We start from the raw sequence: 144179 nt of genomic DNA, 5'->3' as shown, positions 1-144179 counted from the left end.
AGAAGAAGGAGGAGGAGGAGGAGGGGGAAGAGGGGGAGGCGGAGGAGAGGTTGGTTTTTATATGCCGACTTTCTCTACCACTTAAGGAAGAATCCCTTCCCCTCCCCACAAGACACCCTGTGAGGTAGGTGGGGCTGAGAGAGCTCTAAGAGAACTGTAACTAGCCCAAGGTCACCCAGCTGGCTTCATGTGGAGGAGTGGGGAATCAAACCCGGTTCTCCAGATCAGAGTCCACCTCTCCAAACCACCACTCTTAACTACTCTACCACGCTAGCCAAAAAGCTTCTACTGGATTCAAAATAACATGTAATTGAAAACCTGCTCCCAGATTTCAGTGACCCATCTGCTGCTCCACCTGCGTGATTCCTGCAATCGTCATCTGAAACCCTGCTCTGTATCCTGCTGTTATCTGAAATAAGGTGGTACTTGCACAAGATGGCTTTTTTGGTGGTGGCACCTCAGTTATAGGATACCCACTCCACAGATACTCAGCTAGCACCAAGGCCTTTTATGCATGGTTGTTTCCCTCGCAGTCACCCCTCTGATGACTTTGGGTATTTGCTTTGATAGTGCATGCCGTTTCCAACCGTCAGAAGTCGCTTCGCTCTCCCCCTGCGTTTCCCCGCGTTTTGTCCGCATTTTCAGGGACCTCGAATGTGAAAACTTAGGCAAAATGACAGGAAACACAGGGGGGGAGCGAGGCGGCCTCTGATGGTTGGAAACAGCATGCATAATCAAAACAAAAAACGAAGTTGTTGGAGGGGTGACTGCAAGGGAAACAGCCATGCATAAAAGGCCCAAGTGTGCTAAATTCCCAGTGCCTGCTATAAGCATGTTTTTTTTTTTACCTAAGCTTCTTGCTGAATACCTTTAATTTTTAATATGTGGTCATTTTCTGCTGGTTTTTAAAATTATTTTGTCTATGAGCCACCTTTATTGAGATAGGTTGGACAGAAATTATTAATGTGTACGTTCTGCAAATGATACATATTTGTGGAAGACTTCTTTACCTTTCAGTATTCTCTGCACAGATCTATGGAGGGAACTGAATCCCTGCTCCTTAAAAATTAGAAATAAGCAATCCTAAGGAGAGTTATACCCTTCTAAGTCGATGGAAGTTATTGAGCTTAAAAGTGTGGCACTCTGCTTTGGATTGGGTATTCAGTTTATTTTACTTTACATTTTACGTTCATTTGACCAAAAAAGTTCTGGATATTCTTTTATTTCTAAAAGTAATTCCAGAATTGGAACATGTGCAACTGGATGCACCTTTCAGTTTTTGTATCTCCCCCCCCCCCATCTGCTCTCCCACTTAACCACTCATGGAATATTCTTATGCATATTCACACCCAGAACACAGAACAGCAGGGTATCAAGGAAAAGACTAGACTCTAACCCTCCTCCCTGAGAGTCTAGCTCTTTATATGGAAGGAATGTTTCATATTATTTTATTTTATTTTTGCATTTCTGTCCTACACTCTTGGTCTTCTTGGTTCTAAAATTGCTTACAGTAAAGTAACGATGTTAAAAATGAAACAGATTAAAACTAAAGTTAGTAAATATGCACACGGAGGAACATTTGATAATCTGAGACCACCCCCCAACCCTCACAGCCTCAAGTGGTACAACCCTGATGGAGAACCAGACCTTAGCCAATCCTGATTAATAGTCCTGAAGTGGATTGTAATGTAGGGGGATTCCTCCCCCCCTCCTGTCTTCCTTAAACAGCATCCCTGTTGCTTCTGACTGGACCAATCTACATCTGTGGGCTTGTTGACCCCTAAGGATTGAGTCTTGTTAACGTCAATTGATTGATTCCTATACTGTATGGGATGTGTTCTTTTATCTTTTATCTTCGTGTTATATAACAGCTTCCTCACCATAACCACAGGTCTTGTGTAGGTGTACGTGTAGTTCTGAGACCTCCCCTGTCCATTCTGAGCATTTGATAAATTACATCCTTGCCTACAAAAGCTTATGCTGTGATACATTTGTTAGCCAGTAACACAAAAGATTCCCTTTAGGCTCTTTGTAGTTTCTGCCGCAACAGAGACACACAATTACTCACTTGCAAGAAAATGTCTCCTATATGATGCCATAGAGTCCACCTTCCAAAGTGGCCATTTTCTCCAGGTGAACTGATCTCTATTACCGGGAGATCAGTTGTAACAGTGGAAAATCTCCAGCTACCACCTGGACATTGGCAACCCTACTTAAGTCAATTACAACACTTATTTATTTATTTATTTATTTATTTGACATTTAGCTTGCCCTCAATCCCCAGTCGAGGCCAGGCTCAAGGTGGGTTACAACGATTACATAACAATAGAAGATAAAAACAATCAATCTCATAATTAAAAAATATTCAAAATATTAAAACAGCAGTAATTAAATCAATGCATCGCTGACGTACATCAGCTAACCAGTTACTGAGAGATTCAGAGCAGCTCTATACAAATTAATTTCAGATAAAAGGGGGGGAAATAGGGAGGCCAGCAATAGATGACAAACCTTTGCCAGGCCACGTTTGCACATGCGCACTTTGCGTCCAGCCACTCATCTGAGCCACTCCTTAGCACATCCTTCTTGTTCCTCTCAAGGCCCTCGATTCATAGCTGATTGATGCTGTAGTTATATCTAGCCCATGCAGTGCATGGCTGGATGGGAGTGGACTATGGGGCGTTATAAGGCAAAATACAGAAAGGCTGATCTGGAAAGGAACTTGTGCTCCCAGCAGGTCTCTCTTTGAATGCTTCTTTTCACGTAAACTGCAGATTGTGCCCTTGATCCTACCACCAGGAAGTGGGAATGTGATTTTGTCATAAATATGTAGTGACACAAGATGTGCTAATGGCCTCTGGCTCAGATGGCTTTGAAGCGATAGGTAATTCATGGAGGAGAGGTTGTCCTCTTTGCACTGCAAAAACAGAGATGTTGCCGAGCAAGTGGCAAGCTACCATACATGGCCTGTGAGCCGTAAGTATCAGGGAGTCAGCAGTTTCCAGAGCATCCGTCTGTTCACAAAGTGGCCAACCAGGTGCCTCTAGGAAGCCCACATACAAGAAGCCAACTGCATCAGCATCCCGCCTGTGTTTCACAGCAGTTAATATAATAGGCATGCTCCTCTGATCCTGTAGAGATTAGGTTTGCAACATGACTAGTATCCATTTTTACTAGTAAGTATGAATACCCCTATCCTCCATGAATACATCCACTCCCCTCTTAAAGCCTTCCAAGTTGGGAGCCATCACTACATCCTGGGGCAGGGAGTTCCACAACAATCTTGTTGGTCTCTAAGGTTCTCTCTGTGTGTGTTAAGTGCCATCAAGTTGCTTCCGACTCATGGCGACCCTATGAATCAATGTCCTCCAAAATGTCCTATCTTTGACAGTCTCGCTCAGATCTTGCAAACTGAGAGCTGTGGCTTCCTTTATTGAGTCAATCCATCCTTGTTGGGTCTTCCTCTTTTCCTGCTGCCCTCAACTATTCCTAGCATGACTGTCTTTTTCAGTGACTCTTGCCTTCTCATAATGTGACCAAAATACGATAGCCTCAGTTTAGTCATTTTAGCTTCTAGGGTCAGTTCAGGCTTTATTTGATCTGTAACCCACTGATTTGTTTTTTTCTGGCAGTCCACGGTATCCATAACACTCTCCTCCAACACCACATTTCAAAGGAATCTACTTTCTTCCTATCCGCTTTCTTCAATGCCCAGTTTTCACACCCATACATAGTAATAGGGAATATGATGGCATGAATTAACTTAATCTTGGTGGCCAGTGACACTTCCTTACATTTAAGAATCTTTTCTAGCTCCTTCATGGCTGCCCTTCCCAGTCTCAATCTCCTTCTGATTTCCATTTTTACTAGTAGCCATGAATAGCCCTATCCTCCATGAATATGTTCACTCCCCTCTTAAAGCCTTCCACGTTGGCAGCCATCACCACATCCTGGGGCAGGGAGTCCCACAGCAATCTTGTTGGTCTCTAAGGTGCTACTGGACTGGAATCTAACTGTTTTACTCCAGACCAGCACAGCTACCCTCTGAAACTATCTTCATGGGGGAAGGGGTGCTTTTGCGAGAGAGTGTGACCATATGGCTATTGCGGGTGGGGGAGGCAATCAGAGTAGACTCTTCCATTGCACATATGCCTATGTGACTCAACTCTTATACTGGTGTGAGAGAGAGCAAGGCCCAACACGTTAATTCTCTTTACATTGCCGATTCACCACTTTCCATTGCGACCACCAAAGGAAGCAAGATGGATATTCATATATTTATAGGTCTACGTGCTCTCGCTGGTCAGCATCTTCTTGAAGGGCTATTATCTCCCTTCTCCCTGTGGTGTTATGTAGGCAGTAGGGAGTTGCATCAAGGAAATGCATTAAGGCCAATCGGCAGGAGAACAGGGGCACCTCTGGATCCAGCTCCCTTCTGCTCAATTATTTACATCTCATAATTCCCAGCAAATTGCTGGCTGTTTATTTATGCCCATGTATAATTGAAGAGTTTCCTAAAGCTCAGGCCAGATCTGCTCAAGCTATATCTGGCCATGCTGTTGAAAGCCGTTTTGTAAACTCTGTCGAGAATTCGGGGTCTCGGGAGTGACTGACCATCCATTGAGGAGACTCCCTTTTAATTTTTGGCTTCTGCGGGGACTGGTAGATGGTTTATCATCTCTAATTGGATGGCCTGCGTCGCTTATAGAAGCCCATTACATTTTTGAGAGAACACTCAAGAGTGTTGTGGGGATTCCACTTTTTCAAAAAAGCTAGAGCACCATCATTCCATTGCGTGGCTGCTGATGAATCAGAGGTAAACTCTGAAGCCCAGCTAGCCTTTGAGAGAAACAGGGGACAAATAATATTTTGCTCAATTATATACCACATTGGTGGTGGAAAGTGCTGTCAGGTGCTGACTTAGGGTGACCCTATAGGGTTTTCGAGGCAAGAACAATCCGAGGTGGTTTGCTGTTGCCTTCCTCTGCATAGCAACCCTGTACTTCCTTGGTGGTCTCCCATCCAAGTACAAATCAGTGCCAACCCTGCATAGCTCCCCAGTTCTGATGAGATCGGGCTCCTGGGGCATCCATGTCAGGGCATCCATCACTTTAGCAGCTCCCAATGTCTGAGGTGAACCTCCCCAGAAAGGTTATAGCTATAAAAGGCGCAAGATTCTTCCACAACATCTGAATATGCCTTAATACTCTTTCTCTCGCTGTCGTACACCTGTAGATTCCAACTACACTTTACACTTTCTCTGAGGACATCCATAGTTCAGCTCAAGAGGCATGTTCTAGAGTTCTGCCATTCCATGGCACACATGGGCCTGATTCAGATATTAACCATTGTGGACAGGGATAGGGAGCTTACACTGCCCCCCCCCTCTGCCATTTTCCCAACCTGAAACGTCCTTGGGGAGCCAATGTTTGCCCCATTTGGGTTCATATAATTGAGCCTTCAATGCATATGGAGCCTAAGGCGGAGCAAACAGTGGCTTCCTGGTTTTGTCTGTGAATTGGTTCTTTGTGCAGTATTTCCCCCCTGCTTTCTCTAGGACAAATAAGCCAAAAGCCAAATACACAAGAACAACCACTTGCCAAAAGCCTCCAAATGCAAACAAAACCACAAGTCCAAAAGAGCCAATGTCAAACCAGAGAATCCAGGCCAAACCAATGTATACAAGGGCTAGAGTAGCAAGCCCAACAGAACCAATGTCAAACCAAAGAATCCAAGCCAAACCAACCTGGCAAGCCAGTTACCAACCAACCAGACCTGGCAAGACACAGACACAGACAAATAGGACTGTGTATACCTGAGATATATATATGGACCAGAAATATCCGAATGCACAGCACTGCTTTTGTACGGCAACTACCAGTGGCACTGTGCATTCTATTCTATTCTATTCTATTCTTTTTCATTTGTGTTTATTTAGATACCAAATCAAATCACACAAGAAAAAAATACAATTCAATATATTGAACAATGGGCAAGTGAACAATAACCAATATAGTGAACAATAATCAAAATGAGGGCTACTTAATAATACAGCAATTATAACATCTCTATCTCTATAGTAAAATAACATCTCTATAGTAAAATAAGTAGACTCAAGTAACCGTTAGTGTTCATTTCCCTGGTGACACCACTTCTTTAGACACGGGCCATCCCAGGGTAAGATACAAGTGACAGCATTTAAATTCACTAGCCTAACAAATTCCTAGTCAGGTGTTTCTAGTGTGACTCTTTTTTGAAAATATTTCCCCACCAAGGGAGATACTGAGCTATCTATGCTGCAAAGATTAATTGAGTGGTGCATACCTAGTTCATAGAAATGCTTACCTCATTCGTGATTTGGGACAGTGGGGTACAAAATCTCTCTTGAGTATCAAGGTCTTCCATGTTGCGGTAATTGGATGCTCATGCCTCTGTGCATTTGCCAATGAGCTCTGTTGGTGAATTGGGCTGATTCACACATGCCTCTTCATCATGAACTTTCTCTGTACCCAAAGACTGTCAGCTGCAAGTGGGAATTGTCTGGTGAAAAGTGTTGTGTTTGAGGTTACATGACGAGAAGTTAATGTTCTGACGGGAGCGTTAGCTCTGGGATTGCCTATTCATGTTGTAAGCTGTCACTCATTGTGTTAGTCACCAAGTCATAAACATGCACGTGTGAACCAGCCCATGGGAAAAGATATGTCTCAATCATTTTGGCGGGCCGTAGCTTAATGGCAGAGCTGATGCTTTGCAAGTTGAATGGAAGGGTTGTGGGTCAACTGAAGGACGTGTACTTGATATGTAGAAGATCCTAGAACCAAGTACCAGCATCTCCAGTTCAGCGATGTCAAGGAGTAGACATTCTTCTTCTTCTTCTTCTGAGTAGACATTGGGCAAGATGATGCCTGTCATGGTAGAAAATAGTGAGATAAATGGGCCATTGTTCAGACTTTTTGTAAGGAACGTCATTTGTCCCACATTCAGTCTCCAGTTAAAAGACCTTCAGTAGAAGAATTAGGAAAGAAGGAGAACAAGAGTTGGTTTTTATATGCCGACTTTACCACTTAAGGAAGAATCAAACCAGCTTACAATCACCTTCCCTTCCCCTCCCCATAACGGACACCTTGTGAGGTAGGTGGAGCTGAGAGAGCTCTAAGAGAGCTGTGACTAGCCCAAGGTCACCCAGCTGGCTTCATGTGTAGGAGTGGGGAAACAAATCCAGTTCACCAGATTAGCCTCTGCCGCTCATGTGGAGAAGTGGGGAATCAAACCCTGTTCTCCAGATCAGAGTCTGCCACTCCAAACCATCACTCTTAACCACTACCCCTGCTGGTCACTTGAGAATACTGGACTACATGGGCTAATGGTCTGACTCTGTTTTGTACATTGTTTGTATCCATGAGCTTGAGTCATAAAGCAGAACTATCTTTCCCCTCTGTGGTCTGCAAAATCCCCTGGAGCCACAGATGCTTGGAGACAGCATCCAGCCTCCCTCTTCCCTTCAGTGGTTTCACCAACACCCACAATTGTTATCTGCTTAACAACTTGCTGTGTGCAGAGACTTGACAGTCATGGAGCAAGATCAGGAAATCAAAATAAGAAGGGAAAATGCACCCTCCCAAGACAGCTTTTATATATCCAGAGAAGTGAGGTGGTTTCCAGCTCTAAATATTTAACATGATGTTTATGATCTGTCCTCTGGGGGAGAGCTGCTTGAAAGCTAATGTTTATGAAGTAGGTCTGGAGGGATGGAAAGGGGAGGGAGAGAGTTCTGTGCCAGAAGAACAAGAGCAGGGATGTAAGAAGGCTCTGAGCTCTCAGTTTTTTCAAATAGGCGCCGACTGACAGAAACCGGTTCAGCCCCACTGAAAACTAAAACCTGCCTTTTGGCATTCGGTCACCATTTAGGTCTCTGTGGGTATAGAGGAATTCTCTTCCAGTGTGCATCTTACAGGTTATCTCCGCTGCCAGTTCAGTGCAAAAATGGAACCAGGGGGAATGTCTCCAAATCAGATCTGAGTTCAGAGCAGTCTGGAAGACTTCCAGGTGCCGTGGTCACCATTGGGGCCCAAGGAACAGTAGGACATGATTAAGGGGTTGGAGCACCTCTCTTATGAGGAAAGGCTGAACAATCCGGGGCTTTTCAAATGACTGGGGAGTACAACAGAGGATTATAAAATTATGCATGGGGTGGAGAAAGGGGATTTCATCCTTGCTATATCTAGTCATTATTCTCAACTGCATGGAAAGCCAGATTTGCAGTCTCCATCAACCAAAACGGCCACATTTATTTCCATTCCTGGCATGAGTCCTGCACCTCAGGGAGGTACTCAGCTTACCCATTCTTCCAGCAGCAGCTGTTTCAAGGGTAGGGTTGCCAGCCTCCAGGTGGTGGCTGGAGCTCTCCCACTATTACAACAGATCTCCAGGCAATAGAAATCACTTCCCCTGGAGAAAATGGCTGCTTTGACAATTGAACTTTATGGCATTGAAGTCCCGCCCCTCCCCAAACCTCGCCTCCTCAGACTCCACCCCCAAAATCTCCAGATATTTCCCAACGCAGAGCTGGCAACTCTGTTCAAGGCAGAAAATACTTGTTGACCACAACACAATACCATGCAAGGGCCTTGCCCATTTTCCTACAACACAAGGCAGATGCTATAATGGGGAGCCATGCTCAGAGTCAGAAGAGATACAGGTGGCATGTCAGGGAGTATCACTGGTCTACTGTAACTGGCAGTGACTCTTCAGAATCTTGGGGGGGGGGATCCTGAGATTCATGGAGATGAATCTGGGTCCTTCTGTGTGCAGAGTTAGCACTGAGCCCACTTAGCAATGAGTCATGGTCCCTCTCTGCTCATTTGCCCCTCCCCGCAATCTTCAATCTTGGGAAATGCTTCCACCCCCCCTCTCCTAAGCAACGTTTGGCTTCAGGGGATCAAAACAATCAGGTTTGATAACCCGTTGCCTTTCATTGTGATTTATCGGGAAAGATTCCTCTCTCTCTCTCTCTCTCTCTCTCTCTCTCTCTCTCTCTCTCTCTCTCTCTCTCTCTCTCTGTGTGTGTGTGTGTGTGTGTGTGTGAGTGAGTGAGTGAGTGAGTGTGTGTTGCTGCACGCATGTAAGTGTGCAAGGATGCTATTTCTTATTTCAAAAACGGGAGCAAGGAAATGTTAATAGGAGACAAAGTTCCCAGCAAGGTTCGGAGGCCTGATCGTAGATATATTCAGGACTGGACTGCAACAACAAACCCTGTACATTATAACAGCATTATACCTTAGTGTACCATCAACTGTGCTCCTGGAAGACAGTCCTCCTAGAGAGGATTGGTTATTTTCCTTTACATTTAAAAAAGATATAATCAGTTGAGCGTACGAGCTCCTGGTAATTGTTTACTCAGACATCTCTTGATCGTTTCTTGTAACTGTGCTTGTGGCATGTTGACCATATGGGTTTATTTGTTCTACAGTATCTCTGATTCTTAACGCACATTTGAAAATGTGTTGGAAGACTGCTAAATAAAACCTTGTTTTTCCTATGGATGAGAGCTATCAATGCATTGATTCTATGGAAGTTCATGGGCAAGGCTTTGACCAAAAGGTAGGGTTGCCAGCTCTGGGTTGGGAAATACCTGGAGATTTTGGAGGCAGAGCCTGAGGAGGGCGGGGTTTGGGGAGGGGAGGGACTTCAATGCCATTGTGTCCAAATGCCAAAGCGGCCATTGTCTCCAGGTGAACTGATCTCTATTGGCTGGAGATCAGTTGGAATATCTGGAAATCTCCAGCTAGAACCTGGAAGTTGGCAACCCTACCAAAAGGGCTATCAGGCTGGTGTTGTGTGTAGAGAAGCTTCTCTCCCCATAATTTTGAATTACCTGATCTTGTTTTGAAGTGGAACTGATGATCCCTTTTATTTAATTGTAGAAAACTGCAGAATTTGGTGAGGTTTACCATAGCTCTTAGTTTATTCATGCTATTTTCCCTTACCCCAACATTATTGGCACATTGGTAAAATTACCAAAAAGAAGTCATGATATGATTATTCATCTATTTAGGGATGTGCAAAGATATCCTTCACCGTTTCTGTTTGTTTTCTTATGGTGCCACTGGGAACCTTAAATCAGTTATGCTTCCTTTGGTATCTCCCACCATTTCTTGAGCATCACAAATAAGGGGAGGGGGGATACAAATAGGCCGAATAAGCTGAAACTGCAGCACAATTAATTTTAGAGAATTCTGCAGGAGAATTCAGAAAGAGTCAAATGCAGGGCACAGTGAATCACAGCAAAAAAGGACTTGGACTGGAAGAAGGGTAGAATACTGTCATGATGCTGAATTTATTCTGGAGAGAATGTTATCACATTCATTAAGTATTTTCTTTGATTCTTGAGCCAGTGCAGTATAGAAGAAGAAGACAAAGAAGAAGACAAAGAAGAAGAATTGGTTTTTATATGCCGACTTTTTCTACCACCACCACCACCACCACCATCATCATCATCATTCCTTTACTGGCATAAAAACATAATACAGAAGGGTACGACTTTCTCTACCACTTCAGGAAGAATCAAACCGGCTTACAATCACCTTACCTTCCCCTCCCCACTACAGACACCCTATGAGGTAGGTGGGGCTGAGAGAGCTCTCAACAGCTGTGACTAGCCCAAGGTCACCCAGCTGGCTTCATGTGTAGGAGTGGGGAAACAAATCCAGTTCACCAGATTAGCCTCCACCGCTCATGTGGAGGAGTGGGGAATCAAACCCGGTTCTCCAGATCAGACTCCACTACTCCAAGCCACCGCTCTTAACCACTACACCACTCTGGCTCTCTTGCTATCACACTTTCGCTATCACACCCTCTTGCTATCTCTCTGTGTGTGTTTGGAAGAACATCACTCTGCTTTTTATTCCCTGTACCCTGTGCATTGATATTTCGGATCTAGATGAGATCACAAATTTGCTGATGTGAGACAGAATGGTAATAAACATTGCTTTTAACTGCTGAGGCTTTAGCTCACAAAGCATCCATTATCACTGGCAACTGAAGTGTGTGTATATCAGGGGCAGGAGGGAGGTCCCATCTTCTCTTTAAGTTGCTGTTTGGTAAGATAACCATTTGCACCATTATTTGCTGATTTCCCAAAAGCACAGATGTAGCTTTTTTTCCTTCTAAAGTTCCCGAGCCCCAGGTATCTCTGATGCAGAATGGTTCTCCTTCTATCTGTGTTGCCACTGCAACTACCTGCATTGCACCAGGCTCGCTGTGGGTCTCTGGGCATTGTTTGGGGTGAGGCAAAATTAGATTACAATACAATTGCCGGTTTTATTTCAGCGTCTTTGAGCAAGCGTGTCTACAGCAGGCCTGCTGTGTTTTGGTGAGAAAAACTCTGAACTGAGGAGACATCTTTTCGTCGTCGTTGTTTTGCTTGCATATCATTGTTCTTCTAATTAGAATATAGTTTTATTTTGACATGCTAAAATCCATGCAGCTGAAAACTGATAACTTACAGTCTTTGTTGCTTACTTATTTTTTAAAAAAAACTTACATTTGGCAGTCCGCAGAACTAATTCAAATGATTTTCCTAGTGGAATATGCCTAAGTCGTTTCTGTGCTCCCCATGAACTTGTGGGATGCACATTGCCCTTTTTGTAACCTAAGAGGTACCTCGAACCCTGTATTTCTGGGATTCTGTTAAACAAGTGGAGGACCTGCAAGAAACTCCTAAGAAGGGGGGGTGTCTTATCTCCACTGGTACGTCTTGCAGCCTCCTCCCCTGCCCTCCCACCTTATTTCTCTTCCTCCCCCCCAACTGCTGCCACCTTCATCCTTACTCCCTTCTGCCACTGCCTCCTTCATTACTCCTCCTGCCCCCACCTCCCCCTAACCTCCTGCCACATCTGCTGGTTGCTAGGCAACCACACAAATGGCAATTGAGATCTGGCAAGGTAGCATTGTATGATCTGGGTTTTTTTCTCTTCTGTAAGTTGCACAATATTGCTTCAGCAGTTTGTGGGTTTTTTTTTTAAAGGTCCAAGGTCACCCAGCTGGCTTCACGTGTAAAGTAAAAAAGGTCAAGGTCCCCTGTGCAAGCACCGGGTCATTCCTGACCCATGGGGTGACGTCACATCCCGACGTTTACTAGGCAGACTTTGTTTGCGGGGTGGTTTGCCAGTGCCTTCCCCAGTCATTTTCCCTTTACCCCCAGCAAGCCGGGTACTCATTTGACCGACCTTGGAAGGATGGACGGCTGAGTCAACCTTGACCCGGCTACCTGAAACTGACTCCCGTCGGGATTGAACTCAGGTCGTGAGCAGAGCTTTTGACTGCAGTACTGCAGCTTACCTCTCTGCGCCATGGTGACGGGACTTCACGTGTAGGAGTGGGGAAACCAACCCGGTTCCCCAGATTAGACTCCGCCACTCATGTGGAGGAGTGGGGAAATCAAACCCGATTCTCCAGATCAGAGTCCACCACTCTTAACCACCACACACCCTCCCATCCCTGGGTGGCCCCCATGAGAATTTTTTGATCCACACAGGGGAACCATGTTCCAAATTCATTATATAGACACTCTCGATGTAGACAGGTGCAGAAGGCAAAGCTGCCTCTTCTCACCACTTAACTTTACAAAGGCTACCTCCCTCCTAATATTTCTCTGTCCAAAGCACATAAGCCGTTCAATGCCAACGGAATCGCTTTTGCCAAATTAGTGTTTCAGCCCCTATAAATCTCCGTCTGGGCCTTTTACACAGCTTCAGCTGTTGGGTTTTATTCATCTGCATCAGCAACGGAGGCTGCTTTTACTCAGCCTACCTACATTATAATAATGATGTTTGAAAGCATTTTCAAGTTTGTTTAACACCAAGGCTTCTTGCTGCTGACTTGGTGAACCTATGCGGGTGTGTGTGTGTGCCCATTTAGCACTTCATAGTCCACTGCACACTGCCTGCCTTGATTCCATGCTCATCTTCACAGGAAATACTAGGGATGAACAGATCTGTTCTTATTATGGTTCTTTTAATATATATATATATATATATTTAATATATATTTAATATATGTAATATTATTAACAATTTAAATATTACAAACACTGAACATACACATACAGATTAAATTTCTTCCGAGGAAATCAGTTAACAATTCTGGATAGAACAACAAGTAATCAAAACACTGATTTAAACTATTAATTCTACTTGATAATAAACTTTTTTAAACTGCCTATATCTGATATAGGCCTTCTATTCTTTTGCTCTACCGATCTTCTAATTAATCCAAATTCTAAATTCTAGCAATATAAGTAACGTTGCCAGGTCCCTCTTCGCCACCGGCAGGAGGTTTTTGGGGCAGAGCTTGAGGAGGGAGTGGTTTGGGGCGGGGAAGGACTTCAATCCCACTGAGTCCAATTGCCAAAGGGGCCATTTTTTACAGGTGAACTGATCTCTATCGGCTGGACATCAGTTGTAATAGCAGGAGATCTTTTGCCACCACCTGGAGGTTGGCAACCCTAAATATAAGCCATATCTGGTACTTCTGCTTTTAGTCTTACTGATCTGTTCTTGTTATTTTTTTTATAAATTTTTTATTAAATTTTTAATAAAACATACAAAAACGAAAAAAAAACATAAAATACAAACAAAACAACCAAACAGAAATACAAAGAGCACTAATTATCTAATAATTAAAAGATACATTCTCTTAATATATATCTCCATAGTGCCCTGAGTCCCAACCCCCACCTCAGTGCCCATCACCATTGGACTTCCGTTGGGGTTTTATGACACTACATTAAAAAAAAAAAATTCTCATCTTATAGTTAATTAAGAATCACATAATACTACAATTCGTTAAGTACAGTTTCAAAATCCGTTTTTGCCGATTTATCCCAATATGCGGCGGCCTTTGACCATATAGATTTAAAATCCTCCATATCTTTATCATGTAGAAAAGCTGTAAGTTTGGCCATCCGCATATACAACCATAGTTTTTCTCTCCACTCTTTAATTGAAGGTTTATTTATTTGCTTCCATTTTTTAGCAATTGTGATTCTTGCCGCAGCAAAACTATATTGACATATGACTCTGTCACCTAGATCTAAATCTTGTTTTGAAATACCCAATAAACAAAAAGCGGGATCTCTCTTAATTTTGGACTTAATCAAATTATTTATTTCATTCAAAACTAATCTCCAAAACCTCCTAATTTTTTACAAAACCACCAAACATGCATAAATGTACCTATATCCGTACCACACTTCCAACAAGAGACCTTACCATCTTTTTTCATTTTGCTTAATAATACTGGAGTTATATACCATCTATAAAACATTTTATATAAATTTTCTCTTATTTCATTTGAGATGGTAAACTTAAACTCTTTTTTCCATAACTTTTCCCATATTTCCAGATCTATATTATGCCCCAAATCTCACATCCATTTCAACATCACTGGTTTAATCCTTTCCTGTTCTAAGTTTATCTCTATAAGTAATTTATAAACCCTACCTATCAATCCCTTGTTGCCCTTGGTTAATATAATCTCAAAGTTAGATTTAGTTTGATTATAACCCAACCTGTTGTCCTTATTAAAAACATCCTTTAATTTATAATACATAAACCAGTCTTTAATTTGAAGTTCTTCTCTCGATTTCAGTAACCACTTCCCATCTTTAAATTCTATCATTTCCCTATAAACCTTACCATCCAAATTTAAGTGTGCACCTCTTCTCAAAAATGCTTCTATAGGATTAATCCAACCAGGAGTTTTACTTTCAAAAGCTAATTTGTATTTATTCCATATTTTTAATAATTTTTTTCTAATAATATGAAAATTAAAATCTTTATTTACTTTCTCCTTCTCATACCATAAATAGGCGTGCCACCCGAATCGCAAATTGAATCCTTCTAATTCTAATAACTTTGGATTCTCTAAGAAGATCCAGTTTTTGATCCAGGTGAAACACGCCGCTTGGTAATACATTCTCAAATCTGGTAATCCCAATCCTCCTGTTTCCTTTAATTCTATTAAATTATTGTATGCAAGAACAGATCAGAATCCTGTTTCCTTTAATTCTGCTCTGTTCTTGTTATGGTTCTGATGATTGGGCTGGTCTCCGGTTTGCTCAGTCCTCCTGAATTCTGGTTTACCTGGGAGAATTTCTGTAATAAAAATCTGGATAAACTCTGGAAAAAAGCAATTTTGATGTGAACGAACACGCGATGGATCATAATTCTTTTTGTGTGATGTTTTAGTGATGCTCGCATGTATTCCTGAGCACTGGTCAATTGCCATACAAAAGCACCAAGATGCAACATAAGTGCAATCAAGCAACTATGGAGGAATTCAAATGGATCCATTCTACTTCTGAAATAATACCAGGTAAACCAAAAATTCCAAATGACAAGGAGGAGAATGTAATGCTTCTTTGTCATATGAGGAGAATGTAATGCTTCTTTGCCAACTTAGTATAGTGGTTAAGAGCAATGGTTTGGAGCAGTGGAGTGTGATCTGGACTCTGGAGAACTGGGTTTGATTCCCCACTCCTCCACAGGAGCGGTGAAGGCTAATCTGGTGAACTGGATTTGTTTCCCCACTCCTACCCATGAAGCCAGCTGGGTGACCTTGGGCTAATTACACACTCTCAGCCCCACCTACCTCACAGGGTGTCTGTTGTGGGGAGGGGAAGGGAAGGTGATTGTAAGCCGGTTTGATTCTTCCTTAAGTGGTAGAGAAAAGAGCAAGAGTCCAGTAGCACCTTAAAGACTAACAAAAATATTTTCTGGTAGGGTATGAACTTTCGTGAGTCACAGCTCACTTCTTCAGATACAGCTAGAATGTGAATCCATCTGTCTTTAAGTAGAGGAGAATGAATTCAGACAAGCATTAGTATGTAAATGTTAACAGTATGTAAATGTGAATAGCAGGCGTGATGGGATTAGGTGTGGTATGCAGAAGAGTCTGTGATGTCCAGGGGAGAGATGGGTGTGGAGAAATCAGCATTGGTAATGAGCCATGAATTCAAGGTCTTTATTCAGCCCAGGTAAATGCATTGTCTTTAGTTTGAAAGTCAGCATATAAAAACCAACTGTCGTCGTCATCGTCTTCTTCTTCTTCTTCAACTTTGCTCTGGCCATGGAAAATGCCTGGCATTGGAGATGATTAATTGGATATGGAATTCTATTGGAGTCTATTTCTCCAGCATATTTATTAGACGTATATCCTGTTCTGTCCCTTGGTCTCAAAGCAGCTTACAGCAGATGTTTCCAAATGCCTTTCAGTCTTGTCCCCAAAGGGGTTACAATATGAACAGTTTGTGAGATAAATGAGCGGGACATGATGAGGTGGGACTAGTGGGATCACAATCCCAGGTATGGTAGTGATGATGGTAGCTCTGTATCTCTTCCCAGGAAGGAGATCGATCTTCATTCCCAGATCCTAGAATACCCCTCCTCTCCAACAGCAGTGCCAAATGTCAGTGGAATTTATCAGAAAAGATCCATGATAATGTGTCTCACTGAAATGTAATTAGCCGTTGCTTTCCAACACACCTTCTCTGTGATCACCAGCAATTAGGTATTTCGGGCTGAATGTCTACAGTCAAATTTGGCATTCCCCTGTGAATCCAAAGCATGGAGATCATTTTCTTGGAACAGCTTTCTCAGACTGACTTGGTTTTGTTTTGATTTCTTCTGTAGCCTATCACAGTGATTCAGGGTAGATTATTGCTTCTTGGTCTTTTGTATCTTGATAAATCATAAGGAGGACTTCACCACACACACGTGCAGTTGTGAAGTAGAAAATGTTGTAAAATGGTGGTCCCTTTAGTGTTATCACTGAATTTCACCAAAGGCTGCCCCATCCTCACCCTTTAAGGAAGGGAGCGGAGGGGTGTGGTGTGGCTGGTGGTGGTGGGAATGGAGAGCCAGACAGCTGTCACACCTGGGGCCTGACGTAGAAAGAGAGGCGGCTGACCCTCCCTCTGTTAGGAGTGACTGTTAGGAGGCAGCAAGGGAGACATAACAGCAAGAAGAAGAAGAAGAAGAAGAAGAAGAAGAAGAAGAAGAAGAAGAAGAAGAAGAGGAGGAGGAGGAAGAGGAGGGGGAGGAGAGTTGGTTTTTATATGCTGACTTTCTCTACCTTTTAAGGAGAATCAAACCATCTTACAACCTCCTTCCTTCCCTTTCTCCCCCCCCCAACTGGCACCTTGTGAGGTAGGTGGGGCTGGGAATGTTCAGAGAGAACTGTGACTAGCCCAAGGTCACTCAGTTGGCTTCATGTGTAGGAGTGGGGAATCAAACCTGGTTCTCCAGATTAGAGTCCACTGCTCTTAACCACTACACCACGATGAAGGAGATGACAAAGGCCCAAGTGCAGGATAAGTGTGTGTGCGTGGGGTTGCTCGACACAAGCATTTTGGAAGGGGGAGAGGAATTAATGGTGGCTTAGGTAATTTTAGCTCGTACGATGGGACCCTGCCCAAGCACTCTCTACCCCTTCACAACTTTTTCAAATGAATGGGGAAGCTTCTGCTCCCTGAGAAGCAACTGAAGACATTTGAGGGAAGCAAGAAAAGGTCATATTTGCTTAGTGACATTTTGTGGCTGGATATGAAGCTTTCTTAGGTCCATTTAGACAAGTATCATTTGTTCTTATTGGCAAGAGTTGCCCAGCATCTCAGGGACAGAAAGGTCATTCTCCGCATCTGCTACCCAATATTCTTTAACTGTCAGGAATTGAACAGGGGACCATCTCCATGCAAAAGGTACGTGCCCATCCATTGCGCCATGGGGAAGTATAATTTCCTGATGAGCTTAAAGATTCTTGCTTAAGTATCGTGGTTAAGAGTGGTGGACTCAAATCTGGAGGACTGGGTTTGATTCCCCGCTCTACATGAAGTCTGCTGGGTGACCTTGAGCCAGTCACAGTTCTCTTAGAACTCTCTCAGTCAGAGAAAAGCATGTTATAAAAACCTACTCTTTTTCTTCATCTTAGGAGCTTTGATGAATGTAAAAAAAAAGTGTTGATAAAGCTAGCAAAATTTCTCTGAGTGTTTCTGCACGCCCCCAGTAGCTGATGCATTTGGTGTTCCACTGAAAAAAATACAGCTGATAATCTGAGAAGTTATGAGCTCATCATAGCGAGGATAAAGAAATGGCTAGCCGGGAGGATGGAGCAGCTAATGGAGACAGGCTCTCCCCCACCCATCAGCTTTTGCTTACTATCCGGGTCGATTCCAATTGATCCCAGTTCTGCTGAGTGAGAGCAGTCCTTCAAAGTTTATTCTGGTGTCAATTTTTATAGTTTCCCCCAGCGATCAATAGAGCACATAATCATTAAGGCAAAGTTTGTGAAAGCCAATCCTTCAATATGAGTTTTATGAATGGCTCCAAGCCCTGGCTCTAACCATTTGGAGGTAAGTGGAACCTTTAATCAGGTGTGTGTCAATTGGGCTGGTGGGGATGGAGAGTCCGTCTCTCTCTCTCTCTCTCTCTCTCTCTCTCTCTCTCTGCTACATTTGCAAGATGAGAGGGAGTGGGGGTGGGCAGGCCAGTCCATCCATGCTCTAAAACCAAAGTTTTCCCCTTCTTCATTTATTTATAAAATGCACGGCCATTATTGTCTCATCATACGTTGTGCTTTTATAGCATCCTTCAACTTAAGAGATCAAAGCACTTTGCAGGCATTCATTAATTAAACCTTGCAAAACCACAGCTCGGGAGGGAGGGGGGGTAATGATACAATAATTAATACTACTTTGCACCGCCAAAAAAGCCTTTGGAGCATGTCTTTCCGAATGCTGTCAGCGGCCCATTGACTGGAAGAGTCAGTTACAGAGCGGAGAGTACAAGTGTGGATCTTGATGTTCCAACCAGCTTGACTGTTCATCTCCTTGTTTGTGTTAGAGATAATCTGAGGCCCAGTTCATACAACTGGCAAGTGCTGTTTGGAATCAGCATTTGCTGGGGTTGCCAGGTCCCTCTTTGCCATCGGTGGGAGGTTTTTGGGGTGGAGCCTGAGGTGGGCGGGGTTTGGGGAGGGGAGGAACTTCAATGCCATAGAGTCCAACTGCCAAAGCGGCCATTTTCTCCAGGTGAACTGATCTCTATCGGCTGGAGAGCAGTTGTAATAGCAGGAGATCTCCAGCTAGTACCTGGTGCTTATCAAACCTAGCCTTTGCTGTATTCCAGATGTGTCCAGAAGATGAAGGTATGCATGCCGAATTTGGCCCAGATGCATTGGGAGTGTGCCCTTGCCAGTGCAAAGAAACCCCTCTACAAACCCAAACCACAGATGCAATGTGGTAAGTGTCTATATCTGAACTACAATTCATGTAAGGTAATGTGTTGACTACATTTATATACTACAGGTGGGGACCCACAAGAAACTTGCGGGAGTGGCTATTCCCCCACCTTTGCTTCCTCCCCTCTCTCCCTACTTATCTCAGTCTCTCACTCTTTCTCCCTTCTGCCACTCCTTACTCTCTCTCTCTCTCCTCCATGCCTGTCACTTTCTCTCTCTTTCTAGCCCCACCCCATCACTCTCTCGGCCCCCAATAGGGTTGCCAACCTCCAAGTACTAGCTGGAGATCTCCTGCTATTACAATCTCTAGCCGACAGAGATCAGTTTGCCTGGAGAAAATGGCTGCTTTATCCATTGGACTCTATGGCATTGAACCCCCTCCCCAAACCCCGCCCTCCTCAGGCTTCGCCCCAAAAACCTTCCGCCAGTGGCAAAGAGGGACGTGGCAACTCTAGCCCATAATCACCCTCCCAGCCACCCACCTGCTCCCCCTCCCCCACACACACAGCAGCAGTGGTGGGGCAAATCTCCTAGAATAGCAATGCACCTCCCAACTAGAGATCAGTCCAACTTAGGGTTCCCAGCTCCTGGTTGGGAAATTCCTGGAGGCTTAGGAGAGGAGCCTTGGGATAATGAGGTCTAGCCATGAAAGCAACCTCAGCAAGGTATAATGACATCGACACCACCCTCCAAAGCAGCCATTTTCTCCAGGGGAACTGATCTCTGTCCTCTGGAGATCAGTTGTAATTCCGGGTGATCGCCAGCCCTCACCTGGAGGTTGGCAACGCTAGTTCCCCTGGAGGAAATGGCTGCTTTGGAGGGTGGAGTCTATGGCATAATACCCTTCTGAGGTCCCTCCTCTCCTCAAACCCCACCCTCCCTAAGCTTCACCTCGCAAATCTCCAAGAATTTCCCAACCTGGAGTTGGCAACCCTATCTCCTTCCTATTCAACAGCCAACCTACCTTTCTCTGCCCTTCTGCCTTAAGTCCCCCCCCCCCCAGCTTCTACCTTGTAAAACTACGGTTTTTCTCCACAGTGGGAGCAAAAGCAGCTTACATTAGTCTCCTCTCCACCTTTAAATACATTGTATATAAGCCTGGTGAGGCTTGTTTCAACTTTTCTTTACTGTATCCATTTTTTTTAGTTTGTTTGAGGCTTATACATTGTAACATTGTATACATTGTATCCTTATTCACCTTGTTTGTAGTTTGAGGTTTCCCTGTGCATTCCAACACAGATTATATGACCTCCCTCAAGCTCCTGTGCATTATTTGATGTATGCTAATTATTTGATGTTGGTGTATTAATATTGTTTTGGTTTAGAATTAATCACCCTTGCAGTTCTTTTCATACATATATCCCAATTTGGGTTTACTTTAGTTTTACTATTGAGCCACGTGCTGCCTTCTTCAACAACCTCCAGGTAGGACCTGGAGATCTCCCAGAATTACAACTGAACTCCAGACAACAGAGATCGGGGTCCCTGGAGAAAATGGCTAATAGTCAATCAGAAGCCTTGCTGGGCAAAAGTCCTACCTGGCCCCACCCACTTCCTAAAAACACTTGGCAAGCGCCAGAAAATGTGTCAGAGGGTGCTGCGGCACCCATAGGAACAATGTTGGGGACCCTGGCTGAAGAAGAGTTAGTTTTTATATCCCACTTTTCTCTACCTTTAAGGATTTTCAAAGCGGCTTACAATCGCCTTCCCTTCCCCTCCCCACAACAGACACCTTGTGAGGTAGGTGGGAGGTGCGGTAGGTGAGAAAGTTCTGAGAGAACTGTGACTGGCTCAAGGTCACCCAGCAGGCTTCATGTGCAGGAGTGGGGAAACGGTTGTCCAGATTAGAGTCCACCGCTCTTAACCACCACACCACGCTGGCTCTCAGACATTACTCAGATGGAAAGGAAATTCTTTTTTTTTTTTGCAAGCCCAGAACTGTCATAGGGTCTATTATGTCATTTTGGGGGAAAAATAGACTTTTTTCTTCTTTCTGACTCATGAGATTGTCCCGTGTGTTGGATAGAAATCACGAACAATTATTCGGCTATTTGACAACGGCGGCCAGATTAATACTGGCAGCATCCTGGAAACAGGATGACATCCCGGACTTGGAAAAATGGCATCAAAAAATGGATGAATTTGCGGTGATGGCCAGACTGACCAGTTTGATAAAAGAGAAGACTGAAGACTTCCAAAAAAATTGGGAATGCTATTTCGAATATGTTAAACAAAAAAGATAGATTGTTAGAGATAAAGATTAGTTTATAAAACTTACTATATAGGATAGAAGGAACTTATTGAAAAATAAAAACAAAAACGTTGACTATAAGAATAATGTATAGGGTATTTGAAATGAAGAGACAGACTCCCCGAAGGGGTACAAACTGTGTGAATGTGTGTATATGTAATCTGTGTGTTTTCTTTCTGAAAATGTTAATAAAATATCTTTTAAAAAAAGAGAGAGAGAGAGAGATTGTCCCGTGTGTGTGGAGGGGAGAACATATTGCAAGTCTGATCCATGCCCAAATAAATGACGGCTTCACCACTGACTATGGGAGGTCGTTGCCTCTCTCATTCCTCTCTCTACCTCACCCAGTGATTCAGCCATATTCAAGGCATTGCATCTCAGCCCACTTTGGGAAATATAATGCTAAGAGTGCCTGATGTCTTAATGCCCCTACCCCCATTCATTAGTAGAGGGCCTGTGGCTCAGCAGTAGAGTATCTGAAGGTCCCGGGTTCAGTTCCTGGCATCTCTGATTAAAAGGATCAGGAAGCAGATGGTGTGAAAGACTTCACCATGAGATCCTGGACAGCATCTGTAAGAGTGGACAAAACTGTCACTGATTCAGTATAAGGCAGCTGCATATGTTCATTTTATTGAAACCAGTGGAGTATTATCACAGAAACTAATATTTACTTCTAACAATGTGATTTTTGGATTCAAATAGAGAGTTCTCTGGTCCAAGTCTGGCACTCTGAAAACCCCACACCACCCCATAAGCTCTCTTTATTTTATCAAGATTTGAATCACTTCTTGCAAGACTGTACCCATTTTTAATGCAAAACTTACATGTGGCTCTTAGTTCATTAATGAATTATGGGACTTATTATGTTGAAATACAACACTTTGACAAATGTTTGCATTGTTTTACCCCCATCTCTGCATGTGTTCAGAATCTTCCAGGAAGCATCATTGAGATCTTGTAAACTGGACTGTCTGGAGGTAGAGAGGAAAAACTCAGGGGCAGCTACTCACTCTCCAGGGCTTTAGACCTTTTATGCAGGGATGTTTCCCTGTGGTTATCCCCACTGACGGCTTCAGGGCTTCCTTTTGACCATGTAGAGCCAGCTTGGTGTAGTGGTTAAGAACAGTGATTTGGAGCAGTTTTGATTCCCCACTGCTCCACATGGGTGGTGGATGCTAATCTGGTGAACCGGGTTGGTTTCCCCTACACATGAAGCCAGCTGGGGGACATTGGGCAAGTCACAGCTCTCGTAGAGCTCTCTTAGCCCCACCTACCTCACAGGGTGTCTGTTGTGGGGAGGGGAGGGAAAGGGAAGGTGATTGTAAACTGGTTTGATTCTTCCTTAAGTGGTAGAGAAAGTCGGCATATAAAAATCAACTCTTCTTCTTCTTCTTCTTCCTGCCCATCAGAGGTCGCCTCGCTCTCTCTGCGTGTTTTGCTGGTATTTTCCAGATGCTGTTTTAGCCAGAATCTGGAAGAGGCGACCTCTGATGAGCAGGAAAGGCATACATAAGCAAAAGGAAGCCCTGAAGCAGTCGGCGGGGGTGACCACGGGGAAACGTCCCTGCATAAGAGGCCTTAGTTGCCAAGAATTATTTCAAAAGCTTTGGGTCTGACAAGACCTGACCTTTAATCTGGCAAATGGGAACTTTACAAAGGCAGAGAAAGGGCAATGAAGATGAGACGGAGGGATTGGTGTACGACTGCTAGAGAGGTGGAGGAGGAATGAAGGAGATGAGTTGATGCTGACCTCCAAAAAATCAACAAGCACCAAGAACAGCAGTGGTGATGCCCATGTTATGGAGAGAGATGGTGACTAGGGCTGTCGATTCGGTTCATCCCGAACCGAAAAACAGCCAAATTTCCCCCGATTCGGCAGTTTTTAGTTCAGGACAAACTGAACTCAAAAAAAGGCGGGAAACAGGAGAGCCGAATTCGCCAACTTCGGGGTGTTCGGTGAATAAATTCGGCAAATTCGGGGTTCGCCCCCCCCCTGCGCTCCTTCATGGGGCTTCTCCATGAAGGCGCGCGGGGGGTGTCTTTAAAGAGATCTGCGCCTTCCAGCTGGAAGGCGCAGATCTGTTCCCCCCCCCCCGTGCCTTCAGGGGGCTTCCCTGAAGGCCCGTGGGGTGGCCGAATTTTCCCCCGAACTCCGGATCTCATGCCGAAGTTCGCGGATCCGAAGCGGGGGAGTTCGGACTTCGGCATGTCCCGAATTTAAACGGGGCGAATTTTGCCGAAGCCGAACTTTTCCGAATTTTTTTTTCAAGAGCCCTAATGGTGACATCTGCCAGTGCCTTGGGACTCATGACCATATCATCACATGTACTTGTGAACTGTAGCACGGACTTTCAGCTTACACACTCCTTATTATCTATAGTCTAAATCTGCATACATATTACAGGTTGAGTATTCCTTAGCTGGACTTCTTCTGACCAGAAGTGGTCCGTATTTCGGATCTTTCCATATATTGGAATATTTTGGAATGTTTGCATATACATATTGGGGATGGGACCCAAATCCATTTATATTTTATATACACTTTATACACATAGCCTGAATGTGATTTTAAACAGTATTTTTAAATAATATTGTATACACTGAACCACCAGAAAGCAAAGGTGTAACTATTGCACCAGAATACCTTCATCAGCTGTTAAACAAGAACAACAACAAACAAACTAATAACAGCAGGCTTTCAGTCTCCACCTACAATGCGGTGTACACAGTATGTTTTTTTTTTTAAGTGAGAGGAAATACTGAAAGCAGGCAGCATGGATCTGCCTGCATTCTGGCTCAAAGGATCTGGTTTTCGGATCAGTCCAGATATGGGATGTCTGGATAAGGGATGCTCTACTTGTAGTACCTTCTTTGTACTGGGTTCCACCTGTTGCTAATAAAATCCCAGAATCATTGTTTGATACGGAGTCCATTGTTTGATACTGAGTCCACAAATACCAGATTTAGAAATGCTGGAAACTGTAGTAGTAAGGAAACTGACCAGAGAACCCCAAGAATCCATGTGTCCACTGACACAACTGGTCATCTTGGCACAGTGGTAAAAAATCTGCTTAGCATGCAGAAGGTTTCAGGTTCAATCCCCGGCATCTCCAGTTAAAGGGGCTAGGCAAGTAGGTGATGTGAAAGACCTCTACCTGAGACCCTGGAGAGCTGCTACCAGTCTGAGTAGACAATACTGACTTTGATGGACCAAGGGTCTGATTCAGTAGAAGGCAGCTTCATGTGTTCATGTGTTCACAGTTCAGTCACTGTGTCTTGGTGTCCTTCCAGTCATCCTCAATTGGAGATGGGTAATGTCTGTTATGCCTCTGTGACTTCTGATGAAAAAAATTCAGTGTGGCTCACGAAAGCTCATACCCTACCAGAAAATATTTTTGTTAGTCTTTAAGGTGCTACTGGACTCTTGCCCTTTTTGACTACTGCAAACAGACTAGCATGGCTACCCACTGTGAATTATCTTCATGGAAGGCACCAGTTCTTCAGATTAGCTCTTAACCACTACACCACGCTGGCTCTCTCAGCTAGTGTTCCCCAGAAGTACTTCCCTCCACTCACTTTGTTCCTACTGTTATTACACTGGAAGGGCCATCTCCTCAAACATTGCCACAGTCTCCTTAGTTTTGACCATTTCCTTACATTTTACATTATTCAGAGAGGATCAAGTTGCCTAGCTGTTACTTAAATGCCCCTGTGAGATTCCCCTCCCCGACACCCTCCTGCCCTCTCTCCCCCTGCCACCCTTGTAAATATTTTAGTACTTGTTGAAATCAATTGAACCTCATCAATAGGAAATAGAATGTAAATCATTGGCCCTTTGTGTTCACCCCAGAAATCAATTTTCACACATTAGGGCTATTAGCTTATTGAGAGCCACTTGATGGATGATGTGGGGGCGAATGCGGGAGATGGAAGATCCACACCTTGCAAGTTCCACCTATCAGCTGAGCCCAGATGGGCAGACAAATGGAAGAGAGTGATGAGGTAGCTGGGTGGGAAGGGGGAGAACAGGAGATGGAGGGCGAGAGAGTGCTCAGACAGAATTCTGCCAGTTGATCGATATTATCTACTAAGCACTAACTCATTCGAGCTAGGATGGCAGACGGCAGGAGGCTCCAAGCCAGAGTTGCGGTGGAGCAGGTGATTTCCCTCCTTGCTTTGAAAACTAAGTGAAATTAAGAGTGAAGGTAACATAGGCATGGAAGAAAGATTGAGAGGGGCTTCTTTGCAGAGCTTTTGCTTTCCCTTTACCTGTTGTTTCAGGTGTAACTCTTGGGCGTGGCCAGAAGCAGGAATCTTTGCTAAAATGGCAAGGGCTCTTAGCCTCTGGGTTGCAGCCTGTAGCTTTGGATGAACTGGTGATTGAATTCAGGACTGGCCCAACATATAGCTTGTTGTTATATTGTTTGTTGGTTTGTTTATAATGTATCTTTTATGGCTGTAAGCTACTTTGGGGAGAAAAGCGGGATATAAAGAAAGTTAATGAAATTTGTCCAGTAATTTGAAAGAAAGTGTTGGTTGGAATGAGAAGAGAGCTGTCTACAGCCACTGTAGTTGCTTATAGGAGGAGAGTAACAGGCTTTCTTCTCCTTCAGCATGGTGTAGTGGTTAAGAGCAGTGGTTTGGAGTGGTGGACTCTGATCTGGAATACTGGGTTTGATTCCCCACTTCTACACGAGCGGCAGACTCTAATCTAGTGAATTGGGTTGGTTTCCCCACTCCTCCACATGAAGCCAGCTGGGTGACCTTTGGCTAGTCACAGCTCTCTTAGATCTCTCTCAGCCCCACCTACCGCACAGGGTGTCTGTTGTGGGGAGGGGAAGGGAAGGTGATTGTAAGCCAGGTTGATTCTTCCTTAAGTAGTAGAGAAAGTCGGCATATAGAAAACAACTCTCTTTCTCCTCCTTCTCCTCTCATTTCCACTTTCTGGCTTTGTTGGGTGGTCAGTTTTCCTGTGAATAGAAGCAGATTCCTCCCCCGCCCCAACTCCAGCATATAGATTACGTTGGTTCTAAGTAGGTACAAGCCCTGCTCCTGCAAGGAATTTCACCAGTCTGTATATTTGATAAGATGTTCAGCGTGGGTGGTGGTGATAAAGCTCTGGCAGAGAAGAAGCCATGGCCCAATGGCCCGGCATCTGTTTTGCATGCAGAAGTTCCCAGTTGCTATCCTGGGCCCCTCCAGTTAAAGGAACTGCCTGAGACTTTGGAGAGTTGCTGTCATTCAGAAAGGGCAATACTGAACTAGATGGACTTGGTACATCTGTAATGGTTGGCTGAACTATTCTAATGTCACAAAGGTCCTGCAGAGGGTTCCTAGTTACCAATGGGTTAAATGCTCATCTGGAGAGGTGTAGGCAAGCACAAGGACCTAAGGAAGCAGAGGTCCAAGAGGACACTCAGACAAGGGACAAGGGACACCCAAAGAAATGAGGGCAAGAGAAGATGGCAAACTGGAAGAGCAATGAGAATGGAGGTACTAGGTGTTGGAGTGAGAGTGACTCAGCATGCCTGGACATTGGGGGGGCAGGCACACTAATTTACTCTAATTGTATAGGTGTTACTCTTGTTTGGGATGCTCCTCTTTGTCTGAACCTGGGGGCTACCCTCTGACCCTTCCTCCTCCTATCTCAGTAGCCATTGTTTTTCTCTCTCTTTCCACATGGACCTGCATGGAGGAAGACGTACCTACAGGTCTTTCCTGTAGAAACAATATATCATACTTGCACTCACATGACGCCAGAAAAGCTGGCCACTAGTTTCGGGAAATTTATTCTTTAGATTAGGCTTTCTACCTTTCTATCAACTGCAACAAGAATGTGAACAGAATCTACTTGAATAAAGGTAAGTTTTACTGGTTCTTGTAGGTTATCCGGGCTGTGTAACCGTGGTCTTGGAATTTTCTTTCCTGACGTTTCGCCAGCAACTGTGGCAGGCATCTTCAGAGTAGTAACACTGAAGGACAGTGTCTCTCAGTGTCAAGGGTGTAGGAAGAGTAATATATAGTCAGAAAGGGGTTGGGTTTGAGCTGAGTATTGTCCTGCAAAAGTATTGTCCTATAAGTATCAAGATAATGTGCTAATGAGGGTATGGTATGTTAATATGGAACCATTGTATCCTGAAGTGATCTGTTAATGTGTGTAATCCAAAGCTAATCTGTATGGCTATTGTTGAATGTTGTCTTTGTCTGGAGGTTTTTCAGGGCAGGAAGCCAAGGCTTGGCTTTCTGCCCTGAAAAACCTCCAGACAAAGACAACATTCAACAATAGCCATACAGATTAGCTTTGGATTACACACATTAACAGATCACTTCAGGATACAATGGTTCCATATTAACATACCATACCCTCATTAGCACATTATCTTGATACTTATAGGACAATACTTTTGCAGGACAATACTCAGCTCAAACCCAACCCCTTTCTGACTATATATTACTCTTCCTACACCCTTGACACTGAGAGACACTGTCCTTCAGTGTTACTACTCTGAAGATGCCTGCCACAGTTGCTGGCGAAACGTCAGGGAAGAAAATTCCAAGACCACGGTTACACAGCCCGGATAACCTACAAGAACCAATGAACTCTGACCGTGAAAGCCTTCGACAATAGTAAGTTTTACTTTTTTGCAATTTACTTCTTGGGAGAGTTTTACTGCATTCTGTATCACGCTTCTATGACTGAGCAAACTCTTCCATATTAACCAAATATACCCAATACTCAGACCTGCAGCTGTAAGAACATTCAAATTCAACAGATGGATCTGAAATAATCAACTGAACCTTGCTTTCCAAAGCCTTTGAACTTTCCTGAAACCTTTTATCTGCCTTCAAAACAGGCCATTAGACCTTCACAGATTGAAGAAGAGTTGGTTTTTATATGCCAACTTTCTCTACCACTTTTTTGTAGTGGGTTCCACCTGTTGCTAATAAAATCCTAGAATCATTGTTTGATACTGAGTCCACAAATACCAGATTTAGAAATGCTGGAAACTGTAATAGTAAGGAGAGGAGTAGTAGGAGTTGGTTTTTATTTGCCGACTTTCTCTACCACTTAAGGAAGAATCAAACCAACTTACAGTCACTTTCACTTCCTCTCCCCACAGCAGACACCCTGTGAGGTAGGTGAGGCTGAGAGTGTGTGACTAGCCCAAGGTCACCCAGCTAGCTTCATGTGGAGGAGTGGGGAATCAAACCCGGTTCTCCAGATCAGAGTCCACCGCTCCAAATCACCGCTCTTAACCACATTGATTCTGCATACCATCTCTGCCCATTGTCCTAACTGTGTTTCTTGCTGTGTGGGATCGACTTGGCAACAGCACCCTAACTATCAGCTCACAGAGGAGCCATGCTTGAATAATAATAATAAGACAAACAGAAATGGTTGCAGTGTTGGAAGCCATTTTCACAATCAACACTCTCCTATGATAAAGCAGAGCTAATGGAGAGGTCTGAGGTTGAGTAGGCCGTGGCAACCTTCCCAATGATCTTTCAAGTGGATGAAAATCAGCCTCTTGCCCAGGTTCAAGACAAGGTCTAGGCACCACTTACACCCCACTCAAAGCCTATTTTAAGATTTTAAGTGGCGCTGGAGTGGCAGAACATAGGCCTTGTTCTGACCCTTGGCACATAGCTGAGAATTTCACCTTATCAGCTGCTGGCAGCCGCTCAAGTTCTTCTGAAATCAAAATCACTAATGTTGACTGAGAGGGTCCCTGGGCCTGGAGGAATAGAAAGCACTTGGACCCTGCAGTGGCCACAGGAGGACATGAGAAGTTGCCCTTGGCCTATCTAGCTGAGTAAGGTCTTCTCCAGTGGGCAGTGGCCCTCCAAGATCTCAGATGAAGAAAGGAGAAAGGTCTTAGCCCACACGTACAACTGGAGATCTTCTCACCAGAAATTCCAGGGACCGCAGCTGAGAGCTCCTGCATGCAAAAGAGGCCCGTTCCTGTTGGAGCTTCCACAGTGGCTGCCAACAGCTGCGAAACACAACCAATGGCTTCCACAATAGTCTGCAATACCAACACCAGGGGAACATCTGGAAAGCTTGCCCTTTTAAAAAAATCCTGCTAGATCAGCATGCAAATCATGAGAGATGACCAACATGGGACAGGGAGGGCGGTGGACTCAGGTGAGGGGGAGCAATGTACCAGCCTACCTCCTCCTCTACCGACTAGCAAGCCAACAGTGGAGGCCAGCCATGTGCAGCCGCTTTTAAGGTGGTGGCGCCACTCTGTGTTGGCCTCCATAGTCTTGATGGTCATACCACAGAGACTGCGGAGGCAAAATTATAGAGCGTCGCCATTTTTTTCTTCTCCCGCAGGAAATTTTTCATCAGAGGGCACAGGAGGCTAATAGTGGTAGTTTGCCCGCCATTACAGGGAACATGGCAACCCTACATTCAACTGGGGCTTCTTAGAATTGGGCAAGTGGCATGCTTCTAAACATCTTTCTGTACAAACAAGCACCCACAAGGTGTTTTTTTTTAAATGGAAATGGAACTTTTTACACCAACAATATTTTTGTTTTCTAGATAATTTTGATCTAAGTAACAGAACAGGCATGCAGGAGGAGATGAGTGATGGGGGAAACTGAAGGTGAGACGTTAGCTAGAGAATGAGTGGAGTGATGAATTTATTAACAGGTATTTAAATTTTCAGTTATATGATACCGAGATGAGCAAGCTCAGCAAAGCCAGTGAATATTGTTTCATGCTCCCCACATTTGCCTAAGAGTTAAGATGAGCTAGAAGCACCAACACTTTACAGTTCTTGTTTGATCACGATGGGTAGCCGTGTTAGTCTGTCAATAGCAGTAGAAAAGAGCAAGAGTCTGGTAGCACCTTAAAGACTAACAAAATTTCTGGCAGGGTATGAGTGTGGCTCACAAAAGCTCATACCCTGCTGGAAAGGTCATACGCTGCCAGAAATGTTTTTAGCCTTTAGAAGAAGAGTTGGGTTTTTTTATATGCTGACTTTCTCTACCACTTAAGGAAGAATCATACTGGCTTACACTCACTTTCTCTCCCCCTCCCCACAACAGACACCCTTTGAGCTAGGTGGGGCTGAGAGAGCTCAAAGAGAGCTGTGACTAGCCCAAAGTCACCCAGCTTGTTTCATGTGGAGGAGTGGGGAAACCAACCCGGTTCACCAGGTTAGAGTCCGCTGCTCATGCAGAGGAGTGGGGAATCAAACCCAGTTCTCCGGTTTAGAGTCCACCTCTCCAAACCACTGCTCTTAACCACTACACCATTCTGTCTTAAGGTGTTACTGGACTCCTGCTCTTTTCTAGTTCTTATTTGAAATACATATGTTGAGCGTAGTAGGGCAAGCAAGAAGCCAATGTTGCCTCATCGTTTTTGTTTTCAACTCCTGCTTTTTAACTGCTTTTTTTGTTTTCAAGCACTCTTGTGAGCAGACTGATGTGCATGATATTGACCATTTTTTAGTTAACATCTCTGTTGCCTGTTGCTTATTGTTGGTTTTGAAATGTGTGATGTTTTAGGATCTGATAGGCTGAAATAGGGTTTTTTTTTGGTAGTGTGAGGGTTTTCATCTTGTGATTTCTAGTATGTGAACTGCCTCAGGCACTTTGATGGAGAGAGATGCTAAGAAACCTGATAAATGAATAAATATGTTATTTTCAGCAGTTCAGAACGGAGCCGTGGTAGGGTGCGAAAGGGCAGACTGTGCTCAACATGGGGTGCACATGAGTGGTGTTGTGATTCAATCTCGGGCTTAAATTCCCACACTACATTGAAGCTTGAAGCCTAGCCTAGCTCACAGGATTGTTGTGAGGATAAGATGAAGGAAGAGCCATGCTCGTGGTCCTGAGCTCCTTGGAGGAAATGCAGAGGACAAATGTATTAGACCACCACTTTTGGGATAGTTGTGTTTGTGTTAAGTGCTGTCAAGTCACTTTGGACTCATGGTGGCTCTATGAATTACTGATCTCCAAAACATCCTATCGCGAACAGCCTTGCTCAGGTGTTGGAAACTGGGCCGTGGCTTCCTTTATTGAGTCAATCCATCTCATGTTGGGTCTTCCTCTTTTCCTGCTGCCTTCAACTTTTCCTAGCACGAAGGGAAACAACTGATGCAGTCGAGAAGACAAGCTAGAGTAAAGCCCACAGAGAGATTCACAGGTGAGTGTTTCCTGCATATATGTCAGAAACAAGATGAGATTTAACTTCCAGAGACCCTGGAGAAGAAGCTGAACTTGAGGAATGACTGCACAGGACTTTCTCCAATGACAGACTCTGAAACAAAACCAGGACAGACTTCAGAATGTAGGGATTGTCCCTGATGGATGCAGGCAATGGAGACATGTAAAACTCCTCCTTTGGTAATGTTGCCAACCTCCAGGTGGTGGCTGGAAATCTCCCACTTTTACAACTGATCTCCAGGTGGCAGATACCAGTTCCCCTAGAGAAAATGGCTGCTTTGGAGGGTGGGCTCTGTGGCACTGAAGTCCCTCCCCTCTCCAAAACCCACCTTTCTCAGGCTCCACCCCCAGGTATTTCCCAATGTGGAGCTGGCCACCTTAATCAAGGGCTGGCTCAAGTGCCCCAACCAAGGCCAGCTGCATAAGGCTCAAGGACCTTTCATACTCATATCTAAAGCAGAGCATTGGGAACAGTCAAACTAGTAGAATCGTCTGTACAACTATGCACCTAATATGATGTATCCTGTATTGGAACCCCACTATTTTCAGTCTACATAGTTGTTTACTCATCCTCAGAGGAGAATGGAATGAAAGTTGGATGTTCTTATGTGCATTATTGAAAAATTCTAATTGAACGGAACTGAAGAAGAAAAAGAAACGATTGTCTTATCAACTTCTGCATGCAGATGTTTCTTGTTGCATCCTTATCATAGCACTTCTTGGACAATTGTACCTGCCTTGGACTTTTGAAAGAGTTTTGTGTATATTTTGTATATAGTTAGTCCTATTTGTTCACTGAATACACCTTGTTATATCACTAGCTCTTTCAGTTGTTTATTGCCAGCTTTTCCTGCACTATCTTCCTTACCTTTGATATCAGTGCAGAGGTGTTTATTTTGGTTGCTCAACCTCCAGGTACTAGCTGGAGATCTCCTGCTATTACAGCTGAACTCCAGCCGGTAGAGAAGGGAAGGGCTGTGGCTCAGTGGCAGAGCCTCTGCTTGGCATGCAGAAGGTCCCAGGTTCAATCCCCGGCATCTCCAGTTAAAGGGACCAGGCAAGTAGGTGTTGCGAAAGACCTTTCTCTGCCTGAGACCCTGGAGAGCCACTGCCGGTCTGAGTAGACAATTCTGACTTTGATGGACCAGGGGGGGGGGACTCATTCAGTATAAGGCAGCTTCCTGTGTCCCTGTGAGCCGGGGGTGGGTGGGGCAGAGGCACTTGTGGATTCCGCAGCAGTTCTCCTCCTAACAGGATTAGCCTGTCTGTCGAACGTGGTTAGTTCAGCTGAGCGCAGCACTGGGCGCAGCCGACCTCTCCGGTGGTGGTTCAAAAAGCCCGTCTGTACTCGGCAGGCGCAGCGGAGAGATTAAGGCTTATCTCCCCGGTGCTTTGTTGTCTCACTCGCTCTCCGAGGCCTCTCCACAAAGAGGGAGCTGCTTATTTGCACTGGACAATTTGTTCCCTGTTATCCTACCGTGGCTCGGTAAGGTCTTTATGGCGGGGAACGCGAGGCGGAGCAGGCCTGGATCTCAGCCAGCTTTTGGTTTGAAAACTAGGCCAACTAACCCTGGGTGTTCGCCTCGTCTCCTCCCCGAAGAGCTCTAAGGCCCAAATTCTCAGCATCCCCCCAATTTCCTCCTTCCTTCCTCTGCCAAGAAGTAGTGAAATTTGTGGTGCATTCCTAAGGAGAGTTACTCCAGTCTAATCCCATTCATTTCAACGGGCTTAGGCTGGAGTAACTCTCCTTAGGAATGCACTGTGAATTTCCTCTTGAAAGAAGCCGCCGGGCTCTTCTGGGCATTACAGGTAGACGGGGCTTTTGAGGTAGGGTTGGGAAATACCTGGAGACTTTGGGGTGGAGCCTGGGGAAGGTGGGGTTAGGGGAAGGGAGGACTTCAATAGGGTTGCCATCCTCCAGGTACTAGCTGGAGATCTGCTATTACAACTGATCTCCAGCTAATAGAGATCAGTTCACCTGGAGAAAATGGCCACTTTGGCAATTGGACACTATGGCATCGAAGTCCCTCCCCTCTCCAAACCCCACTCTCTTCAGGCTCCACCCCCCAAAACCTCCTGCCAGTGGCGAAGAGGGACCTGGCAACCCTAGAGTTCAAGGGTGTATAGAGCCATAGAGTCCAATTGCCAAAGCGGCCATTTTCTGCAGGGGAACTGATCTCTGTCGCCTGGAGAGCAGTTGTAATAGTGGGAGATCTCCAGCTACCACCTGGAGGCTGGCAACCCTATTTTGAGGGGCCACTGCCTCCCCTCCCAGATCTCTTGTGTTTGTTTATGGGGACAGGAAGCACTAGCATGCTGCTGCAGTAGGATTGCCAACTTCCAGGTACTAGCTGGAGATCTCCTGCTATTACAACTGATCTCCAGCCGATAGAGATCAGTTCACCTTGAGAAAATGGCCGCTTTGGCAGTTGGACACTATGGCACTGAAGTCCCTCCCCCAAACCCCACCCTCCTCAGGCTCCACCTGAAAAATCTCCAGATATTTCCCAACCCGAAGCTGGCAACCCTAGCTCCAGTGGTGGTTTGAATGCTGAGTAAACAAACAGGAGAAGCTGTCTGAAGTTCTGTGGATACGTCAAGGGCTTTGAGGGAAAGCATTTACAACATTTTGGTGATTGAAAGGCATGCAATCTTGAGTTCATTCCCTTGATTCTAATATCTGGTGATTAACTGGGACAGGTGTGTCCTACCTGCAGAAGATCTGAGCCAGCCTTTTGTGGTTCCATTTGACAGGGAAGCCTGGAAAGAAATGGTTATGTGGTTCAGCATCCATCCTCTCCGCATGGCCAAGGATGCTGCCTGTGGAAGAGGCTCTCCCAAACAATCCTGGGAATTCCAAGTAGCTGGGCTTGCCCAAATAGCTCTGTCATAGATCTCTGTTCCCTGCGAAGAGGGAGAAACTGGGAAGTCACATCAAGTCAGAAGGAGGAGGAGGAGTTGGTTTTTATATGCTGACTTTCTCTACCACTTAAGGGAGACACAAACCAGCTTACAATCACCTTCCCCTCCCCACAACAGACACCCTGTGAGGTAGGTGGGGCTGAGAGAGTCCTTACTAGCCCAAGGTCACCCAGCTGGCTTCATGTGCAGGAGTGGGGAAACAAACCCAGTTCACCAGATTAGCCTCCACCGCTAGGGTTGCCAGGTCCCTCTTCGCCACTGGCGGGAGATTTTTGGGGTGGAGCCTGAGGAGGGTGGGGTTTGCGGAAGGGAGGGACTTCAATGCCATAGAGTCTAATTGCCAAAGCAGCCATTTTCTCCAGGTGATCTGATCTCTATCGGCTGGAGATCAGTTGTAATAGCAGGAGATCTCCAGCCACCACCTGGCACTTGGCAACCCTATCCACCGCTCATGTGGAGGAGAGGGAATCAAACCCGGTTCCCCAGATCAGATTCCACCATTCCAAACCACTGCTCTTAACCACTACACCAACACAGAGAATGTTAATAACAGCCAGCGTTGGTCCCTGAAGAAGGCGTTAATCGCTGAAACAGAAAGGTCACCGGGCTTCTGTTGAGAACAACTGCACTACTGAATTGCTACTCTCAAGAAGCATATCAGTGGAAGAAAGGGAGGTTGGCACCCCCTTTCATGGACTTACCTATAATACTATTATTTGTTTGTAACAAGGCATAGTCCTTTCTTTGGTGTTACTTTTAAGGCAATAATTAACAACACATGTTTTTGTCTACATACTATCAGTGGTGGATATGTTATTAAATACCACTACTTTATAATCATTGTGTCTAGCTTGTGAAGTGCTGTTTCTAGTTTGCTGAGTATCCTACAGCACGCTAACTTTTGTTTACCACACCAAACCTCCAGGTGGCAGCTGGATATCTCCTGCTATTACAACTGATCTCCAGCCGATAGAGATCAGTTTCCCTGGAGAAAAAGGCTGCTTTGGCAATTGGACTCTGTGGCATCAAAACCCCGCCCTCCCCAGGCTCCGCCCCCAAAACCTCCCACCAGTGGGGAAAAGGGACCTGGAAACCCTATCAAAGCTAAACCCTTGTGTTGCCCGAGGCTGGAGATTAATACACCTGTGACAGGCAGGCTGCATTGTCCAGGCAAGGGGCTGCATTAGTTCTCTGACAGCCCCGGCTTTTACCAGTCGCTAATTACTTTGATCCTTTACACTCTGTAAGAATCCCCAACGACAGAAAAGACATCCCCTCTGGCTTTAACTTCGCAACCCGGTTGGACCTTGTGGAAGGAAAGGGAGAAGGACGCTGTCGCGGGCCTCATGCATATGTGGCACCCCACTCTTGCAAACTGCCACAGACTTGCTCTTTTAATGGTTTCCTCCCTGGACTCCCACAACCAGGCCAATAAAAACCACATTTACGAGATCCTGGGCCTGCCCGGAGAAGCAGCCCCATCCAATAACAGGCTCTTTATTTACTGCAATCGACCCTAACCCCCCCTTCACTCACTGCATCCCCCCACCTGTGTCCTGACCACCCCACATTGCTTCTGCTTTGACAGAAGAGTTTAATGAGGAAGACTGTAGTTTGCTTGTTTCTGGGGCTCTTGATTGCCAGGGATTCTGGAAAACGTTAATGAGGAATAACCAGGATATATGAGATGCAAGTAGGGTTGCCGGGTCCCTCTTCACCACCGGCGGGAGGTTTTTGAGGCGGAGCCAGAAGAGGGAGGGGTTTGGGGAGGGGCTTCAACACCATAGAGTCCAATTGCCAAAGTGACCATTTTCTCCAGGCGATCTGATCTCTATCGGCTGGAGATCAGTTGTAATAGCAGGAGATCTCCAGCTAGTACCTGGAGGTTGGCAACCCTAGATGCACGGTAGAGATGTGCAACTGGACCTTCTGTCGCTTTGAATTTATAGTAATAACAGCTTCCTGGGGCATGGGAAACTGATGTGCTGTAGGTCAAACCCGTTCCTCTGTTTTCCCCATAGAAATCCTCCCCGCCCCAGTACAGCTACTTGCCCTGATAGGGGATGGTATTTTCTTATAGGGCCATACAGATTTGCCAGATCTTTCCTCTTCTTCCTCCTGTATTTTTTAGGGCTGCTAACACCCTGGAGAAAATGTCTTGCCCCTTTAAGAAAGGGATACTATGTGAAAACTAACAGTTGCCCCCTTTAATGGCACAGAGGTCAATAACATCACTTAGTGAGTCCCGTTAAGTCTCTCTTAAAGGGGCAGGACATTTTCGCCTCAAGTTGTTTGCAACCCTAATCTATTTAGGGTTTCCAGCCCTGGGTTGGGAATACCTGGAGATTTGGGGGGGGGGGTAGAGCCTGGAGAGGACGGGGTCTGGAGATGGGAGGGACCTCAGCATGGTACAATGCCATAGAGGCCACCCTTCAAAGCAGCCATTTTCTCCAGGGGAACTAATCTCTGTAGTCTGGAGATCGGTTGTAAAAGCAGGAGATCTCCAGGCCCCACCTGTAGGGTTACCAACCTCCAGGTACTATCAGGAGATCTCCTGCTATTACAACTGATCTCCAGTCGATAGAGATCAGTTCACCTGGAGAAAATGGCCACTTTGGCAATTGGACTCTGTGGCATTGAAATCACTCCCCTCTCCAAACCCTGCCCCTCCTCATGCTCCGCCCCAAAAATCTCCAAGATTTTCCCAACTTGGAGCTGGCAACCCTATCAACCTTGAGGTTGGCAACCCTTATTTAGATGCAGTTGTCTGGCCACATCCACTTCCATACTTCTTTGCTTCACTCACCAGTAGGCTCTTACTTATAAGGAAAATCATATGGGGCTGCCCTAGAGGGAATGCTGTGCCCCCGTGGCCCACAGCAGCTAGCTTCTGGCCACAGGGGCACCTATGTCTCTTTGGTTTGAGCCCACCACTAATAACTACACCCCATTGCCTCTCTGTTAGCCTCCTCTGAGAAACCCAGCCTCCATTTGCTGCCAGCGCTACTCCAGGCAAGGTAATGCTTGCCTAGTTCAAGTTTTCAGCACCAGCAGGAGGCTCACTTAAAACCTCTTCCAGCTTGGTCTCTTCTTCACCAGTAAGTCATGCAAGGGAAGCACCCTGGAAAAAAAAATGCTGAAGGAACAAAGCCTGCCAGGCAGTCAAGAAGAGGCAATTAAACCTATAAAACTAGGGTTTACAAGGGAATTTATAGTGTTAGAGGCTTTTTATAGCTTTTTTTAGATGAGTTTAAATAAAAAATGGAGAGAGACAACAGAGGACCTGAAACCTGAGGAGACTTGAAAGTTCAGAGAGAGGTTTTTAAGCACAAAGGAGTAATAATGAGAGACACATTCTCCCTCCCCCACCCCCATTTCACTGTATTTTTGCAAACTGCAGTGTAAAAATGCTCAAACTGCAGGGAGGTGTTTTGTTCTAAGATCAGAAGAGGGTATGGTCTCCATAGCTGCAGAATGAAGAGACAGACATCAGGGTCAGTTCAATGTTCATCATTTCCTAGGTGGCAGAATCCGTGGTTGACAAGGCTACCAATTAAAGTACATTGGAAGACGATGCTAGCAAGTTAGAACCTATAGATGTATTCTCATATTCACAGATTTCCACTCGATGGCTGAGCAAGTCAGTCCTGTATCCCTGTCCAACAAGATGGACATAAGAACATGAGAAAGGCCCTGCTGGATCAGACCAAGGCCCATCAAGTCCAGCCGTCTGCTCACACGGTGACCAACCAGGTGCCTCTAGGGAGCCCCCAAACAAGATGAATGCAGCAGCAGCAGCATCTTGCCTGTGTTCCACAGCACCTAACATCCAATCACCCTTTCAGGCATAAACCTGATACAATATTGCAAGCGCTGACAAAGTCCATCTGTGCAGCTGATGAAACAAAGATTAATCTGGTGCTAAATACTTCTCTGGTAAGTGTGCCAAGCAAGACTCCTTCCATTGACCTGTCTGTGGGATCAATACCTCTTCTCCCAAACCTGTTTCCTACAGTGGCCATTCCACTTGGTCATTGTGTATGTATTTATTTAAGTCATTTATACCCTGTCTTTCTCCCCAGCGGGGACCCCAAGTGGCTTATATTCTCCTCTCCTCCATTTTATCCTTACAATGACCCTGTGAGGTAAGTTAGGCTGAGACAGTGTGACTGGCCCAAAGACACCCACCAAGCTTCCATGGCAGAATGGGGATTTGAACCTAGATCTCCCAGATACTAGTCTGACACTTAACCACTATACCACACTGGCTTATACATTTTATCTCAAATTACTTATTTACCTTTCTCAATTACTTATGGGTTTGTACTTAAATTTGTTTCCCTCTTCCTTTGTGGTTCTCTTTTCCTTCCATATAACACTGGAGGCTCGGTGTGCAGAGTGGTAAGCTGCGGTACTGCAGTCCAAGCTCTGCTTATGACCTGAGTTCGATCCCGACAGAAGTCGGTCTCAGGTAGCCGGGTCAAGTTGACTCCACCTTCCATCCTTCCGAGGTCAGTAAAATGAGTACCCAGCTTGCTGGGGGTAAAGGGAAGACGACTGGGGAAGGCACTGGCAAACCACCCCGTAAACAAAGTCTGCCTAGTAAATGTCGGGATGTGATGTCACCCCATTGGTCAAGAATGACCCGGTGCTTGCACAGGGGACCTTTACCTTTAACACTGGAGGCAAATGTTTTAAACTATGAACCATCCTCAGAGAAGGGCCAAAATGGTAGTATATAAATTCAGCTAAAATACCTATTTGGTTCCTTACTAAAAGTCAAAGGTATTTTCATTTGGGAACGGTTCCCATTCTGGCATGTTCAGATTGCATTCCTATTTGCTCCTTTCCAAATTCATATCTCCAGCATCAGAGCAGATCAGCCAGTGTCATCAGCTAAGCTGAGGTAGGCAGAAAGTGCAGATACTGAGGAGGAAACTGAAAAAATAGAGTCTCCCAAAAATGGAAAGAGAACTGAAAGCTAGTGGGCCAAGATATTTGTAAAGGTAAAGGTCCCCTGTGCAAGCACAGGGTCATCCCTGACTCATGGGGTGATGTCACATCCCAACGTTTACTAGGCAGGCTTTGTTTATGGGGTGGTTTGCAGTGCCTTCCCCAGTCATCTTCCCTTTACCCCAGCAAGCTGGGTACTCATTTTACTGACCTCAGAAGGATGGAAGGCTGAGTCAACCTTGAGCTGGCTACCTGAAACCCACTTCTGTCGGGATTGAACTCAGGTCGTGAGCAGAGCTTGGACTGCAGTACTGCAGCTCACCACTCTGCACCACGGGGCCAAGATATTTGGGGAACTCAAAATATGACTCTGGAAATATGCTGGTTAATCTACCCTGACCAATGAAATGGTCTATTATAGGCAGGCAGATTCTGTTTCACACACAGACATACACACAGAGACAGAGAGAGACAGAAGCTATGTAAATAGATTGACAGGTACGTTTTGGATAATGGGTGGCAGGTCCTTTTGTTTTTTTAAGAGATGCTTAGCTAGAGAGGCAGCCCTAAGGCATATCTCTGAATCCTGCACCTTGTATGGTTTTAGATGCTCTGAGATGCATTAGCAAAAACTGCCTTGATCTATTATTGTTCTGGTTAATCATTGATGCTAATAGCATGCATACATATTCTCCTTCGACCAGCCTATCATACCGAACAATCACTTAACAATCTCTAAAGCAAAGCTCTCTGAGAGCGCACCAACTTAGATTTGCATCCCACACATTACTGATTAGAAGCTAACCACTGGACTATATCGACACAGAACCTTTGAAGAGTTCAAGTGGGCTGGACTGTGACCTTGCTCCATTCCTGGTTTTGAACCTGGTTTTCCATTCATACTTTTGCAAAGTTTAGTTTTTTGGGATCCGGAGACCGGGGATGGCGCGACATCATGGTGATAAGGTAGAGTGTGTGCTGCTCTGTTCATGGGAGATAAAAAAGTAAGGCCAAGGCTACTGATCTTCTTTGAAAAACCACTGTAAGACTAACAGATTCCCCTGAACAAGGACAATGTATGTCCTATTTTTGTTCTATTTTTGCACTTGTTCAGTATGCTTTTCTCAGCTATTGAGAAGGTAGCTATTTCATTGGCTCATGTTTGTTACAGATGAAATTGATTTGGGTATTGCAATGGGACAAATATAATTAGGGTTGCCAGGTCCCTCTTGGCAACCAGCGGGAGGTTTTAGGGGTGGAGCCTGAGCAGGGCAGGGTTTGGGGAGGGGAGGGACTTCAATGCCATAGAGTCCAATTGCCAAAGCGCCCATTTTCTCCAGGTGAACTGATCTCTATCGGCTGGAGATCAGTTGTAATAGCAGGAGATTTCCAGCTAGTACCTGGAGGTTGGCAACCCTAAATATCATTTAGAAAGCAGTATCCCCACACTTGTTGGCCTCACATTACATAAATTGGGGGATTTTACGCATACCGATGAGCTACGTGTTAGTTTCCCCAGTGAATAGGTCAACCTGTTGAACTAACGGTTGCAAAATCCGCTCTTTGTTTGCAACCTGTGAACAGGATGTAAATGGAAACGGTGAGTGTTCCAGCATCCCTAGTCAGTGCCAGCTCAAACATGCAGGGGTGGTTTAGTTGAGAGAAAGATCTCTGCTTGACACATGGATGGAGTTGCCCTGCTCTGTTCGTATGTGCGTATAAAGTGCCGTTAAGTAGCAGCCGACTTATGGCGACCCCTTATGGGATTTTCAAGGCAAGAGACTAACAGAGGTGGTTTGTTTGCCAGTGCCTTCCTCTGCATAAAAGCCCTGGTATTCCTTGGTGGTCTCCCATCCAAATACTAACCAGGGCTGACCCTGCTTAGCTTCCGAGATCTGATGAGATCGGGCTATACCATGCTGCCTTCCCTCCATGCTGCTCTGTTCACGGGAGATAAAAAATAAGGCCAAGGCTACTGATCTTCTTTGAAAAACCACAGCCAAGACTAACAGATTCCCCTGAAGAAGCCTCTTGGGCAAAACCCATAGGGAATTTTAACTGAGTACGGTAATAAAAAAATATTTTAACCTTATTTTGTACCATTGGACTTGGCCTTGTTTTTCATCTCCTGTGACTGGTGCGGCCCTTTTATTTCTCCTTGCTGCTCTGTTCATGACCAAGCAGAGGAGACAGCCTGGCTTGCCCTAGCCAAAGCAGCAGTGGCTTCTCCTGGAGCTGAGGTTGGGAATGAGTGAGCGAATGAGCCAGTGTGGTATAGTGGTTAAGTGTGGTGGTTTGGAGCAGTGGAGTCTGATCTGGAGAACCAGGTACGATTCCCCACTTCTCCACACGAACGGCAGAGGCTAATCCGGTGAACTGGATTTGTTTCCCCACTCCTACACACGAAGCCAGCTGGGTGACCTTGGGCTAGTCACACTCTCTCAGCCCCACCTACCACACAGGGTGTCTGTTGTGGGGAAGGGATGGTGACTGTAAGCCGGTTTGAGTCTCCCTTAAGTGGTAGAGAACGTCTGCTCATAAAAACCAACTTCTTCTTTAACCACCTGACAAGTTTTCTAAATAGTAATCCATGCTATAGAACAGGGGTGGGGAATGTCAGGCCCGGGGGCCATTTAAGGCCCGCAAAATCATTTGGTCTGGCCCTTTGTGGGTCCTGGCAGATATCTAGCTCAGAAGGATCTAAGACTGGTGAGCCGCTCCCTCCCGCAGACATGAATAGCCTCTATTCAAGGCAGATGTGAGTTTGTTTTGCTGAGAAAAAGAACCTTTCCCCCCCTCGCAGAAGAGTCGTTAGCTATGGAGCTGCTAGGACTGCCCAAGAAACTGTGTTAACCCTTTCCCACCCAGGCCATGGAGAAATGTATTGCCTTTGTACTACAAGAGGGCTGGAGGTGGAAGTGGTGACAATGGAGGGGTTAAAGGAGGCACGGCCAGAATGCGCGCGCGCGCGTGTGTGTGTGTGTGTGTGGGGTTCTTAGCCAGTGTGTCCTCATTTCATCCCTGCAGGCAGAGGTAGCAGGAGCCATCTGAGAATCCGGCCCCAACCATGTGGAGCAGGAGCAACTCCAGAGTGCGGCTGGACGGCTACGCCCAGCTGGTGCAACAGACCATCCTGTGCCACCAGGTGGGTGAGTGAGCCATTGGTTGGATGCCTGCCTGCTTGCCTGTGCAGGGTGGGGGGTGTCATCTGGGGCAACTGCCTGCTCGGGGCTTGGTCGGCTAATTTTTAAGTTGATAATTTTGTATGGCCCTCAAATGATGTTATAAATATCAAAATGGCCCTTGGCGGAAAAAAGGTTCCCCACCCCAGCTATAGAAACATGTGTTTTTTTTCCTCCTTATTTTGATATGCTGTATTTGCTGCGGGCGCAACCAAGGCCACTTGAAGCCCTAGCTAAACAACTCCTCTCCTGTCTGTTTCCTCAAGGACTGTCCCGGGAAGTTGGAAACATCCTATTTCTCCTTCACGCTCTCTCCCTGCTCTTCCTCTCTCTCTCTCCTCTGTTCCCCACCTCTGAGTCACTTTCTTCACTGTGGCGCACACACCGACACCTCGCTGAGACGTGGACTGCTCTCTTGTCTCACGTCCTTTCTCTTCTAGGGTGGTTGCACACCCTGGAGGGATGTGCTTTGTCATAGGATATCAAACGTTCCCCTTCAACAGCGAACATGGCTTCAACAGGCCTGCAGAAGGGAGCGAAGGGAAGGCGCAGAGCGTTCTCCTGAGAAGTGCTTCCCCATGACAGCTTGGCTGTTGGAGCATTCATGGCCACGTTGAGCTCTGCACCTGAAACAGGCAGAGAGAGGGAGAAAGAGAGAGAGAGAGAATATCCCTGAGAAGTAAATAGGCATAGTGTACTTGCGCACGCAGAGGCAGGTTGTCCTTAAATAACCTTGTGAATATCAGGCTGGGTTAACTAGAGTCAGACCCCGTATGCTATGGGGTTCTTCTGGGTCCATCATGGGATCTTTTATCAGCTTCTCTGAATCAGGTTTTAATTCTGCTTTTTCATTTAATGGTCTCTCTTCCCCGACGGTTCTGAAATGAGTTTGGATGGGTGACGTTATGACATTTTCAAACTGCCACCATGCATTGTTTCATTTGGTCGTTTTCTTGTTGATTATCTTTGGTTTTGAAATGGTTTCATTTTACAACAAACATCAGTCACTGTGAATTTGTCTGTATAAATTGGAGAGCCAGCGTGGTGTAGTGGTTAAGAGCAGCAGATTCTAATCTGGAGAACCAGGTTTGTTTCCCCACTCCTCCACATGAAGCCTGCTGGGTGACCTTGGGCTGGTCACAGTTCTCTTAGAGCTCTCAGCCTCACCTACCTCACAAGGTGTCTGTTGCGGGGAGAGGAAAGGAATGAGATTGTAAGGTGGTTTGATTCCCCTTAGAAGGTAGAGAAAGTCGACATATAAAAACCAACTCTTCTTTTTTGTCTAAATAATAACAGTCATAAAAACCTGCAGGGAACCTACCTTGTTGAGGTTCTAGCAGGTCCTGGACAAAGTAGCAATTGATTTGTGTTCCTGATTATAGGAACAGAGGCTCCATTTGGTTGGGTATGTGTATTGAGTGCTTTGCTCAAATATGAATGCCTAGAGGTGGGGCAGGCATACTTGGTTGTGAGCAGGGACATGGTTAGTGTTCTCAGTCCCGATCACCCTTCTATGCACATTGGCTCATCCATATGTCCCTCTCATATGATGACTTGCTAATGGCTTGAGCATGGTGTTGGAAAATGGGCATAATGCCATAGAGTCCACCTTCCAAAGCAGCCATTTTCTCCAGGTGAACTGATCTCTGTCGCATGGTGATCAGTTGTAATTCCGGGAGATCTCCAGGTACCATCTGGAGGCTGGCAACCCTGTTGACCAAGGTAGTAGCCCAGTGATTCAAACCCAGCCAATATGGAGCCATGTGGGAAAAGGCCACAAGCTAATCCAAACAAAGCCCCAAAACTGTATTGGTATTTGGCATGGTTGCTTATAGTTTTATTGCATTTTTATCATCACACTATCATTTAAAATTGCATTATTGTAACCCACCTTAATAGTTTTATCTGAAAGGTAGGCTATGCTGTTTTATAATAAGTAGGGCTGCCAGCTCCAGGCTGAGAAATACCTGGAGATTTTTGGGGCGGAGCCTGTGGAGGGCAGGGTTTGGGGAGGGGAGAAGCTTCATTGTCTTAGAGTCCAATTGCCAAAGCGGCCAGTTTCTCCTGATGAACTGTTCACTATCGGCGGGAGATCAGTTGTAATAGCAGGAGATCTCCAGCTAGTACCTGGAGGTTTGGAAATCAAACTAGAAGACTAGTGCCCTTAAAGTGGGAATTACAACAAAGACAAGGCACTTATGGCGAAACAAGCATGGAACTGCTGTTGCTTAACCAAAAAGTCCATATAATGTAAGCACAAAAACGTATACAATGGTGATAAGTAAGTACATTTACAACTTCAAGACTGAATATAAGGTAAGTATCAAGATAACCATTCGGTTCAATAAAGTCCAAGGGTGCCGAAAAAGATAGGTTTCCTATATTTCACATGACATTTCGCCATCCACTAACATTGAGAGGCTACGAGCCTCATTCTCCGGAACACATGTTCTGTGCACTATGACTGAACGTCGTGGGACTGCCTGAATCGAAAAAGCTCATGGGAAATAGGACTCTATACCGGAAACCTATCTTTTTCGGCACCCTTGGACTTTATTGAACCGAATGGTTATCTTGATACTTACCTTATATTCAGTCTTGAAGTTGTAAATGTACTTACTTATCACCATTGTATACGTTTTTGTGCTTACATTATATGGACTTTTTGGTTAAGCAACAGCAGTTCCATGCTTGTTTTGCCATAAGTGCCTGTTCTTTGTTGTAGTACCTGGAGGTTGGCAACCCTAATAATAAGGGATTGATAAATAATCACCTTTAATAGTCAGACTTTTTTATTTAAAAATGCAAATCATAAAAAACCCACAATGTAAACCTAAGGAAACAAAAGCATCTGAAGAACTAACGAAGAATGAAAAGCAGGCGGAAATCTGTTTCTCCACCTTTCCAAACGCCTTCTTAAACAAATAGTCTCTGGGCCAGAAAGCCAGGGGGAGAAGGGGACAAATGGGCCTCTCCAGAGAGAGAGCGTTCCAGAGCCTGGAATCAATTGCCGAAAATGTCCTTTCCCATGTAGCCATCTGCCTTACTTCAGACAATAGAGCAATATGGAGTCAGGCCTCAGTTCATGACCTGAGTGAGCGGTCCTGCTCTTGCTGGAGGAAGACATCCTCAAAATAGCCACGTCCCCAAATAAGTCCATCAAGTTTTGCATTCCACCCTCTATAGCAGCCAGCTAAATGCCTCTGGAGCAAAACTGGATTTGAGAACAAAGCCGTTCGTTAATGTTGTGTACAACTGGGCTTTGAAGATACACTGATGCTTTTCCCCCCAAGTGGCCATGAAGATGTTAAAGAGCCTGCTGGATCAGACCAAGGATCCAGCAAATCCAGCATCTTTATTATAGTCCAAGTAAACAGCCAGATGCTTCCAGCAAACTCACAATTAGAGCACAAAAGCAACGTCCTTCCCTTGTTGTTTGTGCCCATCATCTGGTGTACAGCACTGAACCTGTAGGTTCCATTGAGCAGTCATGTCCAGTAGGGACAACATGTTCGGTGTAGTAGTTAGATATTACAAAGATACCTGGATTCTAATCTGAATTTATCCCCAAAGCTCAGTGGGTGACCGTGGGCCAGTTACTATCTCTCTCAGGCTACCCTATCTCATTAGGGTTGCTAACCCCCAGGTACTAGCTGGAGATCTCCTGCTATTACAACTGATCTCCAGCCTACAGAGATCAGTTCACCTGGATAAAATGGCTGCTTTGGTGACTGAACTCTGTGCCATTGAAATCCCTCCCCTCCCCAAACCCCGCCCTCCTCAGGCTCCGCCCCAAAAACCTCCCGCTGGTGGCGAAGAGGGACCTGGCAACCCTACCTCAAACCCTCCACATTGATTTGGCTTGGAGCAAATCAAACTAAGCATCTTTTTGTTATTTGGAGCAACCTCTTAGATTATCATAATGAAGAGGACACATATCAAGATGCTAAGTAAGTTAACTAAAGAGCCCAGTGGCGCAGAGTGGTAAGCTGCAGTACTGCAGTCCAAGCTCTACTCACGACCAGAGTTTGATCCCGATGGAAGTCGGTTTCAGGTAGCTCAAAGGTCAAGGTTGACTCAGCCTTCCATCCTTCCATGGTCGGTCAAATGAGTACCCAGCTTGCTGGGGGTAAGAGGAAGATGACTGGGGAAGGCACTGGCAAACCAACCCGTAAACAAAGTCTGCCTAGGAAACTTCAGGATGTGACGTCACCCCATGGGTCAGGAATGACCCGGTGCTTGCACAGGGGACCTTTGCCTTTAAGTAAGTTAACAGTTGGAATGAGGGGGGCAAAGTAGCTAATTCAGCTATGCAGTTTGACTGCAGATTGGTGCTTGGATCTGAGTTTATTGTGAGAACAGGGTACAGAGGGTCATAAAATGGGGGGAGGGTCCTGGATTGCTACCCCTGCAGCTCAAGATTCTGAGCTTGACAAGTTTTCAAGGCCGCAACATATTCTACTCTGGGGAGATGGAGATTGTCAAGCGATCTCCTCCTCTCTTAGGCATCCGGGCGCTCACACACTCCAAAAGAGGTGAATTCTTAAAAAGCACCGCAGCCGTCGAAATGCACAGACAATCGAGAGTTTTCAGGCCATAGCTGTCAGGATGCCTCGCTACATTCATCATCCCCCACGCCGTGGTGATAAAAATTTACACAGCCAATGGAACGAAGATTAATTTCATGTGAAAAGCTGACAGAATGGCCCATGTCATTGCTTTATTTGTGCCAGCACTCAGTAACTCAACGCAAGTTCCACCGAGGTGGCAGACACCCTGTCCCCCAGAGCCTTGGCTGCCTTCCCCTAATGATGCCACCGTTTTGACAAAAGCAAGCGGCGCAGCCGGTATGTGCGAAGTTGGAATTAATTTTCTTTGGAAAGGTCAGGAATGTTAATGAGCTTTTGGCTGCCCTGGGTTTCTTTCCTGTGTTACTGTTTCTTCAACATGTAAAAAAGGGGGGGGGGAATGGCAGGAGAGACAAAGAAGGAAAGGAAAGGGCTTAATTTATAGGATGGAAGCCTTTGGTTAAATATTAGAAGAAGGGTCCTAATTTTAAGAGCAGTTCGACAATAGAATCAATAGCCTAGGGGCGTAGTAGGCTCCCCTTTACTGGAAGTCTTTAAGCAAAGAAATGATCTAGCTCAGTTGGGAATGCTTTAGTTTTGGGTTTTCTACACTGAGCATGAGCTGGATGGCCTAAAAGACTCCTTTCCAACTCTATGATTTTATTATCGATTCTGTGAAAGGAGAAAAACACTGGAAAGATACAGTCATGGGTTTCTTGGTAGCTCCTCTAGTTTGGATTTCAGGTGGTTTAGTCTAGGCTGTAACACTTCAGATGGCAGGCGTAGACTGGAATCACTGAATGCTTATCCATAGGGTTGCCAGGTCCCTCTTCGCCACCGGTGGGAGGTTTTTGGGGCAGAGCCTGAGGAGGGCGAGGTTTGGGGAGGGACTTCAATGTCATAGAGTCCAATGGCCAAAGTGGCCCTTTTTCTGCAGGTGAACTGATCTCTATCGGCTGGAGATCAGCTGTAATAGCAGGAGATCTTCAGCTAGTACCAGGAGGTTGGCAACCTTACTTATCCACTGTGGGGTAAAAAGCTCCCTTTCGTATTAGGGTTGCCAGGTCCCTCCTAGCCACCAGCGGGAGCTTCGCGGAGGTGGGGCTGGGGGTGGGAATCCGTGTGTGACGCAATGACATCACTTCCATGTTTACCCCAGAAATGCTGGCATCATATGGGATGCTCTAGCACAGTCCTCCAAAAACTCTCTGGAAGCCAGAGTGTTTGGGAGGGAGAATACTAGAGCATCCCGATCGCGATGCCAGCACTTCCGGTGTAATCCTGGAAGTGACATCATTGAGCCATGCGCATGGATCACTTCCCTCCTTCAATGGGCCTGCTTCCGCCCGCCGACCAGTTGAGGGTTGGCAGGCAGCCCGGTTAATTGGCAGGCTATTGGGAACCCTACTTCACATGGAAAATCAACACATCAGCGAGAAGACAAGACTCAAACCATTCTCCTGGAGAAGCTAGCTTTCTGTGTGCTAGGATTCTTTCTTTCTTTCTTTCTTTCTTTCTTTCTTTCTTTCTTTCTTTCTTTCTTTCTTTCTTTCTTTCTTTCTTCCTTCCTTCCTTCCTTCCTTCCTTCCTTCCTTCCTTCCTTCCTTCCTTCCTTCCTTCCTTCCTTCTTTCTTTCTTTCTTTCTTTCTTTCTTTCTTTCTTTCTTTCTTTCTTTCTTTCTTTCTTTCTTTCTTTCTTTCTTTCTTTCTTTCTTTCTTTCTTTCTTTCTTTTTAAATGCTGGAGCATTTTGTGGGCCTTTAGCTTCAGTCCAGACACAGACTCCCCACTTCCATTTAATTTATTTCTATCCCACCTTTCTTCCCAATGATGCCATCTGTTTGTTTTGGTGGTTCTGCTGCAGAAATGAATGTATGAAGTGCAGAATTAATTTTTTTTAAAAAATCATCCAGAGACTCCTTACTAATTTATTTGAAGGTCATTTGCCCCTCATCCTTATCTTGCTCTCAATGCCCATTTGTCTGGGGGAGATCATAGTGCAGGTGCCACTACGGAAAAATTCTCAGAAAAAGAGAACACTCATATCAGAGCTATGCCAGGTAACCTTGGCAAACAGAGGGAGGGGGCTTGAACCGAGAAAGTAGTTCCTAGGGTATGCCAGGCTACATGAATTTCAGATTTAATTGCAAACTGGTGCAATTCTTTCTGCACAGATATATTGGCTACCTGCATTTGAGAACCAGTCAGCAGTTGGATTGCTGCATCCTAAAGCGTGCAAGATTCAAAAGCTGTCCTGAAACACAGCCCATTTTGGTAGGCCAGTCTAGCAGTTCCAATAGGGTTGCCAACCTCCAGGTAGTAGCTGGAGATCTCCTGCTATTACAATTGATCTCCAGCCGATAGAGATCAGTTCCCCTGGAGAAAATGGCCATTTTGGCAGTTGAACTCTATGGCATTGAAGTCCCTGACCTCCTCAAACCCCGCCTTCCTCAGGCTCTGCCCCCAAACTTCCCGCCAGTGGCAAAGAGGGACCTGGCAACCCTAGGTTACAATAGGGTTGCCAGCTCTGGGTTGGAAAATACTGGAGATTTTTGGGGCGGAGCCTGAGGAGGGCAGGGTTTGGGGAGGGGAGGGACTTCAATGCCATAGAGTCCAATGGCCAAAGCGGCCATTTTCTCCAGGGGAACTGATCTCCATCAGCTGGAGATCAGTTGTAATAGCGGGAGATCTCCAGCGAGTACCTGGAGGTTGGTAATCCTAGGTTACAAGGGGATGTATGCCATGTGGCAAAGATATGAAACTAGCACAGCATTCTACCATGTCAAGTATATTACCTTATTTTGAAAATCCATTTTTGAACTCTGTACCCCCTCTCCACTACACTTAAAAACATTTTGACTCAGACCAATGTATTTTTTGCACCACAGGTGTCTAGACTATGAGATCTGGCCTGGTCCATTTACAATTGACTGAAGAAAAGGCCATAATTGGGAATTAGAAAAGAGTTATTGTGACGCTGGAAACTGCAAGGAAGCGGTTTGCTTCTGAAGCTTGGCGCTTCAAAAATGGCCATCCATAGACAGCAAAGAGCCCCATGGTGCAGAGTGGACAGCTGCAGTAGTACAGTCAAAGCTCTGCTCATGACCCAAGTTCGATCTCAATAGAAGTCGGTTTCAGGTAGCCGGCTCAAGGTTGGCCCAGACTTCCATCCTTCTGAGGTCGGTAAAATGAGTACCCAGCTTGCTGGGGGTAACATGTACACGACTGGGGAAGGCAATGGCAAACCACCCCGTAAACACAGTCTGCCTAGTAAACATCAGGATGTGACGTCACCCCATGGTTCAGTAATGACCCAGTGCTTGCACAGGGGACTACCTTTTACTGACAACTTTAGTGAAGCTAACTGGTTTGAGTTGAATGGAGTAAACACAGCAGGATAGTCACCATATTGCTTGTCATGAAAGAACATTACAGTAGAAGATTGCGGGGGGTGGTAGTGACAAAAGAGAACAGAGCTTGTAACCAGCACTCTAGGTGGTCTTTTATCTTTTTTCATCAATGTGTCCATGTATGCTCGTGCATGAGATGGTGCCCTGTGTTACCTGACTCCTTGAGTCACCAAGGGAGTCAGTTTCAAGCCACGTGGTGCTCAGAGCAGGTGATGACATGTGCAAGATGGTGGGACAAAAGCAAAAGGGAGAAGCAGGGGACCTGATACGGAACAACAAAAGGTCTCCCAATCATGGTTGAGTGGCAGGCATCAGATGTAGCCCTCCCCTCTGTTCCTGCTCAGTTGCTTACGGCGCAAACCCAAGAGGTAGGAATGGCTCAAGGCAGATTTGACCACTGCCGGATATGGTGAGGGCCGCATCATTTCCCGGCTATCAGTCAGTCGACACTTTCGTTCAAACATGTCTGTGATTGATGAGCGGAGAGTATAAACACCTCATTAGTGGTGTAATTCACTGGTCAGGAATTGAATCTGCTGCAGGAGGTGAGGGGAACAAAAGAGGGTTGAAAAGACCTGGCTAAGAAGAAAAGGAGATGCCAATGGAGGAGAGGCATCACAGCGCAAATCATTCCGACACTCGTACACAACCCCCTCTCTTTAATTGCTAGTAATGGCCGACCAGCTGAAGCATTTGATTAAGACTAATAGATTTTTGTGGGACCTTTCTCACTTTGCTCTCAGAGAGTTTGACGAAGGCATTAAATATTAAAAGTTAATGCTTTCGGTTGCTCTTTCAAAGGTGCTCCATGATAACAAGCTCTCCCGCAACTTAGACACCAAAAGACTGGAGGAGCCATTTATGGACTTGGGAGGAACGCCAAGAATGAGGATGAGATCCCCCCCCATGTTTTTATTGAAATAAAAAAGTAAAACACATACAGATCCATACAATCAAAATATCATACCTTCCAAAGGGAATATATATTTAGAGCCAGTCACAATGCTTCAAATAAAAACTGATATTCTTACTACCCATTATCATTAAAAAAGGTAAAGGTCCCCTGTGCAAGCACCGGGTCATTCTTGACCCATGGGGTGATGTCACATCCCGACATTTTCTAGGCAGACTTTGTTTTTTTACGGGGTGGTTTGCCAGTGCCTTCCCCAGTCATCTTCCCTTTACCCCCAGCAAGCTGGGTACTCATTTTACCGACCGTGGAAGGATGGAAGGCTGAGTAAACCTTGAGCCCGTTACCTGAAACCAACTTCTGTCGGGATCAAACTCAGGTCGTGAGCAGAGCTGTGGACTGCAATACTGCAGCTTACCATTGAGCCACAGGGCTCCTACACCCATTATCATTACTGCCTATCTAACGTTGGTTATCATTTTATCAATGTATAAACTCAACTTAAGATTGATCAAATTGCTGCTTACAGACATCTGCTTTATACTCCCCCTCTTGTTCTTGCATTTTCTATAAACTACTGGTATTAACGTTCTGATTATCTAACACCCAATAGCTGTTATGTGGTTACACATAATCATAATACGGTTTCCATTTTCTCTGAAACTCCTCCTCAGGTCTTCTATTCACCAAATGTGTCAATTTTGCCATCACTATATACTCTACCATTTTCTCTCGCCACCTATCAATCTCAGGAATCTCTTCCTGCTTCCACATTGAAGCCAGGACCATTCTGGCTGCAGTTGTCATATAACTGAACAGTTCTCTATGATTTTTCTCCAGTTCTTCTGGTGCTACACCCAATAGCATAGTCTCTGGGCTTAGAGGAAAAGAAGTTTTCAACACCTTCTACATTTCTTGATGGTTTGCTCTCCAAAATTTCTTAATTATTTTGCAAGACCACCAAGTATGGCAGTACGTTCCATCAATATCCTTGCACTTCCAGCAATGACTATCAGTCTTTTTGTTATGTCCATTTTGTTATATATAGTTGTTGTTTTTATATCCATTGCTGTAATATACCATCTACAGAACTGTTTGTACCAGTTTTCTCTTAAGTTATTGCTGGCTATAAATTTTATTGCTCTTGTCCACAAATTTCCCCACTGTTGTATCCTGATCTTTTTCTTAAAGTTCTGCATCCATTTAATCATGCATGCCTTGACTTGTTCCATTTCAGTTTCATACTTAAGCAAAAGTCTATAATTTTTCCCAGTAAATGGTCTGTCTGATGAGGATGAGATCTTGATCTCCTTTGAGCATTTGCAAATGGCCCTTTGCGCTCTTTGTTTTGCGCTTGGTTTTTTTTTTCCAGATAGATACTCAGGAGTGGTGGATTCAAAGCCCATGAAGAGACTATCCCACCACATTGCCCTTTCCTGTAGATTCTAAGAATACCAGCTAAGGAGTATTGTGAGAAAAGTCAGGAGTCCCTGTAATTTAGGGACCAGACTCACTAGAGGCTGAAGTCAGCCACTCTTACATTCAGCTAGGGTTGCTAACCTCCAGGTGGTGGCTGGAGATCTCCTGCTGTTACAACTGATCTTCAGGTGATAGAGATCAGTTCCCCTGGAGAAAATGGCCGCTTTGGCAATTGGACTCCATGGTTTTGAAGTCCCTTCCCTCTCCAAACCCCTCTTCAGGCTCCACCCCCAAAATCTCCAGGTTTCCAAACTGGCTTATATAAGAGGCTGGGATCCCTGACCTTCCTGGCAGCCTGCTTAAAGTCCTGGCTCCAGTCAAGAACTACTGCACCTAATCTCCTCCTTGGGAGGGGCTAGAGTGTGGCAGACCTGGTCTACTCTTCCTTTGTCGGGTATCTGCCTCTGGCTCCTTTGTCTCTGATCCTGATGCTCTGGGTAGAACTCTGTGGGCACAGGACCCTGGCAGGTATCCTACAGCAGGGCTTTCTGGGTGGTTCCTGGTCTGTTGGCTCATTGGGGGCAGGATCCACAACTGGTTGCTGCAACAGGACCACAGGGTCCATCTGCAGAACATTCAGAGAGGCCTGGCTGTTAGTGAAAGAGGGAAAATCGAGGGAATTTGTGGGGTTCTGTGAAACTTCACTATCTCCTTGCCATACAATGCTCTTCCATGTGTAAACCCATTGCAGAAATGTCTCAAAAGTCTGGAGGCAGTGGGGAGATCAAGCTTTGACTTGTACGATGGGGAGTGGAACGGCCCATTGGATAGGGGTGGAGGTGGCAACATGGTGCAGCTGTGGCATCATGAGCGTGATGATGTCACTTTCGGGGAAATCCTGGAAGCAATGGTGGTAGCTCTATGAATCGCTGGAAACTCTATGGTAAAACCATAACTGCTGTTGCTTCTGGCTATTCCTTGGAAGTGATGTCATCATGCTCACGACACTGGTGACTTTTAAAAAAATTTCCTCGTCACCACTTGGAACAATGGCAATGGGAACTTGAGACAGGGAATACACCACCCTGATCAAGGGCTTTGAAGCCCTTCGGTGGGAGGATGAGGGACCTGATAGATTCTACAAGTTGAATTTGTTTTCACCATTCTTAATTGTGGATTAATTGTGGATGCTTTGAATTTCAGTTGATACTGAACATTATTACCTTAAAAGTAGCCATCAAGTGTTAAAAACCTCTTTCAAGCCTGAATTTCAAAACAAATCTGAAAGTATCTAAAATACAGATTTGATTTTTCCTTCAAGGATCAGGATTCTGAGGGTGGGGCAAGATGAAGCAAAGGCTGAGGAGAAGAAAGGAAAATAGAGGAGATGGGTATTCATGGCTACCAGAGGCGGATCTACTGTGAAACTAATGAAGCTTAAGCTTCAGGGCCCCTAATCCTGGAGGGGCCCCCTGAAGCAACTTTTTTTTAATGAGTTAATTTCTCAACAAAATTGATGGAGTTTTTTAGTGATAGAATCATAAGCCAATGGGTGGAAGTACTTAATATTGACTTTAGAATATGCTCTAATACCCATTTCATATTGCCTGAAAATGTCCCTGTAATTGGTCAAATTTCAAAATTTTCTCTGGGGTTTGCAGCGCTCGAACCCCCAGCTGTAAGGGCTCACTGAGCTCGCCAGAATCTATTCATAGCCTACATTTTGGCAGCAGGGTCCTCAGATCCTTTGTTGGTGCATGGCTTAATAGTTCTGTCATTTTATTTCATCACTGTATGGCCCATTTTCAAGGACTCCACCCCACCACCCCGTTCTCCACCATTTCGGCCTCAAGGTCCTTGCAAGGGCAGCAAGGCCCTTTGGACCTTGTTGGATGTTGCCGTATTGTTGCTGGTTGTGAAGGGCCCCCCATAACAGTTCAAGCTTCAGGGCCCCAAAAATGTAGGTCCACCACTGATGGCTACTAGTAAAAATGGCTACTAGTCATGATGCATACCTGTTCTCTCCAGGATCAGAGGAGAATGCCTGTTATATTAGGTGCTGTGGAACACAGGCAGGATGGTGCTGCTGCAGTTTTCTTGTTTGTGGGCTCCCTAGAGGCACCTGGTTGGCCACTGTGTGAACAGACTGCTAGATTTGATGGGCCTTGGTCTGATCCAGCATGATGGGTTCAGTGGGGGCAGAAATATCGCCTCCCCCCTTTTCTCTTTCCATGGCTGCAGGGGGCGCATTTTTGGGGGTGCAGATCCCAAACTTTGAGCGGAGTTTCAGACCAGTGTTCTTAAGAGACCACCCAAGTTTTGTGAACATTGGGTCAGGGGGTCCTGAGGTATGGGCTTTCCCCTTTCCCCTTTCCCCTTTCCCCTTTCCCCTATTGGGATGAATGGATCAGCCGATCCTGTGTGCATCTTCTCCAGAGCAAAACGTCCCATGCCTAATTGGAATCATCTTGGATTACAAGTCCTCCCCAGCCCCTCCTGATGGAACAGAAGACAGCCACAGTAAGACCCCTTTGGGGGCTTTAATCTATAATTTTTCTCCTGTGTATGTGTGTGTGTGGGGGGGGGAAAGCAGAATCTGTGTGTGTGTGGGGAGGGAGCAGTTTCTGTGGGTGGGGGGGAAGCCAAAGGGGGCTTTCGTCGGTTCTGCCTGGGGTGTGTGTTCCCCCTCGAGTCTCTCGCTACCTGGTTTGAGGGGGGAGGTTTCAGTTGTGTGTCTTCTGGTTTTCCCTGTTGCAAAGGTGTTGTTTTACAAGGTTGTGTTGCTTTGCAGTTGCTTTGCAAACTTCTCAGCTGTTGTCGGGGCTGGGAGCTTTGTGCGTGGGCGGCAAGCTCTGCTGAGAGATGCACATTAAGGGTGGGGGGACCCCTTTCAGGGCCCATATCTCAGGCCCCCCTGACCCAATCTTTACAAAACTTGGGGAGTCTTTCAATAAACGTCCTTTGAAGCTCTGCTGAAAGTTTGGGACCTCTAACCCCAAAAATGCCCCCCCAGAGCCGCGGAAAGGCGCGATTGTGTTTTTAATGGCTTTATTCGGCCGAATTTTTTTCCCGAACTTTGAATTCCTGCCGAATTCAACGGACCTGAAGTGGGGGAGTTCAGACTTCGGCATATCCCGAATCTAAACGGGCCGAATTCGGCCGAATCCGAACTATACCGAATTTTTTTAAATTCAACAGCCCTACTGGCAATCCTAAACCCATTAGAGTACAGATAATGCTCCCTGTACAGATCACATAGGTGATCCCTAGGCTTTCCAGGTCTCATAGCTCCACTGGCGGGAGCTTTCTGGGGCCGTGGCTGTAGCATGCACACCCCGCACGACGCGCCCACGTCATTTCCGAGTTTACTTGGAAGCGACGTGGACGCTCTAGCGATCTTGGGCAAAACTCTGTGGTTTCCATAGAGTTTTATCCGAGATTCCCAGAGCGTCTGCGTCACTTTCAAGTTTACCCGAAAGTGATGCGTGCACATGTGCGTGCGCTCGTGCCCGCAGTGCCTGCCAGCCATCAGCTGGCCAGCAGGCAGCCCGGTGGATTGGCAGGATTTTACCCGCCACCACCGGGCACTTGGCAATCCTAGTGATCCCAGCCAGTCAGGAACCATGACCTTTCAACTGTGACAAAGCTTTCCAAATATCTGCCGCCCCCTTCATTTTGGCTTAGTATTACCCTTGGCTGCTTTGTTCTTCCTATTAAACTGAATTTCCAGATGTTTTGATTGACTGAACTGTCATGATGTCCTTGAGCTCCAGGACAGCCCTACTCCCTTTTCCTGAATTTCTGATGTTAAAAGCTGTATTCCTGAGTTCAGTAACATGAGCTTTGGCTATTTTTCCCCTCCAGAATGACAACTAGACAGGGATGGAGGGAGAGATGGCTTCATCAAATCCATACAGTAAATCCACTTCCTGAGAAAAGTTGAGGGTTTCCTCAGTGGCCGTTTAGCAATAAAACAGTCTTATTTACTTAACAGGAATCGACTGCCCTAGCCAAACCCTCCCTCTTCCCCCTTAGTCCCCTATCCTCCTCCTTATTTCCCCTCATGTGCAATAACTATAGCTTTTCCTGATTGACCTGGAGGCTTTCAAAAAACCTTTCTAGTTAAACATATATTGACCCCCAGCCTTACCGCCTGGTGAATTATTTCACAGCTGGCAATCTAAAAGCTATAAATTAGAGCACAAACCTGTGTGAGTATCTGCTAAGGACGTGGGTCTGAGCCACTCTCAGAATGGGCCAAGCCTTTTCAAGACTCTGCTAGGCCTAGGAGATGACTTTTCTTGGTCATTCCTACACACCAGGAACTAAACTGGGACTTGGTATTTTTCTTTCTTTCATTCTTGTGCCATACACATCAGCTGATGCCAGGTTTTTGTGCTAGAATTTGCATCTAGTTCCAAACTATAGACCTAAATGCTGTGAAATAGCATCCACTGCAGCCTCCAATGTTTATTCTTGGAAGATGCAGGGAAATTTTCTTTTTACTGAGTGTCCTGCCAACCTTCAGGTGGGTGTGGAAATCAAAAAAGTAGCACAAGACAATTCTTTCTATAATAAGAAGACCAAACTATAGCAATTATGCTATTAAGAATATGTATTGGAAACATACAAAGAACAAAATTCTGGAGCAAAAAAGTATCACATAGGTAATTAAGACCCCAACTTTCAATAAGGGCTTTACAATACAAATATGAGCCCAAATTCTCAATCCTTATTCAGTCTACATAAATAATTTCATAAAGTGCATGAGTGAACCACGGGAACAATACTCAGTCCTTATAAAGTCCGCATAAATAATTTCATAAAGTGCATCAGTAGGTCGCAAAAGCAAGATGAAGGGCAATGGAAATCCGGTATAATTCCATTTCGTGCAGTCTTTTTCAAGCCTTCAATCTTTTTGTGCACTATTCAGTCAATGCACATAGGAGTGTACCCTTTCTTTGTATCAGGACGGCAAAGTAAGGATTAAACCATATGAACAACGAAGGTCTTCTCTGGAGGAACTTTGTTTCCCTGGCTAAGCATGGCTTCTTGTTTCCTCCTCCTTCATTCTGAGGAAACAGGTAGCTGACCCCATTTTCAAAAATGCCTAAAACAAAGTAACTACGGATACATGTAAGCTTTTGTGCCCTGATTGGCTTTTATATCTGTCCCCAGCATGTGTAGGCTATTTGGATCCTTCCCCATTTTGTATTCCCTTTTTCTAGTTTAGATGCTTTCCATTTTCTACCATTACATGCCATGCCAACTCAGATTTCCTTTTATAATTTTTTAAAAGTTTTGATTGGCATCTTAGATATTTCATAACGCTGTCTATTCACATTACACTCTGCTTATTCTGTCATGTTGCCCTGTCCACTATAAAATTGTGGTTCTTTAGCTCTTTTTATTAGAGGATTAAGCAGGGTTGTCTTTGGAAACCATTTCCTATCCAGGTAGTGATGGCTAACATGTTTTTAATAGGTTTGGACTTGGGTGGTTTGGGATGTGGATTTGAACTGCAAGACAGGAGGTTGGAAAGAACTCTGCATGCCCCAAGGACACCAATTCTTTACAAGTAGTAGGCAGTTGGAGAGCTAAATAGCCAGAGAAAACATTTCAACCAAGAGACCAACTCAGATCCTTCGTATTTTATGGCAAAGAGAATTGGACAATATGTATTGGTCAATAGTTCTGTCTGTGCCCTTCAAGCAAATGTGCATGTTTTCTATCCAAAGATGCGCTATAGAAGAAAATGTTTCTGCTCGCTTTCAACATTGCCCGTGGTGGGCACCTATTGGCTAACATCGATGACGCACCACTGCCAAGTTCAACTTTATCTGTAATGCAAATTATGATCCTAGCTTCATACAAATTATGATACTAGCTTCCTAGCTTCATACTGTTGAACCCATTGTGAATGTCACTGGAATTCCCTGTCTGCCTTCACACTAAACTGTTTACATCCTAAACAGCATAAAGAGAACCACATGCAATCCAAATGATGTTAAGTGCTCCTAACATCTACTAAAATCAATAAAACTTCCAAGTCAATCTTCTTTCAACTCACATCTGTTTGGTAATACATTCCTTCAGTTTCCAGGGGGCTTATGCACAACTAAGGCTCTGTGAGATCACATCCTTAAGCACTTACCCATCTTTATCTGCGGCTTGAAACCAGTGTTGTTTAAAGTATAGAAGGCCCAATTTGTTGCTGAGGTTGCTCAGTGGTATCAATCTTGTGTCCCTTTATATAGCTTCTGCAATGGAAGGACCACCAATAATATGAGAAGTTGTCTTGTACCAAGACAGACCATTGGCCCATTTAGCTCAGAACTGTCTGTTGTGCCTTCCAGCTCTCCAAAGTCTCAGGCAGAGAGAGTGAGAAGTGTTTCTGAACCACCAGTTACCTGAGATAATTGAAATGGAAAGATAGCAGAGATAGATATCAGAGATACTTTGATACCAGACAGAAGAGAGAATCTGGGACTTCCTATATGCAAAACATGTAAACCACCATTGAACATTTCTTCCCCATAAGTTAGAGAATTTGAAGTTTTTGATTCTGTGCCTCAGTTTCTGACCTATGCTTTTCTCCTGGAAGTTTAAATCGACAGCTTGTTGAACATCAGCTGTGTGTGTGTGTGTTAAGTGCCGTCAAGTCGCTTCCGACTCATGGCGACCCTATGAATGAAAGTCCTCCAAAATGTCCTATCTTTGACAGCCTTGCTCAGATCTTGCAAATTGAAGGCTGTGGCTTCCTTTATTGAGTCAATCCATCTCTTGTTGGGTCTTCCTCTTTTCCTGCTGCATCAGCTAGAAAAGAGAAAAGAATCTGAAGTTAACCTGACTGTAAGTAGAAGATAAATTAATTCAGCAGTGTGTTGTGCACCAGGGATTGGAGCATCACGGAAGTCTTAAAAAGCTGGAGAATGGGAAAGTGATTGGCGTTCTTAAAATTCTTTTCATTTTAATCAGCCCTTACTTTAGTCTCAGGTGATGGTATTCGGCTTTTTCAGTGTTAGATTTTTCAAACAGATAATGCTGTTTTTAAAAGGAAAATAGTCAGACATAAAAACTGTGAGATTAGAGATATGGAGATTCGTACATGGCCATGGATCTGGGCTGGCGGTATTTCTTGTGTGGTACAGTATAAGACATTCTGTGACTTTAATTTTTTTTACACAGATCAAAGGGTGTCAGGCCTTTTCAGAATTAGGTTTCAAAACAATTCAAAGGCAAATGCAGTGCTGCCAGGGAGAAAAGGATTCCTTTGAAGTGCTGAGATAAGAAGTTTTCCAAGTTTCTGCTCACTGTGAAAGCACGCTGCTCTCGTGCCGTTTGATTGGGCCCCTTCAGCTACTGTTACCAGGGTTGATGATTAATATAAACCAATGCTCTAGAACTAGGGTTGCCAACCTCCTGACAGTAGCTGGAGATCTCCCGCTATTACAAATGATCTCCAGCCGATTGGGATCAATTCACAGGGAAACAATGGCCGCGTTGGCAATTGGTCCCTCCCCAAACCCTGCCCTTCTCAGGCTCCGCCCCAAAACCTCCCGCCGGTGGCAAAGAGGCATCTGGCGACCCTATCTAGAACAGTTAGATTAAAATATGCATCCCCCGCCATACAACTATCACCAAAATAACTATATAATGGAACCACATTTGTGCATGTGAACACACACATGAAGCTGCCTTATACTGAATCAGACCATCAGTCCATCAAGGCCAATATTGTATACCCAGACTGGCAGCAGCTTTACAGGGTCTCATCCAGAGGTCTTTCCCATCAACTACTGCCTGGTCCTTTTTAAATGGAGATACTAAGGATCGAACCTGGGACCTTCTGCATGCAAAGCAGAGGCTCTTCCACTGAGCCACAGCCACTCCACACATACAGCATCAATGTCTGAAGAGCCCAATTTTTTCATGGGCCTTTTAGGCAGAGACGTTTCCACATGAACACCCCCGTCGACTGCTTCGGAGCTTCCTTTTGCTTATGCATGCCTTTTCTGCCCATTAGAGGTCACCTCGCTCTCCCTGCATGTTTTGCCCGCATTTTCCAGATTCTGGCTAAAGGATTATCTGGAAAATGCGGGCAAAACCCACGGGGAGAGCAAAGCAACCTCTGATGGGTGGAAAAGGCATGCATAAGCAAAAGGAAAACCCAGAGCAGTTGGCAGGGGCACCCGTGGGGAAACATGCCTGCATAAAAGGCCATGGTGTCAGCCTGTCAAAAAGCTTGATGGCATCAGAACATCATGACACCAAATCCTTCAAATAAAGAAATTCTTTTTGCTGCTTTCAGGTTGGCTCATACATGCTAGCCAGTTGTTGTATCCTTAATGCTAGGAATCAGAATAAAGAGGCAGCGTTCTTTTAAACAAAATAGAATAAAATCTTATTTGAAAATTTGGGCTAGGAGCACAAAATGAAACAGGAGAGCGACTCATAGAGTTTGGTAAAGACAACAAGTTGTTCACGTTTCAGGCAACCAACCAGGCGATTGTAAATGTGGACATCAACAGATGGCGCACACAGAAATCAAATAGATTACAAAATTGGAAGCAGAAAATGGAGAAGTTCTATTCTCTGCTAAAATGAGACCAGGAGCTGATTGTTGTACAGACCATGAATTGTCAGTATCAAAAATTTTATTTATTTATTTTATTAGCTTTATACCCCACTCTCCAACCTGACCAAGGCTGGGCTCAGAGTGGCCAACAACTGCCAAAAACAAACCAATACATACTATTTTTATACATACTATTTTGTACAATACATGCATACATACATTTTTCCCTTCCTTGCTAAAGGACTGTGCCACACATTAGGAAGTCCCCATTTAGAATCGTACCCCATTTAGAATCATGAAATCGCCAGGCTGCTTCAAACAGCCCCCCAAACCCTCCCACTCAGCAATATGTGCCTACTAATATTGACCTATTTTACAGAGTTGTTGTAAAGTTTGTAACAGGATGAATCTGAAGTGATCTGAACATTCTAGAATACTGGATTTTATTGTTAAAAGTGGGGGAGGACCCTTGGGACTACTTTATGAAATTGTACATAGAAATCAGGAGAGATTTAAAAAGAAATTGTACAACATTTTGTTTATTGTAGAGTTTTCAGTTGTTGGTGGAACTTGCTGTCAAGTCTCAGCCGACTTATGGCAACCCCAAAGAGTTTTCAAGGCAAGAGATGAACAGAGGTTGTCTGCCTGGTGGTCTCCCATCCAAGTACTAATGGGGGCTGACCCTGCTTAGCTTCTGAGATCTGATGAGATAAGGCTAGCCTGGGCCGTCCATGTCAGGGCATTCAATTTGTGTGTGTGTGTGTTAAGTGCCGTCAAGTCGCTTCCGACTCATGGTGACCCTATGAATCAATGTCCTCCAAAATGTCCTATCTTTGACAGCCTTGCTCAGATCTTGCAAATGGAGGGCTGTGGCTTCCTTTATTGAGTCAATTCATCTCTTCTTGGGACTTCCTCTTTTCCTGCTGCCCTCAACTTTTCCTAGCATGACTGTCTTTTCTAGTGACTCTTGCCTTCTCATAATGTGACCAAAATACGATGGCCTCAGTTTAGTCATTTTAGCTTCTAGGTTCAGGCTTGGTTTGATCTACAACCCACTGATTTGTTTTTTTGGCACCCCATGGTATCCATAACACTCTCCTCCAACACCACATTTCAAAGGAGTCTACTTTCTTCCTGTCAGCTTTCTTCATTGTCCAATGTCCAGCTTTCACACCCATACATAGTAATAGGGAATACAATGGCATGAATTAACCTAATCTTGGTGGCCAGTGACACATCCATACACTTCAGAATCTTTTCTAGCTCCTTCGTGGCTGCCCTTCCCAGTCTCAATCCCTTTCTGATTTCTTGGCTGCAGTCTCCCTTTTGGTTGATGATGGAGCCAAGGAATAGAAAGTCTTCAATTTTTAGACCCCATAAAAGAAGTGATTGTTGTGTTCCATTGCTATTTTTAACATTAGTCCGCTTGATTTAATCCGCAGACATTTGGGAGAGTGGAAGCAGTTTTTAAAAATTATTAACAAACATTCATAACACAAAATGCCTGCTTGCATTCCTTTCAGGGAAAAAACCTCTGGATGCAAGCAGAAGAAATGGTGGAAGGTCCACGATATGATCTTTTGTATTTGCACCTCATGAGTCTTCAACAAGCATTTCCTTCTGCTAAGAGGGTCCTTGAAACATCCATGGGCCCCAGTCAGCTGATCAAATTAACTTTGGTCTGAAACCACCCGTGCATTCCTATCCAGTTTGCTCTGCGGACAGCCGTGATGAATTGTGACATCAGCAGCAGTCCTCTCATTGCTAGGTTCTTCTGTCATTTAACAGTTTCCAAAACAGACATGAACCTCCTCATTATGATGGCACTAGATCCAGAACGGAACCCTGAAAACCTGGACACAATCCAGCTAAGTGTCGGAAACGTGACACAGACACATGATAGACACCGTGCAGTTTCTGTAATAGGCAGGGCATCTGCTTTTTGGTGCTCTTGCAGCTTTTTTTGCTTGAAAAATATCTTGGGCAACCAATAATTTTTATTTTGGCTTGGTGCGTGGCAGTAAAAGCCACACAGCCAGCTTGCCAGCAGGAGCTCAACATTGTGTATGTGTGTGTGTGTGTGGGGGGGGGGTGGAGAATCTGATGAAATCTACACTTCTAGGCTTTGAAAAATGAATGGCAGCCAGCTCTGACAGATGCAGAAGGCTGGAGCCATTTCTTATTAAGCGTCTGAACAACCAGCCTTCTGTGAGATCCTAGGAAGATGGTCAACAATAAATGAAAGAAATATCTTTTGCATCCCTTCATAGGGTTGCTAACTTCCCGGTAGTAACTGGAGATCTTCTGCTATTACAACTGATCTCCAGCCTATAGAGATCAGTTCACCTGGAGAAAATGGCCGCTTTAGCAATTAGACTCTATGGCATTGAAGTCCCTCCCCTCCCCTCCCCTCCCCAAACCCCACCTGCCTCAGGGTCCATCCCAAAAACCTCCCGCCGGTGGTAAAGAGGGACCTGGCAACCCTATCTCTTCATAAAGCTGAATGACTATTTCAAGGAAAACAACTCCAGCATCTTCTAATCTGTGTTAACACACCATAAACTATATTTACACCTTCAATATGCCCCTTAAAAAGTGTTTATGTTTTATAAACTTGGCTTTTGGTTGAAGCATCTGGTCTTACTTGGGATCCTTCAAAAGCTGTCCTTTATTAAATATTCCTGGAAACTGATGGGAAACTCCCAGGCTTGAGAAAATAGGGTTTGGGAGAGTTACTTTTTGACTCAATCAAGGAAGCCACGGCCCTCAGTTTGCAAAACCTGAGCAAGGCTGTTAATGATAGGACATTTCAGAGGTCATTTATTCCTTGGTTCTTGTAGGTTATCCGGGCTGTGGGTCGCCATGAGTCAGAAGCAACTTGACCGCATTTCTCTCTCTCTCTCTCTCGCTCTCTCTCTCTCTCTCACACACACATACACTCTTCATTGAGTTCAGTGGTTAAATACTAACCACAACAATATCTTTTTTTCCCAAGTTGCAGAATTGCAATTCATTGTAGTATGAAATAATTGCACTCTTAGATTGCACTCGAGAGGGAGCCAGCGTGGTGTAGTGGTTAAGAGCAGTGGTTTGGAGAGGAGGACTCTAATCTGGAGAACCGGGTTTGATTCTCCACTCCTCCACATGAGCAGTGGAGGCTAATCTGGTGAACTTGATTTGTTTCCCCACACCTACACATGAAGCCAGCTGGGTGACCTTGGGATAGTCACACACTCTCAGCCCCACCTACCTCACAGGGTGTCTGTTGTCTTCTTCATCTTCATCATCATCATCATCATGGTGACTTAACCAGGGCAGCCTGGATCTTCAAGGGAAAGTGCCATTGATGTTGGATTCAAAGTAAGGGTGCTTCTGAAATATTCCTCATGCAAATTTCTTTCTGCATTTTGATGTTCCAAAATTACTTGACCTGGACTGGAACTATTTCAATAAGAATTTGATGTTATTTTTTACTTTCAAAAGTTCTGAATGTTCTACACAGCACTGTTCATTCTTGGGCAGAAGCAAACAACCACAATATGGATCTGTTGGTCCACCTCATTCAGGGCTATGGGTGACAAGCTATAGGCTACCAGCCAAGAGCAAATATCCCTTTGGCGCTTGCCCTTCATTTTACACATCTGGCCACACCCAGACTTAAATACCTATAAACTGGAAGGGAAACAGATGCTAAGCCTAGATTTTATGCAGCTGGATGTGTGTTTGTTGCAGCTTTCGGTCAATATGTGTCACTACTCCCCCGTCCCATTAGTGATGTGCATATGGGCATTGGTGAAACTTTGTAAAAAGGCAGTCTTAAAATGGACGAACATATTGCACCTCCATTGTTTTTGTGCAGTGTTTGATTAATGCCCATGTGCATTTGTGTATATTGATTGGCGTAAGCATCTGCTGGCTGGATGAATGGAGGCAGCATTGAAAATGAGTGCAGCAGAGGCTAGGGATACTTGAAGAGCTGCTGGTTGAGCCCATGCCTTGCCTGCCAGTCCCTTGACAGGCTGTTCTGCTGCTTGTGAGGGGTGCAACCTGTTTCATCAGGCGACCTCCCCATCTCCCCCTTGACACCCCCGGCTGCACCCCTCTACCCACACTTGCACCAATCCTGTGCTGCTACTCACTGTTTGGCAGCTGCCCACACCAACTGCAGTCAAGACAGCAAGATCCAAGGATCAGCCCGTGGGCATTCAGGGGTGCTTGCTGCCTGCCATGGGTGCTGCAGCACCCCACAGTGAGAATGAAGGAAGGTGGGTCAGAAGAGGGATGTGGTTTTCCCTTCTAAAAGAGTACCACAACTTCCCCAACCAGACTCTGACCAGGATCAGACCTGCTTAGCACTGTCAAGATTGCTTTACCAGGCATCATTAGTCTGGACTATGTCCCACATACCTATCCCTGCTGGTTGGCAGGTTGAGGTGGCATTGTAAGTAGAGGCTGAAGGACTGCTAGCAGCGCCTAAATATGACATCACCAGAAGGTGCCATCACTCAAATGGTAAGAAAGGCTGATTGGTCTCCTTGGCACAGCAAGTTCTCAAACAGTATGTATTTTAGAAACCTAGTGAGGAGCTCATGCAATGTGCACTTTGAAAAGTATCTGATGAGTGTTTTATACATTCAGTACTTACTGCAACCCATACTCCCATAGCTCTTTCACAATGATAATTCATATCCCATTGCTTATCCAGTAGCAAGATCAGGCAGCAGCTCTAATAGCCCAGACTAGCCCATTTTCATCAGAAGCTAAGCTGAGTTGATACTCAGAGTGGAAGCCATTAAGAAAGACTTGGGCTGTTATGCAAAGGAAGGCAATGGCAAACAACCTCTGCTCATCACTTGCCTTGAAAGCCCCATGAGGTGGAACTTCATGGGATCCCCATGCGTTGGTTGTGACTTGATGGCATCCTTTGCGTTAGCGAGATAGGAGTTTACCAATGGAAGGGGCTGATAAGAATATGCATGTGGTTACATTCTGTGACGTGGACAACTCAGATCAGAATTGATGTGCTCTGTGGAGAATTCAAAATCATTCCTACTCTTGGTCCATTTGTGTTGATTAATTCCTTAGCTTTCTTTTTTAGGAGAGGTGCCTGCCTGCTCCCTGACAACTCCCTCAAGCAATTAAGCTTTCTGTAAACCCTACTCTGTAAGAACTGTCAATGATTTTAACTGCAGAAGGAATATTTCCAGCACCCCCTTGAGAGGTCATCTTAAATAGTTAAAGACTTTGAGAAATCATCTCAGCTCTGGCTTGCTAAGGCCAACAACCACACCCACAAACATATTTCTCCTTTATAAGGGATTTAAAATGTGAAGGAGATTAGTTGGAAAGTAACCTTCCAGACGGGTAGTCTAGTCAAGAAGTGATCACTAGTATCAAGTGCTTAAACCTTCTTTTGAAGGAATCCATGCTAGGAAAAATAACATCGATGAAATTAATGTCTTTGTTAGTTATAAATGACATTGAACCCTTTGACAGAGATGCTTCTTGGTTATCTTTCCTTTGAAAGTTCTAGAGAGAATCAATACAGGAAGGGATACTATATTAGATGTGAGTTTAGCTGTTTCACCAAAGTTTAATCAACTGCCTCTTGCCTTTTTTGAATACTCCAGAATTACCCATTTTTCCTCTCTGACTGAGCATGTTTGCATTAATTCGATCACAATACATTGATGCATTTTTGTGCTACCACCACCAAGTTCTGAGCATGCGAAGAATGTGTGTGTGTAAAGTGCTGTCAAGTAGCAGCAGACTTATGGCAACCCAGTGGGGTTTTCAAGGCAAGAGACTTACAGAGGTGTTTGTCATTGCCTTCCTCTGCACAGCGACCCTGGCATTCCTAGGTGGTCTCCCATCCAAGTGCTAACCAGGGACAACCCTGCTTAGATTCTGAGATCTGAGGAGACCAGGCTAGCCTAGGCCATCCAGGTCAGGGCACCATAAAGGATATTGATGACTTATAAATGCCCATGCAGGCACAAAGAGATAATATGAGCTCCAATACAGTGCATTATAAAGGGCTTTCCCACAATGTCCCAGGAATTTGTATAGGGTTGGCTCAAGACTAAGTTTTCCACCAACAGAAGAGGTGAGGTGAGGTAATTTCCACCAATTCCCCCTTCCGGCTGCAAACCCCCATGTTGCCTCTCATGCTCTTACTGAGGGTCCCTTGTCCCCCTAGGAGAAGCATTTTGGGGAGATCAGTGGGCTGCTGTGGGATGGGAGAGACAGCAATGTTGTGTTCAATATATAGAGGTGCCTTGCATGAGCAGAAAGCTTAATCTGCTTCTCCCATACTTGGTTTTGGCATCATGTTGATGGCCTAAGAAGGACATGCACTTTAGCTGGGATTGCACACCATACTACATTTCCAGGAATGCTGGATTTTTGTTCCTCTTGCTGCTGTCTACGTGTTGGGTGGTCTTTTGAGTTAAGTGGTTCCTCTAAAGCCACATGGAGATTACTGTCTATATCCTTGGTCGGGTCAAATTATAGATAAACTGTGCCAAAACATTTGTGATTAGAGGGTGCAAAAACCAAGGGAACTGGGAATGCAAGACTTGCCCTCCTCCAATCACACCATAGTCTTACAGGCCTTCCCGCATCTAAGAACCATCAATTAAAGGGGGGGGGGCTGAATCCCTTTCCTTTGCCTTTCTGCACGTTGTGGAACCTCTCTCTTTCTCTCTCTCCCCTCCCTGCCTTTCTTCCTCTGGAAAAAGAGCAGATGTTGGGAGAGGATCCAGAATGGCACATCTCACCTACCAGAGGTCACATGCATAAATCTTGCTCATTTCTACAGCTGCAATCAGCACACATGTTGGGTTGTCTTATTAAAGGAGAACCCAGAGAGAGAGCAGAGGCCAACGTCAAGGGTAAAACGGAAAGCAGGGAGGCCTTTGGAGAGCACTGGCGATTCACGAGGGCTGATAGATCTCCACGTGCCAAGAGAAAGGAAGGGGCAGGGAAGGGTGGGAGAAAACACTTTAAGGGATAATAACATCTGATGTGAATAAAGAGTTGAGCTGGTACAAGGCTATTTGAGCTGGTGTCAGGGACAAGAATAAGAGAGGACTGACTCCAGCTAAGGATGTGTCGGCTCACGAGGGATTTGAGAAGAATAGCTCCAGACAGAAAGTCATTCATGAGTACAACAAGCCATTGAAGACAGAGAACAGGACTTTTCACAGGCTGCCCTCCTAGCATATGGGAGGGAAGCAAGCTCTTTTACGAGGAAGGGAAAGTGAGCCTGACCTCTCCTTTAGCACCCGAAATCCCCTCCATCATCACAAACGATACTGCAGTCATAATATCTGTATATGAAATAAGCGACTGTATTATCTATAGGGCCCATCCATGCTGACAAAGTACTGCTGATTTATAGGGTTGCCAGGTGCCCGGTGGTGGTGGGCAAACCCCCGGCAATTTGCCCCTTTGCCCGCCAACCAGCTGACGGTCGGAGGGCAAATGTGCATGCGCGCACAAGCCGCTGCAGGTCACTTCCGGTTTACAACTGGAAGTCCCCCCTCATGAGGGGCCTTATGCCACTCAAACTAAGAGTTTGAGTGGCATAAGGCCTCTTGCGAGGCGGGACACTGGAAGTGACACACATGCGCGTCGTCACGCGATCCCGAGCTGTGCCTTAAAAGTCTCCCGCCGGAGGAGAGGGAGGACCTGGCAACCCTACTGATTTAGCCCTGAAAGGACATCTGCCCAGACTGCCCTACAGACTCCGTTGGGGTTAAACTACTATGATCTGAGCCCCCAAACATTTTCAGCAGTGCCAAAAAACACCTTCACTTTTCATTTCACATTTCGGCATTGCTTGCAAAAAAAAAAAAAGGATTTATTTAATCTCCCACACTCTCAGTTTTCTTAATTTCCCCTCTGTGTTGTCAGTATGTGGTCAAAAGGGGTTATATAGCATTGGGCATCTTCCTTATACACTGGGTGATGGATGGCTCACCCACATGACTAATCTGGGGAGGAGAAAGAACACATGAAGCTGCCTTCCAATGGGGAACAAAATTTGCCTAGAAAAGACATGAAACTATTAAACCATAGTTTCAATGCACAAGGGTCAAGCAAAATTAAAATGGGTTTTACCACTTTTCTGGAGATTCCTAGAGAGGACTGGTATCTAGGGTTGCCAAGTCCCTCTTTGCCACCAGTGGGAGCTTTTTGGGGTGGAGCTTCAGGTGGGTGGGATTTGGGGAGGGGAGGGACTTCAATACCATAGAGTCCAATTGCCAAAGTGGCCACTTTCTCCAGGGGAACTGATCTCTACTAGGTGGAAATCAGTTGTAATAGCAGGAGATCTCCAGCTAGTACCTGGAGACTGGCAACCCTTCTGGCATGACTTCTGGGGAAACCCAGAAGTGACATCATGCAATCGGCCCAACAGCCTTTTTCTCTCTCCCACTACCACTCAAGTGGCCACGGTGGATCCCCCCTCCCACCATAAGCAGCCCGTTCGCCTGCAGTTCTTCGGCTCTGGATGACTAGTTCCCATAGCTCTCTGTGTAGGAATGTGATATTGTTTTGTGTGCTTGTGCGCACATTCAAATCATGTGTGTCCCTACTTGCGGTCTGAAATGGTCCAGTGCAGATACAACCTCACTAGCCCATCAACAGCTACTAGCCATGGTGACAAAAGGGAACCTCCATATTCAGCGGCGGTCCACTCCTGAATAGTAGTGCCAGGAAGCAACATCAGGAGGGGTCCTTGGCCTCTATGTTCTGTTTATTTGGGCCTCCAGGGCAACTGCTTCACAACTGTGTGAAACCAAATGTTGAACCAGATGGACCACTGGTGATCCAGCAGGGCTCATCTTATGTTCTTAGTGCAAACGAGGTGTAGTAGAGCTTCCGCATGAGGTAAATCTCTCTCTTGCGCGCACACACACACAAGTGTGCCACAGGGCTGTCAGCTCCTGGTTGGGAAATCAGGAATTTCTACTTGGGGTAGAACCTGGGGAAGGCAGAGTTGAGGGACGAGAGGGACCTCAGTGGGTAGGGTTGCCAGGTCCCTCTTCTCCACCGGCAGGAAGTTTTTGGGGTGGAGCCTGAGGAGGGCGGGGTTAGGGGAGGGACTTCAATGCCATAGAGCCCAATTGCCAAACATGGCCATTTTCTCCAGGTGAACTGATCTCTATCAGTTGGAGATCTGTTGTAATAGCAGGAGATCTCCAGCTAGTACCTGGAGGTTGGCAACCCTACCAGTGGGTTATAATGCTTATTGGGCCCACCCTCCAAAGCAGCCATTTAATCTGGGGGAACTCCTATCTGAAGTCTGGAGATCGGTTGTAATTTTGAGAGATCTCCAGACCTCACCCTGGAGGTTGGCAGCGCTAACCACTGATGTGTACTTTTCTACAACTGCCCTTCAGTTTCACGAGGAGTGGGGAAGCGAGAAAACGAAGCAGTGCATTCTGGGGTTCCCTTCCTCCTCTCCCTCTCCTCCTTTCAAGAGCTTTGCGTTTGAAATGAGATCTATTTCTCTTTGTGACAGCACCCCCCACCGCTGCTTTGACGTTCTCTGGAGCCGACATGGCAACCAGTATGACACTGATGCCTTTGGGCAGAAATCAGAGCCGGTTTGCTCTATTCCCCTGTGCAGCCAGAGTGCCCGCAGCACCTTCTCGAGCCCCCAAGCCCCAGTGGGGAAAATGGAGTAAACACGTGGGCCCACAGTGAAAGCAGGAGAAGCGTCGGCATTTGCCAGCTTGCCAGTCCTGCCTCTAAATGCTCCCGTCAGCGTCCCCTTTCTCCTTTCCTTTTGAAAGGCCTGGTTTCTTCCTCTTGCTGTTCACTCTGTGGGAAGATGCTCACTTGAGCGGGGGTGGGGGGAGAATAGAGTGCCCAATATATGATCGTCTCTTATTAGCGTCAGGTGAGAGCTAATTGTTCCTGATCTCCAGGCTCATTACCTGTCATCTGGCTTTATTAAGTCTGTGATGACTTAAAAGCTTAACATTAAAAGCTTTGAGCTTGAAATGAGGTACGGGTCTGTGAAGGATGCCTTAGAAATGGCACTGGGTTTTGGACGTCTGGTGTCTTAAAAGATATGTCACACATGCGCGCCCCCGCCCTTGTGAGGGTGTGAACAGAACTGAGTTGGGCAGTCGACGGGATGGCTTGGGAGCACCTGCTCTGCAGGACCTGCAGTCGGCACACCTAGGCTCAAGTCTGTGCCAGTTCAAGGTGCTGTGGACAGTGAAGCAGCTCAGGGACACTGGCTTGAGCAATGGTGCTGGCAATTCAGGACAAATCAGAGCATGAATGACAATGCATTTGGAAGTCTCCTCTGTGGCGTGGAGAGGAAAAAAAATCACCACGGTTGCATCTAGATGGTGCTGTCTGGTGAAGCTTCTCCATGCAGTTAATAGCCTTTTCTATCCCATGAGCAACTTAAATCTGCCGTGGGCCTCTGTGACATGTTTTCTGGTCAAGTTGTTCATGTGGGGATCCACACTGAATGCAGATCATGTCCAAGAGGTTCTCTGGCACCTGTTGGTTATTGGTTATGACTACTTTAACACACAAAGCTTCTTCATATTGAATCACGTTCGTGGTCCATCAAATTCAGTATTGTCTAGTCAGTCTGGCGGTGGCTCTCCAGGGTCTTTGGCAGAAGTCTTTCATATTGCCTAGTGCCTGGTGTTTTTAACTGGAGATGCTGGGGATTGAACCTAGGACCTTCTGCATGTGAAGCAGATACGCTTACCACTGACCCACAGCCCCTCCCTTGCATATGATTCATTTGTATACATTTCATTCATTTCTCTGAAGATGTTGACGGAGATGTATGATGTGACCAGTCATAAGAGTGTTTGCCTTTGCCCTTGGCTGAGTATGACCAGTTGGGCTGGAGAGTGGCTGTTTTGGTCCATGCATCCATTTGAGAGGGGTCCTTTAGGTGACATTATTGTGAATCCATTATTAGGGAAAAATAATAGAAATTAACAATTCACTGTTTAATCTACCAATTTTGGTAGTGATCCCCACAAACTGCATGTTTGAAAACTGAACTTACCATGCACTATTTCCCTCAAGCTAAACACCCCCATACCCTCATGTTGTTGTCTTGCAATTTAAAATAAGCAGTAAACCAAGTATATTTGTGTCTGTCCAATTAAAGATGGGCACCAACATGAAGGCCGCCATTGGGCCATGCTCAGAACTTACTGGATGGCTGACGTTCCTGGGAATTGTAGTTTTCTCAGCCTCGTTGTTCAATATGGGAGGCTGTGAAAAGAACCCCTGGGCTGTAGTCCCCCCCCCCAAATCCAGCTCCTTTGTGGCTGCTTTTTAAATATTGGGGATACCCAAGCACAGAGCTCTTAGGCTTGGATCCTATGGCCTTGTTCTCCTTGACCTTTTCTCTAGCCACTGTGGAGGCTTTTCTTCCTCTGATGCTTCCATGTGTGCACTATCATTGTTTTCCAGGGAGATTTTATGCATGCCAATGTGCCAGGAGGAGTGCCCAGCAGGAGTAGAGTCAGTGAATGGAGGCTAGCAGCAGAAGGAAAGCCTATTTTCTGGGGAGCTGCATAAGATTCTAGTAGGGCTGTTGAATTAAAAAAAAAATTGGTATAATTTGGAAATGGCTTCCCCCTCTCCCAGGAAATCCCAAATCCCCCTATACTGGTATAGGTAGGAATTTGGGTTTAAATTCAGGATTCCTGAATAATTCTGCCATTTAAAGCCATTTAAACACATTTGCGGCTTTTCACGGCTCTGGGGGGCATTTTTGCAGGTAGAAATCCCAAAATTTCAGGGTAGCTTGAAGGGACTCTCCTTGAAAGAATCCCCAAGTTTGGTTAAGATTGTATCTGGGGGTCCGAAGCTATGGGGTCTGGAAGGGGTCATCCCCATCCTCCCCCATTACAATGCATTGGAAAAGTGGCCATGTGACTCTTTAATCTGATCTAATGTATCTCAATTGGGAAGCTGGGCTTTAAACGGTGGGTGGGAAAGTTCGTCCGGTGCCTCCATAGAGATACTATGTGATACACTTTGTCTCTATGGAGGTGCAGGGTGAACTTTCCCACCGTTTAAAGCCCAGCTTCCCCATTGAGATATATTGCTAAGGTCACATTAAAGAGTCTGAACACAGCCACTTTTCCAATGCATTGCAATGGAGGAGGATGGGAGCAACCCCTTCCAGACCCCATAACTCTGGACCCCCTGACCCAATCTTTACCAAACTTGGGGGTTCCTGCAAGGAGAGTCCCTTCTAGCTACCCTGAAAATGTTGGACCTCTATCTGCAAAAATGCCCCCGCAGGATCCGCAGAAAGCCAGATATTTGGAAATGGCAAATTCAGCTTTGCCAACCTCCTGGATTTTGCTGATTTGGTATATCCGAACCAGAAATTTACCGAATTGGCATTTATTCAGTATTTTTTTGGTTCGGTTTTTACCAAATCAACAGCCCTAGATTCTAGTCTCTTAGCACCTTGTAGAAGGTAACTGAAATGCTTCGAAACATTAATTGGAAAAGGAAGAGGGGGTAAATTTAGCACAACTGGTATGATAACAATCACATTGTTATTTTGTGGCTATAATTATCAAGCTGAAGATGTAGCCTGGGTTCTGTGGTGTCTAGTGTGTTCATTTTTTATGCAAAAAGGAGTGCATTTCAGGAACCAATCCCTTGGAGTGGATGAGTTGGACTCATCTATCCCTTGGAGTAGATGAGCTGGCTCACCAAGTTATGGCAAGCAAGAACCAATCGCTTTCTTGAATTCAGACAGAGCCTAAGTTTCTGATTGTTTTTGTGGGTAGAAAGTGCCATCAAGGCACAGCCAACTAGGGTTGCCAGGTGCCTCCTTTCCTCCGGTGGGAGGCTTTTCTTTGTAATTGCATGGAAGCGCCTCCTTGCAAGGGCCCTTTACTTCTCAAACTAAAGAGGTAAAAGCCCCTCGCGAGGTGGAACATCTGGTTCTAAACCGGAAATGCTGCATGCCGTATGCACGAGTGCGTGCACATTTTCCCACCGACCCTCAGGTGGTCGGCAGGCAGAGGGGTGAATGGCTGGGGGGTTTTCGGCCACCAGTGGGCACCTGGCAACCCTAAAGCCAATTTATGGTGACCTGGTAGGGTTTCTACGGCAAAAGACGAACAGAGGTGGCTTGCCATTGCCTGCCTCTGTGTAGCAACCCTGGACTTCCTGGTGATCTCCCATCCAAGTACTAACCAGGAATGACCTTGCTTAAGGAACCAAGATGGGGCTAGCCTGGGCCACCCAGGTCAGAGCCTGGCTGTTGTAACACCCATGTATTTAGTGATATACATCTTGGTTGTATTGTTCTATGTGTTGGAGGGTTTTTGAGTTAAAGAATCTCATTAAATTGGTCTTGCAAGTTCTGTTCCACAGAGGTTGTACAAGTAGCACAAGAAGATGGCAACACCGCGCTGGAAAGTCTCTGCACTGGCCAGAAAGAAGCTCGAGGGGAACAATACCATAGAGTCCAAGCTTTAGTATTTTCTCTAGCGTGGCCTTTGCTTGCACATGGTTCTGTTCAATAGACTATTGCTCATTCAACAGACTAGTTTTCTATTGAATACACTGACCTGCTTGTTATTATGCAGGCTTGCTAGCTGTTGCTTAATCTCCCATGAATGAAGTATCATTTTTTTCCATAGCTCCACAGTAATTACTTGGAAACTTTTTACTATATTTGAAGAAAAGAGCAAGAGTCCAATAGCACCTTAAAGACTAACCAAATTTCTGGCAATGCATGAGCTTTCGTGAGCTACAGCTCACTTCTTCAGTTCACTTATCTTAAGAAGTGAGCTGTGGCTCATGAAAGCTCATGCCCTGCCAGATATTTGGTTAGCCTTTAAGGTGCTACTGGACTCTTGCTCTTTTCTGCTTCTATTGACAGACTAACACAGCTACCCATTGTGAACTATCAACTATATTTGAGTCACAGATGGACATCTACACACATGTTTTTTTACACCTGAAAATGAAAGGGGTGGATCTGTCATATCTGTCACTTACACACACTAACCAAGCCATGCGAACAAATATATCCGGCCAACCACCTTTCCAGAACTGTACCGTGCAACTTCCCATCTCTCTCAAGTCTCAACACTAGCCTGTGATTTGTCAAAGAACTTGAAAGCTCCATAAGCCTCTTCAGGGTGGACCATAAATCCTAAGCCATATATCTGCTCTGGTGCATGAAAGGATTCTTGACTGGTTCTCCGTCTAACCAGCCAGGCCATTGAAGAGCACATCTATGAGATTCCTTCAACTTGACCTATAGGCTGAAATCCCCAGTCTGGTCAACGCGCTTAATTAAATCCCAGTGCTTTGATGCGGGCTGCTCTCGAGACAGTATCTCATTCTGCTTGAGGAATGGGGAAACCTTGAGTGTTGAATGATACCAGGAGAGCCAAGGACACTGCATGATCAAGGGAAATCTGCTCCCTCTTCAAAGTCAATGTCAGGAGAAAGGCACTTCTGGATTAGATTATCTGGTGATAGGACCATTTCTACATAGGCTGGTCTCGCCTCCCCCTGAAGCTAATGGATGTTTTGTGCCATTGCCCATGCCTAGTAAAGCAAATGTGCTTAGATGTGGAAAGACAGTTTCTTCCTTCACAGACCCCTTACTTCAGTTGTACCCAATGGCACTATTAAGGCACAACACCAAATCAGGTGTGGACGCTGCACAAAATGAGCCTGACATGGTCTCTTCTCCATTGTATTGTCCTTTTCTTCCTCTATGGAGATTGGGGTGGCATACATCATGTTTACATGTTTCTCCACTCCTCCATGTTATCTTCATCATAACAACCTTGTGAGGTAGTTAAGCTGAGAAAGAATGGCTCGGCCCAAGGTCAACAGGTGGTATGCAGGTTTTGATAGAGAAAGATGAATTTATTGCAGACTTGGATGTTGAACATACCTGCAGGCAAAATGTGTCGTATGCAGTACCTGTGACTGGTTATGATGTTTGGTATGCTTCTGGAAATTTGAGTATTTTGGAGCAGGTATGAAATTGTATACCCTTTTACAACTAAATAACACCCAGAAGAAATGAATTTTGAATACCAATGATAAATTTTAAGCTCACAATGTACAGTAATTCTCTTACTAAATTCAATCCTCCATACCTCCCATCATAAAAAAACAGTAACTGCAGCTGGGAATTGGAGTTAGATACACGTGCTTCTGATAGCCCCCTAAGGTTGGTCACACTTCAGAGAGCATACCTTCACTAAAAGCATATGAATTTTAATGCCATGGCTTCTCCCAAATAATGTTGGGAATTGTAGTTTGGTAAAGATGCTGATAATTCTCTGTTAAAGATCCTAGCCTTTCTCACAGGGACAATGGAGGAGGAGGATTGAATATTGAATTGGTTACTAAGGATACAACAGGGTTAGAAATCATAGCTAACCACCAGTCTGTACAAGATAAATTGCACATGTATCACCAGTATTTGATATTTTTAAAGTAATGTTATATCTAGGTTTTTTTCCCCTTTTTTCTTTTATTGTAAGATCAAGTGTTTCTAATATTTTTTAAAAAAAGATAAATTGCACATTCACACTGCTGCAATTCAGATGGGAACTGCTTGGGATCAGGAGAGGGTTTCACTCTTCAAGCTCCACTTTGCATAAGAACATAAGAAAAGCCATGCTGGATCAGACCAAGGCCCATCAAGTCCAGCAGTCTGTTCACACAAGGCCAACCAGGTGCCTCTAGGAAGCCCACAAACAAGACGGCTGCAGCAGCACTATCCTGCCTGTGTTCCACAGCACCTAATATATTAGGAATTCTCCTCTGATCCTGGAGAGAATAGGTATGCTTGTTGAATCAAAACTGATTACTCCTTGCTATCATTAGCATTTCAGACAAAAAAATGATGTGTACCTTAAAAACCAATCAGTTCCCAATTAAAAATCCCAACAATAGTGCTAGGGACATGGTTTTAAATAGGAAAACTGAGTAAGGTTTGAAGGGGTAAAACCCTGTCTCCTAAATGGGCAGCTATTGCTGATTGTTTTTTATGCTTCTGATTTTTTATTTTTTTTTTACTTTGTGAGCCACCATGAGCAGGTCTGTGGAAAGGCAGCACATAAATTTTCTAAAAGAAGGTAAGTTGGTGGTGAGTTTATTTATTTAAAATGTCTATGCTGCAAAGACACAAATATGTAGCACTCCATCTACAGGATCAAAACAGTACACAGCCTTAAAACACTTATCAACAAACAACACCAAATCCAAGAGTAAAAGGTAAAGGTAAAGGTCTCCTGTGGAAGCACCGGGTCATTCCTGACCCATGGGGTGACGTCACACCCCGAGGTTTACTAGGCAAACTTTGTTTACGGGGTGGTTTGCCAGTGCCTCCCCCAGTCGCCTTCCCTTTACCCCCAGCAAGCTGGGTACTCATTTGACTGACTTCGGAAGGATGGAAGGCTGAGTCAACCTTGAGCCAGCTACCTGAAACCGACTTCCATCGAACTCAGGTAGTGAGCAGAGCTTGAACTGCAGTACTGCAGCTTACCACTCTGTGCCACGGGGCAGAGTATCCCCAAGTTAAAACCTGGCCTCTCTCCTGCTGCATCAAACATTTTTCTTCCCCAACCTGGCTCATTTCCAGGATCAGAGCAGGGCTAGAAGAAAAATGAGTTGATCCTTCGAGTACAGACTGGAAAGGTTTTCATCCCCCTGGTTATTTTTTATGTAACCATTAAATGGCAATTATTTAAGCTGTCCCAAGAAGAGGAGGAAGCCTCATACTGAAATATTTAGGAAAAATTTATTCCCAATTGCACCAAGTGTTAATAATATACATCATTGGGAAATAGACAATACTGTACAGCGGAGGTCCACAGAATCAACCCTGGCTCTCAAGAGTCTTGTAAAATTCGGTGGATTTGGCAGCAGAATTGAAGCGCATTTCCACCGCACATGACCAGCAAATGCGTCTGGTTTATGTCAGACCCTATGCTCTGGATGAACCCATGGAAGGCATTTCAAACAAACCGAGCACACCACCTACTAACAGAATAAATCCATTAACAGAACAAACTTTCAGAGCGCCGCAGTGGGAGGAAAAAAATGTCATGGTAAGTTGATCCTCAGTTGTCACACTTCCCCCCCTTCCCTCATTGAGCTCAGAGATTAATATTTTTTTGGTGCATGATTCATAAAACAATGGATCTCCCTGAAGAAAGACCTTGCTCCGGGGCCATTTGTTTTTGTTTAGTGAAGTATGCACTGAATGACTTTTAAAAAATAGGTTTGTACTTGTGTGTATTTCAAATACACATTAAAGGGAGAAATCTTGTTGGCTCCAAGAGCAGAGGAAAAATCTCTGCTCTGGGCTTATGCTCAATTGTCCTTCTGTCTGGCTGCAGAAGGATAAAGGGGGGAAAGAACTTGGCAGCTGCAGCCAGTCCTAGCACAAAAGACCCAGGGAAGGACTTGGAAGCATGGGCCACACACTTGGTAAAATGACTTGCGGCTCTAGCCTCTGTATTTTGTAGCCACAGAGTGACTCTGAACTGATTCACAGAACTGCAGAGCTCAAAGAGGGTAGCAGTGGTGGGGATTCGACACACATTTTCACCTTGCAATGTGCCCCTCCTGCCATCTAAGTATTTTTAAAACTCCTTTATAAAACTCAAGATAAGCAGCGTCCCCTATTTTGCTTCTTTTTACATCCATTTATATTGTTGCCAATGCTTTCCATTCTCTTCCTTTTCTTGCCAATTTCATTTGAACTGCATGTGAATGTCATATGGTTTTTATATGCAGTGTATATGGCAGTTCTATATACTGCGTGAGTCATTTATTTGCATAATGCAGATTTATTGGCACACAAATAATAATGAAAAACGCACACATGTTAGGGGAAAGGTTTGGTGAGAGGGAAAAGGATGCAAAAATAAAGAACTTCAAGAGGAATTTGCAAGAACCTCGCCTGGTAAAGCTAGGAAAGAGAGAGCAGCAGAGAGAATTGGCAAGCCCATGTTTGTTTTCTTTTCTGTGGCTCCTTCAACTCTGTCACAAGCTTAGGAGATGTTTCCTTTCACCTTCTCCCACCTTCTAATCCTTGTTAACAGTTCTTGAAGGTATTGTCGAAGGCTTTCACCATCAGAGTTCATTGGTTCTTGTAGGTTATCCAGGCTGTGTGACCATGGTCTTGGTATTTTGTTTCCTGACGTTTCGCCAGCAGCTGTGGCAGGCATCTTCGGAGGAGTAACACTGAAGGACAGCGTCTCTCCGTGTCAAGTGTGTAGGAAGAGTAATATATAGTCAGAAAGGGGTTGGGTTTGAGCTGAATCATTGTCCTGCAAAAAGTATCAAAGGTAATGTGCTAACCATTGTCCTGTAAGTATCAAGATAATGTGCTAATGAGAGTGTGGTATGTTAATGTGGAACCAATTGTATCCTGAAGTGATCTGTTAATGTGTGAAATCCAAAGCTAATCTGCATGGCTATTGTGGACTGTAGTCTTTGTTAGTCTGGAGGTTTTCAGGACAGGAAGCCTGATACAATTGGTTCCACACCCTCAATAGCACCCTCAGGTTCCACACCCTGCCACAGCTGCTGGCGAAACGTCAGGAAACAAAATACCAAGACCACGGTCTCACAGCCCGGATAACCTACAAGAACCAAAGTTCTTGAAGAAGTAGAGTTGTTTTTTATATTCTGATTTTCTTTACCGAAAGAAGTCTCAATGCGGCTTACAATTACCTTCTCCCCCCCACCCACAACAGGCACCTTGTAAGGTAGGCTGAGAGAGTTCCGAGAGAACTGAGCCTAGCCCAAGGTCACCCAGCAGGCTGCATGTGGAGGAGAGGGGAATGAAACCCAGTTCTCCAGATTAGAGTTTGCCACTCTTAACCACTGCACCATGCTGGATCTAACCAAGCTATATCCATTTCCTGTCCCTCCCACCTCTTTTTACTCACTAGTAGACCCTTTACTTGTGAAAAGGCCTTTACATCCAGATAGCCTGCTCCTCTGGGGACTATAATGGGCTGTTGTATCCAGGGTGGCTGCTCAGAAGCCATGGCTGCCTACCGCCCCCACAACTGGTAGGGTTGCCAACCTCCAGGTAGTAGCTGGAGATCTTCTATTACAACTGATCTCCAGCTGATAGAGATCAGTTCACCTGGATAGAGTTGCCAACCTCCAGGTACTAAACTGGAGAAATAGGCACAAGTACCAAATGCTAAGCTGAGGAAATAAATAGTACTAGGCTCTTACAATGCAAACAAACATCTATTATACAAAACTGTGCAATAAGTGAAAGTGTAAACTCTTACAAACGGAACAACAAGATATACAATACAGCTCCAAAAGGCTGCTCAATGTTCTACAAGAATTATCACAGAAGTGTTGTAATCAGTCAAAATTAACTTGAACTAATACATAAATTATTTCGAGAGTGAGCGCAAGATGAGAACGCGGCCCGGATGACCCTCACGTCTTCACTGCTGCGATAGCAGCTTCTTCAGTCATTCGTCTTGAATTTCATATGCAGTTGCTTCTTGCCTATAGAATAAAAATTCTCAAAAATTGGCTCTACTCTCTCTGCACCTCAAGGCTGCTCACTTCCAAAATGCTAGTCAGAATCTTTTGACATGCTCTTTTTATATGGTTTCACTGCTAATTTCCTATCAGATCTTACATAAATTCCTAGGTCTAAAAATGGTATACTCATGGAATCACATTTCCCTGTGAACGTAAGATGTTCGTTGATCAAAAGATTCTGGATTGCATTATTCTTCCAATCACCCAATCCACTTAAAGAATAATCTTCCATTTAGTAATTTTCTCCGGCTAAAAAGGAATGTTACCTGTGCTAATGAATTTGAAAAGCCTTCTGAGAGTATGACTGTTTCTTTGATTAGACGAGGATATCCACCGCAAGTTGTGTCTCAAGCCCGAGATAGAGCTAATGAGAAAGATCGCCCTGTACTATTTTCAAAAAGACCACAAACCCCAAAAAGGAACGTTTATTGTTCTCTGACTTATAGCAAACACTCCCATGCAATCCAACAAGCCATTAGGAGACATTGGCATATCCTTCGTGATATTCCGGGCTGCAATCTTCCGCCTGTTTTCGTCATGCACAGAACACAGTCCTTTCGAGACTATTTAGTGCATTCTGATTTTTCAAAACCTACACAACGCACTTCGGCTGTCGGCCATTTTAAGTGTGGGAAGTGTTCTGTTTGCCCGTTAAGTCTCCCCGTGAAGAAGTTTCGTTCTGCTACTTCTGACTTTAAATTCCAATTGAGACACTTTTCTAACTGTGCCATGAGCCGTGTCATATACGCGGTCACGGGCAAATGCGCAAAACTTTATATCGGGAGTACGGTACGCCAAGTCAGGCTACGTATAGGGGAGCACAGATCTAGATTGCGTGCTCTTAATTTTGAGGCCCCTTTAACGAGCCATTTTGTTGAACAAAAACATTCTGAAAACGATATGAGTTTTTTTGTGTTGTGGGTTTATCGCAACCATCCACATGACCACAGAGACGTACAGAAAGTGTTGCTTCAGAACAAAATGCGCTTTATACACCTGTTTAACACTTTAGCCCCCAATGGGCTGAACAACGAATTTGATTTGTCCTGTTTTTTATAATTTACTCTCGAGAGTTGTTATATGAATACTGTGCCTTTAAATCCTGGGTAGTTTAGTCTACTTTATTACATCATGTGACCCTCATGTTCTATATGTGCTTGACGCTGTGCATTACAGCCTAACTTTGATGCAGAAGGATCAGCAGCCCAATTTTTTGGGGAGCTAAAAAAATAACTTATGTTAAAATATTAAAAAAATGCAAAAGTTAAAATACTATTGAAACAATTACTTGTTGAAATTGACTTTAAAAAGACTTTAAAAAGACCATAAACCTCCCTAATTGTATGCTTCTAACACATCGTGAGGTAAGCTAATATTGTCCAATATATATATTTTTATGATGTTTAGTAAACATGTAATGGAGGCTAGAGGAATGTTGTAATATTTATATAAATGTTATAGACTGATGAAGCTATGCTTTGGTGAAAGTTCTACAGAATAGCTGGAATAGCGTTTCCTCCTTCTTTGGATCGGACTTTGTGCCAACTATTTTTGACATTGTCGACCACATTTGGATTAGAAGAGAATTTGCCTCTGATAGACTTTTGGACTTTGCTATTAGGCTTGTGATAATTAATTGTAAATAAATGTAATTGTATACATTTGTACACCTTGTGGTTGTTTTTCACTGTTAGCACGTTGTTAATGAATTGTTGAATATAGTGAGTTGTGCTGGTTTTTCCCCCTCAGCCTCCAGGTACTAGCTGGAAATCTGCTGCTAACTGATCTCCAGCCGATAGAGATCGGCTCACCTGGAGGAAATGGCCGCTTTAGCAATTGGACTCTATGGCATGGAAGTCCCTCCCCTCCCCAAACCTCCTGAGGCTCTGTTCCCAAATCCTCCCACCGGTAGTGAGGAGGGACCTGGCAACCCTACATGAGGGCCATCCCCTAAGTACATACTGGTATACTAGAACATGTCTTAGGTTCCTTCATAGCACTATAGTTGGCAAGGATGCTCAGAATTCACTGCTGGAAGAAATCTTTTTGTTTTTTTGTTTTTGCTTGTCTTGGAAACTGCCCTTCCTATAGTCCTGGAAGGCAAGCCGTGACCCTTAAGGGTATACCTCAGATGATACTTACCGACCCTTAATAGGAAGAATAAAAAAAGAATGACTTCTTTTCCCCTTTAGTTATTCCCCCCGATACCATGCAAGGCAGCAGTTTAGGAGAATCCTGCCTAGCAGAGGTTAATCTGACCCACATATAATTGTGTGAAAAGATGCCTCTCCTCACCTATGTCAAAGGCGCTTCTTGCTGTAGTCCTCACAAGCCCTTCAGCAAAATGGTGGCGGCGGCAGGACAGTGGGGAAGGGGAGGAGGGAATTGCATTAAATCACCACTGTTCTCTTGCCAGCTGCTCAGAATTTGCACATTATACAGTGGAGATGCAGAACATCTATTCCGATTTAGGGAAATCCTGACAGATTGTCTCGTAGCATATGTGGGATTGCCTGAAAACGAGTTGCGTCCATGTGACGGCCAAACCGAGGATGGACTGCCAGAGTGTGCATGTATGTGTTTGCAAGTGTGCCGTTTGCAGCTCCTTCTCTTCCCTCCCCGCCTCTGACTTCCATTAGAAATCTGAGATGCTCGGACACTCATGTTCTCTGTGTCTCTTTCCTCTGAAATATTTATGACGAGCTGTCGACCTTGTTTCTTTGATACTTGCCATTTATATATTTGCTATTGACGATAACTGCTGCTAAGTACATGTGTCAGTAACATGGTTGAGTGAGCCAGGTGATAAAGCGGCGGAGGGAAAGGAAGGCGCTTTGTGATGGGAGAAAATGACTTTATGAATTCAGAGGGCATTTGGGGAAGTTTGACGTGCCCTTCCAATCACCCCCTTTTGTTCTCTTGAATACAGCCTCCGGGTCTCACTTTCTTCTGTTCCTTTTTGGCTGGCCTTGGAGCTGGCTGGCATGTTGCTATCGGTTTCTCTGAGAGAATTGTTGACCCGCTAACTGATTAACTAAGAATTCACTTGCTGTGGAACACACTGGAACAGCGACCTATGAAAGTAGACAGGGACCTGTCATTTGTATCGAGTTATCAAAAGGATCGAGAACAATGTCTTATCAGTCACCGATACACTTCAAAGAGCAAATGAAACTATGGGTTAAGGAGTTCGTGTGAACAGGGAATGCTGCCTTATGCTACGTCAGATCATTGGTCCATCTAACATGGTGTTGTCTATAGTGACTGGTGCCCTGACCTGGGGAGCCCAGGCTAGCCTGATCTCACCAGAACTCAAGAAGAAGAAGAGTTGGTTTTTATATGCCAATTTTCTCTACCTTTTAAGGATGATCAAACCGGCTTACAATCTCCTTCCCTTCCTCTCCCCACAACAGGCACCTTGTGAGGCAGGTGGGGCTGAGAGAGTTCTGAGACAACTGTGACTAGCCCAAGGTCACCCAGCAGGCTTCATGAGGAGGAGTGGGGAAACAAACTCAGTTCGCCAGATTAGAGTCTGCTGCTCATGTGGAGGAATGGGGAATCAAACCCGGTTCTCCAGATTAGGGCCCACCATTCTTAACCACTACACCAAACTGGCTCTCTAGACATGCCAACTTCCTCCAATGGATCTGTGCTAGTGGATCAAGTGAGAGGACTTCAGATTCAAAGTAGGGATTTGCCATTCTAACTGCTTCCTTCTTGTTCTTTTAAAAATGCAATGGTATGACATGGCATGAGAAGCCTGAGCATTTCAGCTCCTTCTAAAAAAAAGAGGGGATAAGAAGTCCTTAGCATAGCAGGAAGATATAAAAATAGAAAGAAATAAGGAGGTGCCGGCCCTTGGGGTTTTTTTTTTTTTTTTGAACTGCAGCCATCCTGGAGAGACAGGAGATAAGGCGACACACTGCATAAGGCCAGGGACACGTTTGTTTAAGATGAATATCAAACTTTGGAATTGCACGTGGGCGTCTATTTCAAGGGAAGAACAGGATGTAGCCTGGAATGAAGGAGGACAAGGGAGGGAGACCGGGATGATATACTGTAACCATTCACTTATAGGAAGTCTATTGCAACAGGCAGGCCAAGTACCCAGGAAAGAAGGCAAAGACCACCACGCAGTGAGTCTTCACACCCCTAGAACAAGGCCATGCAAAGAGCTGGGTGGTCTCATTTCAAGGCTGCCCTTGGCGGTCCACAGCTTCTGGTTGCCTTGCTTTCCTTGTGCAGGGATTGTTTGCCTTTCCCAACAGCACATCCTGCTCTTCTCTCTTTTGTAGAGGTTCCAGTAGGAAGAAAACTGTCAACAAACAGACCAGTTGGACCAGACAGCTTGGACTGATGCCACTGAGAAAGAGTGTACGTGGATCTGGAAGTAAAGGAACTGCTCTATGAATGTACATAAGGGTTAAAGAGACTAAGGACACAATCCTATGGCCATCCTAAAAGTACTCAGCTGAGCAAAAAAAAAAATTCTGATCAACTTCGGGTTCAGGTTTATTTTTTTTTGAGAAACCCAAAATAAGCTGTATACCCATGCCTGTAAATGGGTACTTCGGCTTTATTTCTGGGTCCCCCCCCCCAAATTGGGTCTATTATAATATTTTTAGGAGCTCTGTGTTGAGTGTTTGTCAAGGTAGTGTCACCAAATTTTCAGGGTGGCTGCAAGGGACTCTCCTTACATGAACCCCAAAGTTTGGTAAGGTTTGGGACAGGGGGTCCAATTTTATGGGTCGCTGAAGAGGTTGCCTCCCTTCCCCATAGAAAAGCATTGTAAAGAAGCTCATTTGGTAGGTACACAAGAGAGGGCCTTTTCAGTGGCAGCCCCATGATTATGGAACAACCTCCCCAGAGAGGTGCATCAGGCCCCCTCACTTCCAATCTTTGGCAGGCATTGGAAGACAGTTTTATTTAGGACTGCATTTGGTTAAGTTTACTAGCAGTCCTGAGTTGTGATTTTAAATTTGGTTTTTATGTTTTAATATATTTCATTTTATGTGTTTTAATCTTCCTCGAGCTTCATAAGGAAGAAAGGCAGTTACTAATTTTAAAATAAATAAATAAATGGCAATAGAAGAAGAAGAGTTAGTTTTTATATGCTGACTTTCTCTACCACTTAAGGGAGAATCAGACTGGCTTACAATCACCATCCCTTCCCTTCGCCACAACAGACATCCCGTGAGGTGGGTGGGGCTGAGAGAATGTGACTTGCCCAAGGTCACCCAGCTGGCTTCATGTGTAGGAAGGGGGAAACAAATCCAGTTCACCATATTAGGCTCCGCCACTCATGTGGAGGAGTGGGGAATCAAACCCAGATCGGACTCCACCATTCCAAACCACTGCTCTTAACCACTACACCACACTGGCTCCCAGTAGAGATGATTCTGAATTTTCACCCATACTGTTTTAACTCCAACCTCCCTAATTTCATTTCCCTTCTCTCTTGTGCTAAACGAATGCCTGATTTTTTTTAAATTGCATTCCATTTTCATAGAATCATAGAGTTGGAAGGGACCACCAGAGTCATCTAGTCCAACCCCCTGCACAATGCAGAAAATCACAACTATATCCCCACCCCCACCCCCAGTAGTTGTTTCTTTAAAAACCAGTGTGATGTAGTGGTTGAGAGGGCGGCGGACTCTAGTCTGGAGAACCAGGTAAGATTCCCTGCTCCTCCACATGAACCTGTTGGGTGACCTTGGGCTAGTCACAGTTCTCTCAGAACTCTCTCAGCTCCACCTACCTCAAAGGTGCATGTTGTGGGGGGGGGAGGCAAAAGGTAGACTCCTTAAAGGTAGAGAAGCGCAGAGTATAAAAACTATTCTTCACCAAGTTGATTTAATTTTATTTCCATCCCTCTCAATGAGATTGCTTCACATCAACACAAGAAGCTGCCTTATATACTGAGTCAGGCCTTTGAGATATAAAGGGCAGTATTGTCTGCTCTTTCTGGCAATGGATCTGTAGGGTCTCAGGATGAAGTCTTTTTCAATGCCTACTGCCCAATCACAAAATTCCAATGTTGGAACCTGGGACCTTCATCTTCATTTAGTGACCTGTGGATTCTGCTACCACCACCCCCTCCCCGGTCTTATTTCATTGGACTCAGTTTGTTGACTGTGCCCTTCAGTCTCTCCCAGTTCACCTACTTTCACCCAAGCGATTGCTCACCTCTGTGAGGAGGGGGCTGATGGTCCAAAAGAACTCAGCTCGTTCCTGGCCATCATCAACATGGGACATGACCAGCATCACCTCCTGGGTCCACACCTCCCTTGGCCAAGCTGAAACGGTTTGGCTGGGACCCACCTGGCCATAGCACAGACTGAAGAGGTGACGGCTGTACCTTGTTTGGGGTGACAAAATACCTTGAACAGTCCCTTTCTGCCTTTTACCTTGCCCACTTGCTTCTTTGCTTTTCATGTTGTTTGCTATCTACAGGTCAACTTTCTTCCTGACTCCAGGCACCTGGAGGGCAGTGTACCCCAGAGATTACTCAAATATTTGCATCTCACCAACCTCTGACTCTGTAGGCATGGGCGGCAGCGTGAGGAGGTGCAGGTGGCAGCAAGGTTGGAGATATGCAGGGTGTGAAGTTAGAACACCAGGGCTGATGCAAGCAGCTCTGGGCTCACTGCAAGAGGCCCGTGCCTTGGAGCTCAGTGGCAAAGGGAGCAAAGTGGAGTTGTCAGCACCGGGTTGGGAAATACCTGGAGGTTTTGGGGGCAGAGCCTGAGGAGGGCAGGGTTTGGGGAGGGGAGGGACTTCAATGCCATAGAGTCCAATTGCCAAAGCAGCAATTTTCTCCAGGTGGACTGATCTCTATTGGCTAGGGTTGCCAGGTCCCTCTTAGCTACTGGCAGAAGGTTTTTGGGGAGGAGCCTAAGGAGGGTGGGATTAAGGGAGGAACTTCAATGCCATAGAATCCAATTGCCAAAGTGGCCATTTTCTCCAGGTGAAATAATTTATATCGGCTGGAGATCAGTTATAATGGCAGGAGATCTCCAGCTACTACCTGGAGGTTGGCAACCCTACTATTGGCTGGAGATCAGTTGTAATAGCAGGAGATCTCCAGCTAGTACCTGGAGATTGGAGGGAGAAATTAGACACCACTGTACTAGTATCAACAGATAAGGAAATTAGTACAGGAGCGAAAAGATACTTGAAGTGCAAAATATATTTATAAGCTACCTGGAGATTGGCAACCCTAGAGCAAAGGTATGGAATAGACTGACTACTGAAATGGAGGGAGGGTGAAGAATGAAGGTATACAAGGAACGTATCTCCACCTCACAGCAGGTTTTAGGTTATTCTAAATCCTGGTGGGCCCCTATTGCATGCACATTGCCAAACATGTGTGTTCTTGGTTATGGCGGATATTGGGATATGCGGGACAGCCCTCCAATGGCTGGTCTCATTTCCTCAGGATCAAGGACAGAGGAGGCGCTAGGGGAGAGGGTCTCATCACGCCACCCTTTGTTGTGTAGAGTTCCTCGGGGTGATCCTCCCCCCATGCTTTTAAATATCTACCTGCGCCCCTCACCCAGCGGGTTTGGAGCTTTGGGCTGGGATATCATTAATATGCAGGTGACACCCAGCTATATCTGCTGATGGACAGGTGGCTGGACACTGTCCCAGATGTGTTGGCCAGGTGTTTGGAAAACATGGTGAAGTGGTTGAAGCAGAGTTGGCTGAAATTAAACCCATCAAAGATAGAGGTCCTCAAACTGGGTCGGGGAGGTTCAGGGCAAGGGCATCAGCTCCCGACTCATGATGGAGGGTGCAGCTCTTATCAGCTGCCCCTGTCAAGAGTCTAGGGGTGGTCCTGGATGCCTCCCTGTCTTTGGCGGCCCAGGTCACAGATATGGCCAGTAGGGCTGTTGGAAAAAAAATTCGGTAAAGTTCGGCTTCGGCAAAATTCGGCCCTTTTTAATTCGGGACGTGCCGAAGTCCGAACTCCCCCGCTTCGCAGCGCCCACCACTTCAAACCGAGAGTTGGGAAGGGGGCAGGGGTCTTTAAAGAGCCCCCCCCCCGCGGGCCTTCACGGGGCTTCCATGAAGGCATGTGGGGGGCTCTTTAAACAGATCTGCGCCTTCCAGCTGGAGTCCCTGGAGCCTAAGTGGGGAGTTTAAAGACCACCCGCCCGGTTTCCCAGGAATCCCGGGAAAGTGGGTGGTGGGTCTTTAAAGGCGGGAAAAGGCAGGTTCGGGAACGCCGAACCTGCCGTATTTATTCGGTGATCGCCCCAAATTTGCTGAATTCGGGGCTTCATTTTCCCGCCTTTTTTCAGTTCGGTTCCATCCGAACTGAAAACCCCCGAATTGCGGAAAATGCGGCTGTTTTTTCAGTTCGGACGAACCGAATCAACAGCCCTAATGGCCAGGAAGGCATTTTACCATCTTCGCCAGGCCAGACAGTTGACGCCCTGCCTGTTCCGCCACAGTGATTCATGCAACAGTAACCTCCAGGCTAGACTGCTGTCACTCACTCTAAGCAGGGCTACCCTTGTGATTCCTCCAGAAATTACAACTGGTCCAGAATGTGGTGGCGAAGGTCCTGACGGGAACTTCTTGTAGAGCCCATATACAACCTGTGCTCCGTCAGCTGCTCTGGCTCCAGATTGAATATTGGATCAAGGTTTTGGTATTATTATTTTTCAAAGCCCTAAACAGCTGGGTTGAAGTGATCCTTCAGTCAGCTGGAGGAACTGGAACCCATAGCTTCCTTCCATCACTACAACCCATACTATATAGCCATATAGTTATTGATTTTTTTCCCTGTCAAGTCACAGCTGACTTATGGTGACCCTGTAGGGTTTTCAAGGCAAGAGATGTTCCTAGAGGGTTTGCCATTGCCTACCTCTGCATAATGATCCTGGTATTCCAAATACTAGCCAAGGTTAGGGCTGAGAGTATATGACTGGCCCAAGGTCACCCAGCAACCTTCCATGGCTTGAGTGGAGATTTGAACCTGGGTTTCGGCCTTAAAATGTTCACACCTCCCCCTATACACAGTAGTCCTTTATTCCTTTTAATAGTGTCTTCAGTGACCTGGCATCCTCCCCAGATCATATCAAGCAACCTTCCAGTGAAACAGAGACAATGCCACTCTCCAAAACAAGGGGTCATCCTGGTTGTCCACAGACCCAAGGGTCAAACATGATGGATCCTAGACAAACTGTGGGCAGAAAGTGGAAATGAAACCACCTTTGAGATAGTGGCTTGTGTCCCCATGCAAGGCCTGGCAAGGGTGGACAGCAAGGGTCAACTGTGGAAGACACAACAGGCAGCAAAGTTCAGGCCTGGGAGGAAGGGCCGCAATGAGCAAACAGTGTGCAAGATAAATATATTGCTATCACTCCAGCTCAAACACTGTAAGCACAGCCAGGGAGGTATGATAAAGTGGCAGCCAAGAAGCGAGGGGTGTGTTTGAGTATTCCCTTAAATGGCTAGGAACTCCTTATCAGTTTTAAAAAAGCAGTGGCCTTTTATGCAGGGACGTTTCCCCGCAGTCACCCCCACCAACTGCTTCAAGGCTTCCTTTTGATTATGCATGCCTTATCCGCCCGTCAGAGGTTGCCTCGTTCTCCCCACACGTTTTGCCCATGTTTCCCAGATGCTTAGGGTTGCCAGGTCCCTCTTCGCCACCGGTGGGAGATTTTTGGGGCAGAGCCTGAGGAGGGCAGGGTATGGGGAGGGGAGGGACTTCAATGCCATAGAGTTCAATTGCCAAAGCGGCCATTTTTCTCTAGGTGATCTGAGCTCTATCGGCTGGAGATCAGTTGTATTTGCAGGAGATCTCCTGCTACTACCTAACAGTTGGCAACCCTACAGATGCTGTTTTAGCCAGAATCTGAAAAATGTGGGCAAAATGTGTGGGGAGAGTGAGGCAGCCTTTGATGGGCGGATAAGGCATGCATAACCAAAGGGAAATCCCGAAGCAAGTCAGTGGGGGTGACTGCGGGGAAACGTCCCTGCATAAACAGCCAGAGACTGCATTACTGAATTAATGCTTTCTGTCTGTAGAAGGACTGGAAGTCTGTTTTTCACATTTTATCCAGTGTGTCTGCCAAGGAACTCAGAGTCACATATGTAGTTCCTCCCTCTTCCATTTTTATCCTTGGAACAGCTGCATCAAGTAGGTTTAGGCTGTGAGACCCGGACTGTGCCAATTTCACAGCTAAATGGGGATCTGAATCTGAAATTCCCCAGTCCAACACTCAAACTACAGTACCATACTGTAGTATTATATCAAGCTGCCTTATACTGACTTAGAACATTGGATGATCTAGCTCAATGAGAGTTGCAGGCTGGAACCCCCAGGAGACCTTGGAGGTGGGGCGTTGGGGGAAAAATGGCATGCAATGAGTCAATGTAGTAACATCACTTCCAGCACAGGTTTACCACCTTAGTGAGAAGATAAAGTTTATGATGTAACAGATCTTGGCCCAGTCCTAAGCTACATATTATTTATTTATCACATTCATACCCCACCACTTCCTCAACAAGCAAGGCTCAGGGTAGCTTACAACAAAGTAAAATACAATTCAATGGAAAATCTTAAAATCAATAGCAATAACAAATACATAGAATCATAGAGTTGGAAGGGACCACCAGGGTCATCTAGTCCAACCCCCTGCACAATGCAGGAAATTCACAACTACCTCCCCACACACCCCAGGGACCCCTACTCTATGCACAACCATAAAAATCTCCTGTTGAAACCTAGCTGCATCCAACAACCTAACAGTAAAATGATCTGGTGGAAACAATACAAGAATTGCAAGTTATATGACTAATTAAAAGCCTGTTGGAAGTGCTCTGTCTTGCTAGTTCTGCAGACGCTAACAAGGTCCCACTGGGCGCATGTATCTTCTGATAGAGCATTCCACCAAGACAGGGCCACCACGGAGAAGGCCCTCACCCTGGTAGAAGAGAGGCGAGCCACTTGAGGGCCAGGTACCACTAAAAGATTGTGTGACAGAGAATGCAGGCAATGTAGGGGATCTGTGAAGTAGGTAGCCCCAGCTAAACATCTGATTGATGCTTTCAGGTTTGACTGTGACTTGATCAGCCATAGGATAAAAGAGGGAGACTTTGAATATGTCCCTCCCACTCCAAGGGGTGACTGGTGCACTGAAATGTGACTGCATTGGCAATATTTATTATAGCATGCTTTTGTCCTGCCCTTCGTCCAAGGAGCTCAGGAAAGCATCCATAGTTATCTCCACAGCAACATTTTATCCTCACAGCAATCACCCTGTGAGGTAGGTTGGGCTGAGAGAGTGACTGGCCCAGGGTCATCCAGTGAGTTTCATGGCCAGTAGGGATTTGAACTTGCGTCTCCAACATCCTCGACCAGTGCTCTAAATACTTATATGTGTGTGCTGTCAAGTCACAACAGCCTTATGACTACCCCAGGAAGGAGTTTTCAAGGCAAGTGATTAAGCAGAGGAGGTTTGTCATTGCCTTCCTCTGCAGAGTCTTCGTTGGTAGTCTCCTTGCCAAGTACCGACCCCGCTTAGCTTCCAAGATCTGATGAGATAGCGCTATAGCATACTATTCCACACCCTCTCTAAAAACTACACAGTCTGTTTTGTAGAGAAAATACACACACACATTGGTGCTTTAAAAAAAAATAGTTGCACATAGCAAGTGACACATTAAACAGAAAGTTGTCACATTTTAACCCTGATCTTCCTCCAAGAAGTTTGTGATGGAATCCATGACTCTCCTCCCTTCCATTTTATCTTCACCTAAACTGTGAGATAAGGAAGGTACATGTCTACCGCAAAGTAATCCACTGAGTTTTTATGACTGGGTGAGGATTTGAACCCAGGTCTCCCCATTTCCATACAATTATTCCCTGACCTGGATGGCCCAGTCTAGCCTGACCTCAGATCTCAAAAACTAAGCCCTGGTCAGTACTTGGATGGGAGTCTACCAAGGAAATCCAGGGTTGCTATGCAGAGGCAGGCAATGGCAAACTACCTCTGTTTGCCTCTTACCTTGAAAATCCTAAGGGCTCATGTTAAATTGGCTGAGACTTGATAACATTTTCCAATTTCCACCAAACAATTACTCCACAGTCGCTTCTCTTGGAAACTTTTTGTAAAAAATATGGAATGATCCTTACAACTGGTTTGCCTGTAATGAAACTTCCCAGACTGTGACAAACTTATAAAATGGGGATCAGCAACTGGCAGGCAGAAGGGCCAAAGCTGGTCCTTTGAAAAGTCACATCTGGCCTGTGGATTTCCTATCCAAAGGCAAGAAGAGCACATGGAGGTAAGCAGTGGATGTGGCCACAGGACTTCCTAGCAGTCCACTTTACGAAATAGCCTGGCCTGCCATTCTCCACCTCCTCCCCAAAGTAGCCTGCCAGTAAAACCCATTGCTGAGCATGGATGTAAAGTCTTCAGTTTACGAGGGCGAAGGGCGAAGGGGAAGGGTTCTGGCTCTTGATGGCCACTGTGGTTTTACTTTCCTTGAAAACCTCTCCTGGCGTTTCCCCCCCTTTACTCTCCAGCATTCGGCTTGAATCTGCTTGCTCCACTAATGCAGCAGCTAAGAACCCCGTCGCCTGACTGGTGGGAAACAGGGCGGTTAAGTGTCAGGAGATTTATTTAATTGTCCAGCTATTAAGGAAAGGAACGATGTAAGCAGATGGTCTGCCTGAGTGAAAGCTTTTATGCTTTTAACAGAGGTGTTGCTACAGCCCAGTGCTGATTAGAATTTAAACAGCAGTGATTTCCTCAAACATCGACTTGTTCAATGGCCCCAGTGACGGCTCATCCCGGCACTGGGAAGAATAGCTGAGCCACTAATAACGTTGCTTGCAGTTGCTGTATTCCATGCTTTCCCTCTGTTCATTAAGGTGCAAATATGAAATTCTGGGACAAGAAACATCTTAATCAGAGGGTGAACAAATTGTCTGGAGGCCAGTTTCAGAAATTATGGTCATAGGGTTAAGTTATGGAAAACATAACACATAAAGCCTGACCAAAATGTAAGACCACTGGGGTTTGTGTATACACACACACCATTATTGGTTAAAGATTCTTCTGTTCAGAATTGCAGTTTGCAGATTGTGAGCAGCGACATCCACCATTCAAGAAAGTTTGCCTTTTTATCTAAGGCTTGAAATTGTTCTAAAGTATGTGTGTGTGTTAAGTGCCGTCAAGTCGCTTCTGACTCATGGCAACCCTATGAATGAAAGTCCTCCAAAATGTCCTATCTTTGACAGCCTTGCTCAGATCTTGCAAACTGAAGGCTGTGGCTTTGTTTATTGAGTCAATCCATCTCTTGTTGGGTCTTCCTCTTTTCCTTCTGCCCTCAACTTTTCCTTGCATGACTGTCTTTTCCAGTGACTCTTGTTGTCTCATGACGTGACCAAAATACAATAGCCTCAGTTTAGTCATTTTAGCTTCTAGGGTCAGTTCAGGCTTGATTTGATCTATAACCCACTGATTTGTTTTTTTGGCAGTCCACACTATCTGTAACCCTCTCCTCCAACCCCACATTTCAAAGGAATCTACTTTCTTCCTATCTGCTTTCTTCACTGTCCAGCTTTCACACCCATACATAGTAATAGGGAATACAATGGCATGAATTAATCTAGTCTTGGTGGCCAGTGACACATCCTTACACTTCAAAAAGTAAACTGCACATGTTTTTGCACGTGGACATTTTGCTCTCTTTTTCTGTGCTGGTCTCTCCTTCATCTGCTGTTTGCCCAACCCACTTGTCAAAAAAAAAAGAAAAAAAAAAGATTAACTCACTTACGCAAGAGGTGTTTTCCTTAGTTGTCACAAGTCTTCTGGGAAAGAAGGAGGGGAGAAGTTGCATAGCTTGTCTGTCTAATATTTCTTGCCTATCGGTTTTGTAGCACTGTTATGGGAAAAGAAATTTATTTTTCTGAAATTCACGTTGTCAGATATAGCCTTTAACTCCTCTTATTCTCTTTTCTCACTTTTAAAAGGAGGAATTTCTCTTTGTACAGAAATCAATGCACCCTTTTATAATTTTAGCCCTTGCAGTTGTTTTATGTTACATACCATCCGGTAGTGTTCTACCAGGAAGATAGGAAAGTTTGGGGAAGACATTGCCTACCTCTGAGCATCTACAGAGTGAACTTCTGAACTTCTGCAGAACCTCCCTTCCTGCCCTTCCTCTCTTCATATTTCTCCGATTAAAGCCGAACTGATTAAAAACTGACTCCAGATTCCAAAATGGTGGGAAAGAAACAGCTTGTTGGATTTCAGGGAGAAATTGGATAAAGAGGAATGAAAAGAATTTCCCTGAACAGCACTACCATTTTGCCTGCCTGATTCTCCAAGCTGAGTGTGTTTGTGTTAATGAAGTGTTCCAAGTTAGATCTCCAATATTTTCTGCATTCTTGCGAGCATCCACCAACAGGGGTTATCGAGCTAGCTGCTGTTCTGACAGCTGTCAACCGTGAAGATACAAAAGTATTTTAAACACTGCTCATTTTAATTTGCAAACCAATAATCCATGAGATTTATGAGGTCCTCAGTTTAGGGAGAGATAGGCGTTATGAGCGAGGCAAGTTTGATTTTTTAAAATGTCTTATTTGCAAAAATTACATCATCCAGAACTGTGTTGCTTGGGACCAGTTCATGAAATTTGGGGAGGGGAGCTGTCACTGTGATTATATACCTGAGAGGCGTCCAGACAGCAGCTCTTCACTTTCCAGAATGTCTATAGTTTGTGCAAGGCTATAATTTAGTCATTTATTACTAGAAATCAAGCCACTTACTTTGTAAACTCTGCAGCTCGATAACAGGATATAGTAGCAGGTAAAAGGTATGCAGCATATTTACGCTGCAATTGCTGTCATGGTCCCCATTCCAAAGGGTAATGCCTCCTCTTTACAGATCTGGCTAAATGGCATAGAATTCCCTGCATCCTGTGCCTGGAAAGGTCACATGTCTGACTAGATCATTATGAACATGTCCTTCCCCTTCCAGCAAGAGCCTCTTGTATCTTTGAAACCCTGGCAAAAATTGGAAACGGTGGTGACCGTGACCCTGGAGCAGTTTGTGAAGAGAAAGGATGGTGCGCCTGGGAGAAGCATCAGGTGCCAAGAGGTGACATGACCTTGGAGAATGCCCTTGAACTTTCATCTTTCCCTTGGCATTTGCACGAGGCTGTCAGAAAATACAAACGCGATTGGTAAATAAACATGTGTTAAAGGATGATTTATTTATTTATTTTTAATTGCACGCTTGCTGTTTGAAAAACAGCTTTAAAAATTCTATAAATACCATTCTACTGCTAATATATTGGGGAGCCCTGTGGCGTAGAGTGGTAAGCTGCAGTACTGCAGTTAAAGCCCTGCTCACGATATGAGTTTGATCCCGACAGAAGTCGGTTTCAGGTAGCTCGAGGTTGACTCAGCCTTCCATCCTTCCGAGGTCGGTAAAATGAGTACCCAGCTTGCTGGGGGTAAAGTGTAGATGACTGGGGAAGGCCATGACAAACCACCCTGTAAACAAAGTCTGCCTAGTAAATCTTGGGATGTGACATCACCCCATGGGTCCGTAATGACCTGGTGTTTGCACAGGGGACCTCTACCTTTTTTACCTTCATATTGAAACCAGAGAGCCAGTGTGGTGCAGTGGTTAAGAGTGGTGGGACTCTAATCCGGAGAACTGGGTTCAATTCCCCGCTCCTCCACATCAAGCCTGCTGGGTGACCTTGGGCCAGACACAGTTCTCTCAGAACTCTCTCAGCCCATGTGGAAGCAGGCAATGGCAAACCATCTCCAAACATCTCTTGCCTTGAAAACCCTACCAGGTTGCCATAAGTCAGCTGTGACTTGGCAGTAGGCAGCACTTCACACACACATGCTGAATCCAAATTAATCATTAGAGAGAGGGGAAGCTATAGCCAACCGCCCCTCCCTGTCATGCCTGGATCCAACTCCACGTGCAAGTTCCTCTCCTCCCAGCGGCCCACTGCTATCATTGAGGCAAGATGAAGCAGCAGCCAGCCGGGCAGATTTTCTCCAACCAATAGTTCCGCTCCTCCCAGCTACAGTCACTGAGGCCAGATGGAGAGGAAGCAGCAGCCAGGCATCTTTCCACAGGTCTGGATCCAGCTCCAGCTAAGAGCTCCCTTTCTCTAGGGTGGCCAACCTCCAGGTGGTGCCTGGAGATCTCCCGCTATTACAACAGATCTCCAATTGACAGAGATCAGTTCACCTGGAGAAAATGGCTGGTTTGGAAGGTGGACTGTATAGCATTATACCACATTTAAGTCCCTCCCCTCCCCAAACCCCACCCTCCTCAGGATCCACCCCCAAAATCTCCAGGTATTTCACAACCCGAACCTGGCAACCCTACCCTTTTTCCCATCTACCAACTGTGCAGCCACAGGGAGAAGAAGTTACAGCCAGGCAGCCTTCCATCAAACACTTAACAAAACACCCTTCATCCAGCTTCCATAGGGCTGCCAACTCTGAGCTGGGAAATTCCTGGAGGTTTGAGGGTGGATCCTGTGATGGCAAGGGATATGATGCCATAGAGTTTGCCCTCTGAAGCTGCCATTTTCTTCAGGGGTATGAATCTCTGCTGCCTGGAAATCAGTTGCCATTCTGGGAGCTTCCCTATGAAGAAAGGCTGAGGGAGTCGGGAATGTTAGGTCTGGAGAAGAGGAGGTTGAGGGGGGACATGATTGCTTTCCTTAAGTGTTTGAAGGGCTGTCACTTAGAGGATGGCGGAGAGCTGTTCCTGTTGGCAGCAGAGGAGAGGACTACCTATAATGGGTTTAAATTGCAGGCAGAAAGGTACCAGCTGGATATTAGGGGGGGAAATTGCAGTAAGAGTTGTTCAACAGTGGAATCAGCTACCTAGGGAGGTGGTGAACTCCCCCCTCACTGGCAGTTTTTAAGCAGTGGCTGGACAAGCACTTGTCTGGGATACTCTAGGCTGATACTGCATTAAGCAGTGGGTTGGACTAGATGGCCTGTATGGCCCTTCCAACTCTATGATTCTATGAGCTCTCCAGACCACACCTGGAGGTTGGCAACCCTAAGCTTCCAACTGCTAACACTATCACAAGGAAGGAACATAGCAGTGGGACACCCCCTCACATGCCTGGACCCAGACGCTGAAAATCCCATAACCCAGTATTTTGTATTGTTTTTCCATCATTGGGCTGCTTTGAGAGCTCAAAAATAGGGTTGTAATAAAATGATGATGCTCATAAAGACAAAGAGGAATCAACAGTGTGCTTTGGGTTTGAAAAATAAGACATGTTTTGTGAGGGAAGTTGCACGCCTGCCCCCTTGTTCCTGCCTCAGATCACTTGCGGGTATCTTTCCATCTCCTGACCAAGGCTTCCAACACTCTGATGATTCATGACTGTGAATATTTGGATAATAAGGAAATCTGTTATCACCCTTGACATGGGGAGTTGGGAAATGTTGTGTCTGGCATGGACAGGATGTCACAAAAATGAAACTGGGACACATTAGAAAGTTCAGCTGTTCTAATTGCTAGGCAAGGATCACATGAACTAAACTAAAGCTCTGCGATTTTCAGTTTTCTGCTGTTTTCATGTGTTTCCTCTGTGTTGGAAGGGCAGGGGATTGCAAAGCTATAATAATGGACCTAGGTGTGTAGACTCCTACTTTACCTTGATTCTTGTGGGGTGTGGAGAGGGCCTCTGGCTCACCATAATCTCCAGCTGAAGTGCTGGAGAAGATTCCCTCTCCTCCAGAAGGTCACCAGCGGCCAATGCAGATAAACAAACAAAAAAGCTAAACAACGTTGCTTGGTATAAAATAGATTAGATATGAATTGTAAATATTCCAACTTTCTAGGTGGGGCTACTGGGTGGGGGAAAGGGCTGGGCAAAGTCCTCTGGTGGAAGGCAGAACCTGAAAGAACAGGAAGGGAGACGGGACAGAAATGGGCCAGTCAGGGATGGGGCAGGTCAAAATTTGGTAGATCAGGGGCAGAACCTGGTAGAACCTGGTGCTGACAAAGTAATGTATTTTGAGATTGTGCAGCAATCAGCAAATGAAGCATATCAATTAATAAACATTATCCCCTGCTAAGGGAGGTGCATAAAGCTACTATAAGGGAGAAGGAGCCCATACAGTGACAGTTTTTATACAGAGCTTTATTAATGCTCACATGCCCATTAGTAATGTAGAAGGTGAAATAGAAGGAAATAAACTGATGTGGTACATCAGAATCATATAACACTGCAAAAAAAAAAAAAAAAAAAAAAGCAGTAATTGTACACACAATTGTACCAAGATCCTTTTTAGGCAGTTTTACCAGTGTGTACACATGCTCCTATGAATTGGTTAAGTACACAACGTTTGTTGGGTTTTTTTTTGGTTTTTTTGCAGTATTTCATTGATGAGCATGTGTACATTGGATATGAAGAAAGGGAAAGAAGAAGAAGAGGAACAAGAGGAGGAGGAAGAAGAGTTGGTTTTTATATGCCAACTTTTTGTCGCACTTAAGGAAGAATCAAACTAGCTTACAATCTCCTTCCCTTCCCCTCCCCACAACAGACCCCCTGTGAGGTAAGTGGGGCTGAGAGAGCTCGAAGAAAGCTGTGACAAGCCCAAGGTCACCCAGCTGCCTTTATGTGTAGGAGTGGGGAAACCAACCCGGTTCACCAGATTAGTGTCCACTGCTCATGTGGAATCAAACCTGGTTCTCCAGATTACAGTCCACCGCTCCAAACCACCGCTCTTAACCACTACACCATGCTGGCTGATGCACATGAACTGAAGACACTGACAAACTAGACTTGCATATTTCTTTGTAAAAAAATATATATCAGATCGGTATCATTATCGAAACAACATCAGCTAATTCAAAACACTAACTATATTCCATGAGGTGAATCTTGGAAGTATCCCTGGTCATTACCTTCTGGCTGGCACCATGACTAGGTAATGCAAGGGATGGGAATGAGTGGAAAACCAAACCATCACCATGCTGACATAAGAGGAACAACTTCTGAATAAAGACAAATCCGCCACTGACACCTTTGGGCCTAAGCGCTGCTTAACAAATCCCTTTTTTGGCAGGATACTGATTACTGCTGGCTGGAGAGCTGTCAGTAAAGAGAAAGGGATCCATCCTGGTTAAGGATGGGGAGTGATTGCAAACAGTCTGGGCCTCTTGCCTCTCTCCAGCTAAAGCAACGGGATACTGACAATCTTGATGTATTTATTACTCTCCTTTTGGTGGATAAATGCTAGCATAGGAGTCAGTTGGGGGGAGGGGTCAGGGAGAGGGCTACTGGAGCTATTTAAAATGCAAGATTGACAAATACTGGTGGGGGGGCATTTAAACAGGCAGTCATGGCCTAGTGCAGGGGAAGAAGCAAGTGGTAAAATTGTGGGACTGGAATGGAGCAACGGACTGAAATCTTGGGGTCATTGTAAATGATGGATGGGACTCTTCGGGTCACTGCAAATAGCCATCTGAAAGCACATCCAAATAATGCATTTTATTACAGCTCTTCGGTGTAGGGTTGCCAGCTCCAGGTTGGAAAATACATGGAGATTTTGGGGGCAGAGCCTGAGGAGGGCAGGATTTGGAGAGAGGAGTGAGTTCAATGCCATAGGGTCCAATTGCCAAAGTGGCCATTTTCTCCAGGGGAACTGATTTATATCGCCTGGAGATCAGTTGTAATAGTGGAAGATCTCCAGCCACTACCTGGAGGTTGGCAACCCTACTTTGGTGGTTTCAAATCATAATGAAGCCAATGGACACCTGGAAGGAACACAAATTTTAGCAATTGATATTAGAATTGCAGCCCTGACCTGGGTGGTCCAAGTTAGCCTGATCTCATTAGATCTTAGAAGCCATGTTGGAGGAGATCCATGATCAGATTTCCTGATGTGTTTTTTGACCTTAAAAAGCACCTGCTGTGGGGCAGGTGCTATACAGATTAGAGCTGCTGGGGGTGTTTGCTCTTCCCACCCTATACTGCCTCCCCAGTTGAAAGTGGCCTCCAGCTTGTTTCCCTATCAGAGATAATTGACATAGAAGGTGGGGAATTAAGGAAATGGTGAAGGGGAAACAATTTCCCCTCCTTACTCAGCACTGCAACCCTAATCTGAATTTGAATTCCCACAGCTACTTCTTAAGGTTTTTAAAAAATGTTGGGAGATCCGATCTCCAGTGTGACATGTAATTTGGTCCAAACCCCATCTCTTGCAAGCTTCTCAGGGATGGCTGACTGTCTATTAATGGAAACAGAGAGATGGGCTACATGGATAAAATGATTTTCATATTTTGGCCTCTGGATTATGTGGATAGGATCTCTGGAAGTCTGTGGGGTGAAGCATCCCTTTATACGATGTTTCCATGTTGCTTTCAGTCATGTTCTTTTCTGTGTACATTAGTAAGGCTATCAAATTTCGCAAGCTTGCTGGTTCAACGCAAATATCCCCATTTTGATTTTGCTTCTCCCTTTTGCAAATTGAACCTGTGAGTCCTTCTTTACGCACCATTTTCTGTTTTTATCATGCTGCATTTCTCCTGTGCAATGTATGCTTTCTTCATCGTTATTTGTGAACCAATAAATCAGCCTTGGACATATAACAAGCATTCTGTGTATAAAAATACCAACTGAATATAAACTGTACAGTCAGCCAGTGTGGTGTAGTGGTTAGAATGTTGGACCAGGATTAGACCAGATTCAAATCCCCATGAGGCTATCAAGGTCACAGGGTGACCTAGGACCAGTCTGTCTTTCTCAGCCTAGCATACCTCACGGGAGTTTTTGTACCTACACTCCTGGCTTTTTGTACCTACACAAGCAATGGCACATTTATTCAACGACTGATTGCAAGATTAGTCAATGTCATGGGCAGACACCGAAGGCACACAGCAACCCTAAGTAGTAAGTTTCAATTAAACAAAAAACACTCTTTTTTTTTTTCATTTTAAAACTGAGGGTGACTGCAGCAGGATATAGGTAGTGGGGTGGCAGCAAGGAAATCTAATTGTGTGAGAAAATGATGTAGTCAAACAAATCAGCTGCCTTCGGGTTTGTTTCGATGAATCCAAACTGTACATCAAACAATCAACTCCCTCTTTGCAACCAGCTGGTGATCAAGCATAACTCCTTGTTATGAGGGTGAAATGCAGGAGAGGAAAAATATTAATATCCTGGAGGGTGTTTTTTTTTTTGCCATCTTCTGGGCATGGAGTAGAGGTCACTGGGGTGTGGGGGGTGAGGCAGTTGTGAATTTCCTGCATTGTGCAGGGGTTTGGACTAGATGACCCTGGTGGTCCCTTCCAACTCTATGATTCTATGATATCCCAAGAACCTTGGTGGAAGAGTGACAAACAGATGGATGTGTAAAAGAAACAAACCAATTAGTTATTCCAGCAACTAAAATGGGTATGCTAAAATCATTCACAATAACAACACAGCAAAATAAATAAATGAATTAAAAGGCCATCAGATTCCATCCCAACACTAGGTTAACTGCTTCCAAATTCAAATTTATTAATACGGTTGACTGACCAATCACGTGCCAACACATCAAAATTTCCAGACACAATAGTTTTGCACCGCAGAATCACAGGCTGCCCATACATATAAAGGTGTACGGTCAATAAAAGCAACCCCTGGTTAAAATTATCACCTTAAAATTGATAAAACTGTAAAATATTCTAACAATCATTCTCTGATAAAGTTCTGCATATTTTAATAGCAACAGCGCAGAACTTGGCAGTTTGGGGCATAAGCTGAGGGTCTTCTAATAGGAGCTTCTTTGCCAAAAGCTCAACTGACTTCAGGGAATTTACCAAGCAGTGGGGGAAATAAGCTTTGATCTAACTTCATGGTAGAATGGGCAACATATCAGTGCATGTTCAATGGTTTCAATGTCCCCTGTCCCACAAGGACATAACCTCTCTGATCTAGAGATCTTTTTATGTTTCCCTCCTAAAACAGCCGATGGTAAGGCCTGGCATCTGGCAAGGGTAAAGGCCTTCCTATAATTAATAGATTCAAGATGATAAAAATAAGCCGCAGGTGAGACTAAGTATCTAGATTGATCAGGTACTAGGGAAAATGGTGAATCGAGCTGCCTATGAGGAAAGGACAGAAGGGGGATGAAGGGCATCCTTCTCCACAAGACTCACTGATACAGGCCTTGAAACTAGTCCTTGACTGACCCAGGTTCTCCAAAGTGGAATTCAGCATTTCATGGTTGGGGGCGGGGGTTGCTGTCTTGTGGGGTTGTCCATTCTGGCTTCTTGTCTTACTGCATGTGTAGAGAAACCAGGGTCCACCTCATCCTTTTCCTGTCATATTTCATGGCCGTCTGATGGCAGCTGGGCTGAAGAGTTACAAAATTGATATCCTCTCCGACTGCAGGAGAATGGCAACTGAAAAGATTTAATAGCCCGCTGAGGTGGGATAGGAAGCTGTACTGGGGCGGGGGGAGGGAGGAAGGGGAGGCCGTGTGGGACTTGGCGAGTTTCAGATCTGTAAAAGTGGAGCTTTGAGACTCTGGAAAGGTGGAATCATCATGGAAGTGAATTATAAATATAGCTTTTGATGAATCATTTTTTTAAAACCTTCCTCCCCAACAAAATCGGTATCTTTTTCATGCTTCCCCTTTTGGAGCTATTTCCATTTGAATGCAGAAAATCAAATGCCCACTCTAAATGACTAAATAAACAGATTTAAATAAATGTATGCCTCCTAACTCTTTGTGGGGCTCATTTTCAACCTGCAAATCAACATCTGATTATGGTGGCACTCATTTATTTATTATTTATTATTTTCTTACCCAGTTTTTCTTCCCCAATGGGGACCCAAGGCGGCTTATATCATTCTCTTCTACTCCATTTTATCCTCACAACAACCCTGTGAGGTAGGTTAGGCTGAGAGTATGTAGCTGGCCTGAGATCACCCAGCAAGCACCCAGCAAGAATGGGAATTCGAACCTTGGTCACCCAGATCCTAGTCTGACACCATAACCACTAGACAACACAGTCTCAAAAAGGATTTGCTCGAGTGTTGTACTTGAAGATTGGCACCTAGAACTGTGTAGGGATTCCAGATGGCAAAAGGGGGCAGGATAGGGGATTGTATTAGGGTTGCCAACCTCCAGGTGGTGGCTAGAGATCTACTGCAACTGATCTCCAGTCGATAGAGATCAGATCACCTGGAGAAAATGGCTGCTTTGGCAATTGGACTCTATGGCATTGAAGTCCCTCCCCTTCCCCAAACGCCACCCTCCTCAGGCTCCACCCCAAAAATCTCCAGTTATTTCCCAACCTGGAGCTGGCAACCCTAGTTTGTACCCTTAAAATGTATAGGAAATGTACATGATTGGATGCCTCAGGTTAATGGTTATGTCCGTAACGTTTGCAGGGACTGTATACATGATCGACTGTTGTGCAAAGTGAACGAGCGACTGCTTTTGTTTCCACACTGGCCGGTTGAGATCTCTCGGCTGCCAACACTCCCTTCTGGGACGAAACCGCAAAACACAGCTGGCAAGGCAGGCACCTCCAAGGAGACAGCTCGTAACCGCTGCTGCTCGGCTTGAAGGAGGGATTGTGACGGATGCGCGTGGGGAAGTGGCTTCGGAGGGACTGAGAAACATGCAGAGAGATCTAACTAGTGTGTCCCATCACTCCGAATAGCCTATCATAGCTGGAGTGCTGCGGGCCAGTGTCAGCAGCAATTTGTCGATGTGTGAGCATGTGTCTCCATAAGAGAACTGTGCTGTTTGGGGGAATGACAGACCACCTAGAAAGGATTGTTTGCAAAGAAAAAATGGAACATCCAGGGTGACTGCCGAGGGGAGGGCTACTCAGAGGCTTCTTGATGGCAGAGAACCAAGGACCAAAATCAGAGTGGCTCTGATCAGTAGGGTTGCCAACCTCCAGGTACCCAGCTGGAGACCTCCCGCTATTACAACTGATCTCCAGCCGATAGAGATCAGTTCACCTGGAGAAAATGGCAACTTTGGCAATTGGACTCTATGGCATTGAAGTCCCTCCCCTCCCCAAACCCTGCCCTTCTCAGGCTCCACCCAAAAAACCTCCCACTGGCGGCGAAGAGGGACCTGGCAACCCTTCCTCCAGTAATAGCTGGAGATCTGCTATTTCAACTGATCTCCAGCCGATAGAGTTCAGTTCCCCTGGAGAAAATGGCCGCTTTGGCAATTGGACTCTATGGCATTGAAGTCCCTCCCCAAACCCCATCCTCTTCAGGCTCCGCCCCAAAAAACTCCCACTGGTGGCAAAGAGGGACCTGGCAACCCTAACCTACCTCACAGGGTGTCTGTTGTGGGGAGGGGAAAGTGATTGTAAGCCAGTTTGTTCCTTCCCTAAGTGGGAGAGAAAGTTGGTATATAAAAAGCAACTCTTCTTCTTCTTCTTCTTCCTTTCCTCAGACTTTGTCCAGGATATGATTTGTCTAACCAGGCCAAACAGAAACTCTTCCACTGCGACACAAGCTGCCTTTGGCAATGGTTTGCCAACTTCCAGGTAGGGCAGGGAGATCCTCTGGAATTACAACTTTTCACCAGATGACAGAGATCAGTTCCCCTGGAGAAAATGGTGGCTTTGGAGGATGGACACTATGGCATCACACCCCACTGAGATCCCTCCCCTTCCCAAGCCCTGTCCTCTCAGAGCTCCATCTCAAATCTCCAGGAATTTCCCAGCCTGACGCTGCCAACCCTAGCAATGAAAAGGTCCTCCCATAAGCTATGCAGCATGATCCTGAGATATTTTCTCCCTGGGACTTACTCCCTAGATAGTACACTGAGGGGACAACAGTCTTAAAGAATTATATGTGAAAAGCCACAATTCTTCGAAAATCTATGAGAATTACCCACATGTGTGTGTTAAGTGCCATCAAGTCGCTTCTGACTCATGGCGACTCTCTGAATCAAAGTCCTCCAAAATGTCCTATCTTTGACAGCCTTGCTCAGATCTTGCAAATTGAGGGCTGTGGCTTCCTTTATTGAGTCTATCCATCTCTTGTTGGGTCTTCCTCTTTTCCTGCTGCCCTCAACTGTTCCTAGCATGACCTTCTTTTCCAGTGACTCTTGTCTTCTCATAATGTGGCCAAAATACGATAGCCTCAGTTTAGTCATTTTAGCTTCTAGGGTCAGTTCAGGCTTGATTTGATCTATAAACCACTGGGTTTTTTTTTTGGGGGGGGGTGGTCCACGCTATACGTAACCCTCTCCTCCAACCCCACATTTCAAAGAAATCTTTCTTCCTATCAGTTTTCTTCAATGTCTAGTTTTCACACCCATACATAGTAATAGGGAATATGATGGCATGAATTAACTTAATCTTGGTGGACAGTGACACCCACATAGCTGCCCCCTTTTAGAACATCTGTAGAAGGAGACAAAAACTTTCCCCCTTCTTGTCATCATTAGTTGGATCAGGGTGAAAACAAAGCCCAAAAAGTAAAGATATATATATTGATGTATTCATTCATTTTAATCAGAAGATATACCAGATGGTTTGTGTGTGGGGGGAAAGAGTTAAACTTCCTTCCCTGTACTGCAGCTGCTTCCTATGGGTTTTAGCAATTAACTCCCCTCTCCCCTGCAGGTGATCCCTTCATGGAAATCCCAATGTCTATTTGACCCTCAGCATCCCTTTTCCCTCTTTTGTGACACTGCATGATTTAAATGCCCAAACAACTGGCTGAAATCCAGCCAATGTTAATTACAGTGAAATTCCATAGCTTTCAATGGGACATCTCAGTAGGTATTTGCATCTTTCCCATTGAATTCTGGGGGGTTTGAAACATTTAATTTGTGCAGGATTATGCCCACAGTTTTGGCTTGGTCTGAGCCACACTTCTCTACTGTGGCCTAAACATGACTGTAATTTATATCCAGCAACCAGCAAGGGAGTCCAGAAATTGGCATGAAATGTATTGCCTTTAAGCTCCCATCAGGACTTCTCCATGCTCAAGGCCTGTTAAAATGAAGAGAAGAACCCATCCACTGTAGGTTGGATGCTCTCATTGTCCCTCTTTCAAATGGCTTGAAGCATGGAGGTCAATGCTGACTATGCTGATAGGGGCATGAGAGAGTCATGTTGCCATCAGACATTCTTCCCGGTTGGGCAGGGAGATTGCCTTACATTGAAAGACCTCCGTGTCTCAGTGGGAGAGACACTCGGCTGCAGTTAGAGTTGCCAACCTCCAGGTATTAGCTGGAGATCTCCTGCCGATAGAGATCAGTTCACCTGGAGAAAATGGCCGCTTTGGCAATTAGACTCTATGGCATTGAAGTCCCTCCCCACCCCAAACCACGCTCTCCTCAGGCTCCTCCCCAAAAACCTCCTGCTGGGGGTGAAGAGGGACCTGGCAACCCTAGCTGCAGTACAGGGAGCAGAGCTTTACACTCTCGCACTCCGTTGCCACCAAAGTCTCCTTCTAATCAGGACATTTTATTTATTTATGTACTTATATCCCATCTTTCTTTCCAACAGGGACCCAAAGTGTCTTACATTGTTCTCCTCTCCTCCATTTTATCCTCACAACAACCCTGTGAGGTATGTTAGGGTAAATGTGATGGACCTGAGGTCACCCAGCATAGCACCTAGCACAAGTCACCAAGGTCGATGGCACAGTGGAGATCTGAACCTGGCTCTCCCAGATCCAAGTCCAACACCCTAAGCACTACACCACCCTGGATCAAACTGGAAATAATGTCCAGGATCTCCAGCTGCCGATGGGCCCCTTCCTGATCCATAGGGTTGCTAGGTGCCCGCTGGTGGCGGGCAAACCCCCGGTAAAGTGCCCCTCTGCCCGCCGACCACCTGAGGGTCAGCGGGCAATCGTGCAAGCGCATGGCCTGCGCACCAGCCTGGAAGCCTCTCCTCTCCCTCCCTCCCCAGGGCGAGAGGGTCACCGCTGCAACCGCGCGCACCAGCGGGAACCTCCCTTCGCACTCCCCGGGGCAAGCGGCCGCCCACTGCAGCCGGGAACCTCCCCTCGCCCTCCCCGGGGTGAGTGGGCAGCCAGCTGCAGCCGCGCAGGGCAGCCAGGAACCTCCCCTTACCCTCCCCAGGGCGTGCGCGCACACATACCCTCCCCAGGAACCTCCCGCCGAAGGTAAGAGGGGACCCGGGAACCCTACTGATCCATGGTCCTTGTAGGGTTACCAGGTCCTTCTTTGCCACCAGCAGGAGGTTTTTGGGGTGGAGCCCGAGGAGGGCGGGGTTTGGGGAGGGGAGGGACTTCAATGCCATAGAGTCCAACTGCCAAAGCGGCCATTTTCTCCAGGTGAACTGATCTCTATCGGCTGGAGATCAGTTGTAATAGCAGGAGATCTCCAGCTAGTACCTGGAGGCTGGCAAACCTAGGTCCGTGATAGGTGCATCTCTTGGCCTGAACCTATCTGCATAGAACCTCTTTGCTTCCATAGGCTTTGTGCAAGAGAAGCTCCCAGGGCTTTGCACTCTTACTTGGTTGAATACCTCTGGTGACCAAATGACAATTCATATGAGTGTCCTCATAAACGGCCTTCTCCCAGCCCTTCCCGCCAACAAGATGACCCTTTGTCATTTGGATGATTACTTCCATTGAGCTGGAGCGGCCCATTCCACAGTGACAATATTTTTGAAGGGGCCGTCTCGGTAAACAAGATGTATGTCTGTGGATTACCCTTTAAATAACAAGGCAAACAAATTGAGATTAGGCACAGCAGTTCTAGGCAGGCCTGGTACCCATATATTGAGGGCCTGACTTGATTTATCGTGATGTCCACTTGAATTCCATGCATGTTGGGTCCCTTTCAGTAACCTTTTCACCTCGTTCCCTTCTCTCTTTTTTTCCTTGTGAGGTGGCTGGCTGGCTGTTATAATTTATCATGAACGCATCTTACTTCACTCTTGGCTCCTCTGACGGAAGGAGCAGCCGGTCTCCGGGAGGTCAAACACATTATTCTCCTTCCATCTTGCTCAGTTTCCAACATAGATTTGTCACTTTCAAAAAGCATGAATTCACGATTTGATGCACTTTAATTGATTTCACCCTCAACAAGTCGGACTGTCCATCATCCCTCGTCATCATTTGTTTTTCCTTCTACTCTCCTTTGTCCTTCACTTTCAGGTCAAGATTTTCACCCGCCTGCAAGCGGGAGCTGACATAAAACCCATGACCCGAGCGATGGTTACTGTCGCCCATGATTTTATCTCATCGCTTCGACTTCCAAATAGGGCTTTAGCTAGGCAGACAGCGATTGGGAAAGTCTGTTGTGGAGGGAATATTTGTCTTCCTTACTGGGGACAGTTAGGTGGGGGGGGTGGATCTGGGGAGACCCTGGTTCAAACCCCCGCCCCCTCAGCAATGCAGCTCACTGGATGACCTTGTGCCAGTTACTATCTCTTGGCCTGAGCCACATCACAGGATTGTTCTGAGGATAAAATAGAGGAGGGGGGATCATGTACATGACATGGGGGAAGGAAAGGATGAAAGTACAATTCACCCCCCATTTCGAATCCCTGATAGGTTGGCTGTGCCACCCAATTAGGGTTGCCAGGTCCCTCTTTACCACCGGTGGGAGGTTTTTGGGGTGGAGGGTAGGGTTTGGGGAAGGGAGGGACTTCAATGCCATAGAGTCCAATTGCTAAAGTGGCCATTTTCTCCAGGTATTTCCCAACCCAGATACAGTGGAGATCTGAACCTGGCTCTCCCAGATCCGAGTCCAACACCCTAACTACTACACCACACTGGATCAAATTGGAAATAATGTCCAGGATCTCCAGCTGGTGATGGGCCCCTTCCTGATCCTGGTCTGTGTATGGTTACCAGGTTTTTCTTCGCCCCCCATAGGAGGTTTTTGGGGTGGAGCCTGAGGAGGGCGTGGTTTGGGGAATGGAGGGACTTCAATGCCATAGAGTCCAACTGCCAAAGAGGCCATTTTCTCCAGGGGAACTGATGTCTGTAGTCTGGAGATTAGTTGGAATAGCAAGAGATCTCCAGCTACTACCTTAAAGTTGGCAACCCAAATGTCAGCAGATATCCATTTTATGCCTCTTCCCCATTTCCTTCCCCAATGGATGGCTTCTTCCAAAGGGAAACAATTCAAGCCAAATGCCCCAAAATGAGAGGAGAAGCACAGCAGCCAGCAGGGCCTTGACCTTCCTGTTGTAGGTAACAAATTGGATGGCATGTAAGCTCCAGGCGCCTGAGGATGGAGGAAGAGCGGAGGCAGGGGGTGGGAAATTGAATGGGGTTAGTGTTACAAAGCCACCATCTGTTACTTAGGGGATCAGGCACATGGGTCTTGCCACCCCCCCTTGCAGGAAACAGTCCTGCCTCGAGGGCAGACGTAGGCCAAGGGCTGCAGGTCAGCAGAAGACATGAGGTAGGGGCCTTTCTGCTGTTTGTATGTGACAAAGCCAGCCTAATGAACAGATGCAAAGTCCCCAGGACCACAAGACAACTGAAGGGAGCCAGGAGCAGAGAAAGGGTTGTTTTCACATTTGATCAGACTCCATTACTAAGCATCTGATTTTAATTTCCTACAATCATTGCAGTTTAGCCACATTCTTTATAGCAGGGTGGCAGGGAACCAGGGAAATCTTTGTTGACTTGCCAGTCTCTAATAAACCCAAAGCAAGCATTCATCTGTCTGCAAAATCCCAGCCTTCTAGCCATTCGGGGAAGTGCAGTTTTGTCGAAGAATATAAAGGTGATGTGAATGCAGAAAGGAAAGGGTCAGGCATAGTGTCACCAACCTCCAAGTGGTGGCTGGAGATTTCCTGGGATTGCAACTGATCTCCAGGTGACAGAGATCAGTTCACCTGGAGAAAATGGCTTCTTTGGAAGGTAGAGTCTATGGCATTATAACCCATTGAAGTCCCTCCCCTCCCCAAACTCTGCTCCTCCCCTCAAAACACCAGGTATTTCCCAACCTGGAGGGGGCAACGCTAGTCAGGCACAAAACGGTAATTTTGTTGCAGCAAGGAAAATACTAGTTCAATTGGTTCAGTTGCCTCCACATGGAGGGTTTTCTCTGTCTTAGCTTCCAAACTTAGCTTCCAAGCTTTGGGTTGTTTTAGTGTCTGCATGACCTCATCCTCTAATTGTCCATATAAAAAGTTTTCCCTGTCCTCAGTACATGCCTTTTCACACCTGGTTTGGTACAGTGCAGTTCAGGTGCATTAGCAAGCCATCTGAATGGGAAGGTGTGCATTTTCAAAGGTCTCATCCACTTCAGCACCATTTTCCTTCCATCAGCCCCCCTCAGCCACCATTCCCTCCACCACACCACCAGAGTGCTTTTTGAGTAAAAAAACACACACACCAGCAACATGAATTGATATGGCAATTATGAGAAGGAGGAGGAGGAGGAGAAGAGTTGGCTTTTATAGGCAGATTTTTTCTACTTTTTATGGAGAATCAAAGTGGCTTACAATCTCCTTCCCTTCCTCTCCCCACAACAGACACCTTATGAGGTGTCTCTAGTATCAGAGGAGCATGCCTATTATTTTGGGTGCGGTGGAACACAGGCAGGACAGGCAAGCCACTCGTCTTGTTTGTGGCTTCCTAGAGGCACCTATTTGGCCACTGTGTGAACAGACTGCTGGACTTGATGGGCCTTGGTCTTATCCAGCAGGGCCTTTCTTATGTTCTTATGTTCTTAGGTAGGTGAGGCGGAGAGAGCTCGAAGAGAACTGTGACTAGCCCAAGATCACCCAGATGGCTTTATGTGTAGGAGTGGGGAAACCAACCCGGTTCACCAGATTAGAGTCAGCCGCTCACGTGGAGGAGTGGGGAATCAATCCCAGTTCTCCAGATTAGAGCCCACCCCTCTCAACCTCTTCACCATGATCAACTAGTTCCTCTAAATCCTTAGATTTCATTTTAAAGAAGGAAGTCTCTAGCAAAGCAGCCCTAGTAGCACACTGGCTCAATCTCATCAGCTCTCAAAAGCTAGCCAGGGTCAGTACTTGGATGTGTGACCACCAAGGAAGACTGAGGCTGCTATGCAGAGGCAGGCAATGACAAACCACCTCTGCTTCTCTCTTGCCTTGAAAACCCCATGAGGTTAAACTTCATGGAGTCTCCATGAGGTGGTCGGGACTTGACAGCACACATTACCTTGAGCTCTAGCCCAGAAGAAGGTAATTTGAAGCAGGATTACACTTACTCTCCCAGTACCATGTCCTCCAGTGCTCACAGCAACAAATATATTAGGGACGCATTTGTAAGACCCAAGTTTTCACACCAAAGATCGCTACCCAAGTCCCCTCCCTCCATCCCAGATCACTGCATATTGCTACCCCACCTTCTCTCTGCTGAATTTGTTTCCTCAATGATCACCTATCTCTCATGAATTAGTAGCCAGGATCATGCTATACATGTAATGGAAGATATACTGAAGAAGGGGGGGGGGATTCTATCAGGCAACCAACAAATATGTCCCAGCAACTTCAGCCTGTGAAATGGCAACTTGTGTGTGGTAATGTAGGAGACAGAAAAGATTCTGAAGTGTAAGGTTGTGTCACTGGCCACCAAGATTAAGTTAATTCATGCCATCATATTCCCTATTACTATGTATGGTTCTGAAAGCTGGACATTGAAGAAAGCTGATAGGAAGAAAGAAGATTCCTTTGAAATGTGGTGTTGGAGGAGAATGTTACAGATAGCGTGGACAGTCAAAAAACAAAAACAAATCAGTGGGTTCTAGACCAAATCAAGCCTGAACTGACCCTAGAAGGTAAAATGACTAAACTGAGACTATTGTATTTTGGTCACGTCATGAGACGACAAGAGTCACTGGAAAAGACAGTCATGCTAGGAAAAGGTGAGGGCAGCAGGAAAAGAGGAAGACCCAACAAGAGATGGATTGACTCAATAAAGGAAGCCCTCAATTTGCATGATCTGATCAAGGCTGTCAAAGATAGGATATTTAGAGGACTTTGATTCATAGGGTCGCCATGAGTCAGAAGCAACTTGATGGCACTTAACACACACAACACACAGTGTAGTACTTACTCATTTATTTGCATGCGCACATGAAGACAATATGCAGCTGCTCTCCTGCACACACTAGGAGATTTATTTTATTATATTTATATCCTGCCTTTCTTCCTTCATGAACCTCAAAGCTATGTATGAATGATTCTACAGAGGTCCCCGCATCAGGCATTCACCACACCTTTGCCTGCTTAATGTTAGGAAGGTTGCTTCATCATGTGGAACAACCATCTCCTGGAACCCATTGAGCCTCTAAAAACTCTGGGAAGGGAGATGAGCTCTAAAGAATGACAACAACTCTATCAACTCATTCTAACAATTTTAATAAGACATCCCCCAAAAGCAAAAAATAATAACAAGGACAATATTTGGATAAGTGATTTCACCAGGCCCTGATACCAGAAAATGAGGACCGTTCCTGGTAAATCTGAATGAGTGAAGCACATATATTGCTCATTGTAATTCATAAGTAACTGATACATCCTGGATCTTAAGACTTAACACCTGCATGTCAAACCTCATCTGATTTGGCTTTTGAAGGGGATGGTGCAGGTTAAGGAAGCCGGCAGCCAAAGACAGGACTACGCTGATTGCATGGCTCTCAGATGTCAGCCCTGTGGAGACCTAATCAGGTTCAGAGGGCAGGCAGGGACTTCTCCTCATTGCAGTTTTTTTTTTTAAATACACACCCTTATGCATAGCCATGTGTGAACTCCGGAACACAGAAAAAAGAGAAACGGAAAGCCGAATTACACGTCTGGAGTTCTAATCATGCAACTCCACTGTCCATGTATTACTCAGCCCTTAGTTTCTCCCAACTACATGTGATGCTGATGTTCCATGATTGGAAGTCCAGATGTGCTTTTTGACCCCCCAAAATCATCTGCAGGTGCCCTCATCTGGATTGGGGCCATGATGGGGAAGGAGTTGGGGGTTAAATTTAATTGCCCATGCCATATACCTGCTTGGAATGTCTCCACCTCCCCTGGTTGCTTTAAATCCTGATATGGACAAAAAGAAGATAGGCACAATGTGGATACTTATCCCCCTCCCCCATGCTGGGGCAGGCATATTCAATAAGAGAAGGGCTGTCATTTAGAGGAGGGCAGGGAGCTGTTCCTGTTGGAAGCAGAGGATAGAACTCGCAATAATGGGTTTAAATTACAGGCAGAAAGGTACCAGCTGGATATGGGGGGAATTTACAGTGAGAATAGTTCTGCAGTGGAATTGGCTGCCTAGTAGGGTTGCCAGGTCCCTCTTGGCAACCGGCAGGTGGTTTTAAAGGTGGAGCCTGAGGAGGGCAGGGTTTGGGGAGGGGAGGGACTTCAATGCCATAGAGTCCAATTGACAAAGTGGCCATTTTCTCCAGGTGAACTGATCTCTATTGGCTGGAGATCAGTTGTAATAGCAGGAGATCTCCAGCTGCTACCTGGAGGTTGGCAACCTTACTGCCTAGGGAGATGGTGCGCTCCCCCTCCCTGGCGGTCTTTAAGCAGAGGCTGGACAAACACTTGTCAGGAATACCCTAAGCTGATCCTGCATTGAGCAGGGGGTTGGACCAGATGGCCAGTATGGCCCCTTCCAACTCTATGATTCTATGATACTAAACAGCAGAAGAGAGAGTTATACTCCTCAAGCACCATAGCCCCAGTTCTGATTGCTCCCATGGCTGCTTTTTAAAGGTCAACTAAAACAGAAAATACTTCTTCAGTCAACAAGTAATTGCAGTTGTGGAATTCACTACCGGTAGATACAGTGGTGACCGTAAGCACTGATAGCACTAAAATGATGGGGCTTCTCAGGACAGATAGCATATGGACCTGCAGGCTCCAGATGTTACCTTCACCAAGTCTGCCTGCAAGCTTCTGGCTATGGAGATTATTCCTGTCTCTTTCAAGCCTTCAGAAATAAGCCTATATGATAATGGGAAGAAAAGAAATAGGCCATTTCGTCACTCTAGGCAGCAAAAAAAGCACACAGTGACAACCAAACCTCTTTGGAACTTGTCAGGTGTCTTCAGAAATGGAGGTTGTGTCCTCCGTTAGACACAAACCTTTCAGGAGACCAGGGTAGTTCATAGAATCATGGAGTTGGAAGGTACCTCCAGGGTCATCTAGTCCAACCCCCAGCACAATGCAGGAAATTAACAACTACCTCCCACCCCCCCACAACCTCATCATTTCAAGATAGTTAGTTTACAGATTAATGGTCCGGCCTATGGGCTCTAAGGTAGGGCTGTCGATTCGGTTCGGCCCGAACCGAAAAACAGCCGAATTTCTCCTGATTCGGCGGTTTTTAGTTCGGGATAAACCGAACTCAAAAATGGCAGGGAAACGGGGGAGCCGAATTCAGCGAGCTCAGGAGTTCACGAATAAATTCGGCAAATTCGGGGCGCAGCAGCATAACCGTCAGTAAGCAGCATTCTCCCCTGGGCAATCGGTGGCCAAGCTGGGTCTTCTTCTGGCCAATCAGTCAGGATTGAGTACTGGAGGAATCAGCTGCTGCGCTGCCCGGCCGGGGAGAGAAAGAGAGAGAAATCCTCGTGGGGGGTGCGTGTGCACATTCGCTCCTTTCCTTGGCTGCAGGGGGCGCATTTTTGGGGGTAGGGACCCCAAACTTTCAGCGGAGCTTCACACGAGTCTCCTTAAGAGACCCCCAAGTTTTGTAAACATTGTGTCAGGGGCCCCCGAGATATGGGCTCCACCCCTTTTCCCTCCCCCCTTTTCCATTTCCGTGGCTGCAGGGGGCGCTTTTTTGGGGGTGCAGCATTGTGCGTGGGCGGCAAGCTCTACTCAGAGATGCACATTAAGGGTGGGGGACCCCTTTCGGGGCCCATATCTCAGCCCCCCCCTGACCCAAACTTTACAAAACTTGGGGGGTCTTGCAAGAAGGGTCCTTTGAAGCTCCGCTGAAAGTTTGGGACCTATACCCCCCAAAATGCCCCCCCCCGGAGCCGCGGAAAGGCGCTGTCGTGTTTTTAATGGGTTTATTTGGCCAATTTTTTTTTCCTGAACTTTGAATTCACGCCGAATTGCACGGACCCGAAGCGGGGGAGTTCGGATTTTGGCATATCCTGAATCCAGATGGGCCGAATCTGCCAAATCCGAACTATACTGAATTTTTTTTTTCAACAGCCCTACTCTAAGGAACAGCCAGGGTTGGTCTGGGGGAGGTGTAGACCTTGACTGCCTTCAGATTAGGGTTACCAGTTCTGGGTCAATAAATTCCTGGAGATTTGGAGGTAGATCCTCGGAAGAGACCTCAGCAGGGTATAATTCTATTTGAGTCCACCTCGCAAAGCAGCCATCCCCTGCACCCCGGGGAACTGATCTCTGTAGGCCAAAGTTCAGTTGTAATTCAGGGAGATCTCCAGGCCCCACCTAGAGGTTGGCAAACCTACCTCAGATGATACAAGAACGGAGAAGAGCTCACAGGTCAGGACGAGGCTGTCCCAGGCAGCAAAAGAGAAGTGCGGGCAGAAATTAAATGCCAAGATATGGTTAAAGATCAAAGCATTGGTTATCACTAGCCTGCAGCGGCAAGAACGTTGCAATAAAATGAGGGTTTGAAGTTTGTGGAGTGATGTCACTTGCAAGACAATGAACCCTTTGGTCAGAAAATAGTGTGACTCCTGCAAGAAGAAAAAAGAGAGGGCAAGAAAATGAATGATCAGTAATATAAAGAGTCTAACACAAGACTGTGGTTGGAAAGGATTACTGAAACACAGCATGGGAAGCACCTGAATAAAGAGGGTAAAATGCTCTCTGTTTTGCCCTCTGTATTCAGACACCTCCCATACAGTATCTCAGTAATCCTTGCCAACCACAGTTTTATACTTTCACCTCTCTCCTATACTATGAAAACTTTGGGGTGGGGAGTAGGGCTGTCAAAAAAAAAATTTGGTACAGTTCGGATTCGGCCGAATTTGACCCTTGTGGGTTCGGTAGGTGCCGAAGTCCAAACTCCCCCGCTTCGGATCCCCGGTAATTCGGGGGGATCCGGAGTTCGGGGGAAAATTCGGCCGAAGCGCGCCTTCAGGGATTCCCTGAAGGCACGCGGGGGGCCTTTAAACTGATCTGAGCCTCCCAGCTGGGAGGCGCAGATCAGTTTAAAGGGCAGCCCGCCCCCCTTCAGCGGGCTCCGCTGGAGAGGCGCGGGCTGTCATTTAAACTCATCTGCGCCTCCCAGCTGGGAGGCTCAGATCAGTTTAAAGGGCAGCCCGCCCCCCTTCAGCGGGCTCCGCTGAAGGGAGGCGGGCTGCCCTTTAAACTCATCTGCGCCTCCCAGCCGGGAGGCGCAGATGAGTTTAAAGGGCAGCCCGCCCCCCTTCAGCGGGCTCCGCTGGAGAGGCTCGGGCTGCCCTTTAAACTGATCTGAGCCTCCCAGCTGGGAGGCGCAGGTCAGTTTAAAGGGCAGCCCGTGCCTCTCCAGCAGAGCCCGCTGAAGGGGGGCGGGCTGCCCTTTAAACTGACCTGCGCCTCCCAGCTGGGAGGCTCAGATCAGTTTAAAGGGCAGCCCGCGCCTTTCAGCGGGCTCCCCTGAAGGGGGGCCGAATTGGCCGAATTTATTCGCGAACTCCCGAACTCGCTGAATTCGGCCCCCCCGGTTGCCCGCCAGTTTTGTGTTCGGATCCGTCCGAACAGAAAATCACCGAATCAGGGGAAATTCGGTTGATTTTCAGTTTGGACCGAACCGAATTGACAGCCCTAGTGGGGAGAGTAATGGGCAAGAGATTCAGGATGGAGAAAATGAAGTGTTTCTTTGCTCACCCCCAAAAGTAATTTAATTAGGAAATTTGCTGCCAGTGGATATAGTGATGGCCACCTTTTTAATTCTACCTTTACTCCCAGAAGATCAGAGCAGCACATGTGGGTCTCCTCCATTTTATTCTCACAACAACCTTGTTAGGTAGGTTAGGCTGCCAGATATTGAATACTTCATCATTGTGGAGATTTGCACTGTGTCTGACATTCTAACCGCTTCACCACAGTGGCTTTCTGTAGTAAATCTTTATTTCCATCTACGAATGTTGGAGGATATATAAGATTGGATGATGTTATCATCTATGCATATGGTGGTAGTAACACTGAGGTGGAGACATAACATCTTCTCTGAAACCACCCAACAAGAAATGGCAATGTTGAGATTTAAACTGGATAAATCTGGATAAATCCTTTCATAATTCATGTTTTTACCTCTCACACACCAGCTGCGTTCACCACAAATTAGGACTTTTCCGTACAGTTTCCATTCTCCTTCAAAAATTATTCATGGAAGATGATGTGGCAGTTTCACTGGAGTTACTCAACAGGGGCATACAAAGTCCGTTCTTCCAGACTGTGTGTTCCCACTGAGATTCAACTCGCTGGGTTTAGACAATATAGAAAAGTAACTAAGAGAGTGGACAATAGCCAAGGAGGGGTCACTCACCACTCCGCCTAGGGCTCAGTAATTATCTACACTTTTAAAATTTATGGCATAACAGTTTCCATTTAAAGAATGGGAACATTTGCAGGTAATTCCCTGCTTAAAAAAAAAAATCTCCCAATGATCATGACAAAGTGCTAAAGGGGAATAATAAGTAAGATAAAACAGGGATGGCTGGCTCCTTCACTGTGTGTGCCACTCCTTGGCAGAAGAACCGGGTTTGATTCCCCACTCCTCCACATGAGTGGAGGAGGCTAATCTGGTGAACTGGATTTGTTTCCACACTCCTACACAGGAAGCCAGCTGGGTGACCTTGGGCAAGTTACAGTTCTCTTAAGAGCTCTCTCAGCCCCACCGACCTCACAGGGTGTCTGTTGTGGGGAGGGGAAGGGAAGGTGATTGTAAGCCAGCTTGAGTCTCCCTTAAGTGGTAGAGAAAGTCGACATATATAAACCAACTCTTCTTCTTCTTCTTCCTCCTCCTCCTCCTCCCAAGGCCGGCTCAACTCATTTTGCTGCACCAAGCAATAGGAGCACATCATGGGAGGAGGAGACATACTCCCCAACTGATGATGCCACTGCAGGAGGTTGTGTGCAAGGAGCGGCTGTGGCTGGCTGGGCATGCTCCTGGCTGGTATGTACCCACAGCATCTGCAGTTGCACGTGTGTGTTTGAGAAGAGAAATGGACTTCATGATGAAGCACCAAGGATGAAGACTTTGGTCTCAGAGATGTCTATCAGAAAGATGTATGGCATGGTTTGCAGGGCTGTACTGTTCTGGGATAAGGGGAAGGGAGAAGTTGTGAGATGTCCTTTCATGTGGGGGGAAGGGGGCCTTGAGGCAAGGATGCTGTAGGAATTCTTTTGGGCTGAGTGAAAGCAGCCACAAGCTGCAACCTTTAAGCAACTACTGGGTAAGTGGAAAGGTCCTCTACAAGGGTCTATGCTCAAGATCTAGGGTTGGCAACCCCCAGGTATCCTTTCTGGGAACCTCTGAAATGGACTGAATATACTAGCCTGGTTAGGCAGAAGGATCAGTCTTCTACCCATGGGGAGTTTAAACTTGTGCTTATAAGATAAACAAGAAATACATATCAAGTGAAAAGATTAAGGTTGAGGAACTGATGAAGAACGAAACGGCCGTCTTCCTCACCTGTCTGACTTCTGATGAATATATTGTTGCTAAAGAAGAAGAAAAAAATATTGTTAGAATTATTATATACATGGTGATGTGTTTACTTACCTACATTTATAATCAGGACTATACACTTACCTGTTTGTATGCACCTACTTGTGAACAATATATGTGACTTTGTAATTTATGACCAGTGCTTTGATATGACTTTTGCATTATGATGATAATATTGGAATTATACTGAAATTGCTTGGAACATAGGTTTTCTGTGTGAATTTTGGTTTAACCCCCAGGTAGTAGCTGGAGATCTCCTGCTATTACAACTGATCTCCAGCCGACAGAGATCAGTTCACCTGCAGAAAATGGCCCCTTTGGCGATTGGACTCTATTGCGTTGGTCCCTCCCCAAACCCCTCCTTCCTCAGGTTCCACCCCCAAAAACCTCCCACTAGTGGTGAAGAGGGTCCTGGCAACCCTATCAAGATCTCAAGATGAACTTCACCAGAAGACATCAAGACAGGGGTGCCAAACATAAGGCCCGAGGGCTGGATCCTGCCCCTTGAGAGCTCTTATCATGCCCACGAGCCAGCTGAGGTAGCCACCCCATTCCCACTCTCAATCTGGGCTGGCGAGGCATGGGCCCAGCCCAACCAAGTGAAATTTATGTCATTCCTCGCCCTCGTAACAATTGAGTTCAGCACCCCTGCATTAAGACAGTCCTATGTGGAGCCTTGACCTGGATGGCCCAGGCTAGCCTGATCTCGTCAGATCTCAGAAGCTAAGCAAAGTTGGCCCTGGCAAGTATTTTGGATGGGAGACCTACAAGGAATACCAGGGTTGTGATGCAGAGGCAGGCAATGGCAAACCACCTCTGAACAGAACAGAACAGAAACATTTATTGTGGCATTGCGCCAATAAAAATTAAGAACATAACAGCAATATTACAGCGGATACATTGATATTGTTTAAAAGTTGTGTCATGTTAATTTAAAAGAATATAAATTAAAATGTTTCACGATTTGGATAAGAAATAAACATTTTGAAACAAATTCAAAAGAAGATTTTTAACTTAGTTATTTCTTTGACTTTTATTTTACTAAACTTTGACGAAGTTTGTAGATTGCTGCGCAAAATCTGGCGACCTCTCTAATTTGTAAGGGAATTTCATCTGAGAGGAGCTTCCTAACCTGAAGTTTTTCAGAATAACCTGAGATTTTCTCAAGCATGGACCGGGATAGCTTACAGCAGGCATCCTTCTAGAATGAGCATCTGAAAAACACGTGTTCCATTGTTTCTATTTCCCCAGAATTGCATGGACAAAATCTCTCTGATCTTGGGATCTTGTTATACCTCCCTTGTAAAACTGCAGAGGGTAGGGCTGAACACCTAGCTAAAGTGAATGCCTGCAAACCACCTCTGAACGTCTTACCTTGAAAACCCATAAGTCAGATGTGACCTAACGGCAAAAAAATAAATAAAAATAAAACAAAATCTGGAGCTTAGCTTGCATGTAGTTGAAGGCATTCAAACAAGGTAAATTTGCATGGCAATCATGTTCATGCTGAGGTTTCCTGTAATTTGTCCCAATGGGGCAAACATGCAAGAATCTGCATGTTTCCCCCAAGAGGGCAAAGCTCGTGTCTAGGGCGCCATTTGAGGCTGGGGAAATGGTGCGGGGAGAAACCTCTCCTCACATACAACCTTGTAAGTGGTTGGCTTTTGCCCATAGAATTTATGTCTCTCCTTCCTGTGGTATGAACTCAATCAAAGAAGGGGCCTATTAAGTAGCTGAGCATGGCTACTTAATACCGACTGGCTGAACTATGGAAGGACCCCAGCTTTCCCAGCCATGACATCGCTGCTGCAAATCCTACAACCTAGCTAGGGAAGGTCTGGAAATGTTCAAGCCTTTCCTAGTGAGAAAGGCCAACTATAGCCTTAGGCAGTTGCTTTATCACCCCACAGCTATGTGGCAGACCCTTGAATATTTCTGTCCTCTTGAGTCAGAAGCAAAGAGACAGCATGTTTTTAAAAAAGGGGGATTCCAAGTAGGCAGGATGGCACAAGGAAAGATCAATGCACAGTTGGTCTCTGAGAAGAGGTAGGTGCTAGGCGGGGGGCCAGATTTTGCCCAGTGAACTTTTTGAACTTGTTAGATGTCAACATCAAAGAGGCCCTTTCAAGGTTTTGGCTCAACCCCAGTGCACTATCTCAGCACAAGGTCAGTAATCCCAACGCACTCATTATGCTGCTAAATTCATGCATTATTACTTCAAGCATTTATAGGCCGCATTCTCTGCCAAATGGTATTCAAAGTGGTGTGGGACAGGAACACAAACACACTAAATGAATATATCAAAACAGAAAAAGCTTCCTTTAAAAGCCCAACGAGCCAGCTGAGAGAAACCCATTAGGAACAGGCCTCGATCTTTGTGCAGCGTGGACATCAGCTGAAGGGAAACTGCTAGAAAACTAAAATGTTTCTACCCATTGAAAAAGGACAGCCAGGAGAGAGCCATACGACTCTCTGACAAGGCAGCACGTTCTTTAAAGTGGGTCGCATCACTAAAAGAGGCCAGTACAGTTCTACCAAAAGCACAAATGGACTTTGATCAAAACTCAACTAAGTGATCTTTCTCAGTGTGAAACCACGAAGGGGCATGATTGGCTCTCCAGCATATATATTTTTCTTCATAATGAATAGCGAAGGGGTCCCTTCTTTGATTGAGTTCATACCACAGGAAGGAGAGACATGAATTCTATGGGGAAAAGCCAACCACTTACAAGGTTGAATGTGATGAGAGGTTTCTCCCTGCACCATTTCCCCAGCCTCAAATGGCACCCTAGACACGTGCTTTGCCCTCTTGGGGAAAACGTGCAGATTCTTGCATGTTTGTCCCATTGGGACAAATTACAGGAAAACCATGTAAGACTGGGAAACCCAATTACAGGAAACCATTTAAGACTAGGAAAACAACATGAAGGAGAAATTTACCCTACTCACCTCTGGTGCTATGCTCTTGATCTAAATTGGGGGTCCCCATGGCTGATATATATATAGGCTGTCAAGTCACAGCCAACGTATGGTGACCCCATAGGGTTTTCAAAGCAAGAGATGTTCAGAGATGGTTTGCTATTGCCTGCCTATGTGTAGCAACCATAGACTTCTTTGGTGGTCTCCCATCCAATAAAATACTGGCAATTGGCCAAGACGTCAAAAAATTGGCTGGGCAAAGTTTGGGAGTTTGCATTATTCTGAAGATTTCCAAGAGGGAGTGTCTGTTTTCTGCCAGCAAAGCTGACAGAAACTTGTGAAACTTCGCGGTCAGTTTTGCTCGGTATGAGATCACTTCTGAGTTTCGAATGAATGAATGGATGGATGGATGGATGGATGGATGGATGGATGGATTGCTCTCAACATTTAAAAAGACCCACAAACAGGATTGTGTGTAAAGTATAGGTTTCTGTACACTCAGGGTACTCCGTGTCTTTACAGAAAACTAACGGGTTGGATCCAACCAGCTTTTCTGTGGATGAAGATATGAGCAGGTCTGTTTTGACCACCAAAAAGGCTATGCTGAAGATCATGGGAACTCTATGGACAAAAGCCATGTGAGAGGAGGTTGTAATTGGGTAAGACTGAGTGGGAAAACTGGCTGGATCCAACCCATTAGTTTGTACACAAAATATAAGACCTTCTTCACCCTACCCCACCCCATATACCCCACATTTGCCATTTAAGCAATCTGCATTTCTTTCCCCCAGGGCACATCTGCTTTCGCCCTTATTGTAAAGGAAATAAACAGGAGATGGGGAAATCAGTTTGCTCATGCCTCTGAGTTTATAATCTCTCCCCACACAATTCCTGGTGCCAGTAATAATGATAATAATAATAAAAACAACAACAACGATGATGATGGTAAAGTCAGAAAGCCGTTGCAAGTAACCACAGGGAAACCAGGAAACCTTAATTCGATTAAGAGGATACAAATTTTAAGCGTATCGTATCCACTGCATGAGATTACAGTTCATTCTTTGTTTTCCCCCTCTCGCGCGCGCGCATACATACACACATGCACACACGCACACATACACACTGTACATATTCACTCCTTCCTTTCTCTGCCCCTCCCCCATAATTTTGCTTAAGTTCAAGACAAGTTGAAGGGTCAAAAAGGCAAAGGGTGTTTCAGAAGTTTAGCAGACAGGCGACTGGTAAAAACTGTGAGCAGGCAGCCGGGTGGCGGTGGCAGGGAGATCTGGTATGCATTATTCTGAAGGTTTCCAAGAGTTCCTTCTCCATGGGCACGTTAATTGAATTTCTATTTTTAAAAAGTTGGGCTGCGTGTGTGCGTGCACACATTTATATGCAGGGGAGGGGCTGGTTTATGCCCATGTCAATATTTAGCGTGTCAGCTTTGCTCTGTAAAATATGGTTACTTTGGAGCTTTTACTGAGGCCGTTTACGCATGGCTGTTTCCTTGCTGTCACCCCACCGACTACTTTGGGGCTTCGCTTTGATTATACTTGCATTTTCCGACCGTCAGAGGTTGCCTTGCTCTCCCCGCGCATTTCCGCCGTTTTGCCTGTGTTTCCTGGATTTGTGTTTAGCCAGCAGCCAGAAAATGCGTGGAAATGCGCGGGGAGATTGAGGTGACCCCAATGTTACTTCTCTCCTTCTCAGAACCAGGGGGCTGTGGCTCAGTGGTAGAGGCTCTGCTTGGCAAGCGGAAGGTCCCAGGTTCAATTCCTAGCACCTCCAGCTGAAAGAACCAGGCAGGAAGCGATGTGAAGGACCTCCACCTGAGACTCCCGAGCCACTGCCAGTCTGAGTAGACAATACTGACCATGATGGACCAATGGTCTGATTCAGTATAAGGCAGCTTTGTGTGTGTGACCTCTGATGATAAGAAAATTGCATGCATAATCGAAGCAAAGCCCCGAAGTAGTCGGTGGGGTGACCACGAGGAAACAGCCATGCATAAACAGACTCAGTAAAAGCTCCAAAGTAACCATATTTTACAGAGCAAAGCTGACACGCTAAAGTTTACCAACCAGGCTCAATAAGTACAAGAAACTGTGGCCAACTTGTCAATTTTACCTTTACTGGGCAACTTCCCTGATTTATCTTACAAGTCCTTATTCTCTATTGCATTTTTATCCCAGCTTTCCTTCCAGGAAACTCCAGGTGTTCAGATGATACCTCCACCTCTCTGCATTATCTTCATAATAATCCTGCAAGGTCAATCAGGCTGAGAGAGAATGACTAGACCAAGGTCATCCAGAGAGCTTCATGGCTAAGCAGGGACTCAAACTTGTGTCACCTAATCGTAGTTTAACTACTATACAATACTGTGTCCCTTATGTTAGCCTTTAGATGAGATTGTGAAACAATATGATTTCAAAGAACTGGTGGCTAAAATGGTTGAAACTGATGGTGTTGCTGCTTCAGAGGGCAATTCCTGTTTAAATTCATCTGTGCTGTGGTTTTATTTTTGTCTCTTTTTTGTCTCTCTACAGCGTGGTGTAGTGGTTAAGAGTGGCAGACTCAAATCTGGAGAACCCGGTTCAATCCCCCACTCCTCCACATGAGGGGAAGGCGATTGTAAGCCGCTTTCCTCGAAGGTAGAGAAAAGAGGGGTATAAAAACCAACTCTTCTTCTTCTTCTTCTAAAACATTTTGCTGTTAGTCATCTTGATGCACTTTGCAGAGCTTCAGAGTAGAGTCTGGGAAACCCAGGTTCAAATCCCATCTTATGGTGGAAGCTCACTGGGTGATTTTGGGCCAGTCACATACTTTTAGCTTAACCTACCTCACACGGTTGTTGAGAGGACAAACAGGGAGAAGAGGAGAATAATGTAAGCTGCTTTGGTCCCCACTGTGGGGAAAGGCAAAGTATAAATGAAGCAAATAAATAATAAATATTGCTGAAGATGAGAGGCAGATAAAAGGTACGTTGATGACTAGCTGAGAAGGAGAGAATGAGGCAGGAAAGGGGAGAGGATATGGGGGTTGCCAGGAGAAGGGAAAGGGAAAATAATGTGGTGAGGGGGATACTGGGGAAAGTGATGTGTTCCCCACAAGTTCTTCAGGGTTCCCTATTATGAAGTGGGCCTGGCCCAGTGGCCAGCACCACACAACGGGCCGCCATCGTTTTTCTAGGCAGAGGCTGCCGGGGGGAGGGAAAGCTGAAGACAGAGGGGCAGATAAAGGCAGGTTGGCTGTTGGGTGGGAAGGAGAGAAGGAAGCAGGAAAAGGGAGATGCTAAGTGGGCTTTCAAGGAAGGGAAAGAGGAAATAGTGAGGGAGGTAGAAATGATACACCTCCTGAAAGTCCTTGTGGGCTTCTGTTTGAGTTCAGTATTTTTCCTCAACCACTACACATGACATTCTATTTCCAAGGGAAGTGAGGAAACAGGGTGAGATGAAATCTCCATGGTTTGTTTGGGGTAGGTTTTGGGGTGTGTTTTTTTTTTTGCTGACCCTGTTGTTCTTCTGCTTCCTCCCCCCCCCCTTTTAAAGCCAGACTGACTTGTAAACCCAGGTCTCCTTTAATTTTATTACTGCCAGAGGACATTTCCTTGGCCTGTCATCGGTTGTCTTTTTCTAATTCTCTAATTTGTTCTAATCTGCTCACTGCCTGCACATCCAGCCAGCCTCGAAGAATCTCCATTTCCAAGTTCCTTCCTCTCAAAGAAATTACAGAAAGGCGGCTGCAGGACCACAAGTGCAGGAAATAGAATTAGGGGACATATTAATTGGGGCATCAAGTGGGATTTTGTTCCAGGCGGTTTCCTTCCATCAGCCACTTTGATGCTTCTCTTTGGCAGTTCTGTTTCTCATTAAAGATATCCTTTAATGGCAAATGTTGTTTATGCATGCCACAATTACGCTATGATGTCACCCTTTTGCTGGCTGGGGAAGGAGGTCAGTTTTTGGAGGGTGGTGGGAAGGAGGGGGGAATAACCAAGAAATGGCTGGAGCGTCTTAGTGGAAGTACCTGGTTTTAAAGCAAATACACAACTAGGGTGAGTTTCGATTACTGGCGTTTCTAATCAATGCACCGTTGAATTTGGAGATCAGCTTTGCAAGCTATCGAAGTTATTTGTAAATGACAAACATCTGAGGGTCTGAATGCTATGAAGAATGCTTTCCAGTCAATATTTTTCCCATGGCCTTCTTGAACATACAAAGCTGCCTCATAGAAAATCAGTGTGGTGGTCCATTTAGCATAGTGTTGTCAACTGGCAGCAGCTCTCTGTGGTCCCAAACAGAGAAAGGTCTGTCCCATTACCTGATAATGAGATCCTTTAACTAGGAATGCCAGGAGCTGAACCTAGAACCCACTGCAAGCAAAACACTGGCTCTATCCCTGAACAATGACCTTCATTATATAAGCATATGAAGATGCCTTATGCTGAATCAAGGCCACTGATCGAGCTAGCTCAGTATTGTCAGCTCTGACTGGAAGCAACTCTCCAGGTGTTCTGCAACACCTGTTAACTGAGATCCCTGGATTGACACTGGGACTTTCTGCATGTAAAACAAGTAATGTACCATTTTGCCTGGGCCTGTATGAAGTACATTGAACATGCAGGAGTACATGTGAAGATTTTTGACACAAATCAGCAACAACACATAATATGGATTCTGGGTGGACTATCAATACCCCTTCTGCCTTTTAATGCAGTATAGGTGTATGAGACCTGACCTGGATGGCTCAGGATAGCCTGATCTCCTCAGATTTTGGAATCCAAGCAGGTTCAACCCTGGTTGGATGAAAGACCACCAAGGAAGTGCAGGGGTCTATGAAGAAGAAGAAGAAGAAGAAGAAGAAGAAGAAGAAGAAGAAGAAGAAGAAGAAGAAGAAGAAGAAGAGTTGGTTTTTATATGTCGATTTTCTTTACCACTTAAGGGAGACTCAAACCGGCTTACAATCACCTTTCCCTTCCCCTCCCCACAACAGACACCCTGTGAGGTGGGTGGGGCTGAGAGAGTGTGACTAGCCCAAGGTGGCTTTGTGTGTAGGAGTGGGGAAATAAATTCAGTCCACCTCTCCAAACCACTGCTCTTAACCACTACACCATGATATGCAGAGGCAGGAAATGGCAAACCACCTCTGTTGGTCTCTTGCCTTGAAAACCCTATGAAATCACCATAAGTTGCAACTGGATGGCACTTTCCTCTGGGGTGTGCATAATGAAATTCCTGAGCTGAAGACGTACATGGAAATCTTGGGTTTGGGCCATTGCCATGGTTCGGCCAGTCCCTCTGTCTTCCTAACGGGGCTGTTGTGAAGATACAATGGAGATAGGTACAACTATGTATGCTGTTTTGAGATTGTGGGATGGGGAGGGGAATGATGGAATAAATGAGTGATAGATCATGAGAGGGCAGTACCATATTTCCAGAACACACCAGAACCACATCTTAAAGATGCTAATCAGTTATAGCAATCTTTGGAACAGTTCTTACCTAATGTGAAAAGAGTGGGCCTACTGGGCTTATATGACAATACTGGCAATTTTCACCTTTAGTACCTGGTAATGGACCATTGCCCTGACCTGGATGGCCCCAGGCTAGCCTGATCTCATCAGATCTCAGAAGCTAAGCAGGGTCGACTTTGGCTATCATTTGGATGGCAGACCTCCAAGGAATACCAGGGTTGCTATGCAGACGAAGGCAATGGCAAACCACCTCTGTTAGTCTCGTGCCTTGAAAATCCTCTGAGGTTGCCATAAGTCGGCTGTGACTTGGTGGCAAAAACAACAAAAAAGGAACATTGAGGGTCAATTGATTTTATACAAGTTGGAGCTAATAGGAAGCAGCTTTTCACATGAACCTGCCTTATAGTGAGTCAGAACATTGGTCTGTTAAGGTCACTAGTGACTACTTTGCCTGACATTGGCTCTCAAGGGCCTCAGGCAGAAGTCTTTCACATCACCTTTTCCTGGTTCCTTTTAATTGGATATGCCAGGGATTGAACCTAGGACCTTCTACGTGCAAAGCAGATGCACAGCAAGCTCCCCACTTGCTGAGGTCCCCATTCAAAAATGACTCACTGTGAGTGAGAGGCAAATGTGTGCATGAGTGAAAGAAACAGCCATTTTCAGTTTTGGAAAAGACAGTGGCACAGAGAGAATGGGAAGACAGGCCTGAGAATTTCTAAGCCAGCTCTGAGAGTGATTGGGTTGATGCCCAAGTTTCTCACGAGGGGATGTTATGCCTTATAGGGGTACTTGTTTGCTTCCCCAAATGCTTCACTTGTACCTCTGTAGATATGAAGCATATATAAGAGACACAGTAAAGCCTTTGATGCTCTTATATAGCAACCTAAACTTGATAGCACTGTTCTCCATTCTCAGGGAAGTGGGGAGTCCATAACAGTGTTTCTTCCTGCTCTTTGAGCCATTCTAAATATACTCTCCCTTCATACAGTCCATAGTGAGTAAACTGACATGAAATTAACAAGGCCGTGATCTGTTACTGCCTATGAAGAGCTATGCAATTTTCTGTCTTTCATAAGCTTTTCCCGTGTGTTCATTTTCGTCGCAATCCTAAGCAAAGTTATACCCTTCTATGCCTATTGTCTTCAATAGATTCAGAAGGGTGTAATTCTGTCTAGGATCCCATTGTTTGTCTCCTATCGTGCACGAGCACTCTGTGCCATGTTGTTAAACATAAGCACACCCCTCTCATTTTCTATAGCCTTTCAATCACATATCCACTTATACGTAAACATTGATTTACCCCAGTCTTGTGGTATGGAGAACCTTCTCAGATAAAAGATGTCATAGGGAAATCTTTCCCAATTTTTTTTTTTTAATTCTGGTTATGACAAGGGAAAGAGGGGAGCAATAAAGGGCACACGAGGTAAGCTTTGCACGGGTGGTCAACTATAATCAGTGATTTTGTAGGTGCCGACCTAAAATAACCCCCTTGCTAATTAGAGAGAATTACGATGACTAGAAGGAAACTGCTAGGGCCTGCCAGAAGAATTCTGGTTTTCATTCTTGTCCCTTTGGGGTGGGATATGGCTCAGTTTTAGACCGGGTTGTTTTCAAATTTCTCATCCTGGCTGTTTTGAACCAAAGTCCTTGTTGCTTCTCCCTTATGGAAGCTTCACCTTAGAGTCATTTCTTGTTGCATTTCCTCTTTCCTTGCACCATTTTTCCAATTTTCAACAGCTCTGTCCACAACTTAAAGGGAATGCGGGTACCCTCCATGCACACTGGATTTTTCGTTATACATGTATTCATTCTTACATTGCGTTCAGTGGATGTTCAGCTGAACATGTGATTGAAACCACACATTTACCCAGACACTGGTCCTGTTTCAGTTGTGAACTGAACACACATTGGCTCTTTCTTACAAACAGACATACACATGTTCATGCAGAATGTGTGCATGTTCACCTCAACATGTGAACAGGGCTAATGTTATGCATCAGTAAATCAGCATAATACATAAAGTATGTTTTATGTATAAATTGCATATATGAAACTGCAAAAAGCAGAGACCCTAAACTATCGATAGAACCTAGTAACAGACAAGTGGGAGGCCCATGAAACTCATGGGGGGATTGTTATTATTATTACTTTTATCTGTAATGATATGTAATTTTGATTGAACTTTATGTATGTAATAAAATTGACTTTTAATTTTTTAAAAAGAAACTCATGTGGGAAATACTATCTCCCCCCCCCATTGTCATCCACCACAACTCCAAGCCCCACTGTTCACCTTAGAGTAGGGTTGCCAACCTCCAGGTGGTGGCTGGAGCTCTCCCACTATTACAACTGATCTCCAGCTGATACAGAACAGTTCACCTGGAAAAAAATGGCCACTTTGGCAACTGGACTCTAAGGCATTGAAGTCCCTCCCGTCCCCAAACCCTTCCCTTCTCAGGCTCCACCCCCAAAATCTCCAGGTATTTCCCAACCCGGAGCTGGCAACCCTACCTTAGAGCCCAGCCACAGTGGGGGTGGTGTCTGGGGGATGCTCATTTCATATTTTTCTGCAAACCTAGGGCATCCCCCGAGTTTGCAGAAAAATCTGTTTTGAGAACCAAATATTTCTGTTTAAGAAATTGATATATAGATGTATAAAAGAAAGAAAGGGAATTTTTTTTACTATTTTTTTCAAAAAGCTTTTTATTTCACTTTGACATTGCTTGAGGATATCTTGGTGAAGTAGCAAATTGTCATTCATACGCGGGACCGCACCTCCCCCCTTTGCCGGTGCGGCCTCTCCATGGAGCTGGCCATGGCGTAGAGAGGCCCCGCCGGCGCAGGGGGGTGGGCCGGGGGTGGGCTGAGGGGAGGAGCCACGATTTAGGCGGCTTCCTATCCCGGCTCGGGATAGCGGTGCTGCGCCTGTTTTTGAGCAGTTTTCAATGGGGCTTTTTTGAAAAGGCTTTTTTTGTTCCCGCAGCATGCGCTAATCAGCTTAGGAAGAGGCACCGCTGTGCCTCTTCCCTGCTGACTCCGCATGCCGACTTTTCAGGAATGGGCTGTATGTAATCCACCCTGTACTGCTGAGAGGAAATACAGGATAAACATATGATAGGCAGACAGACAGATAGACCCAGCATGATGTGTACTTTATCCTCGTCAGAGACATTCTTTCCTCTCAACTCTAGCTGCCGAAACAATTCTGCCAGAGTTCTCAAATGCTCCGAGGCAGGCATGTGAGGTGATTTATTAGTCCTGTACAGCCTCTTCATTAGTGCAAGTATTGTTCTAGCCGAGTCTCTGCGATAAACGGCTTGCAAAGACTCCCACGCATCCTTTGCGAAAGTTTTGCTGGCAACATATACAAGCTGGCTATCACCCACAGTCAAAATTATATTGGCAAGTGCCTTCTTATCTTTCTCTTGCCCTTCATCATCATCATCAGCGGGGGTTTGCAGCACAACATCCCATAAAACCTCTCTCTTAAGGTAATGCTCAATTCTCACCGACCAAATGCTGTAGTTGTCAGCATTGAGCTTCTCCACTGGGATTGCAGATTGAGCCATCTCTCCATTCAATCACTCACTGTTCCAAAAGCCTCTGGACATCCTGGAAACTTAATTGTGCTACCACTACACATTACCTGCGCAGTGTAGCGAATCTGTGCCCATAACCCTGACGTGGAAGCAGGCGGATTAGCAGTTATCCAGGACACATCACCAGAACTCCTTGCTTTATAGAAAACAGTATTGTTTAATTTACAGTGCACAGATAAAAGACAAACCGTCACGTACACTCTCTCCACCAAAATTCCCAGCACAGAGTTACAGTTACATAGGCTTATATACATAACTCCACCTGAAACCAATAAGGCCACCTGCAGACCTGGCCACAGTATGACATCATCCTTACTGCTTCAAACCGGTTAGTTGCAGTTCACCCTAGAACCTGCAAGGCTATTGCTGCCTCTTGCATCATCCTAGATGCCTCTGATCTGACAGCTACCTGTCAGCTGTCTCTGTCAGATTAATATGGGCAACTTGTTACTCTGACAAAGACATGTGGGGATTTGTGTGTATGTGTGATTGCTGATGTATGCCCTATGCCTTCACCGTTGGCGCCATTCCCCCGGTCTCTTGGCAGCATGTTCACTTCAGATTCCTGGGAACTGATTTGCCTTGTCCAAAGCCAACCCTGGCATTTAATTTATGTGTTAGCCTAGCCAAATTGACATGGCATGAGCCATCCAGTTCACTATTCCAACTCGGTAACTCACAGATTCTCCCTTTTGCTCACTGGGAACAATACTCTAATCATTAGATGCGAGGATGATAAGACAATGATCTATCCTTTTTACTTTTCTGAATCAGCAGAGATCGTGCCAACATTTGTAATGAACTAGTTCATCAAACTAATAATGCTTGGCTGAACCCCGCAGAAGTTCTTCTGCACTATGGAAAAAGTTAATTCTGCGGTATAAAATTCTGTGCATGCACAGTGTTCAATGGACCAGGTGCCCTAAGCCAGCTATTTTATTAGCACATGTGCAAAAGTTTTTTTTGTTTTTTTTTAGGTTAATCCCTTGTTGCCCTTGATTGATTGTGGTGAAACCTGGAAACTTTTAAATGTTCAGAGTCCTTGCATATGCTGAATGAAAAACATGCCAATATTCGTGTGTCTTGTCCTTACCTTAGCAAGCAATCACAAAAGACAGCAACTTCAATCACTGCTTGCATGTATATGAAAACCAAATTCCAATTCCCCAGGGAAAATGTGATAAAATGTTTGTGCATGGCATGCACATCAGCGCACATGTGCCAACATGAAGCTCCTGTATCTCTTTATAGTTTTGGTATTCAGGAGTACTTAAAAAAAATTATGACGTTAGAAATTTACAAACTTATGAAAGGATATGCATCATACAAATTCCATGTACAAAATAAAGGGAAAATACTGATAACCCAAGTACTTGTCCAAAAACATGTTTTATATCACAGTTATTGAACGAAATCCTTGTATAATGCTGATTTGCTGATGTGTAAATAACGTGGAAAAACATGTATATTGTGTAGGTTGTAGAACAGAACTAGTATGGTGTACTGGATAGTGTTGGCCTCAGATCTAGGAGATCCAGGTCCAAATTGTCATTTTGTCAGGAAGCTCACCCGGTAGGCTTGCCAGGCCCCGCAGCGCCACCGGCAGGAACTTTGTGCGGCCGTGGCAGACATGCGCAGTGTGCACCCCACTGCACCCCACGAGACGCGCCTACGTCCCTTCCGGGTCTACCCGGAAGCGACACGGACTCTCTAGCAATCCCAGCTGAAACGCTATGGTTAGCGTTTCAGCCGAGGTTGCCAGAGTGTCCACATTGCTTCCTGGTAGACCCGGAAGTGAAGCTCGCGGAGCGTGCTTGCGCACGTGCCCACTGAGCCCACGCGCATGCCCACCGTGCCCGCCGGCCCTCAGCTGGCCAGTGGGCAACCCGGTGGATTGGAGTGATTTTACCCGCCACCACCTGGCATCTGGCAACCCTGTCACTGGGGGATCTTAGGCCAGTCACTCTCTGCCAGTCTAGCTCAGGGGTCACCAACCTTTTTTGAGCCTGTGGGCACCTTTAGAATTCTGACACAGGGTGGTAGGTGCAACCACAAAATGGTTGCCACGGGAGGCAGAGCAACACACACAGAGGAAGCCTGAGTGCTGGGGAGAAGAGGTGTAATTTACTAAGTACACTGAGAAAGATGAGTGAGAGATAGAGTTGCCAGCTCTGGCTTTTGAAAGACCTGGAGAATTGGGGGTGGAGCCTGAGGAGGGAGGGGTTTGGAGAGGGGAGGGACTTCAATGCCATAGAGTCCAATGGCCAAAGCGGCCATTTTCTCCAGGGGAACTGATTTCTCTCACCTGGAGATCAGTTGTAATAGCAGGACATCTCCAGCCACCACCTGGAGTCTGGCAACCCTAGTGAGAGAATAGAAACAGCACTGTGGTGGCAGCTGACGCTGAAACAATATTGTTTTTAATCCACCCAGCCATTCGGCTCTCCAGTGACCAATCAGAATATTGGATGGCCAAGTGCCTCACCTGGCCCCACCTACTTTCTAAAATCACTTGGTGGACACCAGGAAAGGTATCGGCAGATGTCATGGCAACCACAGGCTCCACATCTAACCTGTCTCACAGGTTGTTGTGAGGATAAAACAAGGAAAGCAGAAGGGTGTTCTCGACCCTGAGCTCCTTAGAGGAAGGACAGGATCAAAATGACCCAGCTTTACCTTTTAGCTATTGCAATGAGGTGGATTTTTATGGTTCAGCATCCCTTTAGCCATGACCAAGCAGATTTCGTGTCTACTGTCATTAAAAAAAAATCATTCTCTGTTTTTCTGTTCCAATCGCCCCTCGGGATCATCAAAGCGCTGCAACAGCCAGGTCAAGAAATCACAGTTGGTGGATTTCTCAATCTCTGGAGCCTCGTCAATCACAGCTTATCTCCGCTGATAAAGCAAAGGACACACAGTACACACATCCCTTATCAAAACACTCACCTTGCCTCACCAAAGGTGAAGACATGAGAAGCCCTGCTTGCCAGCGATCTGACCTCTACCACAAAAACACATCTGGGAGATTTTTCTGGACTGAGACCGTTGAAGCTGACAGCCCCATTTCATTTCTTGCAGAAAATCTGTGGTTGGGTCTCTTTGTAGCTTGACATTGTTTTCAAAGCTGAGAGTGAGTTAGATGGGAACAGTGCCACTGGAAAGGGCCTATTTCTCAACGGATGCTTCTGAACTTCTCTTCATTCAAATTTGTCTCCAGATTTTAGGGTTCTTTTTCTTGGTTCTTGGCAAGGAGTTTTCCAGTACTCTGTTGTCATTTTTCAATCTGAAGTCTGTTTGTTCATGTTGCTGTGCATGTACCCTACAGCACCACTTTATGTTCTTTCAGATGATATGAACCTTTTTCTGTTACCAGTATGAATATGCACATTGATAAAACATTAATAAGGTAAAGGTAGTCCCCTGTGCAAGCACCGGATCATTCCTGACCCATGTGGTGATGTCACATCCCAACATTTACTAGGCAGACTATGTTTATGGGGTGGTTTGCCATTGCCTTCCCCAGTCATCTACACTTTACCCCCAGCAAGCTGGGTACTCATTTTACCAACCTCGGAAGTATGGAAGGCTGAGTCAACCTTGAACCGGTTACCTGAAACCGACTTCCGTCGGGATCGAACTCAGGTCGTGAGCAGAACTTGGACTACAATACTGCAGTTTACTACTCTGTGCCACGGGGCTCTTGATAAAACATTACCCCCTTAAAAAAAGAAAGCAATCGTAATGTATTGCATTTACAGTTATGTGGCATTGTGTAAATGTGCATGAATAAAACACTGCAGAAAAATAATCTTGATAAAAGTACGTTCCGTTGCTTTTTTGTAGTGTGTTATTGATGATCACATGTAGAAGGGACCAAATGCCTAGAGGAAAGTGTCTAAGATTCAGTTCTGGAAAAAATCTTAGACATTCTTTTACTTAACAGGAATCTGAGGAACTGAACACAGCCCAGAACAACTCCATGGAATGCTGCAAAAACAGAATGGGGGAAGCTTCCTCATCCGTACATTTTGCACTTCCTTCTGTGCTGTTTTCTCAATCTAGCCCCCCCCCCTCCACACACACTCACAGCTGCTGTTATCTCTGCATGAGGGAAAATGGGTTTTATGTCTACTTTAACATAAAAAAATGTTGGGACATCCCATCTAGGATTTCTCATGGGATATGGCTCTCAGCCACAGCTGGCATGCGCATATGTCCATATGGTAGTGGAAGCATTAAGTAGCAAACATGGGTACTGTATCAAAGCGCATATATCGAAAAACCAAATTTTTGTTTTTATTTTGCAAAATTACAGTGCAATGATCCTAAACAGAATCACACCCTTCTCTGTGTGTGTGAGACCAACTTTCATAAGGTGGCTTGTGTGGAACTGCAGCCTTAAAACTAGGGCTCTGTGCAGTCTTGCAGTCATTGCGTAAGAAAAGCCAAGGGCTCGTAGAGGTGCTTGGTGCTTGGCCTGTATCACTTCTGACAGCAGGTGGGTGCTCACATCAGAAAATGTTCCTTGTTTCAAAATAAAAGCTCTCCCAAGCATTACAAGTCGAAATGCGTTGCCCTAAATGCTCTTTCTGAGACTGGAATCGGCTGTAGGTGATCTAACTGGAAACATTGCCCCCCTATGAATCTTCGGTCTACAAATAAGCCCAGTTAGGATTAGTGATTGATGTGTATCCCCTCTCACCTCCAAAAGATCACTTTTTAAAGCATCCTTGATGAATTCTCAAAAAATCCCAAGTGGTTTTCAAGCATTTAATATTGATTTGCTCCATCAAGGAGGAGAGCTGGTAGGGGGGACTGGTTGTTGTTGGTGGACATGATCCCCATTTCAAACCAGTTCCTGATTAACCCAGTTCCAAAGGGATGAAGCTTTCAAATCAGCGGTTGTATAATGAGTCTTGCATTTCAGACCATCTCAACATTTTCATTAGGTCAGCTGGCTCTCCTTTGGCAGCTCCACATTTCTCCCAACTTCTAGCATTCCTCTCTGGCTGCTGTTCCTCTTGCCTCTTGGCTTGACTTCAGCCTCAGTCTATAATTCTTTCCAAACTCTCCTGCATAAAATAACCATGTACATGAAGCAAAACAGGAGTCTCGTATATGCACGTAATAACTCTTATGTGTGATATTAGTGGAAATCCCAAGCCATAATCCCCTGAGCTCTGGCATGGCTCTCATTTGTTGGGACATTTGTTTGAGAACTCACAACTCCTCTTGTGAGTTTTCAAACCTCTGTTTCTCTCCATACCTGTCCCACTCCAATAATCATTTCTTGGGTTTGTTTTGCTTTCCCTAAACCTCTCCACTGGGTTTTTGCTTGCTCTGCACTTTTGAGCTGCATACACTTGGCTAATAGTGTTATGGTTTCCAACTATATGTGCAGGAGTTGCGTATGGTATATTTTCCCTAGATAGAATGTCTGCCAGAAGTAGGGTTTTTTTTAATGTTTCCTCCCGCAAACAAATAAGCTGACTGCAGAAAGAAAAGCAGCATGTCACCAACAGGATTCTGTAATGCCTTCTCTCTGATATATATTAGTTTACTACATGCAGGGATTTTTTTTTTCAATAAAGGGATATTCAAATAAGCAGTTTGGCGAAGAAGAAGAAGAAGAAGAAGAGGAGGAGGAGGAGGAGGAGGAAGATGAAGAGGAGGAGTTGATTTTTAACCAGCATGGTGTAGAACCGGGTTGGTTTCCCCACTCCTACACCTGAAGAAGAAGAGGAGGAGGAGGAGGAGGAGGAGGAGAAGTTGGTTTTTATGTGCTGACTTTCTCTACCACGTAAGGGAGACTCAAACTGGCTTACAATCACCTTCCCTTCCCCTCCCCACAACAGACACCCTGTGAGGTAGGTGGGGCTGAGAGAGTGTGACTAGCCCAAGGTCACCCAGCTGGCTTAATGTGTAGGAGTGGGGAAACCAGCCCAGTTCACCAGATTAGCCTCTGTTGCTCATGCGGAGGAGTGGGGAATCAAACCCAGTTCTCCAGATTAGAGTCCAACGTTCGTAATCACTGCTCTTAACCACTATACCACACTGGCAGGTGGATTCATGAACTTGGCTAAGCCTGAGAGTGGCTAAATAGATTGGGATGTCTTGGCTTGTCTGTGTGGATTGCGGCATTGACTGACTAGGCTGCTATCATTTTTTTTTTAATTCATTTTATGTTACATTGTTGCACCCCGGCACAAGGACTTAGTGTAGCATAGTGGTTAGTATGCCAAATGAGGAGTGCAATCATAATAATAAAGCACCATCAAGTCACAACCAATTCATGGTAACAGTGTGATAGTAAAGGTAAAGGTAGTCCCCTGTGCAAGCACCGGGTCATACCTGACCCATGGGGTGATGTCCCATCCCGACGTTTACTAGGCAGACTTTGTTTACAGGGTGGTTTGCCAGTGCCTTCCCCAGTCATCTTCCCTTTACCTCCAGCAAGCTGGGTACTCATTTTACCAACCTCGGAAGGATGGAAGGCCGAGTCAACCTTGAGCCGGCTACCTGAAGCAGACTTTCGTCGGGATTGAACTCAGGTCCTGAGCAGAACTTGGACTGCAGTACTGCAGCTTACCACTCTGCACCACGGGGGTCCTTTGTGATACCTGGGTTTAAATTTTTGTTTGAGCCAAAAAGGTCACAGAGTGATCTTGGACCAGCCACTCTCTCCTCTATCCTGCCTCACAGGACTTGGATTTCTGATCTGGTGCAAATATGTTGTAAAACTCTCTTCCCCATGTGGTACTTACTGACGACCAGTTTATCAAATGATTTCATTCACTCTGGTTTATATGCTTATACATGATGTGGTACAGCACATGCATTGCATGCAAAAAGTTGGAAAGGCACCGACTTTGGAGGGCCACTGGTCTCATAGTGAGCTTGATGGACCAATGTCATCTTTAAGCCGTTTATGCATGGGAGGTTTTGCCTTGGATTTGCCGCACTCTAGATATACGTTTCCCCATCCGAATTCTCAAAACTCTGCTTAGGGGCTTATTTTTGAGTTTTGATCATTTGAACAGGTAAAATGTGCATCTAGGGAGTGGCAAATCCAAGGCAAAAACTCCCATGCATAAATGACCAATGTCTCCAAATGAAACCTCTCAAGAGGTGTAGTTTTTCAGAGGATCTTAGGATTTCAGTGGTAGTGAGAGGTATTTTAAGATACTGGACTGGAAGGTGCTGTGGTGCACACATTAATGAACGATGCATGTCAGAAGATGTTGTAGAATTATTTTGCAAATGATGCAGCTGGTATCAGTGATGGAAAGAGAGGCCGATGGGCTGTGAAGGCTCGCAAAGAGGGAGGGAACCAACCGATTGCTCCCATTGTTCTAAAGAGCCGGGTAACAAATGTGCATTTCATTTCCCAAACATTTCATGGTGAAACCTAAAACTTCCCCAAAATTTGGGGGACTGAGCAGCTCAAGGGATTAGTAACGGGATCTGAAGCCTTTCATCTCAACGTTGCCTTTTCAACTCCCATTCGGACCAATACGAATGATAGAAAGTGGTTACCATCTGATGGGATTGAGGGGCTTACTCGTAATGAGCTGGTGGCCTCACTCCATTTCCTGGTTGTCAGGCATCCCCGGACATCAACTCCCTCCCCCCTCCCAACCCAACCGGCACAGGCACACCATAACAACTGGCTACTCGCCAGCAGCAAAGCAAAGAGGCTGGAGCAGATGCTGCGGAAACAGTGAAACGAATCTGCCTTTAGAAGGAGCAGAGGCAGGTGCTAGAATGACCGAACAGACTTCTCCAAAGGGACAGTGGAACACAGGCAGGATGGTGCTGCTGCACTCATCTTGTTTGTGGCTTCCTGGAGGCACCTGGTTGGCCACTGTGTGAACAGACTGCTGGACTTGATGGGCCTTGCCAGAAGATGGCAAAAAAAAAAAAAAAAAAAAAAAACTAACCCTCCAGAATGCCTGGCTAATCTGGCCTGGAATAAAATTGCTTCCTGACCCCAAAGAGTGTCGATCGACATTACCCTGGCCATGTAAGAAAGGGCCACAAGAGCCAAGCACTGAAACAACCTTTCCTGCCCTCCCTCTCCTGATCTGCCTAAGTTCATAGAATCAGCATTGCTGTCAGATGGCCATCTAGCCTCTGTTTAAAACACTCCAAAGGAGGAGAGATCTTGTCTAAATCTGCCCCGGTAGTAGGGTTGCCAGCCTCCAGGTACTAACTGGAAATCTCCTGCTATTACAACTGATCTCCTGCCGATAGAGATCAGTTCACCAGGAGAAAATGGCCTCTTTGCCAACTGGACTCTATGGCATCGAAGCCCCCCCCCCCCAACCCCACCCTCCTCAGGCTCTGCCTCAAAAACCTCCCGTCAGTGGCAAAGAGGGACCTGGCAACCCTACCTGGTAGGTAGAGAAGGATTAAATCACCTGCTCCTTTCCCCACATAGTACCGATCCACACTGGGGCCAAGTTTAGCAGCAATTCAGCTTTACAAAACTCTGGGAATTTCTAACTGTAGACCTCCCAGCATCTTGTTTAGTTTAACACACACACACCAACACACACACACACACACAGATTTTTTTCCCCCATTAACAGCAACCTCTATAAGTATGCGCGGAACAAAAATAAAGCCATCCATCTCCTCCTGGCCCCGGTGATGTCATGCAAGCTCAGGAAAGCTGGCTCCATCAAGGTTTATAGTAGAGTACAGTGGGAACGTCACTTATCTGCATAGGACGGTCTGCAGTTCTCAAGAAGGCATTCTTCCCTCTGACAGAGAGGGTGGCTTTTGTTTATCCTTTGGCACACAATGAAATGATGGGAAAACATGCTTGGATGCACTGAGGTCTTAAGGTGGGGCAAGGCCGCGGATAAAAATGGAACGAGGCCTTTGATCCCCAGCCAACGCTGATGACTCCCAGGGTTCTGGGTTTTAGAATGGATGCAATGTTCTTTTTGCTCTGGCTCCGCGTACAGATGTAGCAGCTGCCTCCTACCTAGGCAAACGGAACAAAGGCTCAAAGACCATTGATATCGAGAAAAGGGGAAGGAATGAAAGCACAGACAGAAAGCAGCATGAAAGAGAAGACTGAGCCTGTCTCGTTTGCCAGAATGGCGAGCCACGTTACTGGTCATCTGGCCACCTCTGGCTGGGCATAAATGGTTGAACAACTGCATCTGGCATCTGGCCTAGGATCTCAGAACACTTGAGAAAGGTTTGCCAGGTCCCTCTTCTCCACCGGTGGGAGGTTTTTGGGGTGGAGCCTGAGGAGGGCATGGTTTTGGGAGGGACTTCAATGCCGTAGAGTCCAATTGCCAAAGTGGCCATTTTCTCCAGGTGAAGTGATCTCTATCAGCTGGAGATCAGTTGTAATAGCAGGAGATCTCCAGCTACTATCTGGAGGTTGGGGGGGGGGGGAAGGCACCACTGTACCAGTATCAAAGGATAAGGAACTTAGTACAGGAGCGAAACATACAACAAAGTGCAAAAGTACAAACTTTATAAGCTACAAAAATTCCTATTACACATAAGGTGTCTAAACATAATTAGCACCAACCATAAAGACAAACGTAGTGGCTATATACAACAATCAATATATACAATACATGGAATAAGGTTATTCTCTCATGAGAATGTCTTTCTCTCTATATATAGCCTCCAAACGTGAGGAATCCTGGAAGGAGAAGAGACTTGATGAGGAGGAGACGATCGTTTCGAGTTCAATGGAACAATTCTTCATCAGTCCTTCCTATATGTTATACAAAATTGCAAATCCTATAACCATTCATACTGTTGTAAGTTATAAAAGACATTACTAATAAAAATTATACTCACACAAATTCTCTTGTCATAAGTCCCGTTATGGGTACAGTTTCAAGTTGCCATTTGGCAACCCTGACCTGAGGCTAACAAAATTTCTGGCAGCGTTTGAGCTTTCATGAGCTACAGCTACTGGCAGAAATGTTGTTAGTCTTTAAGGTGCTACTGGACTCTTGCTCTTTTCTACTGCTATTGACAGACTAACATGGCTATCCATCGTGATCGATCGCCATAGTATGCATCAGATGTGTGTTGCTGTCTTCAGAGTTGAATAGGATGGCAACTTCATACCAGCGTATCCTTCAACACCAGCATCTCATTATGATTGTGCCCTTCTTGTTAGAGGCATATTATTTCTTCTGGAAGTGCATAAAACCACAACTCTCTGCTCAAAGACACATACCAAAATTTCACATCTGAGGTGAACTCAAGGGCAGGGGGAAGGTTTCACCTTCATTTCCTATTTGGAAGCATGTTGCTTCAAGTAGATGAGGGCACCAGAATGTGTGTGTGTGTGTGTGGGGGGGGGTAAAGTGCCATCAAGTTGCAGCCGACTTATGACGACCCCTTTGGGGGTTTTCATGGCAAGAGATTAACAGAGGTGGTTTGCCAATGCCTTCCTCTGCACAGCAACCCTGGTATTCCTTGGTGTTCTCCCATCCAAATACTAACCAGGGCTGACCCTGCTTAGCTTCTGAGATCTGATGAGATCAGGCTAGCCTGGCCCATCCAGGTCAGGGCCCAGAATATATATGGCTTCCTAAAAGTCAACCAGTTATTTTGAGCTCTGGTTTCCTCTCATCTCCAAGTATGGACTGACTAGGGAGACAAAGTTGCAATGTGCCAACTCACTCAGACAGAAGAATTAAACAAAATTTGAAATGCATTCTGTATACAACTGCTCAGGTTTCACTCTATGTCTGGTTAAAGGTAAAGGTGCAAGCACCGGGTCATTACTGACCCATGGGGTGACATCACATCCCAACATTTCCTAGACAGACTATGTTTATGGGTTGGGTTGCCAGATCCCCACTCACCTTCGGTGGAAGGCTTCTGTGCCAATCTTATGTGCGTGCTCGTGCACGATTGCCCGCTGGCCCTCAGCTGGTTGGCGGGCAGAGGGGCACATTACCAGGGGTTTGCCCACCACCAGTGGCCACCTGGCAACCCTTTCTATCTAGTGGTTTGCCATTGCCTTCCCCAGTCATCTACACTTTACCCCCAGCAAGCTGGGTACTCGTTTTACCGACCTCAGAAGGATGGAAGGCTGAGTCAACCTTGAGCTGGCTACCTGAAACCAACTTCCGTCAAGATCGAACTCTGGTAGTGAGCAGAGCTTGGACTGTTTCTATAAATCAAGGGGAATCCCCAAGCTTGCCGGAAAAATCTTCAATAAAAAAGAAGGGATAAAACAAAACAAAATTTAAATTCTGAGATCTCACAAGACTGTTTTGTGAGATCTCAGCAGCCATTTTGGATTGCCTCAGCAACAGGAAGCAGGTGGCATCCCTACTGACAGTTGTAGGGAGATTAAATTAGCAGACAGCTTACCTTTCATCTGCGTTATACATTATTGTCTGAGGGACCTGATGCCTGAGGTGTTACTGAGGTTTTCCAATGATGACTTTAATCCGCATTTGGAATAATTATGCTTGTATCAATTTTAGCACAGTCCCAGCTGCTGCCAAAAAAAAAAGCCCTTATAACACAGCCAGAAAATATTCACATTTGGTAACTCTCCAAGGGTAGGGAGTCACAAAACTGAGGGCCAGCTTGTGAGAAGGAAACACTGCGTGCTTTTGCTGTCTAGATTTGGTGCACAGATTTCTATGAATGGGAGCTTTTTTAAAACCTCAGGCTCTATTTAGACCATCAGATTTTCATACAGTTCGCATATGACCAAGATGGGGGTCACAGTCTGCATCACTTCCTGTGAACTAATGTGATTGGAAGTCAGCTTACTGCAAATGTGTCCCCCTCCAAGAACAACAACAAAATCCCCATTCAAAAGAAGGAACTTCTTAATTCACAACAAAAATCCATCCATCAGTTTTCTCCCTTCATCCTCTGAGCACAATGAAACAGTCCAACATTGGCTATTCCAGATTCTTCTCAAGTAGCGTTGAAGGACCTCAGTATTTTCCCATTTTCTGGCCACATCCAGTTTGGCTAGAATCAACAAGTTGATAATGAGCTCTTGGTGCTTTTCAGTTGGCAAGAGGGCAATCCAGTGCCTCTTGAAGCACATGGGGAAAATCCATCAGCTTGAATGGAGTTAGGACTGGATACAAAGTTCTTAAGCTTCTTGATTTAAACGGAATCCATATTTAATTTTTCGGAACAGAAGCTACCATAAGGAAATATATCTTGGGACATTGTAGGCATCTAAGTCCACGTGAATTTATAATAATTTTGTGAAAAATGGGAAGCACTTTTAATTATTGAATATTTCCCATTTCCATTCTGCCCTTCTTCCAAGAAACTCAGAGTA

The sequence above is a fragment of the Euleptes europaea genome, chromosome 13 (genome assembly GCF_029931775.1).
Source record: "Euleptes europaea isolate rEulEur1 chromosome 13, rEulEur1.hap1, whole genome shotgun sequence".
Taxonomy (NCBI): domain Eukaryota; kingdom Metazoa; phylum Chordata; class Lepidosauria; order Squamata; family Sphaerodactylidae; genus Euleptes; species Euleptes europaea.
The sequence above is the reverse complement of the archived record's forward strand: the minus strand, read 5'-3'. Positions refer to the sequence as shown.